The 144,179-nt window shown below is 39.5% G+C and overlaps 1 long non-coding RNA gene across 4 annotated transcripts; it reads left to right on the top strand.

Annotated features, from left to right (window-relative positions):
• Positions 1 to 29,226: 29,226 nt before the first annotated feature.
• Positions 29,227 to 91,376, top strand: LOC112662336 (uncharacterized). Of its 4 annotated transcripts, none has more exons than XR_003138421.3 (7): positions 29,227 to 29,538; positions 30,065 to 30,126; positions 33,980 to 34,030; positions 37,738 to 37,894; positions 38,006 to 38,110; positions 68,806 to 68,901; positions 69,471 to 69,958. It is a non-coding gene; the product is annotated as an uncharacterized LOC112662336 (long non-coding RNA). The 4 variants fall into 4 exon arrangements; XR_003138420.3 differs by having other exon boundaries at positions 37,735 to 37,894; XR_004814359.2 differs by lacking the exons at positions 68,806 to 68,901; positions 69,471 to 69,958 and adding an exon at positions 91,247 to 91,376 and having other exon boundaries at positions 37,735 to 37,894.
• Positions 91,377 to 144,179: the final 52,803 nt, after the last annotated feature.

Below are 144,179 nucleotides of genomic sequence, written 5' to 3'. Positions count from 1 at the left end.
TGTGCAGATAATAAAGGGAGGTACAGCCATCTGAGCCTGGGTTTCTACTATCCCTGCTCAGTGCTTGCAAAGTCCCCCCATAGGCCAGGGGCCCTGTAGTGTGGCAGGAGAAGCACTGTGGTTTCACAGGCATTTCACTTATTATTTACCCTGCTTATGCCCAAGTTAGCAGAGGGCACAGTGATCTGGAGTACCCAAGAATTTCCTTTTGGCTAAACTTGGTGCCAAACTCAGTTCTTTCACTCCCAAACTTCTTCCCAGACCTTTCCCCTGAAGGCTCTTGCTAGGTCACATGTACAAGTATTTTTTTTTTCTTATGATAGCATAGTGATCCCCAAAAGGGAGTTACCTAGGTAACCAGGAATGATGCATACATAGTCTTTATGGAGACTTCATCTCCATTTAATCGGATTACATGTTCTTGGCTTACTCCAGTTTTGCAATAACAAGAACACAAAATTTTCCTCTTAGGTAATTTCCTGCTCCTTATTCTGCATTTCGCTCACCAAGTCTTATTGACCTTCAAACTTCTTCCAGAAATTATTAACATCTCAAGAATCTATGAGACATGAAATCTCCCTAACCTTCAGTGAAATTGATGACCCTATTGAGCCAAATCTCCCCTCTACATGAAGCCCCTCGGGGAGTCCTTCAAGGGGAGGAACCAGATATTTAGACTCCTTTGTATAGCACCGTACACTTAGAGAAATGACTTGAGGACATTCTCCACAACTCAAGTAGGAAAGAGGGACACGACAGTCAAAAACAAAACAAAACAAAACATAATAATCATTTCCTATCTTCCTGATGATTAGAAGAGACAATATTTTAATGTCCCTGAGTTCATCTGCCTTCTATCATGTTACCCTTTTCTTGATGACCTAAATAGACCAACTCAAGTCCCCATTCTATGTGGCTGAATGAAGTCTAGCATGCTCCCGAGACATCTGATTCTCATGATTCTCCAAAGGATCTCCTAAGAAAGCCATTCTTGTCTTTGATGACTTCATTTTTAAAAATAATGTCAAGTGATTACCCTAAAGAACAAAAGGCACCCTTAGAGCGAGTATCTGATATCACTCTCTCTACAATTCCTGGGCCAGCCCCAACCATGGAACATTTCCAGCCTCATTCTCCTTAGGTCTCAGCCAGGCACCATCTTTGGGTCATTGGTCCCTCCCTTCAGTCCTGCCCTCCTATATCTTTCACCCTGTGGTCTCCTGGGGAGTTGGGGTGGGTTGAAAACTCCCTTTATTTTTCAGGATACTTTATCTCTCCTTCCTGTCAACCTCCTCTTTATAGATCACGGCTGAGTCTTGTATTTCCTAACCAAAAAGGACATTGAAGTGTTTCCCAAATTTGTTAGCTATTTATCACATATCCTTACTTTTAGCAAAGCAGAAACTTTGAAAAAACTGTGTTTTTTTTTAAGATTTTTTATTTATTTATTTATTCATGAAAAACACAGAGAGAGGCAGAGATATAGGCAGAGGGAGAAGCAGGCTCCCTGCAGTGAGCTTGATGTAGGATTTGATCCCAGGACCCCGGGATCACGACCTGAGACAAAGGCAGATGCTCAACCACTGAGCCACCCAGGTGCCTCTGTTTTTTGTTTTGTTTTGTTTTTAAATGTTCCCATCCCTTTTTCTTAAAGGGAGTCCAAGATGCTCTCTCCCTTTTAGCAGCATCTGCTGGTAGAAGGGGAAAGAGGCCAGGCGAGAATTTCTTCTCTGCTGTCCAGAACAACTGGCTATGGGCTCTGAGCTTTTCCTCTCTTGCTGTTTTAGGAAAAGCACACAGCAGATGATTGCTGTGAGTCCATAAGTGTTGGTCCTCCCATGTCCTCCCTACCCTCCTTACTCTCCCTGCCAACAAGAGGAAGGCACTATCAGGTTGCTCTGGTGCTAAGGCTCTGTCCAATCATGACATTTACCATACCTCTACGGATGGAGCCTAGTTGTCCTGCCAGGAAATTTCAGGGGAAACTCGGACATTTTTACGACTGTCTGTGGTATCTGGCATCACACTGACACTCAGTGCAAAAATCTCGCCCACAACCTTTAGTGTCAGCATTTCTGTGAAGCTGATGGTGGGGAAATTTATGCTTCTTCCTGGCTACCCTGCCTTCTCAATCCCCAGTGCATCTTCTCTGGTTTTTTTTGAGACCATCCTTTCATTGCAAGGGTCTAGGTCATCTATCACCATCTTCCAGATTCAGCAGGTTTTAAGGAGACCAGGAGCCCAGTACACAGCTGAGGAAGGAGAGGATGTGGGAAGCCAACCCTAATTCACATTAATATGGGTGATCACAGAGAGGGAAGGCTGGTTGGCTGTGCTCCTCCAAAGAATAAACCTCAGGCTTTTTGCTGCAGTGGAGCAACTGACTCTTGGCTGTAATTCATAGAGAAATCAATGTGGGCTTTAACTGCTTTTTAAACCTACTTAAAAAGAACCCTTTTGTTGTTAGCGCCCAGCGCCCCATATCCAGAGGTACACCGTTCCACCAGTTTCTGATTCTTGGGGGACAGGTGTGGCATAAACCAGCCTGTACACCTGGCTTTTCCCCTGCAGGTTTTGGATCAGCCCTTTGCATTCACTGTCATATCAATCATCCATCTGCTTTGTGGCTTCTCAGATTTTGCTGCTATTATGTCCTATTTTCTTTGTCCTTGAGGGTTTGTGCTTAGAATAATCCCTTTACTCTTTGGACTGCCTTTGGGTCGTTGGAGAGATGAATGAGTGCATGTCTCTGTCTTTGACTCGATTTTTGTTTTGAAAGAAAAACAGTATGTGATTTTTCTCCCCAACTAATTGTAGAAATTCCTCAGCACAAATTAGAGAAGCAGCATGGAATTGTAAAAGTAGCAAAGGTTGAGACTGGCAATAGCACTTTTACCTTCTAAACACAGTCTATACCCATCTGAGCCACATTTAACTGTCAAATGGGGACCAGAGCAGCTTCCTCAAAGTTCTGTGAGATCAAGTATGCAAATTACCTGGCTTGCAGGAAATATATACTAAATTTAGTTCTTAGTTCCCTTTGAACCCACAAATGAATGTGCTTTATAATTAAACATGGAGAGGTCGAATGAAACACTTGGAGGAAGACTGTGGGCAGCATTCATTTTCTCTCCCTTTGTGGCTGCAGCCTCTTCTTTCTTTGGATACCAGCCAGTGCAGCTCAGCCTACCAGAATAATCCTGGAGCCCCAGGTCCCCACCTTTGTTACCAGTGGAGACCTGGTTTCTTGGCATTTCCTGTTTCCTTTTGTCTCACAGCTCATTTGTTTTCATTCCTATTCTTGGCTAGGATTTCAGGCTAATAAGAGACATAGTGTATACATAAATCCACTATTGTCATAAAGCCTGCTAGCTTTGCTTCTGTGATTTAACAGTGACTGTAGGAAGTGAAGAATAAATTATAGTTGGGTGGCTAAGTGGTATGCATTACTCGTTTATGACTTCACATTTAAGTTTGAGAGTGTGACATTCCGTGTGCTGTGCTTAACAAACTTTCTTGTGAAGACTTGCATGTTAGGCCGAGCTGACTTTGCTGTATCACATTTTCATGGACTGTTGCTCTGTAACACTGCATTTCACTCCCAAGACCTCTGCATGAGACACACACACACACACACACACACATGCATATACATGTATTTGCACACACTTACATACATGCATTCTCAAACACACATAGCCACCCCTACCCCCCAAACTCCCACAAACACATAACACACTTATTCTCACACATACTCACACACATACACACAGTCACACATATACACACACATATAACCTGCACTAGCATCTCTTAAAATTTGGTCCCTAGACCACTAGCATCAGAAATATCAGGTTTGCATATTAAAAATGGAGACTTCTGGAACTTACTTTGTAAGAGGTAATGACACTTTTTGTCTTATAGACCCCTTGGGCCTTGGACTCCCTTTTCACACAATGCACATAATTAAATACATGAGATCACAAGGGAAAATAATTCTATAATTTTCTATCTCTATAATTACATATCAATTTTCTGATGTAGTAATATATATGTTTATTTATTAACACATTAAATAAAATTTAGCATCAAGCTTAGTTAACTTCTGTTGTTTCAGCATACACATTAATTTGAGATATCTACAGCAACAATAATGTGACTTCAAAATATTTGTGGTTTCTGTTTGTGACATCACAGATACTACTACTTCCCTAGTTTGTTGCCTACTTTCAAAATGCTAAACTTCACTTAAAGATTAATGAACTTAAAGATGTAAAATATTTCCCACCCAAGTTCAGGGACTTTCTGAATTTGAATTAGGTATAACAAGTTAAAACAAACAAACAAACAAACAATCCTCCTCTAAATCTATTAGAATTTCAGAGAGAAGATCTAAGAATCTGCATTTCAGCAAGTTTCCAGAACAGGAGACCCTGAGCATTGTGTTCTAAACAGACCACATTTTCAAGGCTCCTTCTACTTGCAAGGCTGGCCCCAGCATTGCTATGTTTTCCCTGATAATTTTCTTTATCTTACACCCTAGCTTCAGGCAGATTTAGTTTCTCTTTTATCTGGGCTTGGTGGCACTTCTGGAATGTACTCATTATTCTGCTCCCTGCTCCACCCCATCTTGGAAGAGAAGGGTGGAACAGTGTATTTATTACAAAATGTTAACATCAGCAGGACAAACATAAAGAGCACATGAAGTCCTGGATGATATATTTCACTTTCCTATTGACCAGGAATCCATAAAATGATGGACATTTGGATGGCTTTCTTTTCTTTTCTTTTTCTTTTTTTTTTTTTTTTTTCTTTTCTTTTCTTTTCTTTTCTTTTCTTTTCTTTTCTTTTCTTTTCTTTCTTTTCTTTTCTTTCTTTTCTTTTTTCTTTTCTTTTCTTTCTTTTTTCTTTTCTTTTCTTCTTTTCTTTTCTTCTTTTCCTTTCTTTCTTTTCTTTCTTTTCTTCTTTTCTTCTTTCTTTCTTTCTTTCTTCTTTCTTTCTTTCTTTCTTTCTTTCTTTCTTTTTCTTTCTTTCTTCTTTCTTTTTTATCATTTGCCTTGTCCCTGAGCTCCATGTCATGAGTTTGAAGTTTTGTCCTAGGATTTCCAAGCACATTCCTGGGCCGGCTTCATCATCTACAGAGTATGATGCTTGAGGCTTTTCTCACTTACCTTCTTTCTTCCTCAATCAACACCCTGAGTCCTTTAACCCTGTCATCCACCCTGTCTTATCTTCAAAGTCCATTCTTCACTGCTAGATATTCTCTTCTGTTGTTTCTGCAATCCCTAGAAGTTTAGCAGGAGTTTCAGCTTTGGATATAGAAGTGGGAAAGAGATGCAGTGGGCTTCACAGTGCATTGGTCTGCAAGTGGATTATATTAAGAAAAAAAAATCCACCAAGACCCTATACCACAAAGACTGGCTCCTATAGACACATCTTCTATACCTTGTTATATTCTATATCTTACTATGCTGAAGAGAGTCTATCTTCTTCCCTAGTTTGAGTTAATCAAAGTCAGCAGCTCCACGAAAAGATAGAAGCTGGGAGGGGGATTGGGGGTGAAAACTTCAGCATACCATGTAGAATTGGTTCTGCAGGTGCTTATCTGAGCTCTGTTAGACTGGATTCTCCCACAGTAGGGCCCATTATTTAAATACTAGTGATTTTTTTTTTTTCTGAGCAAGCTAACCTCTTTAAGTTGAAATTCTCTGAGTCATTTGTGATAATCCTTAAGTTACAGGGTTATGTTATAAAAAACATTTCACTCAGTATCACATACATAGTAAGTGTTTAATAACATTATTTGTCTTTTTTTTCCAATCCCCAGCAGAGTGCTGGCACATAATAGGTGCTCAGTAAACTCTTAAGCACTTGAAGTGCAAGAAGGAGATAAAAGAGCTGAGAATCAGGAAACAGGTCCAGGTTCTACCTCTGCCATTAACTTGCTTTTGACCTTGGGCAAGTCTTTTATTCTTTCTAGTCAATGATCTAATCCATCAACTGAAAGGATTGGATCATCTAATTTCAAAAGTAGGGGTTCCAATGTTTTAGAATCAAAATCAACTGGAGATCTTGCTATTACTACTACTACTACCACCATTACTACTACTACCACCACTACAACAAAGCAACAGTACTGCAGATATCCATCCTAGAATTTCACAAGGAAATCGATATTTTACCTTTTGTGTGTGATTTTGATCATTAATCAGGTTGAGAGCCACTATTCTAAGGTTCTTTTATCTTGATCTGTCAAAGATTATATTTTAGGACAGTATAAGGAATTAAGCAAATAGCCTTAGTAGGAAAATAGAACGTGGAATCTTTCCAATGCACTGATTTTTTTTTTTTTTCATGATGAGAGTATTTTTTATTCCTGTGGGCCCTACCCCTTCATTTACTCAGTAAATAACTGAGCCATTATGAGCCAGGAGCCATGGAAGGACTTAGAATCTTGGAGGGAGCAGCACACGGTCCTTTCTTTGGAGGAGCTCAGAAGGTTGGGAAGGAGGAAAGACCTGAAGACCAGGGATCTCAATACAACTGTGACCCTGTCAGGGTACAGAGGAAGACGAGATGCAATGGCCCCAGGATGAGTTCAGGACTCAGTCTTGGGTGTTTAGAAGTGACCTTCTGAAGGAAGTCACGTTGAGCCAGCTTCTCTCTTCCTTTCCCAAACACAAAGGGAAGCCTTCCTTGATGCATCAAGGCTTCTTCATAACAAACATACCAAGCTGAGGCATAACCTACAGATTGATTAAATATCCAAAACTCTCCTCTGTGAAATGGCAAAACATAATTAAAACTTCCATGCTATTAATTTAGAGGGAAAAAAAGAGATGACTGCCTCATTCTTCTCTTTCCTTCCTCTCTCCCTCTCTCCCTTCCTTCCTTCTTCCTTTCCTCCTTCTTTCTTCCATCCCTCCCTTTCTTGTTTTTTTTCTTTGATTTTTTTTTTTCTAAATAGCAGCTGAATTGAATTCTTAAGCATCCACCAAGTGCTTATTACATACTCAAGCCAAACTGCTTTTTGGCTTTCAGAGAAGTGAGAATTTGCTCTGGAGTTGCCAGTTCTATAACTGGGCAGCTTGGGATGGAGTGAGGGTCTTTTTCCTAACTGCATCATTAAAATTTCCCTAGCATGGACAGAAAAGTTATTAACTCACCAATGAAAAATACTTAAATGTCATTAAAAAGTTTCTACCCTCTCATAATTCTCCTTAATGGTGCAAAAATCAGCTCCAGACTCCAGTTCTGAGATTGCATTTTCAAAGAACCCTGCACTGAAGTTTCAAATTACCTAATTACCATATTTATTGCCAAATTCTGTTTTCTAATCCCTGATGACTTTGTCAGATATATTTATGTGCTGATCCTTTTCTTCTTTGGCCATGGATACTGAGTTGGGCTTGCTGCAGCCTGAATGGGAAAGCCTTTTGGTTATGGACAATAGAAGAAAGCCTGGGCAGGAATGGCTTTTGAAAGGCATACCCCGCCAGAGCCAGGCAGAGGGAAACCGTGGCTGGCTTCCAAGTGATCATTACCGGCATCAGACTCACCATATTGTAATTGTAATGGATATAAATTAAGCTACACAAATAATCTGGCTCTACTCCCACTTAGAAGACCCAAGCCAGGAGCCCCCTTGAATTCTGCTTGGATCCAGAGAGGAGTAGTTTCTCTTAATTCTTCCCTAATTGGAACTTAGCCACAAAAAGTTTGTCATCTACAAGAAGGAGAAAACAAATTAAACGGTAATTATAATTAGGTGTCCTGTGGTTCTATCCAAGGTAGAGAATGGCTATGACTCTGAAGGTTTTAAAAGAACTGTGGCTTGGTTTATGGATGCCAAATTTCTGTTTTATATATTTCAGTGGGCAGAGTGTTTTTGTTTTTATTTTTGTTTTTAAGGAGGTTGGGCATGAGTAAGAAAAACAAAATCCCAGTTTAGTCTACTTTGCACATTTGCTTGGTCTCCCAGGTCTCTGAAAACAGACAAACAAACAAACAAACAAAAGCTCTCATGGGCTAAAATGAACATAACTTGACTTAGCAATTTCTAGTCTATTTTCTTTTGCTTCTTCTCATTACATAAAGATAAAAGGAAGCACATATATACACACACAGCTAAACAGAATAAAATGGAAAATAAGACCTTGAGTGCTTTCTCTTTTAATGATCAAATGTAATATCTGGAGAGGCTTTGTGTTTACCCACTGGTTATGGCTGGGTCATTTTAGTATCTGTTTTGAATTAAGATATCCTTAGTAATTTTTTTTTTCTGTAAACTATTGCAATATTTTCAGATCTCCCTTCTTCCCTTCTTCCCCTTCTTAGGTTAAAGCATTTTCTTCCTTTGATGGCTGGGTCGTTTTCATGTATCATTTAAAATTAAGATATTCTTAGCCACTTTCTCCCTCATTTCTTACAATATGCTGATACTTTCCCCCTTTAGGTTAAAAACTATCATATATATATATATATATATATATATATATATATATATATACCCGGTATTTTTTCAAGGACTCCGGTTGTAATCCCAAATAGATGCTGCACTTAGCACTTAACCATTCTTGCCAAGGAGGCCCTTTGCTTATAACATGAGAATAGAGATTTGCTCCCTGGAATACATTGTAGTACCATGATAAAATAACACACCTAATAGCTAAAAGCACAGACAAAAACTGAGCTGAGGATTTCTTAAAAGTGTTCACTTACTACAGTAAACCAACATATAAATGATAACTTATAAACCATAGCAGCAAAATTGGAGCTGTGTATTTAGAAAATGAATGGAGGAAACTTAACATTTCCTAAGCACGGACATAGACTAGGAACTGTACTCCATGTTCCCTCTAGTTTCCTTTCTTATTTGCAAGAATCCTGAAAGGTAGACCTTATTATCCTGATGAGCTGCTTATTTATTTATTGAATTATGCCTTGCTTACACACACACACACACATACAAATTCACCCACTTATTCACTGGCTGCCCACTATGGTCCAGACACTCTCCTACGTTCTGCTGTGCCAGGTGAGTCAACCCTGTCTTTGAGGTGCATCTGGTTTCATAGAGTAGGTGGAGGTGAGGGGCACAGGTAGCAAAAAGATAAATCCTGAAATGTTGAGGGCCACTACAGAGATATGAATAAAATGTTGATGAAGCTAAGAGCAAAACCTGGAGTCATTGAGAGATCAAGAGCTTTCTCTCGCCTTCTTTCCCTAGATAGAAACTACAGAGAACAAAGGCCTTTGGCTAAGAATTTAATTGAATCCTTGCTAAGGCAGCGATTCAGTGATTTTCCTCCAGTAATGAAGGAAGCAGCTCTTGCCATGGGGTCTGTTCTTTTTCCCTACAAGCTCCAAGAGGCCTAATTTGGGAGGGGTTGGGGGCAAGTTAAATAAAAAAGGACTAAACTCTACTCTGCAAGATAATGTGATTTACAGATGTTATGGGTATAGATGAACTTTTCAAATTATGAAGCACTTCCAAAATTAGTTTCTTTGTTCTAATGGTTAAGATGATTCTTCTCTCAGATTTGTCCTGGGAGAAAGAAGGTTGTACGTTGGGAGTGTTTTGATACTAATAAGTGTATCTCCACACCCACCTGAGGGAGATTGGGGAGAAATGGGAGCTGGAGAGCCTGAGAATGGTTGGGTCATGCTGGGGATATCTCTTCCTCTGTTCTGTGAACTGTCACTGGCAGTCAATGAAGGGTGTTGTGCTGTGTTTTCTGACCCGACTTCTGAAACCAAATGTGTGTTGTTTTTCCATGCCATTTCTCCAATTCTCCAACACCTACTGGGTATCCAGCAAGTCAATGCAATCCTAACATTACCTACCTGGAGTTAAGACAGACCCTCCAAGACTGCCCTACTTCAGGGGTCAACTGTGGATGGAATGCTCAGGCAATCCACACTCTTGGCCAGCTTACCACAGATTTGGAGGTTCCCATGACTCCCTTCCTCAGGTTCTATAATTTACTAAAATGATGCACAGAACTCAGAAAAACACCTGTTTACATTTACCCGATAAGTATAAAGGATAGAACTCAGGAACAGACAAATGGAAGAGACATATAAGGCGAGGTATATGGGGCATGGGATAGGGGGATGTACGGAGCTTCCGTGCTGGCAGTGTACACCACCCTCCTAGCACATCAATGTGTTCTCCAACCCAGAAGCTCTCTGAATTTCATTGTTCAAGAGTTTTTATAACTTAATCTCTAGCCTCCATTCCCCCCACCTCCCAATGCTGGGATGGGGTGGATGGATGGAGGGGCTGAAAGTTCTTATCTACTGATCACGGGTTTGGTTTCCCATCCTGTAGCTATCTGGGACTTCCACTCTGTGATGCCTCATTAGCATAAACTTAGGTGTAGTCACAAGGGGCTTGTTATGAATAATCAAAGATACTCCCATCCCTCAGGAAACCTCAAGGTTTTTAGGAGCCCTGGGGACAAAGATCAAAACAATCATTTTTTAAATTGTAACTTTGTTGTACAACAGTTAGTAAGGGAGAGAGATTTTTCACCTAGGTATCTAATTTTTGACTCCTACTTGTTGTTTTTATTTTATTGTTACGCTTGTAATTTTATTATTATTTCTCCTATCTGTCCTTGACATTCCTATAGCTATCATACCTTTAAAGAAGATTCAAAACTCAGATAGTAGGGTAAAAACAGATGAAGTGACAGCCCCAAGGGCTGGCCCACAACTGGCAGCTTGTGATTCATAGTCCAAGACTCCAGGCTAGAGATGTGAACAGATATGCCTTTGGCCATGGCTGCCCTGGATAGTGCTTTGGATTGTTCACTGCACAAGGCCATCCAACCAAGGACAAGTGGAGACCAGCTGAGACTGAAATCTATATTGCTTGTCCAACAGTGTCCTTGATGTGGGCCTGCCTTGGTTTGGAGAAAGGACAGTCTTTAGTCTTTAATTCTCTCAAAGTTGCCATTTGGCTTAGCTGTCTCGTGCATACAACTAACCAGTGGTTATGAAGACTATATAACAACATAGAAAAATATTTTCACCAATTAGGTGAAAATTGTAGTATGTGAATTCATTGGATGATGTGAATATAACTTTGTAACAATTATAACTCAGGGAAGGCATATGCTTGGGAAAAGTGAGATCTGAGGTGAGATACTGGCTTTTTTCTCTTTTATTTCCTTGTTTGTCAAATGTTCAATATTATGTTGTTTGAGGTTTTTTTTGTGTGTGTGTTTGTTTGTTTGTTTTGTTTTTTGAGAGGTGGGGGAGAGGGGCAGAGGGAGAGGGAGTAAAAATCTTAGGCAGGCTCTGCACCCAGTATGGAGCCTGACATTGGCCTTGATCTTATGACTCTAAGATTATGACCTGAGCAGAAATCAAGAGTTTGCCACATAACTGACTGAGCCATCCAGGCACCCCTGGTAATATTGCATTTATAATGAAAATGAATATTTAAAAACAGAATAACACAATGCTGTTTTTATATATCTGGCTTTCTCAAAGACAAATTAAAATATATCGTGTAGGCAATGTAAGTGTGTATTGCACTGGAGGAGGCAGAGGCAAGGCTATTGAGCAATCCCCAAAATGAGAGTAGTGAGAAGTATGCTAGCTGGCAATGACAGGGACTCAGGGAAGACTGGTTCCTGGGCACAAAGATTAGATAAGTATTCTTTTTCTACCATCATTTATCAATTTCCCTTCTCCATCATCTACGTATTTCAACAGCTAAAGATTTATTTGGTGAAATAAGCAACTCTGTTAATACAAAAAAGCCTCCTCTGTGAGGGTTAAGCCTTGTAGACACTCTAATGTGTGTAAACTTAATTAGATTGGCATCTCACTGAGAGCCCAGTATGCAGCTTCCCTGTTAGCAGAACTCCAGACTGAGGAACCTGAAAGGGAGTTTAACATGCTCTCCTGTTATCAGCTTTCCTGGTAATCACCGTTTCAGTAGAAGATCCACTTTAGAGAGATTTGGGGTTTCAGGACTGAGATTCAGAAGAATCACTTTAATAATACATGACAATGATATCAGGGATGATGATGTAGACACTGATATAACCAACACTTACTGAGTGTTTGTTATGTGCCAGGCACATGCTTAAGTGCTTTCTATGCCTCCTCCCTTTAATCCTCATGATATTCTTGCAGAGCTAGTGCCATTTACCCCTTTTTAATAGATGAGCAAAATTGCCAGAGGTATGTAACTTGCCCAAAGTCACCCAGCTTTGAATTCCCCGCATCTGGGAATTCTATCCAAGCCAGCTTGATTCTAAGACCTGAGTTTTAACCATGACGTTACAGTTTTTTTTTTTTTTTCTCCATAACCAGGGGAGGCAAAGTTTTTATGTAAAGAGCTACATAGTAAATATTTTAGGCTTTGTGGGCCAGGAGGCAAAATTGAGGCTATTACATAGGTACTTGTATAAAGAGAGAGACTCATTTTTACAAAATTTTAATCAGTGAAATTCAAAACTTTGTGGATGCTGAAATTTGAATTTCATGTGCCTTTCATATGTCAAGAAATATTATTCTTTTGATTTATTTTCAATCATTCAAAAATGCCAAAAGCATTCTTAGCTTGGAGGCCATACAAAAGAAAAAAAAAAAGCTGAGTAGGGGAGTGCATTGGTTTGATGTAGCTGAGATGTCCTTGGGTTGGCAGCTGTGGATGGAAGTGGATAGGATGTTTAACCAACGATTAAGGGGAATCAGTGATCTGAGGCTTTGCATGAGAAAACAAAAATGATGCAGAATGCCAGGAAGGAAAACTCTACCCATGTTGCCAGTCAGCTGGAGCATCTCTGGCACAGCCACAAGGACTGCCTACCTTTGCTAGGAGTGGTGAGGTCCCCAGTTTGAATTTAGCATTGTGAGAAATTCTTCAGGAAGAGTGAGCAGAATCATTGAAATTGGATCTCATCTAGAAAATCTAGCATATGTTTGTTTAGCTGTAGGTTAAGTTTAGATGTTATAATTAGTTTGGCACTCTGCCCACTTTCCTCTCTCTTACTGTAACCCACTTGTGAAGCAGAAGGAGGAGGAGGGAAGAGGAAAGAGCAAAGGAGGACAAAGAAGAGATGGGAGAAGAACTGTACATAGGGCCAAGGTTTTCTTCATCCTGTCTTCAGGAACTCTAAGATTTTACCACATTAGAGAATGTATGTACTGCATAGTATTCTGGAAGTCAGCCAACTCTATTGAAGGCCGAGTGATGGAGAGGAAGGGCACTGAGAGGGGATTTGGGACACTGTCCCATCCTCATCTAGCCAGGAAGCCTTTGACAGGCACTTCAGTCCTCTGGGCCTCTGTGTCACTCTCTACAAAGCAAAGGATGAGCTCAAAATTTGGTGATCTTTATGAACTGGAGCAGTTGATTGCATCCCAATAAAGATGAGCAATTGCTTATCTAGAAAAAATACGATGAGCCAAAAGTACAAATAATATACATGTTACATGTTCACATTTGGTCTTCCAAATTAACATTAGGCACAGTCTTAAACTCACTTTCAAAAGACAAGGCTTGAAGTCCCTTGGCGACCTTGCATCAGATTTTAGGAGAGAACATGAAGCTCACACAATTAAGGTTCAATATCAAGTACACTAAATTAGAACACTGTCATCAATACCCAAATGATAACACATGAACCTGGAAGAAGAGGCGAGACAGCGTAATAGCAACCTGTAGCCACTAAGGAATTTGCACACATCACCAGCTAACTGACGGATTCTTAAGCTATGAGCACTGAAGTTGACATGAAGGACATAGTCTTTATGAGTTGGGTAAACTTCAGGAAGTTATCTTGCATCCTGAGCCTCAGTTTCCTCATTTTAAAATGAAGATAATATCTACTCGACAATGTTATAAGGCTCAGGTTTATTCATTCACTGACCTATTCAATGAGCAAATAAATAAGTAAATAATCTTAAAAACAATGAAATGATATGATGGGAATTGCATTTTGGCTCTGTAGTCTTCCTCTCTAAAAACCATGATCCCGGTCTGTGAAAAAGATGTAAGACACGTGCAAAGTGAAGGATGAGGTATAGCATCTCTGACCGGGAGTCCTCAAAACTGTCAAGGTCATCAAAAACAAAGTCTGAAGGAACTGTTATAGATCAAAGAAGTTTAAGGAGACCTGGTGACTAAATGTAATATGGTTTCCCACATGGGACCCTAGAACAGGAAAAAGACATTAGGGAAAAATTAGAGAAATCCAAATGAAATGTAGGGTTCAGTTGGTAATGACGACCAACTGTGGTTCCATAGTTGTGACAAAGGTCCCATAGTAGTCATGGGTGTTGGTGTTGGTGATAGAGGAAACTAGGTGAGGAATATATGGAAACTTTCTGCACCATGTTTCCAAAAGAAATTAAACCAAAAAAATTCTAAAATAAATACTTAAAAATATGCAACATTCCATTTCTTTGACGGCTGGTTAAGAAATGTAGGAAGCAAAGAACTTTCCAAGTCATATTGCTATCCCTGAGCACACTTCACAACCTTACTGTCATCTGGGAAGAATTTCTAAATCTCCTCCCAATATAATCTGTGCTGAGAAAAAGTGGGTATTTCTGAGATCAGCTCCCATTAAGCTTTATTTGAAGTGTAGGAGTTCAAAGAGAAACAGAATGAGATAGGAAGAGGCCCTTGGATTTCAGATTCCCTGGAGCTCTTTTCATCTGACACTTAATTTGAAGTGACAGCATTGCAATCTCTCCTCAGATATCTTGGAATCTGGGAGAAGGCCAATAGAGTTTCGTGCTTTTCAGTTACCTTCATAAATCTTGATCCTTTAATTGGGGGGAATTTTCTCTCACAAAATTGAAGAAGAAAAATAATCTGCAATGGGTAAACTAAGAAAGTATGGTGGGGGGACAAGGACCCTGACCCGAGAGGGAACAGGCCAGGTTCTGGGCACAGCTGGAGCAAGCAAATGTTCTGCTTCCTTCTCTGTATTATCAAATGAAGACTTTGGGGCAGTTTATCTTTTCCTCCTGGCTCTGATATTTTAGGATTCATTTTCTAGACAGTTGAAAATATTTTCAGGGGCATGGCATCTCTTTTCACAAGACTGAATATTTGCAGAGCCAAGAGGAATTTCTAAACACTGATTTAACACAACCATATCTTGAAAGGCAATTTACTTTCCAAATTAATGAGTTTGGATGGTTCAGCCTAATGGGGCACATTTTTCAAAGAATTAAGCAATCTACTCACCTCTTCTTTTGGTTTTGCTTATATCAGCTGGGTTAGTTATAGGGAAAGTTTGTTTCTTCTTTTTTTCCTTGCTAGAGTTTCCCTTTCAAAGTATGTATTTCTTGGAATCCCCTTGCTGTCTAGATGAGGATCAGAGACAACCAGGTCTCCCAAGCTAATCCCTTCCCTTCAGGATGTAGTTACAGGGCTAGTGGAGAGATTAATCTCTAGACCTGGATCGCTTAAGAAACCAGGAATTTGGCTTTTACTCCCACTAATTTCCAGGGAGACTCTTGGAAGTGACTTTTCTTCTGTAAGTATCGATTTCCCTGTCTATATTGTCAAGGATGGACCATATCCTCTGCATCGTTCCTCCTAGTTATAGATAACCTGCTTCTCTCTGGGGAAGATCTCAGGATCTTCTATAGTAGATCTTAGGATCTCTCTGGAGGATCCTAAGAAAGAACAAACTTCACTCAGTTATTCAACCTATCAGTCATTTCCTTAATTGCTTATTAATTTTTGTTTTAACACACTCAAATATGTAGAGGGAACTAATGTGGTTAGTTCTGGATGCCATCAAGAGCTCATTTAAGTAGAAACAAACACACAATGAAAAAATTTATCATTGGGTGCAATAAGAGTATATGTCAAGTGCTACGGAGTTTATAGGAGTCTGGTCAACAGGGACCACTAAGTCTGGTCCTGTTGCGGGGCCTTTGCATTTGCTGTTCCCTTGATCTGAAACATTCTTCCCCCAGACATACACATGGCCTGCTCTGCAGCCTAATTCAGTTTTCTGTTCACAATTATCCCTTCTGTGAGGACTTTCTCTACTACTTGCTCTCTCCCTGCTGTGCTTCATTTATCTTCAATGACATTATATTACACATTTAGTTGTTTATTTTTCATCTATCCACTCACTGGATGTGAATTCCAGGAGGGCAGGAGCTTCTGTCCTGTTGGCCATAGTATCTACCTCCCATACCTAGGCCTGTGTTTTGTTAATATTTGTTAAATATTGAGCAAATTAATGAATGTTGAGTAATACCTGAAAGCTTCCTGAGGGAGGGAGGTGGCCACTCCTTTGAATAATTGAAGGTACAGAACAGGAGTTACGTAGGCAGAGGCATAGTGAGAATAGGAGTGCGAGGTAGAAGCAACACATGAGCAGAAGCCCGTAGGGATGGAGGAGCTTGGACTGTTCCCCAAATAGCAAATGCATTGTTGCTAAAGCTTAGGGTGGGATAGTGATGGGAGTAGCTAAAAGAAAAACTGAGGCACATGAAAACTTTCAGGAGTCTATTTGAGCACACACTGATTTGAGTTGGGTGGTGCCAAACCAAAGGCAGTTGGGAGCCTTCCATGAACTGGAATTTAGGGTTAGGTTTTTATAGAGATGTGGAAGCAAAGCAAGGAAATTATTTGATTGGTAATAGGTTAAGCTGTTGACTTATTTGGGAAAATCTGGTTGGTTGTCTTTGATGATGGTTTTCAAGTTCTATTTTCTTGAATTTGAATGCATTGAGCCTGGCTTAGGTTTTGGTTTGCTCACGGGCCATCCTAGCCTCATGGCCTCCTTGTTTAATTACTTTAACAGAGGCGTCAGCCATGAGGCTAGAGATGTCACAGGCTCAATCACACATGACTGCCTATACCTAGCAAGAAAGGGACTTCCTAGGGAGTGAGGATGAGGAGCCTTTGAAAGAACCAAAAAAACCCCAGTCAGGGGGAGAAGTAGAATTCACTCATCTTCTCAAACCTTATTATGGCTTTTTCTTCAAATCCCCAACCACTGCAACCCCCTTCTGTTGGCATCATTTATGCTGTGGCTTTTCAAACAGTTTTGACTATGACTCACAGAAGTAGATTAAATTGAAGTCCCAGTTCATAGATAAAGTGATACATAATAGATGATAGATAGATAGATAGATAGATAGATAGATAGATAGATACTTAGTCCTTACTATATGCAATGAACTTTCTATTCTATTCTGTAATTATTTCATCCCATTTCATTCCCTTCTAGTCTAATTACTTTTTAAAAGGGTTGGTTGTCCTCACTAAACTGACTTCTCTACCCACTGTTTTTAAACACACTTGTAGCTGGATCATGATGTAAATCTCTCTTTTTTTTTTTTTTTTTTACTGAAGATTGCATTTTAAAAAGTCTGAGCAGTGCTGCTTTACAAGCCAAGGCCCAGGCCCAGACATTTCTGCATCAGAGAGCACACCCCAGGCAAATGGCCTTTGACTCTGAGATCACTCAGATCCCACGCTGGGGGATTCTGTGATGAAGAGCTGGGAGGCTAGTTAATGGCCCTTGCCTTCAGCAGTGAGGGCTCCAGGAATGGGCAGCCTTCTGATACTGTTGTTCTGAGCCAATAGCAGTTGCCTTTCAAAGCACAGTTGCATTAAATGATTTCTTAAAATGACCTGATTCCAGGCAGAAAGCCCCAGGGGGTATGTGTGATGTGTGTGTGTGTGTGTGTGTGTGTGTGTGAAGATCATCATTGTTGATATCAGTCGTCCTAGCAAAAGGCATTTAGCCGACTAGCATTTGTCTGGTGTGGTTGCAGTCTGCCTGGTTTATGGGTTGTTGATTATAACTTGTAAGAGGGAAGACGGATTTTTGAAATAAATCCTGGCCTAAAGCAACCTTCCAGGTCATCTTTAGCGAGGGAGAAGGCAGTGTACTTGTGGAGAAGAGCATGGCTTTACGAATTTGAAGACTTGGGACTAAGTGGAAAACTGTCTTCTTGTGTGGCCATGGGCAAATCATTGAATTCTCTAGCCTCAATTTCCTTACGAATAAAACAGATGTGACAATACCCTTTCTTGACTTCACAGAGGCATTTTAGGTATGAAAACAAGAGTGTATGTAAAAGTGCCTTACAGTGTCTCAAACTCTTATGGAAATGGTGACAGTTTCTATTGAATATGAATGATAATAATTAATAAGTGCCTTCCAAATAATAATAAAACTACCATCTTAGAAGACAAGGGAACGGAGGCCCCTGGACAAATGAAACAGCAGTAAGTGATGAAGCCAGAATTGAAACCCAAGCCATTCTGGTTTTCACGTCCTTCTGTGAAGCATTATGTTGTAAAGTAGGCATTTCAGGGAACCCAGGAGCTCCAAGGCTGTGTGCTCCTTGACATCAGAAGAGCCTGGTTCAGAGAACATGCTCAATCCGTGTCAGCTGAAAATAAATATCCTCTCTCGTCCTCCTCTTCTGTCCTCCTTCCCAAAGAATTTTGGGACTCTTAAATTATTGTTGTGATTTTGTTTTTTGTTTTTTTTTTTGGATAGAAAATTACTCTGTCACCCCACATAGCATTTGGAGTAGCAAAAAACAAGCTGGGCTGGATTCAGGAATAAAATTTGTTCAGGTTGAAAAATATGTAATTAACCAAATGGCTGTTTTGTTCATTTTCAAATATGGGCACTGAAGAGACACACATGCCATCAGGGAGTCCTACAGAAAAGGCTCATATTGTAATTGCTCCAAGGCTGCTAACATGAACTTGAAGGATGAGATCGTGGCCAGCTTGGCTGAGTCACATCTGACTCCATTTGGGACAAACTCATTTGGACTTTCTTGTCTTTTGGGTGAGGGCTGTGAGTTGGCCCAAGCAAGGCAGAGATCATAGCTTCCGAATGCAGAGTTTGACCTGTTCTTATTATGCACTGCCTGGAAAGTCACTGTTTGAGTCTTCCAGGGCCACCAAAGGAAGGACCACAGCCTGAAGGGCAGAAATTTATTTTCTCACGATTTTAGACCAAGGTCAAGTTGTCGGCAGGTTGTTGCTATTTTTTTTTTTCTTTTTCTTTTTCTAATGCCTTTCTTCTTGGCTTGCAGGTGGCCATTTTCTCTCTGTGTCTTTGCATAGCTTTACCTCTGTGTATGTCTGTGTCCAAATCTCCTCTTCTTACAAGGATATGGGCCCACACTAGTGACCTCATTTAACCCTGGTCATTTCTTCAAAGACCCTATCTCCAAAAACAGTCATATTCTGAGATACTAGGGGTTAGGACTTCGATATATGGATTTGGAAGGGACACAGTTCAGCCCATAACAAAGTGGGACAAAATAAAACAAAAGTGATGAGAATTGGGTCTACAGGTGACATTTCTGAACTTAAAATCTTGGGTCCTAGAAGTGAAAGGGAGACAACCAAAATTCTTTAGTTTTGTGTATTTTTACTTTAAGCTAAGAAATATATTTTAATTCCTCTTAAGGGCTCTGTTATTAAGCTAAAAATGCCTCCCTCACATTTGAGAATAGCAGATTATTTCCCAAGGAAAGTGGTTATAACCACTCAATGGACATACATATGCGCTTTCTCATAGGAACCATGGAGAAGGGAGAGAAATATTTCTCCATTGAAGAAAAACTCTCATCCTGAGCAAAATAAGTCAGCCAGAGAAAGACAATTATCATATGGTTTCACTCCTATGTGGAATATAAGAAACAGTGCAGAGGATCATAGGGAGAAGGAGGGAAAACTGAATGAAAAGAAATCAATGAGGGAGACAAATCATGAGAGACTCTTAACTATAGGAAACAAACTGAGGGTTGCTGGAGGGGAGGAGGATGGGGAATGGGGTAAGTGGGCATTGAGGAGGGCGCAAGATGTAATGAGCACTGAGTGTGGTACACAACTGATGAATTGTTGAACTCTACATCTGAAACTAATTATATCTATATTTTGGCTAATTGAATTTTAATTTTTTTAAAAAGGGAAAACTATCAGATGTTAGTTTGATTCTGGGAAAACTATCAGATGTTAGTTTGATTCTGGGTTCTTCTTGAGCCTGCCAGATGGACAGTGGAAGGTAGGACTTTGTGGTGGTTTTACATGGAGCTTATGCTTGCAGGTAGGGCTTCTACCCAAATAGGTATGAAACCCACAACTCTGTCTAGATCTTATTGCCTGAGAACCCTCTGTGGACTTGTCATTTGAGCAGTCTTATGCCGGTTTTTGTGGTTTCAGACTGCCTGGATACTTGGCCCCTGGATGGTTTCCACTTTTCTTTTTTTCCTCCATCTTTCCTTATTCAGGTTTATTATTTTTATTTTTTGTTTTTTTCTTATTCAGGTTTATTAAGATATAATTTGCATATGGTAAAATCAACCCTTATTTTAGGTATATAGTTTGAAGGGTTTTGAAAGATAAGTATATTGGGCAGCCCAGGTGGCTCAGCAGTTTAGCTCTGCCTTCAGCTCACAGCATGATCCTGGAGCCCCGGGATCAAGTCCCACATCGGGCTCCCTGCATGGAGCTTGCTTCTCCCTCTGCTTGTCTCTCTGACTCTCTCTCTCTCTGTGTCTCTCATGAATAAATAAATAAAATCTTAAAAAAAAAGAAAGATATGTATATAATGGAACTTGTACCACAGTTGAGATACAGTTGATCGCTTTTTAACCCCTAAAAGATCTCTACTACTCCTTTGTATTCTTTCTCAAATGTTTAATCTAGATTTCAAAAACGAAAGCATTTGGGTCAGTTGGTAAGGATCTAACCTGGAATTCAATTTTAAAAAAATAGATATAAGATTATTCAAATCATCTAATTCTTCTTTAGTAAGCTTTGGTAGTTTGTGTCTTTCAAGGAATGTGTCCATTTATCATCAAATGTGTTGGCATAAAGTTGTTAAGCATATTCCTTCTTATCCTTTTCATGTTTATTGGTGCTGTAATGGTATTCTCTCTTTCATCTCTGCAATTGGTCATTTGTATCTTCTCTTTTCTTTACTTCATTCTTCTGGTTAGTCGTTTATCAGTTTTGTTTGATAAAGCCTGCACTGAGCAAATAAGATGATCCATGTGTGAGCAGATGTGACAGCTTTTAACAGTTTGCCTTGTAATCCCAGGATGCTCTTCAAATAAACTGTTACTGCAGTGCGAAGGAACACTAGTAAGAAATTTGATTTCGAAGATAAACCACCAGCCTATGACAATGATGATGCTTATAATCACTATAAAAATAAATAAGACTTTGTGCTTAGTATGTTCAGTCTTTGTGGGTAGTGGCTTAATGGATTATATCATAACAACTTTAATTTGATATGGTAAATATCAAAATGAGACAGTAAGCACCCCAAATTTAACATTAAGTCCCAAAACTACCTAATTGCTATCTAAGCCTTCACTCAATGATTACTTTTTTGACGGGAGGGATACAAGCAGGAAGCATGTATTAGGTGGGGTACATAACAGTATTGGTATACCACTTGGTTATGTCCTACTCAGGCATCCAGGTACAAAATAGCAAATGAGTTAAAAACCAGTTGCTGCTCCACAATCTGTCTTCTGAACCTGTGTGGTCTCATGGTTTTTTTTGAAAATCAGAATTTTCATAAGGCAATAAGGAGTGTGTATTCTCCTTTGTAACACTTTCAGCAGGATCTGGGGCAGCATCTCATAATCAAACATACTGGGAAACCAATGACCATAAATAACCTCAAGGAATTTGCTGCCAAATGAGTTACTCCAAAATGCTATTTTTCAAAGACTTTTTGAGTTTTGAGACTGTAGATAAAAAAGAACTATAAATGTACATGGTCGAATTTGGCCATGAAAAATGCTCTAAATCTCCCATAAAATATGGTATATCGGTTTTGTGCAGAGTGTCCCATTTTTCCGCTAAGTCTAATACAGCCAATTGTTCCTCCAGGGTAGAACAGATTGCTGTTGCTTAGTTGAGCACCAGATGATGTAATTGGCTTGCATTTAGGGGCCCATGTTGAATGAAAATTATGCTTTCTCTCTTTATTTTTTTGGCCAAGCTTGTAGAGTTGAATTTGGGCAGATTAAATCAATGTATGTTTGATACAACGCTACCATGGAATACTTGCTTGAACAGTTTTACATGAGCCGACAGGAATAGACAAGAATAAAAATAAAACACCGGTGCCAAACTATAGCCTTCCGAATCAGCGACACATTTATAAGAAGTTAAAATATATGCACAGAGATGGCAGAAAATGATGTATTCTGAGGTCTGCGCAGAACAATCTAACGTGGCAACACAAGTTAATGAATTGATGGTAGCCAATGTGTTAACACTTCTCGGCATGAGGCTTTGTAGAGCGGTTTTTTAAATAATTCATAGATATTTTAAAAATGAAGTCTGTATCAAGTCCTCGTGCTCCACATAATACTGTTTGGTTGTCTCCATAGTTTATTCTAGATGTAGACAACAATGCAGCGATAATAACAAAAATAACACAGTCATCACAATTAACTTTTTTTGAGTTCTTACTATGTGCCAAACACTGTTCTATGTACTTAAGATATTAAGTCATTTCACTTTGATTTATTCTTTCAGTACACATGTATTGAGCATTTGCTTTGTACTAGGCATTGCTTTAGATCAGTGACACTCGACTGGAAGAGATTTTGCTTTCTGGGGATATTTGGCAATATTTGGAGACATTTTGCTTGTTGTAACTGGGGAAGGACATCTGATGGGCAGAGGCCAAGGATGCTGCTAAACAGTCTACAATACACAGTACAACCTTCTGTGATAAAGGATTATCCTGTCCAAAATGTCAGTAGTGCTGAGAAATCCTATTCCAGGAGACAGAGATACAACAGTGGATAAAACAGACAAAATTTCTGACTTCATGAAACTTATTTTAGTGAAGAAAAACAAACCATTTAAAAAAATAAATATCAGTTAATTATATTAGAAGGCAATGAAGGTTTTATACTATGGAAGGGGGGGGGAACCCTGAGGAAGAATGGTAAGAAGTGCATATGTGTGCTCAACTGGAAGGTTGGTGGTTGGAAGCTTAAACAGAATGTTCAAGGAAGGCCTACTTGAAGAGGCGACTGTGGAGGAAAGCCTTGAAGGAGTAGGGGGCATGTTTGTGGATAGCAGGGGGAAGAGTTATGTCCAAGTAGAGGGAAAAGCAACAGGAAAGAACCTAAGCAAGATCATGAATGGCTTTTTCAAGAAATAGCAAGAAGACTACTGTAACCTGACAAGAGTGTGGGAGGGGCCACAAAGTTAGAGGGAATTGGGGGAGGGACAGGGTTTGTAGACCAGTGTAAGGATTTGAGTTTATTCTGTGTGAGAGGGGAAACTATTGCAGGGTTTTATGCTGAGGAGTGTCACGAGCTGAGTTGTATTTTTAAAGAATTCTGCTGGTCACTGCTTTGAGAACTGATCATTGAGGGCTAAGGATGGAAACAAGGAGACCATGAAGTAATCATGGCAACAATCCAGTGAGAGATTATAGTGACTTGAACAAGGTTCCAGCAGGTACAGGTGGGAGGTTGTTGGATTTTGGACAATTTCCAGATTAAGGTGACAGTTTTATCAATGCATATGGAGTGGGTGGTGGGAGATTCCAGAAAGTTTATTTTATTTTTTTTTGTTGGCTTGTTTTTAGACTAAGCCCCTTGAAAAATGGAATTACCATTCATTGAAATGGAGAAAGCTGGGGTAGAAGTAATTTGGAGATGAAAGTCAGAATCATCATGTTTAATTTGGGTATGTTTGGGTATATTTACTGTGAGGTATCTAATTCAAACATCCAAGTGTTGCTGTCTCAACACTTATAACCATTCTATAAAATAGAACTCCTATTAGCCCCATTTTGCAGAATGAGGAGCCAGGAAGAAAGAGGTTGTTTAGCTTGTTTAAAATCACGCAGCTGGATTCTGACAATAGAAAGTGACATTTTGCTAAAACTGCTCATCAGCCTCCTGTAATGGCATCTTCTGGAATGGCATCTCCTGATCTCTGCTTCTATGGATGACTTTGACCAGCTCTGGAAGAGAGAAATTCTCTTCACTGAAGTGAGGTCTTAATATATAGAACATCTTATGCAGTTGGTACCTGAATGTCCAGTTGCTATCTCTGCCAACTTTTTCTTTGATCATTGCACTAAAGCCAGCCATAATGTAAAGCCTAAAGAAAAGAAGAAGATTCTTCACTTGGAGGCAGTTTAGGAAATGATCACTTTTTGAGCATCTCCATTAGAAAGACCACTGACCTAGAGGTCTTCCACGAACAGGGCTGCAAAACACTGCCTCCATCACTCACTAGATGTGGTTTCCTGGTACCCAAACTTAAGTTTTCTAAGTGTGTGAGAAATGTGAGAGCATTATTTCTGTGATGTCTTCAAGTGTCCCAGTGGCTTTTTCACCCCAAGCATTAGGCTTGTATCTCATCACCCCAGTGAAGAGGTCCACACTCCACTGCCTTAGTGACTGTAGAGTCTGTATAGTGTTGCTATATTTTTGTTTACTGTCTAGAAAGTAAGTTCCCAGAGGGAAGGGGTTTGTCTGGTTCTGTTTAACATTCAGGACAGTGCCTGGCATATAGCAGATGCTCACTGAATATCTTTTGAATGAAGAAATAAGTAATCCTCACATTAATTATCCCTAGGAGGTTGGCTCTGTCTCTCTCTATAGTATATATTTGGTATACTAGCAGTAGGAGAGTCTAATAATTAAGTCTTCTTGAGTTCAATGCCCAGCTCTGCTATTTGACCTCCCTGCATCAAAGGTCCACCTGTACGTGGGAGATGATAATAATACACCGACATCACAGATTACTGTGAGGATGAAATGAATGAATACAAATACAGTGCTTAGAATCATGCAGCAAGTGCTATTAAAAATATTAGATAATATTAATCTATTTTGTTTCTTTAATTAGTAACATGTATACACCTTACTCCCATCTTCCACCTTTACCACAGTCTAAGTATTTTGCATTTTCCAAGTGTATCCAAACTTCAGCAAGGCATTTGTTTACCCATATATTTAGCTAATTTGTGTGTGTGTGTGTGTGTGTGTGTGAAATTACCCATTATGTAAATAGCTTTGGTTTAGTAAACAGAATATGCTGGGATATGGTTAATGGAAAATTGTTTTGTGCAACTTGGAAAACAGAAGAATCATAAAAGAATCCTCCAGAGAGATGGTCTGATGAAGGTGTAGCCAATATATTTGCAAGTTTTTATTTTTAAGTAATAATCAGCCACTAATGCAGTAATGGCTCAGAGCAGAACATTGATTTATCCACAGTGAGGTGGGTTGTGTTTCCCTGCTACATTGCCAGCTGTCATTTTTGATATTAAGCTGCATTGCTTCAATCCAATATCTGTCAATCCAGCTTTTGAAGAAGAAGCTTCGAACAGTGTGGAGCTTTGTTATTTTCGTGGATGGGTAATGGAAGTATTTTTGTGCTTTGTCTGGTAGATGCCATTTACCTTTTAGCTGAGCTTGAATCTAGCTTGTTATGATGCCCTGTGCAGTCAAATTCCTTAGCAAAATGGTAAAGCTCTTAAATTCTTTCTGAGAAGGCTCTTGGAGTTGGCTGTTGTTTCAGGTGTCCCTTGATGCCTCAGGCAGAACTTTACTTTGATCTATGCAAATCTCCCTCTTGTCTGGAAGTCCTGTCCCTGTGTTGAGAGGGAACAGCATTATTCAGTGTAAGTAGATCACAGTGGAACAAATCCCTGAAGAAACTTAAAAAACTTAAAAAAAAAAAAAAACTGTCTAAAAGGTAAAATGAAAACCAAAATCTCACTATTGAGCTTTCCCTGACATCCTCTCTTCCCAAAAAAACAAAGCCACAAATGAAAGCTGGATATACAGATATCAATGAAGATTATTAGTTAATTCTAAGTGGGAAATTCTTCAACCCATTCATTCACTTATTCATTCAACATAAATCAGCATGGACCCACTATAAATTGGGTATTTTGCTAGGTGCCAGAGAAGCGAGGTGACTGTGGTGCAATTATGCAAGATGAAGTACAATTAGCAAGATGAAAAACACTTTTGGCCTTGTTTTCTCTATGAGAAAGAATCCTCCCTAAACTGTGTCTCTATTTAACAAACCCACCTTAAGCAGTTGTTGTGTACAAGGAATGGTGCTAGACATTGAAAGTATCTGAATGGGATCCTCAAATCTTAATGAAGACACACATAATGTACAGATTTAGAGCTATCCTTCAAGGGGTTCCTAATCTATGGTAGACCAAATTCTAAGATGCCCACTTCCCCGGATATCCAGCCCTAATCCCCAGGAATGTGAAAGTGATGAAATATCACACTCATGATTTTGTTACATTTCATGGAAAAAGGTTTGTTTTATTTTTTTTTTTCAGGTGTAGTTAAGGTTACTAATCAGTTGGCATTGAGTTAATCAAAATAATGACTCTACTGGTAGCCCTAATCTAATTACTTTAAAAGCAGAGTTTTCTTTCACTGGTAGTAGAAGAGGGAGGCAAGAGGGAGAGAATATGATATATGGAAGGTTATTAGGATGGAGGGGGCTACAGGGCAAGGTCCCAATATCAGCCTCAAGATGCTAAGAGTGGTAGCTTGCTGATAGTCAGCCTGAAAATGGGGACCTCAGTCCTATGACCAAATTGAATTTGGGGAATAACATGAATGAACTCTGGAGCCATTCTTTCCAAGAGTTACCAGATAGGAACCTAGTCCTATGGACACCTTTCAATTTAGCTTTGTGAGATTCCCAAGCAAAGAACCCAGGTAAGTCTGCCTGGATTTCTGACCTCCAGGACTGTAACATTATAAATGGGTGTTGTTTTCAGTAGCTAAGTTTGTAGTCATTTATTACACAGCAATAAAATATATATATATATATATATAATTCTTGGTCATTCTGCATTTTTATAGACAGTTTGTAATTATGATTTCTTAACACTTGAGTGGATGTTAAGTGACCTATGTAGTTCTTTATGATTGTTAATAAAATTACCTCCTTATATTTGTACAAACCTTTTCACAAAATACTTTCACATATAGCTTTCTTATTTGATTTTCACAGTTTGTGAAGAATTGTCAGCTCCGTGTTAATGATAAAGAAAATGAGCATGGGACATACTGCGACTTGCCAAATGATCATCCTAAGGGATAAGAGTGGGCTTTGAATCCAGGTGCTGGCACTCCCATTTTATTTACACTTACTCATCAGAAAATCAGTAGGTTACCACACATAGGTTATTTGTCTATCTTGTTTTTCTCTTCATTATTCCTAGGTCACCATCATCACTGTTGCCATTCTTCTCCTCCTGCTGCTTGTTTACTAAATACTCATTAACTAAATAATGGCAGTTAAAACATTTTTCAAAAAGCCAAGATAGTTATTGAGTATCTTTTATATGCGATGGCACTTGCTGTCCAAAATGTCAAACAAAATGACAAGTGTCCTCTTGTTTATATACATGGCATTGAGTTTGGAAAGTAGAGTCATCAAGGGGACATGCTTCCAAAGCATGTGAAATATATAAAACTAGAAATAGACTTCTTTTTCTGGAGTTAACTCACAAAATAAGACTACAGTGATTTTTTATGTCCCTTCATAAGTTTTTGTTCAGTTTTATTCAACTACAATCGACATGAAATTGTATTAGTTAGTTGAAGGTGTACAAAATAATGATTCGATATATGTATCTATTGGGAAATGATTGCCACAGTAAGTTTACTTAACACTGGTAACATCTACATAATGTAATAATTCCAATATAGTTCAAATTTTTTTGTGATGAGAAATTATAATTTTTTATGATGAAAAATTGTAACTTTTTTAAGGTGAGGAGGGGCAAGAGGGAGAGGGAGAGGGAGAGAGAGAATCTTAAGCAGGCTCCATGCCCAGTGCAGAGCCCGACATGGGGCTCAATATCACAACCCTGAGATCATGACCTGAGCCAAAATAAGAGTTGGACACTTAACCAACTGAGCCACCCAGGTGCCCCCAAATTGTAACTTTCTTCGTGATGGGAATTATAACATAGCTGTACTTTTTTCCTGTCATGAGAACTCTTAAGATGGATTCTCTTAGGAACTTTTTTTTTTTTTTTTTAGGAACTTTCAAACATACAGTGCAGCATTGTTATTTATAGTCAGCATACTCTACATCAGACCCCAGAATTTATTAATCTTATAACTGGAAGTTTGTACATTTTCATCACCTTCACCCATTTCCCACATTCCCACTCCACCCCTTATCTTGTCTCTGAAAATCACCAATCTGTTCTCTGTTTCTATGAGTTCCTATTTGTTTGTTTGTTTTAGATCCTACAGATGAGAGATCCTACCATATTTGTCATTCACTGTTAGATTTATTTCACTAAGCAGAGTGCTCTGAAGGTCCATCTATGTTGTCACAAATGACAGGATTTCCTTTCCTGTGGCTGAATAATATATACAATATGTATATCACATTTTCTTTATCATTTCATCATCAATAGATCGGTTATTTCCATGTCTTGGCTATTCTGAGTAATGCTATGGTGAACATGGAGGTGCAGATATTTCTTTAAGGGAGTGATTTCAGGGTTTGTTTGTTTGTTTTATATATATAAATATAAATATAAATATAAATATAAATATATATTATTTCTGTATGATCTTGTCCTTTTCTTTGCACAAATGATTTACGGAGAGGTATTCCTATTTCCAGATTTTTCTTTCAGAAAAATGGTTAGGGCAATTTAATTTGTGCTGGAGAGACTGGAACTTGAGGGAACATAAGATGAGACTCCAGGCTGTAATCCTACCAGTTTCTTAGATCAGTAAACCTCCCAGCCCTCCTGCCACCCCAGCAAACTCTTGAGAGTGGTGAGACAGTGAGCAGGACATGGAAAAGCCAAGGAAACCTTCACTCCCATTCCCCAGCAAGATGCCTTTGCTCCTTTGAATCGGTCCAATGACCTGGGGAGCCTGTCCAACTGAGACTAAAGGCCAGACTACTCTCAGCAGAGGGTAGAGCATCCACTACCCCAAGTGGTAGTCCCTTGTTCTATTCTTCCCTCTCTCTTCTAATATATTTTTTTTTTCTTGAAGGATGTTTTTTGGTGGGAGGAAATTAAAGTCCAAGAGTAAATTAAATCTGAAATGGGACTTAAGCAGCTATGTAGTTGTACCTGTTATCATCTAACCAAACAATTTGGAATTAATATAGAAGGGTATAACCCATTTCAGTGTCTGCTTCATTCTGTCCCTATAACAGTTGTTGCTATGAGAACGGAATCATGTGGGACACTCCCCCACACACACACCAAAGAATATCCCATGCCTAGACCATGCTCAAAGGATATCTGCTGGCAGTCCCAGGGAGGGACATTTTGTGACTAGGGTCTGCTCCAGAAGACCTGTTTAAGAGAGGCTTATGGGCTACAATCTGTTGAGACTTCTCTTACAGTCAATTTTTCATGGCATGCCCACCATTTCACTTGGATTATGGCAATATCTGGGGTTGGTGAGGCCATTTGCCTTGCATGACCCTTGTTCAGCCATCACTTTGTGGATCATTGATAACAAACCACTATGTCACTGTCTGTAAGTCCGAGGATGGTCTTGGTGTGCAGCTCCTACAACTGTCCTGTTGAGCCAGATGGAAGGGACCTGGCGGGGGGGGGGGGGATAACCTTCATCCTAGCTGGTTGATAAGAAAAGCAAGGCTCAGTCCATAAGAGACTCCCAGTTATAGAAGGAATCAATGACAAACAAGGAGAGAGAGCCAAAGGACTCTCAGTGTTAGGTATGCATGGGATAAACACACACTACACACACATACACACACACACACAACTCCTAATCAAGAAAAAAAATCCACTGTGCCTTTTTCTCTTCTATCAAGAATAGATTAAAAAAAATCAAAGTCCCATCTGTTCTGTGTCAACATTAGAGATTGTACATTGTGTTTCATCAAAGGCAGGTTTGCCACGGTAGTGGGGGTTATATTTTTGGAACGTGCTTAGAAACCCGGAGTAACTAAACAGAACTTGGCCCTCCAGGCCCTCTCCTGCTGCCTGTGTTTGTGTTCCTCTGGCAGTTGATGTTTTTAATTGATTTATCTGACCAGGAGGACCCTGGAAAAAGACAAGTAGGTGAAGGCAGCTGCCCGGGTTTCTGGAACAAACATAGGTAAGGACCCACAGCTCTCAGCACAACAGCATGGTTTGTTTGAGCAAATTTGTACTCTGAATTCACAACAGGAACCTCACCGGCCCCACAGCCTGAGGGTTCATATTTGAGACAACTGGCTCGATCTGGCTGTGAGTGATGCTGGGGTAGAAATTCCATCCTGGAGCCCTTCTTGGGCTCTCCATCATCTCCCCCCTGAGGTCACCTTCTGCAGCTCAGCTCATCAGCACAGGCAGGTGTGCTCCTAATTGCCTGACTTCCAGGCCAGAGGAGAGAAAAGTAGGCGAAGCCATCTATAAACATGATGCTCTTGTTGCTTTTTCTCCCTGCCCCCACCAGTTTGCTCAATGTGGAGTTCATGCCACTCTGGTTACGCTGAGGATGGAACATGTCGCCATGTTCTGATGAAAGCAAAGCATCCCACTCACGCCCTCCAACACGTGTTGCTTTCTGCATGCACCTGCTGCCATCAGGGTGGAATTGATGAGATCCTGAAAAATATGTCAGTTTTTTCTTGGACTAGCTGTAGTGACAAAAGTCCTGAAGGAAATCTCTGTTCAAAGGAGAAGCTCTAAGCTCTAATGACTCCTTCAGTTGTATAGACAGAAAGAACAAGCATATAGGAGGAGTAGCGGTGGTGGAGAGGGCACACCGTTGATGAAGATGCACCAGGGGTGTGCAAAACTGATCTCCAAGAAGGAAAAGGAGGGCCAGTTTGCATTACTAGTCCAAGGACAGAAAGAAGCCAGGAAAATATGAAGATGGGCCACAAAGGACAGGGTGGTCCAGCTGAAGCCCAGTGACAGAGATCAAAAAAAAAAAAAAAAAAAAAAGAAATCCCCAGGAGAGGTAACCTAGATAGATAGATGGCCCAGTCTTGTGGAAGTACTCCGAGTGGAGTGTGATAAGAGGCAGATGAGCTTGGCAAAGTAAGTGGCCAAGCTGGACCAAGGCACACTGTTTAGGCTATAGGTCCATACGGATAAGCTTGTTCAACCTGGGGATTCTCTATGCTCTGGTCAATAACCTAGATCAACAAGGTCACCTTAGGAGCAGTGGACATGCTCAAGTGTCCGGTTATGCAGGGCCGATCTGATAGAATGGCATGGCAGTGAGAAGAAATGATAGTTGACGGATCAACATGTTCTCTCCCCTTTTGCTATTTAGAAACAGAACCAACACCCTCCCCTCCCTTCCCCTGTAGATGGAATGAGTATGGTGATGAACTCCGACAACAACTGTTAGGCACAGCTCAGGTTTTGGTCTTTCTGTTAATAGGCTAAGTGGGTATTCTGGTGATTACTTGAAAAAATGAAAATCTCTCACCATATTTGGAAGTCACGTTGTTGAAGCAGGCATATTTTATATAGTTTTTACCTCACACACCCTGAGCTTGATAGAATTTATAGCTGAATTTTAAAAGTTATTTTAAGCATAAAACTCCATCTTTAGCATTTTCTAATTGTAATCTAATGTGTTCTACCCTCAAAACATTAGGAAAAGTATATTCTGAGATAATTCTGACCCCAAAGGAGTAGGTATGGAAAGTCTGACCACATCCTTCACAGACATTCCTGTGAGGATTGGATCCAAAACTCTAGCTTATAAGGAAAGAACATGCTGGTGCTGACCTAAGGCTGCTGCACTTCCGGGCTAAGAGAGACTCCTGCTGCAGACCCTCCCCCAGAGAGCGCAGTTCCCAGGGCAGAACCAACACCCAGGTTACTGAGAAGAAATCAATCCCTAAGGGGATTAAAAGGGGCCCAATTAAGTTTGCATTAGTGAAAGGGATTGAGCTTGAGTTTATATTAAATCAGGCCACCACTGGTAATGTGACTGGAATGGAATGGCCCTAGGTGCCTCATCACAGTGGGAAGGGAGGAGGGGGAGGGGAGGAGGGAGGAAGGATGGGAATGAAGAGCTAGAGTCTTCATGTCAGTGGTGACGGGTGGACTCTTGGTGTGTTCATGTTGCAACAAAGGCTTCAGGGCGAAGCAGTTTGGAAAAGGTTCTTCTTGGACTATAACTGGTACTTCAGGAGAAGAACAATGGCTTTTTATTATCATCATTATTATTTCCAATGTCTAATGCTTAATATTAAGTGTTTATTGAATGGAGGAAAGAGTGAATATTGATTATGCAGCCAGGAGGCCTGGATTTTAATCCATTCTCCACCATATTGATTTTTAGTCACCCTCTGTCATTGCTCCAATAGTGCGCCTTATACTTTTTATCTTCCTAAATCTTAATGATCTAATTTACATATCAGTCTCCTCAAAGGAGTCTGTGAGCTCTTTTAGGAGAAGGGTGCATCTGTGTCTCACCAGCTCATTGTTTAGCAGGAGGCTGTGTTTGTCATAGCTTAAAGGTAAGAACCTAGGCTATGGAGCCAGACTTCTTGGGTTCACATCCTGACTCCACCCCTGCCTAGCTGTGTGAGTTCAGGCAAATTGCTTAACATCTCTGTGCTTGGAATAAAATTGGATAGCAATATCAACAACCTCATAGAGTTGTGTGAAAATTAAATGACAAACACTCTTAAAATGCTTGGGACAGGGGTGCCTGGGTGGCTCATTAGGTTTAGCATCTGCCTTCGGCTTAGGTCATGATCTCAGGGTCCTGGGATCCAGCCCCACATGGAAGGTCTCTGTTCAGAGGAGAATCTGCTTCTCCCTCTGCCCCCTTCTAGTCATGCTGTCTCTCTCATATAAATAAATACAATCTTAAAAAAAATGCTTGGGACAGTGATTCATGCTCAGCAAATATGAACAACTACTACTTTTCCTTATTTTCATTGTTGATTATATATAAACAACTCCATCTCACTGAACCTGTTTTCTTATCTATAATATAGGGACTGTAATATAAAAATAACAATAATAATCTGAAGGTTCTCAAGGACAGATGAGGCCGTGACTAAGAGCCAGAACATCTTTTTGAAAACCGTGAGGTATCTCAAAATTCTCTGGCACCATCATTTCTAGTATTAACTATAGCACAGCTAGAAGAAATGACTTGTTCAAAATTCCACAATATAAGTAAGGCAGATGAGCTGGAACATTCATGGTTCTTCCCTGAACTGCCAAAACACTGCTTAGCTGTGATGCTCGCTGCTGAAGCCTCTGGGATTACTGTGCCTTTTTCAGTATTTACGTTAAGATATAGCCACAGGTCTTTCAGCAAAGCACTATGTTTTAATCAAAGCTGCCCTGGCTTTACTGTCCTCATCCTCAGTGCCCTCGCTCAAAGGTCTGGTAACTCTCAGAGCCGCCCTCTGATTTCTGAGATGCTATAGTCAACCCTTTAAGTGCAGGCTGGATGCTCTATGCATGGATTTTGCTAGGTGCTGTTGAGAATCCAGAGGAGGGAGAAAAAAGCCTATAGTAGGAGTTTGAACACATAGGATGGAGGTATAATATTTACTGCTAATGGATTATAGTGCCCACAAGCCCCCTTGACTATTTGCGATTCAGTTTCCATATCTATAAAATAAAAGCAATCGGATTATTCCCCAGATCTTTGCAGAGTCCATGCCCTTGATGTCACTTGTCCTGTGTTCCACTGGTACTTCTGTCATTCTCTTGCACCATTGATGGTCAAGTTAACATCTCTCTTCAAACCATAGGAGCCTCACTTATCTAGGACTTTTTCTTGAAACATATAATTTTTGTGCTTCGAATACATCAGTCTCTGCACCAGGCATTGAAAATGCACATATATACCCTCACACGGGTATATACACTCACTAAAAAATTCTGGGGTTTACTTATTGTGAGCAAAGACCTATGGCTTAGCATTTTGCTATAACCTTTATAACAATTCTGAGGAAGGTATTTTTGTCCTCTTTTTACAGATGGGTGAACGGAATCGAAGAGTAACCAATTTGTCCAATGGCACACCGCCAGTAAGTGGTACAAGCTAAGGTTTGAACCCTATGCATCTGACTCTACCTCACCATGATGTTATAGTCAGTCACCTATAAAAGATAAAGAAAGCACCATATCTGCCCTAGACTAGCCTCTTTTATTTTTTATTAAGATTATTCACCTAGTGGACATGTGGGAGATATTGATTCATAGGGTGTCTAGGTTTGGGCCTGAGATGGGATACATGAGTTAGCTGGATTTGTAGCAGTTTGAAGAGTACCCCTGTTCAGAGGGAATGGTGCCTCTAAGTCCAACAGAAGCCTAAAGAATTCTCCTTTTTTTTAATTAAGGTTTTAAGCAATGGCATGGATGAGGGCAAGAGTGGGGTAAATTCATTGTGACATGAATTTGGAAGGACTGGCAAATCAACCAAGTGATAGAATCATAGTGAGAAATGATGTGCCTGCTGAGTAATTTATATCACATTTTAAACCCAACATTGAATAGAGCTGTCCTTATCTCCATTTTATTGATGAGCAGACCCAAGCCTAGGGAAGTGACCATCCAAAGATGACACAGCCTATAAGTTGACTTTTTCCCCCAAACTCAACTATTTTGGAATATTATGTATTTATGGAAAGTGTACAAAGATAGCACCCAGCATCCCGGTATATACCTTATTGTCAATATCTTATATTTGCATTTGTCAAATTAAAAAACCCATATTAGTACATTATTATTAAACTAAGATCCAGCCCTTATCTTCTTTTGGTTATTTTTTTTCCATTAATGTTCTTACATTATGTTCCTAGGGCTGCCTTAACAAAATACTGTGAACTAGATGACTTAAAGAAATAGGAATTTATTCTCTCACAGTTCTGGAAGCCAGAAGTCCAAGAGCAAAGGGTTCAGAGGGTGATGGTCTCTCAAAAATTTCTAGTGAGAAAAGTTTTTTTGCCTCTTCTAGTGTCTGGTGGTTGCTGGAAATCCACAGAATTCCTTGGTGTTGGGATCTGAATGTTTGTACTCCCTCTAAATTCTTATGTTGAAATCCTAATGCACAATGTGATTGTATTAGAGACGTGGGGGCTTTGGAAATTAATGTCCTTATAAAAGAGACCCATGAGAGGTCTCTCATTCCTTCTATCGATGAGACTATGGCAAGAAATCTGTGATCGACTCACCTACCTAAGTGGGCACCCTGATCTTAGACTTCTAGCCTCCAGAACTGTGAGAAATAAATTTCGGTTGCTTCTAAGCCACCTAGGAGTTTTGTTATAACAGCCTGAATGGACTTGATACTTGGGTTGTAGACACATCACTTCAATCTTGGCCTCTGTTTTTACATGGCCTCCTCCCCTTTGTGTCTCCATGTGTAGCTTTCCTTCCTTTTATAAGGACACCAGTCATACTAGTTTTATGGCCATCCTAATAAAATATGACTGCATCTTGGGGCACCTGGGTGGCGTAGTTGGCTAAGAATTCAACTCTTGGTTTTGGCTCAAGTCATGGTCTCAGGGTTGTGAGATAGAGCCCCACATCAGGCTCTACACTGGGTGTGGAGTCTGCTTGAGATTCTCTCTCTCCTCCTCCCTCTGACCCTGCCCCTCCTTCCTTCACTCATTCTCTCTGTCTCTCAAATGAAGAAATAAATCTTTAAAAAAATGTGACTGTGTATTAACTTGATTACATCTGTAAAGAGCCTATCCCCCAAATAATGCCAAATTCTGAGGTACTGGGTAAACATAAATTTTGGAGAGGATGATTAGGGCACTATTCAATCCAGTACTGTCTTCTTTCTATTTCAGCATCCAATCAGGGTACCACAATGCATTATCTGTTGTGTCCCCTCATTCTCCTCTGGTCTATTGCAGTTTCTTAGTTTTCCCTTGTTTCTCATGACCTTGACAGTCTTCTTGAGGAGTACTGGCCAGATATCCTACAGAATGTCTGGGTTTGTCTGATTTTTTTTTCTCATAATTAGCATGCTGGTTTTTGGAAAGAATACCATAGAAGTGGCAAGCCCTTGTGAGTTGACCTTTAAGCTCAGACTCGAGCTCAAGTTTTAGTTATAAAATCTGTAAGTATAAAGACAAAACATTCCTGAGAATCTGCTGTTGGCTTACTCGTTTTTATCTCTTTTCAGGGGTGTGCATCGCACTGGACATATAATTGGGGGCTCAGTAATACCCAATAAATTGACTGATGCAGGATCTGCTGACTGCCCACCCACCTCAATTATCTTTCCTTAAACATGGAACTGCAGCTTTCCTGTTCACATATACATGACAAACCTATCCACATTGCTAATGTTAATTCATGTTTTTTGAGATTTCCCAATATATCAAATGCTGCTGCAAACACAGAGTTGGACAAGACCCCTGCTTGGTAGGCTGAATAATCCAAATGGCAGAAAAGCAGAGGTCATCTGCAGGAGCTGAGCTGTGTACAAAGATTCCTTAGCTTGTCATGGCCCAGATGAATTGATAGGAGGAAAAACAAGAATTTGTTCTTCACTTGCAAAGGGTAGATTATGTGGATTCAAATCCTCTCTTGAATATTAATGATAACCAAACAAAGGAAGCTCTCTTATTAAGCATACCTCAGCCTTCACTTCAATTTAGAAGTGAAGGGAGAGTTTGTATTTATTAGTGGATTAAAATTCCAGAATTCTTGTCCTGTCATGTACTTGTTTGCTTGCTTATTTATTTATATATTCTACTCATATTCACTATTCACCCCAGAATTGGGCAGCCTGGTGCTCTATGGGATAGCTAGAAGAGCACATCATTTAGAATTAGCAGAACTTCTTATAAATCTCAGGTCTCTTAAATTACTAGCTGTGCCGAAAGCTAAGACTCAGTTTCCCCAGCTATAATATCACAATAACATATTCCTTTGTGGTACTATTTTTGCCTATGAAGCATTTACTCCTCCTTCCCTAGTGACAGCTCCTTGATCTGTCTCCAGGGCACTACCCACCAAACCCTACTGGATGCAGATTTGTTCCAGGCATCCTGACTCCTTAAGCTAGGGAGTGGACACATGCTTCAAGCCAGCCTCATTGTACACCATCTTGGGAATCTGAATTTCAAAGGGAGTTATAAGAGAAGAAGTGACTGGAGTGAATTCATTTTGGAAAAGGCATTTGGAGGAGGATCTCCATGGATTTCTGCTACCCAGATCCCTTAGAATGGCTTCTGTTTATTTTATTATTTTATTTTATTTTTTTTATTTCATTCCATTTCATTATATTTTGCTCTTTTCTCATGCCAGCTTCATCATTTGCTTGCATTCTGTGAATCTTCTATCCTTCCCAGGATATACATATTTACTCTGCTTATGGAAGCCAGAGTTGGTCTCTGTTGCCCATGGCCAAGAACCGTGGTGGACATTCCTTTAACTTCTTCACAGCCCTACCCCATTCCAGGAGCTTGAGATAATTCCTTCCTCCTTTCAACTTCCACATTAATTTGTTTATTCATTCCTGAGAGCTTACATAACTTCTTTCCTTAACTCCCATTATTTTTGTATCAATCTTGTCTAGCCATGAAAGACACAGTCTAGCTATTGGATGTTTATGGGCTGAATTGCATTCTCTCAAAATTCATATGTTGAAATCCTAACCCCCAATACCTCAGAATGTGAAGGTGTTTGGAGATAAGATCTTTAAAGAGATGGTGAAGGTAAAATGAGGTCATTCAGGTGAGCCTTAATCCAATGTGACTTTTGTCTTTATAAGAAGAGGGGAGATTAGGACACAGACACACATAGAGGGAAGACCACATGAGGAGGACACTTGTGTCTAGAAGGAGGAGAAGAGTCGGTCATGTTTTGCTAGTGGAAAGCCCTCCACAGGAAGCAGCTATCAGCAATGGGAAAGAGGTCCATCTCCTGACCAGGTAATGATTAAGAATAAGAGAAAAGTTGTTGAGAACAAAAAAAGAGATTCTATTTGTGGCTTGGGTAAGTCACCTCAACTCCCTAAACCTGTTTGCTTATCTCCAAAATAGGGATAACAACAATACCTGCATCTTCTAGCATTGTTGGGAGTTGCACATGGGAGATATGTATCCAGTCTACAGAAAGTTCTCTATCAGCCTAAAAATTCCTTGAGGGTAGGTATTCTGGTTATATTACTTACCCTTTTATTCCCACTTTCTGGGGATATGTGGTAGACATTCTGCTTCTATTTTGGATAAGTAAATGGCAGCTGTTCTTAAGGGGAGGGGGAGGAGATAGATGGACAGCTACTCTGAGCTAGGATTGCTGTCTGTGGTTTTATTTACTAACCCAAGGCTAGCGCAGGGAAGAGCAGAGGATGATTTAAGGGTCAGGATGGAGAATACACCAAAAATGATGACAGAGGAAAAAAAATAATCTACTTTTCTAAATCTGGACTTCCTGCTTAGGTATTCAACTCTTGAGTGAATGAGAACTTACAAACTCATTACACTGAATTAGTTGTGAATGGTGGAGTGTGTCTATGGGATTGGAGTTGGGGGAGCAGTAATGAAGTTACCTTCCTACCTGGTCTACCCCCACCCCTCAGCATGGTGTACACTGCAGCCCATCTGCAACATCATGGACATGAAGACATAGCTCTATGTGTATAGTTCCTATTCATTGTCTCTCTGTTTCCTGTGGGGCAAAAGTAGAGTCCTTATGCCCACATATAAAACCTCTGTGTCAGGCTCCCTGCGCATTTGTTTATCTCACTTCCTCCCTGGCTCCTGCCCCCAGAACCAGAACACTATTTGCTTAGCCTCCAGCCCATTCGCATAACTCGTATTCTCCCTGGATTTCTCTTTTTCCATGTGTCTGCCTGGCAAATGCCTGTTCAGCTCCAGCATCACCTGCTTAGATGCAGAAGAGTCAAGGCAGATCCCATGAACCCCTGCCCCAAAGCCCTATTGCACCAAGAGAATAATCAGAGCTTTCTACCCTGGCCTCCCACATTGAGCCTTGAGCTCCTCTAGAGCAGGCTCTGTGGTCTTCATCTTGATGCCCATGGGTTTCAACAAATCTGATGAAAGAATGAGCGAGTGTTTCTCAGCTTCCATTAACTGAAGACTTACTATGTGTCAGGCACCCTGCCTGACAATTTCCATCTCCTGATATGAGGAAAGGAAAAGTGAGAAATGTTGTGCCCAAGATTGCGAATCCGAGAAACCACCAAGGAGCCGACACCGATGCAAGCACACGAGGTTTTATTAGCAAGCTCGAGCTTGGGTCCAAGTGTACCCGACACAGCGGAGCAGGGACTTGGACCCCGAAGTGGGTTACAGCTGGGTTTTTTATAGGCTGGTCTAGGGGATTTCCAGAAGGGATGGAAGAATTCTAAGATGGCACTTTCTACCACAGGTGTGGGCTCTGTTGTCTTTCTGATATGGGATTCTCTGCCGAGGGCAATTCTGAGCTCTGTTGTCTTTCTGATATGAGATTACCTGCTGAGTACATTGAGGACATTCTGCAGTTTTTCCCATAAAGTTCAGCTCTTATTCACAGGGGCCTAAGATGGCTGTACTTGTGCTAATGCTAAACTTTAGGTGGGATGGCCTTAATTTTTCTCGGCCTCCATAAGAAAGGCTAAGTAATTCCCCTAAAAGCTTCCAGTGATGCAGCGGGAGGTGGGGTCTAGGGCTCAGGACTCTTCTGCTGACTTGGTCATGTGTCTCCTGAGCATTCACCTAATGAGCACCTACTATTTAGTAAACTACGATTTTCAGTATCAGTCACTGTGAAGTTTGCTGGTTCTAGCATAAGACTTTTTAAAACATCTTTTTAAATAGCAGGACCCATGGAGGAGGGGTAATATATTTTATTCTGCAAAATCAGAAGCCCCAGTCCAAGGCAGCAAAGAGGAAGGAGAGATAAACTCTTCTGATAGGCATTCAGTGATAAGAAGGTTTCTCTGCCTTCAGTGGGAAAAAAGTGGGTCTGACATTCCCAGAAAGGCTCTCAGTACTAAAAAAGGAAGCACTTTGACTCTGGAAATCTGGAATGTGTCCATGAGGTGAGCTGCTGGGTGTTTCTGATGCTAATTGCCCACTTTTCCATGTCCCAGAACCCAAATTTTTTAAGTCAGTGGGGAATTTTATTCTAAACACTCTTCCCACCTACAAATACATTTTTGACCATAGCAAGCAATGGACAGTAGCACCATTATCCCAAATTCACTCCCACCCTACTCTGCACAGAGCGATGCCCTCGTCTGGAGCCCCTCTCCCACCCCCTAGCTAACTGCTCGTGTCTCTGAATGGCAACTGTTTTACAACTAACACTGTTTCACTGTTGATGAAACATCTTTGGCCTACATCTGTGCATCCTTGGCATTCAGGGCATCAATTGGTAACCCCTTTTTTTTTAGTGATAATAACTAATGATGCGTCTCACAGTCCAAGGACTCTTAGACTTGTCAAGTTCTGTGTGGGCTCAACCCAGCGCATATCCAGGTCCTATAGGGGAAATGAAGGAAGCATCTGGAATTCCTGCTTCTCTAGAAGTTATGTTTCTGCATCTAACAAAGCTGTGGGAATGGAAGTTGATATAACAAGCTGGTGAGAAGCAAAATGCCACATCACCACCTGGTCGTTTCACTTACTAGAGATGAGATGTTCCTCTCAGCCCTTTCCCTGGACTGTTCTGTGTAGTGTTAGGAATGGCTCCAAGGTGCCCCAAGAAAAGATCAACAACAGCAAAAGGCTGATCTTGAGGCATCAAGACAAGAATATGTTTACATTGTGTATTCTCAGTTTAAAATCCAAAGGAAGACTTTTTCTGTTTCTGAAAAATATCCTTCAAATTAGCATTTCCAGCAAATAGATTTGTCTGTAACCTTGGCAAGTTCTCATTTACCTATGGAGAGTGCTCCATACTTCAAAAAATGCTGACTAGGAGTTGAATCATGGTATGTGCATTGTTTCTTCTTTCAAGAGATTTGTTTAATATTTTGAGGAAAGCATACAAGACAGTTTCCCACTCTCTGAAACCTTTCATTCTTAACAGACCCTGAAGAACTGATCACTTTTGCCTCTGGAAGCACAGTAAGGGGCGTGTGTGTGTGTGTGTGTGTGTGTGTGTGTATGATTTGTATGGCGTTATGCCAATGTGTAAATACGTATATAAGTTCATTGAGTCCTCAAACAACCCTTTCTGTGTTATTGTGCATGAGGCCTTGGACATTCTGTTTCCCTGTCCTTTTAAGTGTGTCTGTTTCAATACTTCTCTGTCCACAGTGACACTACTGACCAGCTGGTACATGTGAGATGTCTAGGTTAGGTGCGGCATCTTAGCTTTATTCACCTGGAGGTTCTACCCAATGGGCAGAGGAGAGGAGGTGCAGCATGAGGCCTGGGCTTTAGGGCCAGTTCCTTCAGGGATTTATCACTGGTGCTGAGCAGATTTAAGCTTTACCCATCCAGTCCTTTAACATATAAACAAGGAACCACGCTAGATGCGGAGACTCCTTTTTTACATCTGTGAAATCTGAAAGGTGTGGTGTGCCCTTTCCAATCCAGGGCTATTGCCAGGAATAAATGTAGAAACCCTTTAAGAAGATAAAGAATGTCAGACGCAAGGCATTTTAATAATTATCAAAGCTTTAAACACACATAAAAAGGGTGCATTACAACATCAAATACTAAACTATGCTCTACTGCCAATTAATAATGCTGGGCCAATTCTGACATGTGATACAATTATCTCCCCCTCTAATTTGTCCATTTTGCTGTCATTAGAGTAATCTCCCTTTTAAGGCAGAAGCCTGTAATGGACTCCACTTTGCCTATTTGAGTCAGTTCTAACTATGACAAAAACCACACCTGGTCTTTCTTTCTTTCTTTCTTTCTTTCTTTCTTTCTTTCTTTCTTTCTTTTTTTTTATTTGAGAGAGAGAGAGAGCAAGCACAAGCAGGAAGACCAGCAGAGAGAGAATCAGGCTCCCACCAATCAGGGAGTCCAACGTGGGACTCCATCCCAGGACCCTGAGATCATGACCCAAGCCAAAGGCAGACAGAATCCTAACCGACTGAGCCACCCAGGTGCTCCCACACTTGGTCTTGAATGAGGACCTACTCTGTACCTGACACTATGCTGGTTGCCTTGGCTTAAAGCATAGCAACACCTCTTGGTATAATCTCAACCAAGTTACTTAACCTCCGTGATCCTCAGTTTTCTCATCTGTCAATTGGGGATAGCACTTATATCTGCAGGCCTGCTACATTCAGGTGTGCGAGTCCTACAGCGCTCAGAGCACCCAATCTAAGGAAACACCATTCACCTCATCAACATGAGAGACTGGTGTAGTTATTCCCCGAAATTCTACTGGTGTAGTTTCCCAGCAGATGCCAACAGAGTGTCTTGTTCTAACAAAATAGTTTATTATGACAATTTTCCAACAGATGGGAGTAAAATAAAGGGAGGCTTTTACTGCTTTATACATAAGCTCCAAAGAGACAAGGAGTAACCCCAAGTACCTAACTCGAGGGTCGTTATGAGCACTGATTGCATAAATATATAAAAAGCACAAAGAACAGTGTTAGAAAAACGTAGGAAGAATCCATAAGTGGCAGTAATTATAAATTATCTGCATCCTCTGGAGTAATCACCTTTATTCCTCATTATAGCCTCAAAAGGCAATACTATTTCAAACACTGTTTTACAAATAAAATTAGTGTGGAGAGATTGAATAATAGCTTAAATGTCAGCAAGATAGTGAGTGGGTGAGTTTGGGATCTGAACTGAGGCCTATCTGCTTGAGTCTGAGCCACTAACTATTGTAAGAGCTTTTTCTGTGTGTGCCAAGGTAAACCCTGCCCCACCATCTGCCTGAGGTAGGGTCCCTCTCATGATGTCCTCATCTCTACGCATCATGTGGTTGGCAGTGTAGCCAGGGTCATCCTGCATTGCTTCTTGGAGTTTCAGCCTAATTTGTTCTCTGCCACAGTAACCTAGCCTAGGTGTTAAGGCTTATTATTAAACCGCCTTATAAACCTGTATTAAGGTTACCGCTCCTTGCAACTGGTCCTTATTTTACAGAATTAAATTCCAAGTTTGATCATAGCTTGCAAGTCTTAAAGTGTCTGACGTCTCAGTACCTTGTCAATCAAGTCCCTTCTCTTTTCTTTTCTTTGCTGTTTTTATCTTCTTCAGGCCAATGTATCTGTTTATTGTTTGTCTCCTCCCCACTGGCATGTAAGCTCTATGAGTGTGGAGAGCTCTTCTGTTTGCTTACTGCCTTACTGCTCATACTTGGATTAGTGAGCCTGCCTATATTAGTCTTCTAGGGCTTTCGTAACAAAATATCACAGATTGGGTGGCTTAAACAATAAAAATATATTTTCTGATAGTTCTGGAGGCTAGAAATCCAAGATCAATATGCTGTCAGGTCAAGGTTGACGTCTGATAGAATCACTCTTTCTGTCTTGTAGACAGCCACTTTCTGGATATGTCCTCACATGGCCTTTCTTCTGTGTGTGTAGACAGAGGGAGAGACTGAGATATCTCTTGTGTCTCCTCTTTTTAGAAGGACACCAACCCTTTTGGATTAAGACTCCACCCTTATGATCATACTTAACCTTTATTATCTCATTATAGGCCCTACTTCCAAATACAGTCACATTGAAGGTTAGGGCTTCAGTTATCTGAGTTTGGAAGGAGGAACAATCCAGTCCATAACACTGACACATGGCAGGTTCTCAATATTTGTGGAGCTGGACTGCATTCTTTTCATCCTCTTCTGTATTATACCTTCTGTACTGTTTTTAAACACTTCTGTTATTCATAAATCTCTACATATTGACTTAATGATTTCTCCTACTCTATAACATGATGGAATTCTTGAAATACTGAGGGAACTTCATTCCAGGTGTCCTTGGACCAACCACCCTAGGCTTCTGGGGAGGAGCAAGTACATCATTCCAAAGTATATACTGAGACATTAATGCCCAACTCACTATCAGAAATGTCACCAGAAATGTTGAGCACGAGAGGGATGAGAATACCATGCAATTTATATTTAGTAGAAGGAGCACTCGAGGGGAGTTTGTTGAGCAAGAGTATGTGCATTTGGGAATAGGTGTGTATTTATGGGTGAAAGTGGTGATTCCCCCACATAGGTTGAGAATATAGAGGTAAAAAAATCTAATATCAGAAATTTCATATGTTTCGATTTGATGTGTGTGGTTTGACTTATGTGTAGGTGGCCTAAGTGTGGCTGTGTGGACTTCTGTAGAGATGAGTCTGTATGTGTTGAGGAGTGTGGGTGGTATGGATAGAATGTATACTTGTATATGTTCAGGAAAGAGGGCATGCATGTGGATGGCAGGTTGTAGGTCTATGCGGTAGGAGAATCAGGAAGGCTTCCTGGCAGAGTCGATGTTGAAGCTTTAAGTGAAAGGACAAATAGAGTTATCTAGATGCACTAGCAAAAAGGGTAGAGAAGCTGCTTCCACCAAGAGAACTGGGATCCCACTGATGACCAGGGATAAATGTATACATTATCAAAAAAAAAAAGATGTATACATTATCATGACTAGATTATAAAGAGATGGGGAGCTGGGAAAGTCAGGGGAGTGGCCTCAGAGGAGAAAAATAGCAGAGGATAGAGGGGCCTGTGAGCCACAGCAAGGAACTTGGGCTTTGTCCAAAAGGAGAGAAGACCAGGGATCATTCACAGATTTTGTCTTTCTTTTTTTTAATTTTTATTTATTTATGATAGAGAGAGAGAGAGAGGCAGAGACATAGGCAGAGGGAGAAGCAGGCTCCATGCACTGGGAGCCCGACGTGGGATTCGATCCCGGGTCTCCAGGATCGCGCCGTGGGCCAAAGGCAGTCGCCAAACCGCTGCGCCACCCAGGGATCCCCACAGATTTTGTATGAAGTCTACTTAGCAGGTTTTGGTTGTTGCAGAATAAAGACTACAAGATGGAAGCAGGAGGACATGGTAAAATTATATTAGGTTTCAAGAGAATGTTTGCCCTAGGCTAATAGTAGCCTTCACCTTTCCTTGGTAGTGTCCCCTGATCCAAAACAGGTGGGGTCCAAGTGGAGAGAAGCAGGAACCAGCAGACCACTGTTCAATCTGAAGGTTCTCAGGGAGTTCTTTTGAGCTGTGGAGGAAGAGAATCCCCCATTTGAGGGGTCTACAGTGAGGTCCATAGGTTTTGTACTCATGGCTCCTCTCCCTCACCAATCCGCTGCGTGAAGTCCATGTCCCGTGCTTATAGAGGGGGTGGAACGAGGGCTTCCCATTCTGTTTCAGATAATTGCCATTAATTTGTTCCCTGTAAATAATGGAAAAAATGAATTTGAACAGAGGCCCAGCAGCTGGAGCACATCAAAAAGGCAGGATGAGATGGGGAAAGGAAAAAAGAGGTGGGTAGAGGCAGGAGGAGGACAGAAGGAAGAAGAAAGGAGAGTGAGGGAGATAAATGGAGGGTAAGGGGTGGAGGAAGAGGAGGACTGCATACCAGAAATTACGTGCATCCATGCAGCCAGGGGACAGCGGAGACCTGAGAGAAAGGCAGGAGGCGGGGGATCTACCTCAGGGAACTCAGGTTGTTTGAATTTGTCTATATAGACCTGTTAGGACAGCCTATGAAAAACTTAGACTAGAACCAGTTCAAAGGGAATTGAGTGCCTCTCCATTACCTGGCTAATTTTTCTTCCATTTTATCCTGAGCTAGAGCCCTGGGGTACCACCTCCCTCTATCTGAACACAACCTGATTTCACAGCCCCTGGGCCTGCAATGTGGTGGCTCCGGTATTTTTTTCATGGGTTTTCCATCTGCTCCAACCATCACAAATCCAATTTCATATTCGGCATAAAGCAAATCAGTTTCAAGAAATATCTTGTCATCATCCAAATCAAAATGCCACATTCAAAATGCTTGATGCCAACTACAAATTGTCAGAAAGGGTTGAAGAAAGTGGAAAAGAGTTTTGCTCTAGACAGGAGGGGTGAAAAGCATACATTCTAATGTTACATAGTGGCTCTGAAGTGTCTAAATCATTCACATGAAGCTGGAATTATTATTATTTTTTTAAAAAGCTTGGCCAATCTGTTCTGCTACTACGAGTTTTCCTCCAGCACCCACCCACTGTGTTCTGGAAGCTTCTAACAGCAAGGACTACTTCTGAATGTGAGCAAATCCGTTTATTTTGAGTATCTGAAAAAGTGAACCCTATTTGGCCACAATTACTTGGGCTGTTCCAGAAGCTCTACTGGGGCCTAGGGAGACAGGATGCCTTCTCGCCAACCTTGGACCTTTCAATCATCAAATCTTTATGAAGTAACCCTGCAGCTCTCTGCAGAGGTGGCCTTATCACTAATAAAAGAAGACCTAGAAGTGGGAACTAGTGGTCAGCACATAGTCCCTTCATGCACATCTATGCTCCATCCTGAGCTGCCTTAAATGCCCATAGTTTCATTAATAGAATTATTTAAAACCTTAGGGACATGACTGGGGTGAAAGTCTATATCATAATATTACCAAATAGTTTGTCTTGTTTCCTATGATGTACCCCAGGAAGAGGAACTGGCAAGTTTTGAAAAAAGAAAAAAATGAAAGAGTTAAAAAAAGAAGAGAAATACTGGAAAACTCCATGGATGTTTGGCTCCATTCCTTTATGACGGCCACTCCCATTGCTTTTGAATTCCTTCCTTCTTGATCATTTAGTGAACTCACTCAAGCTCTAGAAGGTTCAAAGCTATATTCCAATATAGTTCAGACTATAACTGGTGCTTGGGAGATGCTCGCTAAATGTCTGCCGAAAGAATGAACGTACGATGCAAACATCCCTTGTTTCACTTTTACCAATTCTCTATGTCACCCTTTATGGTTGAGATATACATCTTACCCTTCCTTGTTGTGATAAAACAATCTTTTATCATGTGAATTCCTCAAATGTAGAAATTTTCTGCTTTTGTTTTCTGGTCTGAGCAACTTAACAGTGTCAGCATTTGGTTGATGTTGGGTAAATTGTGAATGAATAAGTGAATAATATTTGAGCAACCTGGTGGTAGCATGAGGATGCTGGATCTGGGTGATAAGGGATTAGATCAGTCAAAGAAACTGGAAGACCTCCAAAATTCATATTCATCCTTAGCCAAAGAGCTAGAAATGGGGTGCAGAGTGACCACCAAACAGCCTAGGCAGGACCAGTGAGTGCTACTAGGGGCCCCTTGTCCTTACTTACCCAAGCTCTGAAGCACCAGGCTCCAGGCATACACAGTTGGAGGTTTCACACTGGGAATTAAGGCAGATAGACTTCCTAGGTGGTGTGACTGAAGGACACCAAATTCTTCTCCTGTCCAAAAATCTTTCCCCACTCAGCACTTGCAGGAAGAAAATGTCCACAGAGCCTCTCTCATGTGGGAGAAACAGATTCACATTTTGGTGCTTTTAGCAGCTACCATAATGACCATTGGCTTTATTGATTATGTTCTCAGCAGCCAGTAGGTTGGACATTTCCAATGAAGGGAGAACCAAATCTGTAGAACTCAGAGTTCATTCCATAGATTCATTAACCAACTCCTTCAAAAAACTCATTGCATGTCATCTGAGTGCCAGACACTGTACTAAGTGCTTGGAATATAGTTGTAATCAAAATAAATGTGCTCCCTGTCCTCTAGGATTATAGGCAAGAAGCTTAGAAATTTGTAAATTCTAATGAGTATAAATCAAGTGTAGAGCTTGTTAAAATAAAGATATCAAAGTCTCATACCCCCTCCCCCATTTTTTTTCTTATCACTTAAATCTGAGCATCTGCATTACTTTCTTTTTTTTTTTAAGATGCATTTATTTATTTGATAAAGAGAGTGGACATGTGCACTCAGTGGGGAGGGGCAGAAGGAGAGAGATAATCTTAAACAGACTCTCTGCTAAGCATCTGAGCCTGATGGAGGGCTCAGTCTCCCAACCCTGAAATCATGACCTGAGACAAAAATCAAGATTTGGAGGCTTAACCAACTGAGTCACCTAAATGCCCCTGGGCATCTACATTTCTAACAGGCTTCCCAGCTGATTGGGATTGCCCAAAAATGTGCCCCAGGATCACATGTTTAAAAACACTGACCCAGAAGGGAGGACTTCTTGTGAAAAGGAAGTGGGGGAAAGAGAAAAAAAGCCCCGAGGTAGACACAGAGATGAAATTTAGTCTGAGCATTTCTGCAGTTATGTATTTCAACCCCATCGTTACATAGATGTGAGGTCTTAAGATGGGGTGTTATTTTCCCAAAGTGACAAAGATGATGGAGTGAGGAGCAGACCTCTAGCCTTCTGGCTCTTTCTCTTATACGTTCCTCCTCCCCTTCACTTATTCCTTAAGTGTGTCCAAAATAATCACTAAGGCACATTGTTGAAAGGAGTGGTATGATGTGTGGATGATCACACAAACTTCTATGGAGCTTGAGAAGGACGGAGGACTGGACATAAATGGTTTCATTAAAATCTACTTTGGGAATAATAATAAAACAGTGTTACTATCTCTCAAAATTTCAGTCAATGATGCTCACTGTCTCACTGGGTTCTTTTTTTTTTCCTCCACTGGGTTCTTCCAGCCTCTACCCGGGAAGTAGCACTTTAATGTTGCAGAGAGCGATTGCTTAAGGTATCAGGCATCAGCCTGCCAAGCGACTCACAAGTCATCACTGCGCCAAGCTGGGGAAATAGGGTTACGGGGATGTCCACTGCGCATTAGGGCATGTGGAGAGAAATGAGACCACTTGTGAGCAATCCTTCTCAGGGTGTGGGATTTTATCTGGATCAAGCCTTTGCGGTGGACTTTCCTTTGGGCACTGAATAATAAAATGTCAGGATTTGAAAATGGCAGAGACTATGCTCCCAACATGTACTCTTGAGTGCCTGTTAAGTCTAGAGTGTGAAAACACAGCCATGCTCATTCATTCAGATGTTGTCAATGTCTACCTTCATGCTATAACCCCAAAACTGAGTCAGTGCAACAGATACTGTATGGCTCTTGAATCCTTAAGTATTTCCTGTCTCGTCATTTACAGAAAAGTTTTTCCCAACTCCTGTGCTAGAGAGTTCCAGGTAGCATATCAATTTGTCATTTTATTCTTAGATAATTTTTACCCTATAAAAAGTGTTTAATACCGTTATCTTTTTAGTGCTGCTCGGTGATGATCATTTTAATCACGAATGCAGTGAGAGGGAGGCATGAATTTATCTTTCCAGTTCATGATAGATTGGAATATTATATTACAAGCATTTGGTCTGGCACTGTTTATCTCTGCAGGAAGGATGGGAGGATGGGAAAATGTTTCTATAAGCAGAGAGCTCCTCGGTGCCTTCTTTACCATTTGTTGCTCTTTGTTTAACTGACCTTAATTTAAACCTTTGTGCTTTCTCACTTAGACCATACAGTAGCTTCCCAATTCCTTTCTCTTATCAGCTTTGGTCTCTACATTTCATTTCCATGCTGATACCAGAATGATCTACCTAAAACACAACTCTGATTGTAGTCGTCTCTTGCCTAGATCCATTCAGTACTTACTAATTGGCCTGAGAATCTGGGTACAATTTTTTAGTGGGGCACATCGATTTTCCACACTTTGTCCCTACTTCCCCCTGTAACCTCATCTCCTCCTTCCATATAAGTACTGCATGCTAACCAGTTGTGCCCTGGAGCACCTTCGTCTCCTCCCTCTGTTCCTCCACCCACCCTCCACAACCTTCCCTTCCTCTATTTATGTAGCATTGGATTATTCTCAGCCCTATCATAATTATTTCTGCTATCGAAAGTGGAGAGGTTTTTTTCCCTGCCTTATCTGACATGATAACTCTTAGAGTTATACTTTATGTTTCTATGTCAAATTAGCAATAATTACAGTAGTAAAAATAATAATAGCATTTATTGAATCTTTTGATATGATGACACCTTGAAGAATACCTAGCATATTTAGGTTGTCAATATCTCAAAATAAAGTCATCTTGACAGATAGTCTTCTCATTTTATAAGTGAGAAATGTGAGGTTCAGAGAAGTTGTATAATGTACCCAAAGCCACAGAGTTGGCAAATGACAGAACCAGAAGGAGAACTTTAGTTTCTCTAACTTTGGAATTCAAGCTTTTGCCACAAATCCTGAACCTGTCCCCTGATGAGTACACCCTCCTTGCATTGGTGGACTGATGAATTCAACAATGGCTTTCACCCTTGCAGAGTGGACTGTGGGTATGAGAGAGAGAAGGTCAGCCCTGGTTTGTGGTGTTTTCCACTTTCGGTGGAGTAAATACTACAGTGGCAAATTTCAGGCTACAAACGCGACATTGCCAAATGCAAAGCTGGGAAGAGATGCTCAGTAGTGCACCATTGTATAGAGTCTCCATCACACAGATGCAGTAGATGCAAAGGAACTCAAGGACACAGATAGTACTAAAGTATAGAAAAATAATTAGGAAGTGATGTTTAGAATACTGATAAAACCTTTGTTTTTTAGTACGATTTATTAGATTTTAAGCTGATGTAATTTAAAACAGCTGTATTTAACCATCGGCTCGTGAAATTCCTGAAGATTTAACAATCGGCTTTCCTGATCTGGTACAAGCCATCTCCAGCTTCTATGGGAAGTAAAATTGCAGACATATAAATGCTATTACAATTACAAAATGAAATGTGAACATTCTGTGACAAGTCTGGAGATTAGGAACAAAGGAAAACTGAGTTACAATTTCAAAAGCTGCTTCCCATATAAAATGAGTTTAGGGTCAGTTCAACAATGGGATTCTTTGGTATTTTTAAGAGGGTTTTAAAAAGTCTCTGAATATTTCTTTATTTTTTTTTTTAGATAGAACTGACATAGAGTACTGCAGAACTTTAAGGTATACAGCATAATGACGTGACTTACATATATTGTGAAATGATGACCATAGTGAGTTAACATCCATCATCTCATATAGAGAAAGAAAAGGAAAAAGAGAAAAAAAATGCTTCTTTTCCAGTGATGAGAACTCTTAGGTCTACGCTCTCAACAACTTTCAAATATACCCCACAGGTGTTAATCATAGCTGTCATGTTGTACTTACATTCCTGGTACTTCTTTATCTTACAATTGGAAGTTTGTATCTTTGGACCATTCATCCAAATCCCCCCACCCCCCAGAAAATCTTCCTCTGTTGGGGCTGGTAGTCCTCTTCAACTGATCGAGTGTGCAGCTTCCAGAGGGATGCACAAGGAGCAGTGAGGGAGGAAGGGGACACCAGCCTAGTCAGGCAGATCAACCAAATCAATACTAGTTATCAATGGGGTGACAGGTGTCACAGCCAGGTCACCCTCACATCTTATGCATCCCTATGTTTGTTGCAGCATTATTTACAATAGCCAAATTATGGAAGCAGCTGAAGTGTCCATTGACTGATGAATGGATAAAGAAGATACAGTGTGTATATATATATATATATATATATATATATATATATATATAATGGAATATTACTCAGTCTTAAAAAAGGAATGAAATCTTGCCATTTGCAACAACATGGAGAGAACTAGAAAGTATAATGTTAAGCAGAATAATTCAGAAAAAGACAAATACCATATGATCTCACTCATGTGGAATTTAAGAAACAAAAAAGTGAACAAAGGGGGAAAAAAGTGACAGAGAGAGAGAGAGAGAGAGGCAAACCAAGAAACAGACTTCACTATAGAGAACAAACTGATGGTTATGAGAGGGAAGTGGGTGGGAGCTATAGATGAGGGGATTCAGGAGTGCACTTGTTGGAATGAGCACTGGGTGTTCTATAGAAGTGTTGAATCACTACTTTGTAGATCTGAAACTAATACTGTTAACTGGAATTTAAATAAAATCTTAAAAAAATACAAACAAATATGAGCTACCATTTTTTTTTTTATGATCAGATTTGTAAACATTGAAACAATGGCAGCAGTGCAAGGAAAGAATGCTGTCACGGAAACTTTTATACCAGAGGTGAAAGAGTGAATTGTGAAACCTTTGGTGAAACTGGTTTGACCACTTGCATTAACAATCTAAAACACACATAGATATTTATCCCAGAGTTATTTATGTTTGCAAGCAATGAAAACAACCAACATGTACAATAATAAGGGTGTATATAGATTATTTCAAATGTTTACATGTTTTACATTTTTTATATCTAGTAGAACATCATGCCAATTTTAGAGCACTTTAACAAAAATTTAAAAATATAGATAGGGCTGCCTGGGTGGCTCAGTGTGTTGAGCATCCAACTCTTGGTTTCAGCTCAGATCACGATCTCCGGGTCATGAGATAGAGCCCCACATTAAGCTCAGTGCTCAGTGCTGAATATGCTTGGCATTCTTTTCCTCTCACTCCCCCTCTGCTCCTCTCCCTGCTCTTGCACTGTCTCTTTCTGGCTCTCTGTCACTCAAATAAATAAGTAAAATCTCTAATATACATGTAAATTATAAGTAATATTATAATAATATAATAATATATACAATTTACATATATTATATATGTAAATGCTTTCCACATAATGGAAATGAGAGTTCAAAATTGTATGTGCTACATAATCTGAGTTATATTGTTAAGTCTAAGAAAACTTGAAGGAAATAAGTCCAAATATTAATAGAATTTATGTCTGGATGATAGAATTATAAATGATTTTTCTTTTTCTTCTTTTACCTTTTCTATTTCTCCCCAAGAATTCTATTATCAACATGTATTACTTTTATAATAAAAACATAAGTAGTGCAGCTCCTGTCCGTGGCCCTCTAGAGTCCCTAAGGCAATCAGTATACTGGAAATAGAACAAATATCCCACCAATCCATGCATTAACAAAGGAAACAGTAAAATAAATCATGTCACCATTCAAGTGAGCCCAGGTGCAGAGCTGGCTCAGAGACAGGGATTGAATGAAAGGAAGGAGAGAATGGGATGAATAGTTTAGGGCTTGGGGATGATGCCTGCTGGAGGAATTGAAACTTTGCTAATTATTAGTTCAGAGAAGAGAAGAAAAGAGAATTCCCAGGGGGTGAGGTGGGGAGGAGTTCAAGCTTAATGGGCAATGGAGCTAGGAGTTATGAATCCTTTGCATGAGCCAGCTCCTATGTTGTTTCTGATTCTCTGGGGACTTGGGTCTCTCGCCAGTATTTCTCCACATACTCTCTCTATATATATATATTTTAAAGATCTTATTTATTTATTCATGAGTGATGCAGAGAAAAGGCAGAGACACGGGGAAAGGAGAAGCAGGCTCCTTGCAGGGAGCCCAATGTGGGACTAGATCCCGGAACTCTGGGATCATGCCCTGAGCCAAAGGCAGATGCTCAACCACTGAGCCACCCAGGCATCCCTTTCCTCATACCTCTTCTATTCTCCATTCTCTACAGATGACCACCTTTCTCTGGGAATTTATGGTTTCTGCTTCTTCATAACTTCAGCATGCTCTTGATTATAGTTTAGTCTGATCCCACATGGTTTTTCAACTCAGACTCTCCATATCAGATTCATTTTCTCTGTGCTTGGGAAATGTGACTGATCCACCTCAGTTCAGCCGTCTAATTATACAGTTCCTGTGGCTAGGGGTGAGGGTATGATGGGACACATGTGACTGCCTAAGACCAATTCTTCAACAAAGAAAGTGGGCTGGGGGTCACTAGGAACTCCCCAAAACATTTCTGGACTAATGCAAAGGATGCTTGAGAATATTGGTTCAAAATAATGGCTGTTGGGGGAATCCTGGGACCACCCACTGGTGATGGCAGAGCAAGGCTAGCAAACCACACCAAAGTGGGCAATGATCTCTCTGTAAGTTGCAGTCTTACACTTCAAAATGCATACAGATGATATTCACTAGCAGACCCCCTACCTTTGGCTCACTGAGGTTGCTAGTAGTTTATGGTCTTCCAAGCATGGCTTTCTCCCCATTCCCTTATCCCTACATCTCTCCCCCACCATACACTATCCTTTTTCTCTTACTTAAGTGACATTATTTTATTGAAATAACATTGAATCAGCACTAATTCACTTTATCCAAATATTAAATTTGAAGTTTTAGGGATTCCTGGGTGGGTCAGCGCTTTAGCTCCTGCCTTCGGCCCAGGGTGTGATCCTGGAGTCCCAGGATCTAGTCCCACACTGGGCTTCCTGCATGGAGCCTGCTTCTCCCTCTGCCTGTGTCTCTGCCTCTCTCTCTCTCTGTGTCTTTCATGAATAAATAAATAAAATCTTAAAAAAAATAAATTTGAAGTTTGAGCCTATAGAATAGTCAAAAGAATAGTACAACGAATACCCATATTTATTTCATCTAGGGTCACAAATTAACATTTTGCCACATCTGATTTATCTTGCTCCTTTCTTTTAGAACCATGTAAGAAGGAACATATATTAAATATTCTCGAAGCCCAAACCCTTCACCATGCATATCCTAAGAACAAGGACTTAGTCTACGAAATTACAATACAATGGTCACACTCAATTAATTTAACGTCAATACAGTTCTATTGCTTAAGATACTGATAGTACCTATGTGGATATCCTCAACTGTGTCCATAAACACTCGTAGAGGTATCTCCACCACCATTCATCCCTTTTGGGATTCAGTTAAGGGTTATCCACAGCATTGGGTTGGCATGTCTATCTAGTCTCCTTTAATTTATAACAGTTCTCTGAGTTTGTCACTCTTCTAATTTGATCCAGGTTAAACATCTTTGGGCAAGCACGTGCTGCAGGTGGGGTTGGGTCAGTGTCAGTGTGTCATAGCAGGAGGCAGATCTTGCCCATTCACACCATTATTATTGATACTCCTTGATTGCTGTGCTTAATTTGATTTCTAATTAATCCACATTTAATTAATTAGTAATAAATTTAGTTTAACTACTATTCAAGAGGTAATAAATTGCCTCCCACAGAACTGGTAACTGATGGGAGGTTGCACCTGGGTATAGTAAGGCTCTTGATGAAACTTGAGATGCTAGCTAAACTCCATGAAACACAATGGTCCACCTGACTCTCCTGAGTGTTTTCTCATTTGGGCTGGAGAGGCAGTATAGTATACACTAATCAATTCAAGGTGGAAGCCCTAATATCACACTGTCTGGGCTCAAATCCCAGAGCCACTCCTTACCAGCTAAGTGACTAAGAACATGTTCATTGATCTCTATAAACTTCAGTTCCTACTCCACAAAATGAGAATAATGACTGGCCACCTTTTATTATTTTTTAAAGATTTATTTATTTATTTATTTATTTATTTATCTATTTAAGAAAGAGCAAGCACAAGCAGGGGGAGGGAGAGGGACAAGCAGACTCTCCACTGAGCACTTGGGGCTCAATCACAACCCTGAGATCATGACCTAAGCCAAAATCAAGAGTTGGATGCTTAACTGACTGAGCCACTGAGGTGCCCTTGACTGGCCACCATTTAGAACTATAAGAATTAAATAAAATAATAAATACAAACTTCTTAGTACTGTGCCTGGGATAGAGTTAGTGTTTAATATATGTTGTCATATTATCATATACCATGCTCTTTGTAAAAGATTTAAAAATCTTTATAAATCACAACGTTCCAGAAGCCCAGATTTGTGGGTATCCATGGTTCTCTGAATAATCCATATTATTCATTGGTGTCTTAAATCAATACTTCTCAAACTTTTAATGCAAGTAAGAATCACTCCTGGAGTTAAGAGGCAGATTCTGATCCAGTAGCCCTAGGACTAAGCTCTAAATTCTCACAAGCTCTCAAGTGAATGTCAATGCCACTGGTTCCTGGACCATATTTTGAGTTAGCAAGACCCTAAACGACTCCTGGAAGGAAATGCCCTGCCAAATATCTCACCTTTTAATTTGAGGTATAGTGCTGTCTTATTATATTGAATCATCAGAGAAAACTGTCTCCAATTTTCTTTTCTTTGGGAGATATTTCTAGCAATCATTGACCAAACTATACTGATTATACCACCTTGACTATGACTGTTTATCACTTTATGTTTTTGCAAATATATCTATATCAAATATGTGCCCGTGAAGGATGAAACAGTGAAGGATACTTTAGAGTTGGACTGATCAGAGGTGACGTGCAGACTCTTCGTCTTGTAGCTGGTTATCAGGGTCAAATTATGTAGCCTCTTTGAATTTCAATCACTTCATCTTAAAATGGTTATAATAATGTGAAGGCGAGGGTTCTTGGTGTGAGATTATATCTATATCTATCTATGTAGAGAAAGGTAGGGAGAACAGAGAGAGAAAAGAGTGCTCTATTTAATACTTCTGGGCATATGGCAGGTGCTTAATAACAAGTAGCTTGGTTAACTTCCATTACTACTATGTGTGACCCTATTGAGGTGCATTTCTATTTTCATCAAGTAATTTTGAAGGATCACAGGATCACAGACCCATACAGTCACACTGTTTTAAAGCTGGAAGCAAGCTCTCAGCATTTCTTGAGGACCTATCCTGCCTGGAAGATGAATGCATTATTTCTTTCTCTAGAGTATTTGGCAATAGAAGGACATGGGTCCCAAGAAGCTCACAGACACTCATTTGCCTGCATGCAGTCTTCAAATTAGATTAGCCACCTTCATTCCTTGTGGTCAAGATTCCAATTTGCTTCAAGCTCACTAAGCATAGATTTATGCTTAAAATTCATTTCCACACACGCTCCAAATGAGGAAAAGTCTCTAAAATCTCTGAAATGTGAAGTTGTTTTTGCTTTTATTTCCCCACCGGGCTACTGAGAGACTTTGGTGAGCAATTCAGGTCTGCAGGTGAGCCACCTGCATGTAGGGGGAGGATGCCATTCTGAGGTGCATATGTCATCTTTTGGTTAAAGCTGGATTTCTCTCCAGGCTATTGGTTTTTAACTTGGGGAAGGCCTAAGTGCTAGCCACATTTTGCTGGGAAGACAGAGTGCCAAATTCATGACAGAATAAAATTGATCCCTTGAGTGTATGGAGCTAATTGCTAGGTTTGGTATAGGGAGATTTTCCTCTGTTCTAGTTGCAAGATGGCTGAAGGAGAGGCAGACTTCCACTGTTCACTCAGGTATATCCCAAGAACCTTGGACTCAGGTTCCAAAAGCCTCAGATAGAACAACAACAGAATTACTACAAAATTCAACAACTTGACCTTGCAGATGAGGATTCTCCAACAAAGTCAACAACTGATTTTATAGATGAGTGTCGAGTTGGCAAGGCCTGGTTTAGGATCCACAGCATCACATGGAAGGCAGAACTGGGACTATAAATTGGACTCCTAATTTCTAGTAAGGCACTTTGTGATAGAATTCTTTCCAACAAACCTAACAGTGCATTTCCTGTTTGCCACAAGGATGAGCAGTTTGTAAATCCATGTGTCACCGTTGTTTCCCATGACACACCAGCTGGAAATACCAAAGGGTCACAATAAACAAATAACTGTTTCCAACTTCATCCCAAACAACAACATTTATGAGACCTCATTCCTTCCTAATCTTTCCTTCCTGGGCCACAGATCTCTTGGATTGTCTTTGGTGAACTCACAGATGGCTTTGACCCTCCTCCTGAGTAAGCATTTCTGATGCTCCTGACATTTTGCCTTATGGCTGTCTGATCCTTTGTGTCTGAGAGCAGCTGCAGCTTAGATTAAAATGTAAGAGAGCCCCCCTCGCCCCTCTCTCCAGCCTCACACAGTGTGGCCACTACCCTGGGTGGAGGAAAAGGAAAGTCTCCTCTCTCATTGTTATTCAAATCTAACTACAGGCAAAATGGTTGCCTCCGTCTTGGTATCTTACAGCCCTTAAGATAATTTTTATTTGATGCCCTTCTTTCATGGAACACAATTCTCCTCTCTAGTTTGTCTCACGTCGTAGTGGAAACTGCACCAGAACATAATCCTCAGAAGTAAGAATTATCCTACCCACCTTTTCAGAATAAGACACTGAGGCTTAGAGTAAAAGTCCCACAATTATTATAACAAAAAATCAGTGTTTGATTCCATGTGCATTTGCCTTCTTTGTCCATGACCTACCCATTAATCCGCCCTTTACTAACCCACCGGGACATGCAAGTTGAAGTGCAGAGGATGTTTGTTGATATGTGGGTCTTTCAATTTCTATGAAATCACAGCCCATGTTCTTCTAGACAAAGAAAGGCAGGGAAGCATATATTCAATTTGCACAGCCCCCTCTGTAGACTTCTGGACCTTTGAATTAAGTCTTTGTGAATGCTACTGTTATCTACTCAGTTACGGAAAGTATACAATAATCAGACCTCTAGGGAAGTATCCACTTTTCTCTAAAATTAAGAGACTGAAGGAAGTTCTCTACCCTTGCCCATGGAAAGAATAACCTAGTGTGCTCTTTGCCACAGAGGGGGAAATATATAGCACATATCCACAGACCCATTCATCTCTCTAAGAAGAAATGGTGGTGCCAGTCATGATGATGATGGTGATGATAGTGATGATGACAACGAGGAGGAAGAGAATGATGATGATAGTGATGATGATGGGGAGCACCTCTCATGTACCAAGCATTATGCTGGCACTTGGCCATAGTAGATTTCCAAAACTTTTGATGGCCTTATGAAGGAAATAAGATTGTTCTTATTTTAAATACAAGGGAACTGGAGTCTCAGAGGAGTTCACACTACAGAGCAAATAAGAGGCAGTACTGGAACTATTTCAGAGGAAGGGTCATTCCCTTCTCCTTACCACATTCCTCCCACACCCATCTGGCACACTAATGTTTCATTACTCTGGACTCACGACTGCCTTGTGACAATGGAAACTCATGTCATCTTTCACATGTGGATCTCAGCAGTTGCAGAAATGCAGACTGCTTTGGAAGATTCGCTTATTAATGACTCAACCAGGGACAAGGATTCTGAATCATGGCCCTCACCCCAATCATCTCTTTTGTGCCCCTTCCTCCAGGGCACATGAGAATTGCGACTGCAGTAATTCTCCCATAATTATTCAATAACCTTAACACAAGAGGAAAATGTCAGTCAAACTTGTTCTCTTCACATTACACGCCTGTCCAAGTTATCTCAACCTAGCCTATCCACCCCTCATTCTCCAGGGCATTAGGGGGACAGCCATCTAGGGGAGAGGGCTGCCTGGCTGATTGACATGGGGCCTGTGTGCAGAAAGCGACAGAGGCTTTTGAGTAAAATTATTGAAGTCTGCTTGCTTCACTGATGAAGAATCTGAATGAAAATTGCCTTTAAAGGATTCTAAAAAGGGAGGGATAACAATAGATCAAAGCCAACCCCAAAAAGAGAGAACATTTTATTTATAGCTTCCACATTAATTCAAAACAATATGATGAGCAGAGATTTGCCCATGCACGCACTCTCCACAAAAACAAATGCCTCTCAGGTTGCTTTTATTCTAATATAATATCAGTGCCCAAGGCGAAAAACATTCTGTACTTCACTCAGCAGAGCCTGTCCAAATTTACAATTAAATAGAACTGACACAGCTGATCATACTGAAGCTTGTTCCCTTTTCAGCTGGGGCCTTTCTTTTGGAAGCTTGGATATTATGCTGGCTATGTCCCAAACTGATGGAGCTTACTGTACCATTTTCCTCGCAGGCACTGGGACATTGTGTGCACTTAGAGCAGTGGGTCTCCATTCCCCAGGGAACACTTGGAAATGTCTGGAGACATTTTTGATTGTCACTACTGTGGGAGAGGTTGCCGCTGGCATCTAGTGGGTAGGAGTCAGAGATGCTGCTAACCATCCTACAATGCATAGGGTAGCTCCCCACAAAAGAATTATCTGGCCCTAAATGTCAGTAATGCTGAGGCTGAGAAACCCTGAGTTAGGAGACGGCTGGTTGGAAAGGCCTCCAAGATTGGGGGGATTGGAGAGGCTCTCCTCCCTGAAGCTATAGAGTATGCTTTCATGAGAGGAGCGTCTGCTGAAAATTCCATGTGGGAAAAGTGATGCAGAATGGCACACAGAACCAAAAGAACAGTAAGCAGATATTTGAGTGAAGATTATGGAGCCAAATCTGTAGAACCATGGAGATGCATGAAGAAAGGGAGGTTAAGTAGGTTTGGAGCCGTGCTTGGCAGTAGGTCCTGTTGTCTCTCAATGTCATGGTCTACTGCAATGTGGAATGTGGAAGACATCGTGTCTCTGAGAGGTCTAGTGATGAGGCAACAGCTTTTGGAATATTTTTGTTATTTTTTTTTCCCAATGTATCAGAATGTCTTGAATAGGGATCTCAAACAGGTGACCCACAGGTGAAGTAAGCATACAGGTTAATCTCTCATCCTGTCAATGTGATATTTAAGAAAGAAAGGAGAAAGGGAGGGAGGGAGGGGAGAGAGAGAGCTTGTTTGAACACCTATAGGCAGGGCACATGTTTTTAATTCCATAAACCTATCCCTATTGTTGTATTTGGCCTCAGTCACACATTTGTGTTCCTTGCCTGGCCCTGTAACAATTTGACTTTGTCACTCCTCTGGTCTAAGATTTCATCATTACCTCCCAGATGTGTAGCAATAGAAAAGTTTCTAAAGCCATGTTATGAGTTTTTCTGTCCACAGGCTGCCCTGGATTCCATCAATTACACAAAGAGAATGATTGGCATTCAGATGACTTTTCATGAGAGGTGTGAGAAGCCATCCCACTGCTTTATGGCCACACTTTATTTAAGGGATCATAAAAGGAATATTAGAGGTGGAAATAACAAGCATCATGTAGCCTAGTGGGAGCTTCCAGTCTGAATTACCTGAAGAGCTTTTGGAAAACACCCATACCTCCACCTCACCTCCAGACATTCTGATTTAATTGGTGAGGAGAGGGTCTGGGCATCTATATTTTATTTATTTATTTATTTATTTATTTATTTATTTATTTATTTATTTATTTATTTTTAAAGATTTTATTTTTTTAGTCATGAAAGACACAGGGAGAGAGAAAGGGGCAGAGACACAGGCAGAGGGAGAAGCAGGCTCCATTCCATGCAGGGAACCGATGTGGGACTCCATCCCAGGTCTCCAGGATCACACCTTGGGCTGAAGGCGGTGCTAAACCTCTGAGCACCGCCCACCCCCTCCCCCGGGCTACCCGGCATCTTATTTTTAAAAAGTTCCCAGATGATCCCAGTTGCAGCAAAGTTGAGAACCACTGATCTAGTCTGTCTTCCTCATTCTCGGAAAAGGAAAATGAAGTTCAGGGAGGCACAAAGTTTGCTTAAAACATATCTGTGAAATGTGCATGTTTCTACTGCTTTTGCATTCTCTCTCCCTTCAAGACTAAATATGCAGTGGAAGGTAAGCGGGAAACCTAAGAACTGTGTGCTAGGAGTGTTTTAAGCTCTTGTTGGCAGAAGGACCAGCTGGCAGTTTCTAGAGGAAGCAATCTCTTTTGAGTTTCACAGCTGAATAGATGGCCTGTAGGTCTTCTGGTTCCCAGAAACATCCTGCAGCCGTGGTGGGTGGCTTGCAATGCTACTTTCACTTGATGAACAACTTTGTTCACTTGCTTTATTTAAATCCAGTATTTTCCATGCTGTGAACGTCAGGCATATCTGCACTGTTCAGGGCATGTGACATCCCAGAGGATGTACTTTGGAAGGATGTGGAGATGTCTCTTCTTATAGAAAAAGTAAACTTCGAGCCGTCATCAGAGTGACGTTAGTAGGGAAGGAAACAGCCAAATTCCCTTTGAACACACCATAGCCCAGTGATAGGTGATGAGAGAGACAGGGAGTGAGTCTCCACTCATAGTGGGAGTGGAGACCACATCCCAGGGCCAGTGCTGGACTCACTTGTCTCACTTGAGAGCCAGTAGAGAATCAGGCATTCCGAATCCCAGCTTCACCAACTTCATGTTTGGCAAACTTGGGCAGATGCTCACTCCTGCAAACAAAATAAAGATCATAAAAAACCCACAGCCCCACAAAGTCACTCCTCTTCCAAATATTTCGCAAAACTCCAAGGAAGGCGGGAGAGGATGGGTGGCCAATAGGAGTAAGGTCCTATTGCTGAGTCCCCCAAAGCGAGTAGGCCCCCGATGTGTCTTCTTTCATTTATTCCCATCGTGACCCATGTGTGAGATTGATCTTCAAGTCCACATTTTACGACAACAGAAATCAAGGATCAGAGAGATTAAGAAACTTCTCCCCAAACCACACTGCTAGAAAGGGCAGAGCTAAAATTCTTTTAACTATAGATGAACACGCTTCCCCGTGTGCCTTGCATGGTTTTCTGAAACGCTTGCTTGCATTCAGAAAGTGGGTTTTGGTGCTACTGAATGGTCTGGACTTGGTAGAGTCCAACCAAGAAATAGATTCACTCTGCTCCCATATTGTCCTCAGACACACGCTCTGGATCTTCATTCCCATCCTTGGCAACATTTCAAGCAGACCACCTGGTTTTTCTAATCTCATTACTTTTGATTATGTTTGACATTGAAAAATATCAAAATTTAATCTCCAGTTCACTACTTTTTCCTACCCCATCCTGTCCAAGGCTCCAACCCTCTGCTAACTTTCCTCCCCACCTCTGCCCAAGCCAGACTCCGCAAAGTGGGAGGGGGTTGCACGTCTCTTCCTCCTTGCTCATTTGCTTCTCTTTTTGTCATTTGCTCTTTCCCCCCTCCTCCCACACACCCCTCACTGCTTCTGCTCTCCCCAGGATCTGCTCAAGGAGAAAACTGAGAAATTAAAATCTAAAAATGGTTTTACATGATCCGTGTTATCACATCTGACATCTGCGCCCTTTGTCTGGCAGACACCCAAATGCTGGCATGGCTTCTCTTGGGGGGGATGGTGGGTTCTTTGGCAGCACAGCTAGGTGTGGGGAATCACTAGGGAGACTCAAGAGACTCAGCGTAGAGTAGTTCTCATAGCTATAATTTATTATAGCAAAGATGCACGAAGCAAGATCAGCAAAGGGGAAAGGCACATGGAAACCGGATATGAGCTTCCAAAGATCCTTGCCAGTGGAGTCACACAGAATATGCCTCATTCTCCAGCAAGGAGTCGTGACAATGAGCTCATTGGAGACCACACACCCAGAGTTTGTATCAGGCTGGTACATAGGTCCCTCTTCCTGGCACATACCAAAATTCCAGACTTCCAGAAGGAAAGGAAGTGTTTGGCATAACCACATTGTTTGTACAATCAGCTTAGGCCTGGATAGACAGATTGCCACCAGTCCTGGGAATGCTGGAGGTGCTCTGAGTCCTCAGACACCAGCCAATACCAGTCAGGGCCACCCTTGTACGTAGGGCTTTCATCAGAGAGTGGTGGGGCCTGCTGTGGATCATTCCTCATCCCTTTCAAGGTGCTCTCACCCTGCGCCTCCTAGTAGCCCTCTCTCACCACCTCTTAGTATGGGCTGCCAGCCCAACAACCCTGGCCTCTTCCTGCTGGGAAGCAGTGGCCCAGACAGGCTGTCTCTTAACCCATATGACACATATGATGCCTTTGCCTGTGAACTCAGAAGTTCTGGGCCTTTCCTGCTATAGCATTCTGGCTCTGGTGGGTCCCAGACCTCTGCACCTTAGTAAGAGTCAGGCACCTTATTCTGTCCCACCCAACTCCTGGCTTGGGATTTCTTCACTACTCTTGTCCCCTGTAGATCCTGGGGGGCCACTGACTTCCCTCTCTTGGCTTGAGAAAGGAGAACACTCGTCCTCTACATTGCCAACGATGTTCTGCAAAGAAATCTCTCCTGGAGAAATCTCTAGACTGCTCTCATCCAAAGAGTGGAGGTGGGGGATGGAAAGGATCTGGCCACATCTTAGCTTCTTTGCTGATGTGTCCAGCACCAATATCAGAATTTGCAGCACTTGATCTTTATCATACAGAGCTTTGATCTTCTGCCAACATTCTGAGAAATGTCCCAATTATCATCATGTCACTTGACTCCTATTTCTGTATCTTTCATTCCATTCCCACTTCCACTGCTCTGGTTCGGGCTCGATCTCCTCCCAGCTTACCTGAACACACATCAGACTTCTAGTCCTCCCACTTACATTCTGTCCTGCATAAAGTGTCCAGAGTTACCTTTCTAAGATTATTCGATCTCATCATTCACCTGCTTAATCTCTGTGGCTGTCCAGAGGCCATGGCATGTCCACACCACTCAGCATGGCACCCTGACACCTGCCATTCCAGGTCCACTTCCAGCCATTCCAGAACTCTTGCTTCCTTTCTTCCTGTCTCGAGCCCTTCTGGACCTTTGTTCATGCTCTTCTCTCCGCATGTCTACATGGGGAATTTCCACTCACTCCTCTGTGGCCCAAGATAGAATGTTCTGCTTCCTTTGCTGTGCCCTCTGAGCAATTGTTCATCTTAGTTCCACTATTTACTATCTGTGTGACCTGGGACAAAAATACTTAACCTCTCTGTGCCTCAACTTTCTCATTGGTAAAATGGGGAAAATGATACTACCTACCTCACTGGGGAGTTTGGAGGAGTCCATTTAAATAGGTTAATATTATAATGCATTGAGTACTGTGCCTGGCACTGGTCATACTCTACAACATTTATTAAGCAAATGAATTCCTCAACTTTGCATGTTTCAGAAGATCCAAGTCCCTCTTTGAGATTTGTGAGGGCAAGGAATCTATTTTTGCCTGGCCACAGGGTAAGCATACCTGGAAGGTGCTTAGTATAGAGCAGGAATGAAATATGGATTCAATGATATGATGTCTGAGATTTTCCTTAAGAATAATATAGGAGCAAGGGAAATGAGTATAGAAAGAGATAGAACAAGATTGGAAAATTGTTGAAAATAGTTGATAAATAAATTCATTGGGTTATCCTATATTTATACATGTTAGAAATTTTCCATGTTACAAAGTTAATTAGCAAAAAGGAGGAAAACAATCTGTTGAGGGAATCAGTGAATTAAAGATAATATTCTCCATTTCCTTGATTCCTCTATTTCTGTCCTTCCTCTTTAAAATCTAGCTTCAAGCTCTGATTTCGGAAGGAAGGAGGAAAGTGGGAGGACAGAGTAGTCAGGAATCTTTGCTTTCCTGTCTGAGGAATGCTCTTTTCTTCCCTTCATTTTGGAGCCAAAAATTCCACTGCCACATGTTTGGAAATTTTCTTTCTTAAAATTTTTTTTAAATTTTATTATTTATTTATTTATTATATTTATGATAGTCACAGAGAGAGAGAGGCAGAGACACAGGCAGAGGGAGAAACAGTCTCCTTGCACTGGGAGCCCGATGTGGGACTCCATCCCGGGTCTCCAGGATCGCGCCCTGGGCCAAAGGCAGGCGCCAAACCGCTGCACCACCCAGGGATCCCAGGAAATTTTCTTTCTTTATGCGACAGGTTGCTGTCTTACTTAGATAGCTGTCATTCTTGAGTCCTTCATGGAACTTTTGGTGGGAATTAGTGGGTCTTTCCTTTATTCATATTTGCTCAGAGTTACCAGCTGTCTGGGAGCATCCTAGTCTGACAATTGATAAAATCATTTCAAAAGCCACATATTTCTTGATTTGCATTTTTTCTTTCTTTCTTTCTTTCTTTCTTTCTTTCTTTCTTTCTTTCTTTCTTTCTTTCCTTTTTCTTGCTGTCTACTAAAGATGTGGCCTCTGGAAGGGGCAGTTCTATCAGGCTGTGATCTGTCCCTGATGTTGGCAGCAGGCTGACAGATCCGGCTGCAGGAGACTCCAGGTACTAACTGCTGTCCATCAAACATGTGAAAGGACCACCTCACATGTCCAAACGGGGCTGGATGTTGTCAAATTCCTCTGTCGCTGTGTAAGTAAGGGACTTCCTTTGCTCGCTTGGGAAATAATAATGAACTACCGCGCACCCAAGGAGGGAGTGATTAGAATGGAGGGAGGTGAATTCCTCAAGACCCTACGTGTCCAGACGGTTCTAAATGCTCCGCATACTTTCTCTCATTTGATCCTCACAGCTGTCAGGTAGGCAGATTTCATCCCTAAATTGTAGCTGAGGGCTGCAACTCAGGGAAGTGCAGTAACTCTCCTTTCTTCAAAACAGGGAATCTGGGGTTAGAACCCAGGTTTGATTTGCACGCTTGAGTCCTTTCTAGGGTGATACTCGCTGCTTTCCACAGATTTCTAATATCCATAGGGAGCACCAGGGCTCTCTCAGCACCACGGGACAAGGGAGGAAGGTAGGAGCATGTGGGGCTGTGTGTTCCCCAACTTGATTCAACCCCACCAGCTTTATTTTAATTGCTGCTTCTTTTTACGTAGCAATAATGGCTAATATTTAGTGTGTATCTGTAAGTGCCAGACACTGCAATTAGCTGTTTATATACACTGTGTCATTTAGTGCTTGTGACAGCCCTATGAAGTGGACGCTGTCACAGTCCCGCATTTATCCAGAAGGAGAGTGAGACACGTAGAAGATGGGAAACTTGCCAAAGCTCATACATCTAGTTTGGCCAGGAGTTACCATTGTGTGGCCTGAATTGGGAGCCTAGGATACTTGATCCTGCCAGATGTGATTTGAGAAAGAGTTGTTCACAGTATGTCCTGCTGCCTGTCTCTTCCCTCCCTCCCTCCCTCCCTCCCTACCTCCCTCCCTCCCTTCCCTCCTTCCTTCTTTCCTCCCTTCCTTCCTTCCCTCCCTTCTTTCCTTCCTTCCCTCATTCCTTCTCTCCTTCCTTCTTTCCTTCCCTTATTCCTTCCTTCCTTCCTTCCTTCCTTCCTTCCTTCCTTCCTTCCTTCCTTCCTTCATCTATTCTGTACCAAGTAGGCTCTGGGGGAAGAAATGGAAACTGCACCAAACAAAGCCCTTATCTGAGGATAATCTCAGGGTTTGGAAGACCCTTCATATACATAAAGCAGAATGTGAGAGTTGAGCCATATTGCCCAGGCCCAGAAGAGAGAGCTCGCCCCACAGTCTGGCAAACAAGGTGTTAAAGACTTTCTGAGACCACTCCTGAGGGCAGGTCTGAGACTTGCCCACTGAGCTTCTTCTTTGTTTTTATGTTTTTGTTTTTGTTTTTAATTCGATTTGCCAACATATGGTATAATACCCAGTGCTCATCTCATCATGTACCTTCCTTAATGCCCCTCACCCACATACCCTACCCCCCCACCTCTAATTCACCATCACTTCTCTTTTCTCTCTCCCCAGAGGTGTGTTTCAGTGGCAGCTCCCTGAGCTCTCAGGGTGACCCTGACAGAGGAAGCTGCAGGTGCTGCGAGCCACTCTTACTCACCCATTCCCCATCTCATTCTCTATTTTGGATTGTTGCTTGGTTTGTGCAGAAACGGCTGCATTTTCTCCCTATCTTTTTAATGACACAGTCCTCAGAATGCTTGGTGTGTACTTCTGTCTCCCATTCATCTGCATAAATGCCACTATGTGTCACAACGTATTATTTTGTTTAGGGCAGTTTTGCAGCTAATGGAGGCTTGTGTCCTTGTTTAAATGACTTGTTTTGTTTTGTTTTGTTTTGAACCAGAGCTTCCACATGTTTCTTCTCTCTGCCTCTCTCTCATCTTCTCTGTCATTAATGCCCACGTTTGCATCCAGATATCTTTCCTAACAAGAGAAAAATTCTGAGCCATAAGGAAGGTAGCAAAGATCACCAAGCTTTTCCAATCCCAATCTGTAACTTGCTTGGGAAGCAAGCCCCTGACCAGATGGACAGCTCATTTAAGTACCAGAGAGCAGCTTCCACCCAGTCCCCTGGGAGCAGATGGAGTCCCTTTGGAAGGAGAAGGCCCTGGGGGATTTCCAAGTTCCAGTGTAGGGTTGAAAGCAGCCCCTCTGCACCACAACCCAGGAGTCTGCTTTGCAATCTTGAGGTTTGCTTTGGTGGATTAGCCACCTGCTCTCAGGGCTGCCCATGCCCCCCAAAGAAGTCAGGGCTTCCTGAGCCAATTCTAACTTGGCACTGTAGGAGGAGTCCCCTCTCTACAGCAAGAAGGGGTCTGGAAGACTTTTGCTGACCTGAGCCTGATGTCAAGGAGGGATTTACTAATTCCAGAGGAGTCTGCCTGGGGTTCTGTATTTCACCTCACTGCCAGGACCTCTCTGCTTCCAGGCCTTGCCCCCGGCGCTGGCCTTGGCCCTGCTAATCCCTCTTCCACTGCAGCCCCCTGGGTATCCTGGCAACCCTGCACACCAGAGGGATAGCCACTCTCCTCTCCAGGACACCTCCTTTCTTGGAGAAGAAACAATCTTCCCAAATCTACATCTTCCTGAGGGAGGCATGGCTAAGTCAGAATGAACTCATATACCTTCTCTCCTTTTGTTGACAGAAAACTGGACCTACTGGGGAGATGGGTTTTGTTACCATCATCCTTGAACTCACCTGCTGGCCCTGCTAACTCTCAGCTGTGGCTCCCAGTTCTTGGGTGGGGCAGAGCTTTCTCTGGCATGAGTGAGAAACGTAAGGAAGAAAGGGACAGGGTGTCTTTTAGATTGTGTTAAACTGCTGTTGGTTCTGCGTGGACTCCTGCTGGAGCTTGTCTTATTGAAAATAGCTTCGTCTTGTGTACTTTTCAACAGTCTCCTTTTTTCAGCCAGAGGACAGATACCCCAGCAGAGCCCAGTTACCAAAGGCAGTTGCTGATGGGTTGCTCCCCTTCCAGAGGAGAGAACAAGAGGAACAGAGCTTATCTTGCAGCATCAAAGACTGAGGCTTTGTTTATTGAGATAATAAGCTGCTCTCAGTCAGGGGCTGAGTTGTTTATTTACCTGACTTTTTCCTCTTAATCCAGAATGGTGCCTTCACTTACGAGATGCTCAGTGAATATCTTTTGAATGAACTAATGCATAAACATCTGGCACGTCCAACGTTATTCGTTTTAATAAACCCCGTTGAGTGACATCAAAGCAGCCTGGCAGTGTTACTAGGTACTAGGTGGTTATCTCGGTTCTCATTTTATTTATGAGGAATCAGCAAGAAGTGAAGTAACTTGCTCAAGAGCACGAAGCTGGGAAGTGTCGGAGTCAGGATTTGAACTCAGGTCTGTCCATCTCCACACTGTGGTGAGTTTGGGGCACATCACTGACAAGCACTATGTTACCGACTGAGATGCTTAGAAGGACGGGGCAGGGTGTGGGGCGGGGGGAGCATTCAAGTCAATGCTGCACCTGTGTGTGGCTGTGTGTAGGGAGCAGGTTTCAACTCAGGCAGGTGAGAGGACAGAGGACGGGGGAAGATGGGCTCAGGGAGGTTAGCTGAGTCAGAGTAGAGAGGAGGCAGGATTCTGTCCAACTTGGACAGCTTCCAGAGAATTCCATAATAAGCTGGCTGCGTGGCTGTAACATGCATTTGTCTTTCCACATTTGGGCAGTGGGGAAGATCTTCTGGGGAATAGTTTTACTAGAAGGCACACCTCTCCTCTTTGCCACTAGCGCAGCAGATGTGTGACCTCTAGCAGTGTACATTCTAAAAGAAAATACTAGTTAAATTCCCTTAAGGAATGTAGGCAGCCGTTTTGGACCCTTGAGGTCTTTAGGTTTCCTGCTTATAAAAGATCTGCCTTTGATGCCCTCGTTGTTTCTAGTAGCTGAGTGGTTTGCATAAGTTCATGTCCCTTTTCTCATTTCTGCAGACCGAGAACACCACAAAAGAACCCTTTGAGATGCAGTCATCAACCTGACATTTCTAGCACCAGATTAGCATCTACAGCACGCTGGTAGACACTGAGGCAATGGCCACATTGCAGAGACTGTAGATCTGGCTCGCTCTTTGGGATTATCAGCATCTGTTGCACATCTTCCAACCAGCTGGCCAGAGTGAGAGGTGGAGTCTCTTGCTATGAAATAGAGTTTTATTTTGCCATAATGTGTATCCACAGAGTATTAAACCTAACTTAGAAATCATCTACGCCTGGGGCACTTGGGTGGCTCAGTTAAGCATCTGACTCTTGATTTCAGCTCCGGTTATCATAACCTCAGGGTCTTGAGATGGAGCCCTGCATCAGGATCTGCCTCCTCGCAGAGTCTACTTGTCCTCCTCCCTCTGCTCCTCTCCACACCCCCACCCCCCAGTCATACATGTACTCTCTCACTCCCAAAGGAAGGAAGAAAGAATAAGAGAAAGAAGAAAAGAAAGAAAGAAAGAAAGAAGAAAGAAGAAAGAAAGAAAGAAAGAAAGAAAGAAAGAAAGAAAGAAAGAAGAAAGAAGAAGAAAGAAAATCTTAAAAAAAGAAAGAAATCCTCTAAGCCTAACCCTCATTTTATGGAGGAAAATAACTGAGACTCAGAGAGGTAAAGTGACATGCTCAGGGTCACACAGTAGCCCTACCTTGTCCTACGCAGTAACCCCTCACCTCATATGCCTATGAAGCACTTGAAATGGGGGCAGTGTAGTTGGAGTGTGCTGTCGATGTAAATACCTGGAGGATTTCATTGACTCTATATGAACATAAATATCTCACTGATATTTTTTCATAATGATTACATGTGGAAATGCTACTCTTTAGGATACATTTGGTTAAATTAAATGTATTATCAAAAGTAATATCACCTGTTTCTGTTTCGCTTTGCTCACATGGCTGTTAGAAAATATAGACTAACCTACGTGGCTTGCATTCCTTTTCCACTGGACAGCAGGCCTCTACAGCTTGGAGTAGAACACAGGTCTCTTGACCTGATGGGAACCCGGAGCAGGATGGGGAGTATTGGCTGGGTCAGGGAGAAGCCAGAGGCAAGGATGCCGGTCGGGAGGTGCAGGCAGCAGGCGTGCCCCCCTGTGGGGGCTGCAGGTGCTCACTAGTCACAGAACAAGCTCCCATCGCCAGGCTGGCTGTCCCTCGAATGCCTTCCCTCCCACTCCCCTTCTTGTCTTCCCTGCCTGGAAGCTCTCTTTGTCCTTCTGCACCTGTCCAGGTGTCTGAGATGTGAGGCAGCCCAGCCTCCTTCATCGATCTGCTTCTGCTGCCTTCGAACCTGGTTCGATCCGCGGCCCTCCTTCACGCCCTCTCAGCGCCTCTGCAGCTGCCTTAAACAACCATTCACTCTTCTTCCTCCCACAGAGCTCTGACTTAGGAATGATCTCCAAACAGTGCTGTCCTTGAGAAAACTACACAGCACGACCACTTACTAAAGGAAGGAGAGCCTGCCTTTCACTCTCTTCCTTGCAATGTCTTAACCCCAGCCGCCCAAGCCTGGGTTCTGCAGAAATGCAGAGGAGCTTGGGGAATGCAGGATCAGGCCGGCCGTGGAAGACAGTTTTGAGCATTGAATGTTGCATATTAAGCAATCTGTCCCACTACTGGCCCCAGTTCCTCTCTGTAGCTCTTCTAGACTTAGCTTCTACAAATACAAAGTAGGAATTCTTCATTTATTCTTTCATTCATTCAGCAAGGGTCGAGTGAGCATCAGTCTCCCAGGCACTGTGCTGGGCTCACAGTGCTCACGGCAGACACGGTCTTATAGCAAGTAGAGGAAAGAGATGAAAACCGAAGGAGGTGGACTGGTGCCCGGCAGGTCCTACAGACACCGTGGCCTCAGCATGGCCTAGAAGCTCATATCCACCGCCCCCTTCAGCCCCCCAGCTGAGCAGGATAGAGCTGCTGTAGAAACGGGACCCAGCAGACCCTGAGCCCTGTGCCAGTTTGGACACTGAAGAACTATTCCTGAGTTCCATTCAGAATTTCGAAATCTGTTGCTCAGACTCAACTTCTTTTGTCCCATCCTTTCTAATATCCCAGACAAAAACCCATTCAGTCCTCCTGGACTAAGGTTGCTTCATCTGGATTCATCCCTGTAAAGGCACATACTTCTCCATGTTGTCTTATTTCATAGAATGTCCCCACCTGCTCTTCCGTAGGATGCTGCTCACGCTGTCACTCTATGGCCCTCTCTGAGACAGGTAGCCAGCCCCTTCCTCTCCCTCTTCCCTTCAGCAGGGAATCGGAGGATTTGCTTAAGCCTAATCCCGTGGGAGGCTGAGCCATCCTCCTTCCCAGATGCTACTCATAGATCATTGTGCTTTTTTTCTTTAAACCTCTTTTTCAAAATTGAAAGATATTTTATATAGTTTAAAAGGTGCAGAAACTAGATGTGCAGTTTAAATAATTACTATACAGTGAACACCTAGGAAATACAACTCAGGCCAAGAATGAGATGGTAGCCAGATCCCAAGAAGACCTCCATCCACTAGACCTGGTCACAGACCCCCATCCATGGACATTTGGTATGACCCTATCCCTTGCTTTAAAAAAAAATCATTTTAGCATTTCCATATACATTCCAAAGGAATATAGATTAATTTGGTCTTTTTCTGAGCTCTACATAAATGAAATCATATTGTATGTATCATTTGGTGCCTGGATCACTACACTGTTTGTAAGGGCCATTTATGTTTTTACCTGTTTCTCTAGTTTATTCATTTTTATTTTGTTTATTTAATTTCATTTATTTTTTCAATTTTTTTCATTCATTGTTATTCATTTTTATTACTATATAGAATGACCATTACTTTTCTACTGCCTTGAAAATCCACCCTCCTGCTCTGAACCCAGTGATCTTGGGTTGCTTGTCTTATAGGCCTCAAACACACCAGAAGCACTATCCTCATCCCGGATGAAACTTTTATTATATTTTATGTTTTTTGTTTTGTTTTCTTTTATATTTCATTTATTCATTTGAAAGAGAGAGAGTACAAGCTGGGGGGAAAGGACAGAGGGAGAGGGAGAAATAGACTCCCCGCTAAGCAGGGAGCCCAATATGGGGCTTGATCCCAAGACCCTGAAATCATGACCTGAGCTGAAGGCAGATTCTTAACTGACTGAGCTATCCAAGGGACCCTACAAACTATTTTATTATGAAAATTTCAAGCATATACAAATTTAGGAGAACAATTTAATAAGCCCCTTTATACCCGGCACCCAACTTCACCATTTATCCATTTATGACCAAACCTATGGTACCTGTATCCCCATGCAGTCCTCTCCTCAATTATTTTGAGACAAATCTCAATTATTTTATTCGTAAATTTTTCAATCTTTTCCTCAAAAATAAAAGATTATTTTTAAAAAATGTGATCTTATATCATTATTATACATAGAATAAAACCAATGGTGTTTTCTTGGTACAAAAAAATAAGCTGATGTTCAAATTTTATTATCTTAAAAAGTTTTGAATACTCTATTTGAATAAGAATTAAAATGAGATTCATAAATTGCAACACAGTGAATTATATTTCTCTTTAATTGCTTCAGTCTATAAAACCTACATTCGGCGTGATCACTTGTCCACATTTCTCTCTCTCAATCTTTCTCTTTTCATCTCATAACTTTGATCTCTCTTCATCCTTCCAGTTTATTTATTTATTCTAAGCTTATTTATTTATTTTAGTAATCTCTACACCCAATGTGGGGCTCAAACCCATGAACCCAAGTTCAAGAGTCACATGCTCTTTCAACTGAGCCAGCCAGGAGCCTGTCCTTCCAATTTTATTTCTTTCTTAAAGAAACCAGATTGTCACTGTCCAGAGTTCCTCACAGTTGGGCTTCTCCTGTTCTTTAACATATTCTTCTCTCCACTATGTTTTCTTTAAATTGATGCCAGGTCCTAGAGTTTTGTTCCAGACACAGTTTGATTTTTGGCAAGAGGTCCCCATAGATGGTGTTTTGTACTTTCATCAGCAAGTGGTCTGAGAGGTCAGCATCCATCATTACAGCCTATCATCACGGCTTAAAAATGGCAACATCTATTTCAACCAGTCCTTCATTTGTCAGCTAAGATATTTCTAGAAAGAAACTGTGCACTGTCAACTATTTGATTTCCCTGAGAGAGTTTTTTTGAAAAAAAAAATTTTTTTTTTGAGACAGCATGGGAGAAGGGGGCAGGGCGGGGCAAAGGGAAAGACCGAGAGAAAGACAGAGAGAGAGAGAGAGAGAGAGAATCTTAAGCAGTCTCCATGCTCAGCATGGAGCCTAACACAGGGTTCAATCTCACAACCCCTGAAATTATGACCTGAGCTGAAATCAAGAGTCAGATGCTTAATCAGCAGAGCCACCCGGGGTCCCTCCTTGAGATAAGCTCTTACAAGAAAGAAAGAATAAATGTTTGATCTTTTTCCTTTATTATTTTCCAAAATAAAAGTTGATATAACAAACTCCCAAGAAGAATGAGGACTTTTTTCTTCCTCTAACTTTATGAATTAATGGATACACCCATGATTGAAATGCTTTACTCCATTGTGATTCTTCTTATGATATCCAAATGATCCTATTTTTGACTGGTAAGAGTCTTTTAAATTAACTCCTGAGGTCTTAAAACCTCTTAATACAACCTTTGTAGACATTAAAGCTTCTTTGTTTTATGGCATCATATTGTCATATCATTTCATCCATTAATATTTCAGAGATCCCTGAGTTCTTTTATCAGTAGAAGATCGTGATCTGGATACTCTTTGTTACTAGGTTGGCTATTATTTCTAAGCCCTTTCAATGAACAGAGCCAGGAAATAAAGACAAATTGTCATGAGTTCATGTAGACACTGATAAATCAAATTAGAACTACATAATTTTTACCTAAGATCTTTAATTGTATCTCTTTTTATTTTGTTATGTCAAGTATTATATTTCTCCACACTGATATAATTATTCATTTTCTATCACACATAGTTCACACATGACAGACTTAGAATAACAATATAAATGCTACAATCAAGAAGATGATTATTAAAATCAATTTAATATTTTTTGTAAGTTTTTTTGTCCTTAGGTTACATTGCACTAAAAATTTTATAGTAAATGATTATGTTATAAAGTCATCTGAAATATTTTCTCCTGTGGTTATGACACTAACTCAGTATACTATTAAGTCATTTTACTTTTTTATTTATAAATATTACTTATGTATTTATATAACTATGCAAAATATTAATGTATTCCAAAGTTATATCATGCAATAGATATTCAGGGTAATTTAACTTCTAACATTATTCCCCTCTCCTGTTTCCTCCATTTGAACTATTTATTCTAGAGCTTTGAGGAACCATTTCTTTTTTTTTTTTTTTTTAGATTTTATTTACTCATGAGAGACACACAGAGAGAGACAGAGACATAGGCAGAGGGAGGGAATCTCTGTGGGGAGCCTGATGTGGGACATGATCCCAGGATCTTAGGATCACAACCTGAGCCAAAGGCAAATGCTAAACCATTGAGCCACCTAGGTGTCCTGAGGAACCATTTCTTTTCCAGTTTTTCTTTACTTTTCCATTTTTCTTGGAAAAAAAGGAAAAAAAAATCTATATTTTTGCATCCCTTCCTCCTTTCTTAGAGAAGATAATATACCACACATACTTTTCTCCATTTGCTTTTTACACTTAATAATATATCACTCCAATAATATACATGCATGTGATCATACAGCATGCAACCTTATCGGTTTGGTTTTTCTCACTTACATACTTCTCTGAAGATTGGTCCAGGTTGTTGAGTGTATCAAGAGTTGGTTCAGGGGTGCCTGAGTGGCTCAATTGGTTGGGCACCTACCTTCTGTTCAGGTCATGGTCTTAAGGTCATGGTTTTGAGGTTGGATTGGGCCCCAAGTCAGACACCCTGCTTGGCGGGGCAGGGAGGGCTGTGTCAGCTTCTTTCTATTCCCTCTCATGCTCTTACCCTTTCTCAATCTCTCTCTCTCTCTCTCTCTCAAAAAAAAAAAAAAAAGAGTGCGTTCATTTTTATTGCACAGTAATATTCCAAGGTATGGATGTACCACAGCCTGTTTAATCATTCAGCTGTTCAAGGACATGTGGGTAATTTTTAGGTTTGGGCTATTACAAATAAAGCTGCTATACATGTGTGTACAGGTTTGTGTGTGAACAGGAGTCATCATTTCTCTAGGATAAATGCCCCAAAATGTAATTGTTGGATTGGTTGTTGGGTGTTTAGTTTCTTCTTCTTCTTCTTCTTCTTCTTCTTCTTCTTCTTCTTCTTCTTCTTCTTCTTCTTCTTCTTCTTCTTCTTCTTCTTCTTCTTTCTTCTTTGTATATTTTTTATGGAGTTTGATTTGCCAACATATAGTATAATACTCAGTGCCCCCCTCAGTGCCCGTCACCCAGTCACTCCATCCCCCCGCCCACCCCCCTTTCTACCACCCCTCTTTTGTTTCCCAGATTTAGGAGTCTGTCATGTTCTATCACCCTCTCTGATTTTTCCCACTCATTTTTCTCTCCTTTCCCCTATAATCCCTTTCACTGTTTTTTATATTCCCCGTATGAGTGAAAGGAACATTCCCAACTAGTTTTCCAGAGGGCTTGTACCATTTTATATTTCCACCAGGAGTATATTAATGATTTGCTTTGGCTGTGTCCTCTCCAGCATTTGGTGTTATCACATATTTTATTTTAGACATTCTAATAGATATGTGATAATATTTCCTCATGGTTTTAATTTGCATTTCCCTAATGGCTAATGATGTTTGAACATCTTTTTTGCCCTTTTTTTTAAAAACCATCTATGTCTTTTATTGTTTTTTGACTACTGAGTTTTGAGAGCTCTTTATAGATTCTAGATACTAGTCCTTTGTCAGATGTGCGACTTGCCCCACCCCAACTCCCCAAAAAAATCTGCCACTCTGTAGCTTATCTTTCCATCTTCTTGACAGGGTCCTTTGTAGACAGGACATTTCCAATTTGGATCAAGTTTTATTCACCAATTTCCCTTTAGTGAAGCATGGTTGTGCTCGAATCTATGAACTCTTGGTCTAGCTCTTTATCCTAAAGATTTCCTCTGTTTCATTTTCTGTGAGTTTTATAGTTTCTAGCCAGCCTGCCTTTCCCCCACACCCTTCAGAGTATTCACATGTTTATTTTGTATTGACTGTCAGGGTGCTCAATTGTATCACCTCCTCTGGACCCACAGTTTATAGTGAGAATCCTGGGGTCATTTGAATTGTTTTTTTCCGTATAGTTAAAATGTCATTTCTCTTTCATTGCTTTCAAGATTTTTTTCTGTATCTTTAGCTTTTGGAAGTTATATTGTAATGTGTCCTGTGGATTTGGGAGGGAGGCAGGTTATTTAGTAAAGAGTTCACTCAGCTCCTTAAATCTGTCGGCTTCTGTCTTTGGGGAAGTTTGGGAAGTTTTTCAGAAACATTCTCTTCTGTTGTGTGATGCTGATGACAGAAATGTTAGGTCTTTTATGATATTCCCACAAGTCCCTGAGGCTCTGTTCCTTTTTTGTTTTGTTTTCTCTCTGTTCAGATTCTACTATTTCTATTTTTCTATTTCAAATCCACCGGCTCTTTGTCTCCCTGCTTCTGCACTTTGCTGTTGAACCCAACCAGTGAGGTTTTTAAATTCCAGCTATTGTTATTTTTTTTGGTTCTAAAATTCCCATTTGGTTCTTATTTCTAGCTTCTACTTATTTGCTGAGACTTTCAGTTTCTTTGTTGAGACTTTGTTTCTCTCCAAAGTTTGTTTGTGGTTCTCATTGCAGCATCTCTATGAGGACAGCTTTAAAATCTTTGTCAAGTTCTGTCATCTTGGTATTGGCATCTGTTAATTGGCTTTTTCACTCAGTTGGAGATTTTCCTAGTTCTTGAGATGATGTGTGACTTGCAGCTGAAACCTGGACATTTTTATATTATGCCATGAGTCTCTGGACCTTATTTCGACCATCTGTTTCGTGTAGTTCCCTCTGATACCACTCTGGCAAAGGAAAGGCAAAGGCACTGTCCTGTGACTGCCAGCTGGGGGTAGAAGTCCAAATTCTGCACTCAGCCTCGTTTGACACCCAAGGGGGAATGCAATGCTTAATTTTATGTGTCAACATGAATGGGCTATGGGATGCCCAGTTTGAACATTATTTCTGGGTGTGACTATGAGGATGTTTCTGGATGAGATTAACATTTGAATCAGTGGACTCAGTAAAGTAGATTACCCTCCCCAGTGTGGGTGATCATCATCCAATCTGTTGCGGGCCTGAATAGTAAAAGGCAAAGGAAGGAGGCATTTGCCTTTTCTTCCTGCCTCACTGTATGAACTGGGACACATCATCTCATATCATTTCATTTTCTTGTTCCCTCAGGATATACATATACATCAACTCTTCTGGTTCTTAGGTCTTCAGACTCAGATTGAATTACAACCACACATCCTTTCCAGTCCTTCCCATTCCCCAAGAGAACTGTCCATTTGGTAATCTTGGTTAAATTAGTGGATTTGGTCAACACTAAAGAAAAAGATTTTAGGCATGTTAATAGGTAAGGAATCACTGGCCATGTTGACTTTTTCCATTTCCAAATACGTTTGCCAACTTGAAGGCAGAGGCAGATTCTTCTGGCCCAAACCAGGCAGAGCCAAGTGAGCCCATGGGAATATTTACCTTGGCAACCTAGAGAAAATAGATGTGAAGTAACTCCACATTTCTAGGACTCAAGAAATGACAATTCCATCTGTCATTCTTCTGTCACTTCTATCCTTACTTCTATGTATAAAATACATCCGAATTTGAGATACCTTTTGTTTTTTTTCCAGAAATTGTAGTATCTTTTGGCTAGTACACACAAACCTGTGTTACTCCATACTGTTTCCGTTTGTAGTCACAATTATTCCTAATCACTGCTGGTTTGTTGTTTCTATGAATAAAGCTGACTAAGAAAGAAACTAGCCAATCAATCTCAGGGTTGTGTTTAAAAGACTTAGGAAAAAGTCAACTGTGACAGTTGGCATCTTCTCCACTTTGAGGACTAAACTCATTGTCTCATCTTTAAGGCTGAAACCTTCTTCCAATTACTCAGGTGACAGTCTCGCAGGGAATCAATCCTTTCTATGTGGGTCTTCCTAAAATAGGGGCCTATTTTAAAGTTGGGAGATGGAGGAAATGTTGTTACTCTTGCTGTTTTAACATTAGAAAACCCTCTCCTCTTACCCCATCAAAATTTGCTGTTTTGTGACTTCTTTAATTAGAAATTTAGGGGGGATATATATAGAGAGACCCTACAAAACATGCCAAAAATATGTTATTAAGCCTTATCCTAAGGAAGATAGGTTTGTAATCCCAGGAGACATGCACAGAGCCACTGAGGTTCCTGGTCTGGGGGCAAGTCCACTTTAGTCCAGCTACTTTCCTGTTGGATCATGATCTATGTCCTCTACAGGTGGTGCCTTGTCTAACTTGCACTAGTTCTAGAAGCTCAGAGCAAGATAACAAGTGCTGAGAACAGTGGAATCCTTCCTATGATGGAGAAGAGAAGAGAAAGAAGGGTGATAAGACAGCTAGTCACCAGGCCATTGTGGGGAAAGAACCAGATGTCATTTTCTGCTTTTAATTAGTACTAATTTTTTGCATGGAATATGATGTAAATATTACCTATTAATAATTCTAGGTTGGATTAGGCAGGAGGTAGAGTGCAGATGCAATGAAGAAGTATTCAGTTTTAGCAAAAAGTGCACTGGAGCCAAGATGAGAAGCTGCTCACATGGCTGGAGTGGGTGGCCATAACATCTAGAGACACCATGATCAGATACTGGATACTTTTCAGACCTGTTTCATTCAACAAAATGAATGTTATTCATTCAAGAACACAACTACAGACAGCCCTTGTGTTGATCTAACTTCTAGTAACATCTTGTGAATCTCCTCATGGTAAGGGATGTTGATTGCTAATAAAGGTTTATCAACCTCTTCATACACATGCAAAATACTTGTGCTGATACAAGTGAGTTATTTATATGCACTGAAAAAGTAGTTCTACTAGAGGTCACATTTTATATTAACACTGAATTTTAATAGTCACTGAAGTCTCTGGTTAAATTCCAGCTGTTCCTTATTCTTTAAAGTTCCACATTAGCAAATATTTGGCGAAATATAAAATTGTGATTGGAGTTGAAAGAAAAATTTGATTTATCTCTATTTGTTTCTGAAACATGTTAGACTTAAGTTACCTGTGTTATGCAAATTGGTGTCAAGCAAAAAGGAAGATTTAGCGATCATGAAAATCTCTTTAAATTCTGTTTTTATTTTAAATAAGGCCAACATGCTCTTCCAAATGGAAATAGCCCCACAGACTAACAGATCATGTCAGGAAAAGACTCCTGTCCACAGAAGCAACTCCTATCTTAGTTCTCCTAATAGGCTGGATGAAGGAGAGGGCCAAATCTTGAACAAACTTAATCCTCAGACTCTATGCAGACATGAATGATATTCTGGGTTTCATCATTTGTTTCTTTAAATCATGACATTGCTACAATCAGCTCCAGAGTTGAAATAGAAGATTAAAATTCTATTCATAGTTATACATTATCTTTCCCTATAATTTTTGCAAGAGCCAAAAAATTAGGATACTAAACAGAAAAATTACAGAGTAATTAAAAAACTACTATTTATTTTTATAGAAAACATTTTATAGCTGCTGTGTGGAAAAGTATTGCTATGCAATGAGAAAGATATGGATTCAAATCTCAGCTCTGCTAACTTGCAGGCCAATACAGAGGTTGGACTTTAAAGTTTATATGTGCTTCAGTTTCATCATGGTAAAAGATGGTTGAGAACAAGGTTAAAAAATATATTTTATGAACCTATACAACCACAAAATGCTGCCCCCACGTGTCTAAGAAAAGAGTAATGTGCTTACCTCAGTTTGCACTTGAACATAATCTGGAGAGAAAAAATTAATAGGTTCTGTTAGTTTCTTTCATGCTTGCTTTCTTTCCTCCCTAGGTGATTCTCATTATGCAATCAGGTTTGAGAAGCACAAAAATAGATTATAAACTCCTTAAGGGCAGGATTTTTGCTTGTGCAATTTGTGATTGCACTGTTTTGGGATAAGTATCCAGCTGACAGTAGTGCTCAAGTAATATATATTGAGCAGATAAATTAATAAATGAATGTGTACTTTATTAAAGAAGCAATATAATCAACCCTCATGTCAAATACCACTGTAATAATAATAATCATAGTTACCATCAAATGAGTCTTAACAATATTCCTGGAGTGGATCTTAAAACCTCCTAATGGAGTCCCATGGAGTTTAGAATAAAATCTGACCTTTTTACTACAGCATCTAAGGCACTGGACAATCTGTCCCTTTCCCACCTTTCCAACCTCATCTCTTGGCATCCTCTCTTTAGATAGTCACACAGGCTCTACTTACTCCTTGAACCCATCAGGCTAGTTCTTACCTTAGGACTTTTGCTCTTATTGTTCCTTCCACATGGATTACTCTTCTCCAGATCTTGATGTGCCTGATTCCTTCTCATTATCAGAATATCATCCCACACAAAACATCTAAGACCCACCTTCCATGGTTATGCTGTCCAATGTACCTCCATCCTGCTGTCACTCTGTTCTATTACCTTACTTATTTCAGCGTCCTCCCAGTAGTTTTTACTATCAAGAACTACCATCATATTTATGTGTTAATATATGTTGATTTGATACTTTATGATTCCTCAATTCTCACTAAAATTTAGGTACCATTAGGACAAAAATCTAATCCTTTATTTTTTTTTCACGCAATATACCCAGCACTCAGAACAATGCCCAGCACCAACAAAAACTTATTAAATACTTGGTGAATGCATAAAATGATTTTTAAAAGACTTATTTGTTATTTATTTAACTGTCTGACTTTGGGAAAGTCCTATACACTCTAACATGCATAACTTGCCTTGAACAATGGCTGGCATGTAGCAAGTGCTCAGATAGCATCAGCTTCCCTTGACTCTGCTGTTCCTCTTCTACCTTAAAGGAAGCTTTTTGAAGCATTCTGTGTAAAGTCATCTAAAAATAACAAGCACATAGGTTTTCCTTTTTCTTGTGTAAATACCTTAGGATGGAATTTATAGGTGGTTACATATGATTAGTTTCAAGAAATTCCCAAACAACTTTCTAAAAGCAACGATATCATTTCACACCTCCATCCTCTCCACATTCTCACCAGCATTTATTATTGCCAGTCTTTATAATTTTAGCATTCACATGGGTATAAAATGGTATATCATTGTTATGTGATTCGCCTTTCTCTCAAAGCTAATGATGTCGAGCATTTTTCATGTATTTATTGGCCATTCACATATCTTCTATTTTCAAGTGTCTTTTCCAATCTTCTGTCAACTTTTTACTAGCATGTCTTCTTATTGTTGATATGTAGAGCTCTTTGTTTATCCTGGATACAATTCCTCTGACAAAAGAAGTAGAATGCTTCTAATACACTGACAATAACTTCTCAATTTGTAAACCGTGTGTTTTGATGAGCTTTTATTTTCACAAGGTATAATTTGTCAACTTTTATTTTATGTTAAGTGCTTTGTAGGTTGTATCTAAGAAATCGTTGCCTGCTCCAAGGTCATGAAGATATTCTATATTTCTTTTTTTTTTTTTCTCTAGAAGCCTTATGGTTTTATTTATTTTTTATTTTTTTTTTAGCCTTATGGTTTTAGCTGCTTCATTTAATTTTATAATCGATCACAGATTAATTTTTGCATGTGATTTGACGTAGGGGCCCATATGTGTATCCAGATTTTTATAAAAATATCTAGCACTCTCTTATTCATAATAAGGAAAAAGGAAATAACCCAAATATCTATTGATAAGAGAAATGGAAGAACATATTGCAATTATTCTAACAATGGCATACTAATCAGCAATACAGAAAGTAACTAGAGATATATGCAACAGCATGGATGAATCTCAAAAATGTTATGTTGAATGAAAGAAGCCAGACATAAAGGGCTACATACTGTTGATTCTATTTATATGAAATTCAAGAACAGGCAAAGTTAATTTGTGGGATGAAAATGAGCACCGTAGTTGCCTTCAGAGTAAATGGGGCTTAACTAGAAGTGGACATGAGGGGATTTTGTGCAGATAGAAATGTCCTACGTATTTTTTTTTGTAATAATAAATTTATTTTTTATTGGTGTTCAATTTGCCAACATACAGAATAACAGGGACCCTGGGTGGCGCAGCGGTTTAGCGCCTGCCTTTGGCCCAGGGCGTGATCCTGGAGACTCAGGATCGAATCCCACGTCGGGCTCCCAGTGCATGGAGCCTGCTTCTCCCTCTGCCTATGTCTCTGCCTCTCTCTGTGTGTGTGTGTGACTATCATAAATAAAAAAAAAAAAAATTAAAAAAAGATGAAAGCAGAATAACACCCAGTGCTCATCCCGTCAAGTGCCCCCCTCAGTGCCCTCCACCCAGTCCCCCCCCCCCCCCGCCCTCCTCCCCTTCCACCACCTCTAGTTCGTTTCCCAGAGTTAGGAGTCTTCCAAGTTCTGTCTCCCTTTCTGATATTTCCTACACATTTCTTCTCCTTTCCCCTCTATTCCCTTTCACTATTATTTATATTCCCCAAATGAATGAGACCATATAATGTTTGTCCTTCTCCGATTGAATGTCCTACGTCTTGATTGGGACATTAACAGAAGTGTAACACTCATCAGAACTCATTGAACTATGTACTTAAGGTCTGTGTATTTCACTGTGTATAAATCTTATCTTTAAAATGTCAAATAGGGGATCCCTGGATGGCGCAGTGGTTTGGCGCCTGCCTTTGGCCCAGGGCGGGATCCTGGAGACCCGGGATCGAATCCCACGTCGGGCTCCCGGTGCATGGAGCCTGCTTCTCCCTCTGCCTGTGTCTCTGCCTCTCTCTCTCTCTCTCTCTCTCTCTCTGTGACTATCATAAATAAATTTTAAAAAAATTTAAAAAAAATAAAAATAAATAAAATAAAATGTCAAATAGTTGATAGCAACAAAGATTGTAAGCATGAACAAGCCACTACATGTAAGGGCAAATGTCTCTAAATACTTCCATAGCCCAGGTTTATCCCACAGCCATCTATGTTCATAATAAAATTAAGAAATGGTTAATTTTTTCTTCAGAAGCTTGTAATAATTCAGAGAATCTGCTTAGAAAGTTTTAAAATGTAAAACCTTTGACATTTAAGAAGTTTTGATATTTAAAGAGGCATCCTTTACATAGAGCAAATTATGAGTAAGACACCACTAGTAATTGACGTTGTGCGATACGCTTACATGAACATATAAATTCACAGAACAAATGCATGTATGTGTATGTATCCACTTCAGAGTCCTAGAACAAAGCCACAAAAGGCTATGAAATTATACTATCAAGGATTGGTGTGCTTCTTGGGTTTCATAGTCTTTTTTTCAAATTGAATTGAAATACTCAATTCTAAAGCCCCAGCTAGAATTGCACATTAACAACAGAATACTTGCAACCATAAATTTATAACTGCTTCGAGATTTTCCAGAACAATCCCTTTGAGCCTCTCAGCCTCTGAAAGAGTGTACAATCCACCAGCACCATTTCTACCTCAGACCAGTCAGCAGAATCCTACGCAGCTTTATTTCATGCTCGCTGATTCTTTTTTGTGCCTTGCTACTGAAGCTCAGACCTACTTAGATCATAACTGTCTTTGCATTTCTATTAGCATTCACTGGGGCCACCAAGAGGGGAAATAACGGTGTACAAGTGCATAGCTTCCACAGAACCTGTCAAACAGAACCTTCTACTGGGTCATGAATAAGATTGAGAGGGCTAGCCCACTTTGTATTGTTTTATGGGAAATGAATTATTGACTACAAACAGAATTTGGGGATCCTTTGTTGTTGGAGAATATTTATGTACTACTTCTCCCATTTCTGTGTGAGAAGTTTCCTTGGCTCTTGGACTTTCTCATCCTATCTCCCTCAGAAAGAGTGTCTTTTCTGATTGGTGATCACGGAGAACAAAATGAGCATGTTTCAGCTCCTTCTCATCATGCCTTAGTCATGCCACAGGCACAATTGAGCGGCATCAGTCCTTGTGGGTAGCCTGCAGTTCAGGGGATATTTTCAATTCAGGAAAATATTAGCAAACCAATTAGCCTAAGGATTTAAGTCATCATTTCTATCTGGCTTTTATGCTTATTTTTCAACTGCACCTATCCTGAAGTGGAAAGGAGAAAGCTGATAGTTCTAGAGCTAAGCACTCCGACCTGAGAGTTGAGAAATACCACTTTCTATATTTATTTCGTAAAAATGTGCATCTTCATCAATTTCAGCACATGAATATAACTGACTGTTCATTGTCTAGGAAAGGGGGAAATTTCATACTCCTGGTGGCCTGAGCTTTTAGTATTACCATTGTACCTGTATTCCAAAAACCTTCCAATTTGCATGTAACTTAAGGGTTCACTCAACTTGCTTCTTACTGAAATCTTGTAATGATCCCCACTATATCATGTAGCTGGATAGTCATTAATAACTCCTATTAAATGTAAGTAGTTTCACATTTCATCAATACCTCCAAATTGTTTTTCTTATTACTTTTCTAATGTTTGTGTCCATATTTTTCCTTATCATTGGTCATCATCTATAGATCAGAGATAGTGGGTGATTAATTAGACCCATGAGGAACTCATCAACTACTAGAGAGAGTATATTGAAATGAAATGTCTCACTGATGGCAGAACACATGAAGTATCAAAAAAGAGGTATAAACAAAAGAGGTATAGAACCTGGAGGATCTCCAGGGGCACAGAGTTAGGAAATATTACCTTTATGAACATGGAACTGGTCTCTCATAAACTGAATATCAACTCTAGATGGCCATTTTTTTAAGTCTTGATCTCAGATATGTTTCATACAATAGCAAAGAAATGTGTTTGAAAATAGATAATAAGTGAGTGCCTGCCAGTTTTGATGAAAGTTCCATGTGTCCAAGGCATTCTCTATCAGGCTTGCTATGGGACCATCCATTTGGTTCAGATATTGAAGGGCCATTACCTATTCCAAGAAAAGTAGTCCAGTTGACAATGGAGTCCATATTACCTTGGACTATCTAGCCCTGTTCTTGCACAAAGTAGGGCCTGAGGGAGAGCATAATGGATAGTCAAATCCATAGAGAAAACCTAGAACACTGAGTGAATCATAGTCATCTTCCAAAGGGGCTGATGATCACCTGCCAAAGATACTGGAGGAGATTCCTGTCCTTGGTAAAAAGTTGATAAGAGTGCATGCCCTTGCAGACCCTTTCCATTCTAAAATTTCATTGTTCTTTCATAAGAAGGTGTATGTAAGGACCCATAGCAGTGGGGAGCTCTGGTTAGCCAAAGAGAAGCAGGAGAGAACTGGGTGTTTGGACTCTTCCTTATTTTTATTCTTTTCCAGAATCAATCTTGATTCAAAGGTCAACCCAGCATAAATAGGGGACAGCCCTGTGCACTTACATCATTGTAAGTTGCAAAGTCTCTACTCCTTTTCCAGGATTACAGACTAGAATTCTGATTCATTTTTCTTGAATAATCAATATAGAACCATTTTAATCCCAGTCTCCTTGATTAGAGCCCCTAATTCTATCTAATTACTTTAGTAAACTTCTTACTGTCTTATGACATACTTCAGAAAAAGCACAAATTTTTGAAGAAAAATGTAACAAAATATAATAAAAACTCATCAATGCATCACAGTTGAAGAAATAAAACACAACAGCACAGATAAAGCCTTTTTATTTCTTCTCCCCTGAATATATTCATATTCAATCCAATGGTAATTGTAAGGAAATCTACTTTAAAAAAAAAAAAACCTTTCTATTTTCTTCTTTGACATACTATATGTGCCAACTTAACCTTGCCCTAGGTCGGGGCATGTGATAGAATTCTGCCCAAAGAATGAGAAGGAAATGGAATTATACAACTTCCAAATCTGGCCTATAATCCTGCTCAATCCTCCAAACTCTCCCATTAGCTAGCTCCATGGAGAAGGTTTTGAAGTCCCCAGAAGTGGGGCACGGGGACTACCAGGAACATTACTGGGTATCTGAATGACTGCATGGAGCAATTTTTCATTATCAACTTCACTTGACTATAACATGAATGAAGAGTGGGTTCGTTTCGAGTTAGCCTACTCTCACGAATAGACTAATAATTTCCATGCAGGTCTGTAGACTTTTACCACATGAAGAGGAGTCCCCAGATAGTACATAACTTGCATGTTTTCTAACTTAATATAATGTTACCATATTGCCTGTGTTCTTCATTATCTCGGTTTTTTCACTCACCATGGCTTGTGAGACCCATCTATACTAACAGGTGTTCTCTCAGTTATTTTCACTGCTGTAATTCCCTATTGCAGGAATACTGCATAATTTGTGTATCTGTTTCCCTATTTTTGGCTATTAAATAGTTTCATATTTCTTGCTATTATAAATAATCCTATGAACATTCTTATGCCTCTTTGTTTATATATATAATATACACACATATATACATATATATACACATATATACTAGGTGTGTGTGTGTGTGTGTATATATATACACATATATACACCTAGTGAAGATAGATATCTATCATATAGCTCTATATATCTCTATATATCTATCTACTCCTAGTGAAAATAGATAGGTGTCCCTAAGATACTTAATAAATTGACTTTTGCTGCATGAAATCACTTCAAAACTTAGTGACAACACAATAACTACTTATTTAGCTCACAATTCTGTGAGTTGGCACTTTAGTTTGAGCTCAGGCCCTGTTGGTTTGAGCTGAGCTTTGCATGTTTTTATGATCAGCTTCAAAGTGTCTTCTCGCTAGTGATCTCAAGTGGCTAAGCTGCGCTACATGGTCTTTCTCTCACGCTCCAGCAGTCAGGCTTATTCATAGGGTGTCAGAGTTCTAAGGGCAGCAAGAGCAGAAACTGAAAGGTCTCCTGAGGCCCAGGCTCAGAACTGGCACATCAATTCTAACTTTCTTGCTTGGACAAAACAAATCACAAAACCAGGCTAGAATCACAGAGTGGGAGAATAAATTCTACTTCTTGATGGGAGGATATGCAAAATATTGCACTGATATTTATAATCTGTCACACCTAGGAGTGCAATTTCTGGGGGCTTCTGGCTGGCTAATTTGGTAAAGCATACGACTCTTGATTCGTTTCTTCAAGCCCCACACTGAAGGTGGAGTTTGCTTAAAACAAAGAATGCAATTTCTGAATTATAGAATATACATATGTTCAACCTTACTAGATTTCGCAGAAACTTTTTCCAAAGGGGCTATATACTTTGTTGCCAAAAAAAAGCAGTTTGGGGTACTGGTTAAGATCATGGACTCTGAAGCTCTATCGTTCTGTTTGAATCACAACAGTACTTCTTACAACTGTGACTTTTGCAGGTTTTTAAACATCTCTATCTCTTAGTGTTCTCATCTGTGAATGTTCTTGGTTGCAAGACCCTAGCCAATTGAGGCATACAAAGACTTTATTGGAAAGCTAATGCTTGGTTCTCATAATCAGTTGGAAGCTTGCATAACCAGGCTTAGCCTATGGGCAGGAACCAAGGCAAGAGTTGGGGGAGGTTGGCAGTAGAGAACTCAACCAAGGCCAGTTTTTGTTAGAAGAGAAATTCCAGGCACTGATCAATACCATGGGGTTCAGAATGATGCATGACTTTGTTTCACCTCTAGTAGCCCCTTCAGAAACAACTTATAATGCAGTCATTTCTCTGCTTCCATCTTACCCTACTTATAGCCATTCCACACCCAACCCAGCATTCTCTGTTTTCTAAGGAAACTTACACACTAATGCAAATTAGTTTAGCAGAGATCTGTGCCAATCTGTCTCTTATGTTTTCATTGATATTCTAACTTCGTTCTCTACCTTTCCCCTGAAAACTTGCTATTCTGGTTCTCTCTTCATTAGGTAAAAAGAGCAAAGAATCCCTAGAAACAAATATAAACTACAAGCAAACTTATGGCAGAAAGGGAAAGCTATATACTAGTAGTTAGATAGCTTGGTAGTGGCTGAGTTAAAGTAGAAATAAAAAAAGAAAAAACAACTTTGGGTAAAAAAGAATGAAAAGACCAACTCAACTGACTGACTTTTCTTATTCCCAGTTTAGGAGTTGGCCATCCTGAACTTGTGTGTGTGTACATATAAATATATATGTATATGTGTATGTATACAGAGTTTATATATGTGTGTACATATGTACATGCTATATGCACACATGCACATTGTATGCATGAAAATACACACAAAGATTATATATTACATGTGTATATGTAGATATGTATATATGTACGTGTGTATGTGTGTATTCTGTTTATTGACTGGGCTTCCTAGTTTTTGGAAGAGAAGTTGTTAAAAAAATTACTAGAAATCATACGTGAAGATAGCTGGAGATAAGTTTGGGGAAACAATGCATGAACAAGGATTTATTGAGGATCAGTTATGTGCCAGGTATCAGGGACCCAAAGTGTCACAAGGGCTCACTGAGCGGAGTATGTGATGGAGTATTCAAGAAGCGCATGGTCTGGGTGGACTTGATGGGACATAGTGAAACTAACAACTATACTTAATGGGCAGGACAAATAGGTTAAAGGAGTAATCAGAACTGACTACTCAAATTTTTCAAGCTATGAAAGACCAGGGACAATACCCAACTGATCATATAAATTTCAAAAGGTATTCTATAGATATTCCCTTACGTACGTTACATACCAGGGACTCATTTGCATGAGAATATGTGTATCACACAAGGAGTCTGAAATGAAGAAAATCCTCTATATTTAAGCATTAAGCAAAATTCACCCCAGAATGATCCATATTACTTCAGGTATTTAGTTGCACTCGGCATATATGACTCTTGCTAAGGCTAGGAAGCATCAGTGTCTGCCCTGAGTAGGTGCCAGAGTCATCCCTCTGTCCTCATGAAGGAGCCGCTACTGGTCCAGTCCCTGGCTGTATTTTTTTCTTACACTTACCTCTTCCAAGAACTGTTCACTTTCTCCTCTGATGATTCTTCATCCACTAGTTGGTGTTGGAAAAGAACTAAATGACATTAATTGTGTTTCTCACAAACAAATGCCTTTTCAGAGGACCATAAAATAGCAGGTGCAGCGTCACTGGAGCAATTCCTTCAGATGGCTGTTTTGAGTTTGAATTAGTCTTGAGTTTGGGTTAGTAATGCAACCAGGCAGATTGCATGAGACTTCACTCATGAAACTGCTTTCCTTAAAGAGACAATAACTGGGAAGATGTTCTCATCTACAGCTGTGAAAATCAGGACTATCAGTAAGATATTTGTTACTGACACATTAGGTGTGGGGCTGGGGGAGAGACAGCCTTCCTGCCCCCCCGGAATCTTACAGGGGCTGCTATGGACACCCAGTGCTGTGAGCTCTTACAAACATGGGGTAGCCACAACTGTGAGACTTTGCTGGAAAAACAGGCATGAAATCAGAATCCTAATTCTCGAAAAAGGCTCTATTGTTGCTCCATCCATGAAGCAGGCTATTAAAACTAGCTCCTTCAGTGGCCAGAGAGAGTTGAAATTTCTTTCCCTTCCAACTTAGCTGATGACCAAGAACACTAAAATTCTGAGGGGTATAAACAGCAAATAGTTAATTAAAATCACATTGATCCTTTGCAGATCTGTGAAGAGGGGCAAACTGTCTTTAAAATCACACCTCATGTTTGACACAGACTCTTTAACCACACTTGAATCCTGAGATGTTGAGAAACTGATGTGGGCTCAGTCTTTGTTTACTTGTTTATAAAATAGAGCTAACAGCGTCTTCTCATTTATTGTGAGCATTAAATAAGGTGTCATGTGTAAAGTGCCCTGAATTTGGCAAATGCTCAAATTACATTTATATTCTTATTTACGTGTGACTATCTATATCAAAGATGGAGTCTGAAAGTGACTCCCTTTCCACCCAATCCCTGCCCCTCCTTCCTGTGTCTTATTATTTCTACACTGTTCTCAGTATTTGAATATTCCTTCCCTGTACCCCTTTTCCTCAGTCATGTGTACTTCATCACAAATGGAGTCATCTTTGCTCTTCCAAAGCTACATGGTATGCATGTTGTCAAAGAATAAAATGAAATCAGAGGTCTTTTTGTTTTGTTTTGTTTTATCTCAATCAATATACTTCCCAGATAAAGGCTGGCATCAATGAAGCAGCTCTCCAAATCATTCTACGAAGAGTAGAAGTGATGGTGGTAGTTGTGATGTGCTAAAAAAATGGGGTGTGGCTTAGGGGAGGTTCATGGTGCTTATGCTAATTCAGAACTCTAGACACAACAGTATGGTTCATAAGTCTCTCCATGGTTGCATAAAATGAGTCCTATAATTCATAGGTCAGGAAATGTCTTCATTTGGGTCCAAGAAGGGTATGGTTTTCTGGTCCTAACTTAAAATTCAAAATTATTTAGCATCATTAGCTAAAATGAGCCATGGTGAACACAACATTTGGTTTCCATATATTCTAGACAAGGTCTGCTGTACATGGAACATATTAGGGCTGAGACTATAGTGATCAGGAGCCAGGTGCCAGGGAGAAAGATTTAAGAAGGCTCTCACTCTTAGAGTATGATTTGGCACCCAGAAGCAAGTGACTCCTTGTGTACTCTGTCCTAGGCTTCCCACTTGACTCTCAGGCCTTAGACCTGCTTTGAATACAACTGCAGGGACATTGGACTTTACCAAGTAGAAAAAGAAGACATTTCTCTTGCTGGGCTGGGACACATTTAGGGAAGGACCCTGGGCCATGCAGAGAGGTAAGTGGGAAAGGAAGAGGGACATAGGTTTTCATAGATTCCTGCATTGGGGGTAGACACTATGCAAAGAGGCTTGTGTAGACCATCTCATTTCATCTTCACAGTATCCCTGTCAGGGGGAAATTTTATCTCCATTAAAAGTTGAGGAAACTGAACTTTAAAAACAGAGCTAGTTGGGATGGCTAGGTAGCTCAGGTGGTTAAACGTCTGCCTTCAGCTCAGGTCATGATCCCTGGGTCCTTGGATCCAGCCCTGCACTGGCCCCCTGCTCAACCAGGTGGTATGCTCCTTCCTCTCCCTCTGCACCTCCCCTGCTCATTCTCTCTCTCTCTCTCTCTCTCTCTCTCTCTCTCTCAAATTAATAAATAAAAATAAAAATAAATAAAAACAGAACTAGCAAAAGGCAGAGCTGGGATTTAAAGCCAGGTATCTCAGGTTCTGTATCTGAGAACAGATACAGATAGGACCAATTACAGTGGCCAAAGGAAATGTATGTTCTGATTGGCCAGGCCTGAGTTACATTCCTACTGCTAGAGCTGCAGGGGGTATCAGACCACCCAAGCTACATGGTCTGAAGATGCAGGGGTTAGTTCTCCTTTGTGTTAACAGAAGATGAGTGAATGACAAAGAGGCAAAATCTGGAGCTGGTACTGCAGACTCCTAAAGCTGGTGCCATTAATAAGATCCCAAAAGATCAAGTAAAAGAAGACCACTGGGGAAATATACTTGAAGCTTAGGAATTGTAGCAAAACCTCCCTAATGTTGTAGGCTTGTGCACAATTAGGGCAGAGAAGAGACAATGGAATATAACCTCCTAAGTGCGGCATGGTGATGTAATTGAATCAGGCTTAGAGACAAAAATAAATTGTTCTCACGTTTCATCAGTCGCCAGAGAGCTAGGATGTAATATAAATGTTGACCTAGAGATAAAATATATATCTGATGGAAAGTCATCTCAGTTTCATTTCAGGATCATGTTACAATAAATTCGCCAGGTGGCCAATTGGATGTGACACATCGGGTGGAAATTCCATGGAAGTTCTATGGGTGTTTCAGGGTGCACTGTACCCACCCAGTAGCAGGTGAGGAGCGAAACCCCTACCTCACCAGCTCAGCATGCCTACACCAAACTTCCAACTGCCAGCTCCTGCATTTCTTTTGCTTTCTTTGGTATAGGAGACTCACTCACCATACGTGGCAGACCAGATGAGCCAGAGGAGTATGTCTATGCCTCTGCCACCGCCAGCCTTCACCAGTGACTGAGGGAAATAGATGTCTGAGCATCCCCAGATCCCTTGCCCTCTGTGTAGTAATATATTTCACTCACTTCCCAGGGGGATGAAGTTTCAGTCATCCACAGCAGTACCTGGCTTGATAACGCACCCTATATTATTTGTGTCCTCTTCTCTTTCCCACTTCACTCCCCTGCTGTTCTTCACATCCCAAAAAAACTATTTGTACTCAAGCCCTTGCTTCAGGATGTGCTCTTGGAGAAACACAAAGACTGAAGTTGGGAATTGCTGCTAGTGAAGATGTGAACCTGCGAGTCGGAGGTTAGGTAATGCTCAAGGACCAGAAAAGTAACCTCAGTGTTTCATTCAGCTCAGGGCTCCTATTTTTGCCTCAGGGAGCTAAGATGTGATTGCCCAGAATTCCAAAGGAGACTCTTTCAAGTGAAGGGATTGAAAAATTCTGTACTGCCTTGGAGCCATTGAGAAGATGCCAGAGAATCTCAACAGTGGAAGTCAAGACAACTTCAGCTTCAACTCTGACGCTCTTCACTTTACCCTTTATATCACCTGCAGCGACATTTCTTCTCTCCTTGTTGTGCTGGTGATTCTGGTTTTCCCTGTCTGAAGAATATTTGTTTCCTTCTTAGCCATGTAAAATCCTCTTTTAAAACTCAGCAACTTGGTCCTTCCAGAGCAGTGCATGCTTTCTGAGCAATAGCACCTCCATAGTGTACTGACCGATAATGTTGTACCCCTACTCTCTCCAAATGTTCCTGCCCCCAGCCTGTGAAATTCAGGAGGGCAGGAGCTGTGTTCATCCCCAAATCCTTGCCATCATCACAGGCATTTAGTATACCTCACTAAATATTCAAGTGAAAGAGAGAAGAAGGAGGTGCAGCAGAAGAGTTAAAGTATCCTAGCAGCCTGCAAAAGTACCAGCAAGTAAGTACCACTAGAAGAAGAAGGAATTGCGCACTTACCCTTGTAATGAGCTTGGCAACATGATAGAAGAGAAAACCTTTTTTGCTCATATTGTTGGTGTCATATGCATTGGGAATCATGGGGAAGTTTTAGGGGTGGGGGTAAAAAGCAGCAAGAACACAACATCTGTCTAGGAAAGAGCAAGTGGTTCAGCTTGGCTGGGTGTGGGTGAAGTCAAGAGGAGAGGGGGATGATCCTGGGTGCGCTAGGTCTTGAGGCATGGACCATGCACTGCCAGCAGCCATCAAGTAGGAGTATGTAAGAAATGCACAATTCAGACACACCAAAACAGAATCTTCATTTTAATAAGATTCCCAAGTGACTCCAGTCCTCTAAGCGCATCAACTATTGAGAAGCACTAGGGAGTCACTGCAGACTGGGGAAGCAGGATGAGCTCAGTCAGCCAGAGCAAACAAGGTCTTCTCCATCATCTAGGCAAACAGCACATTTGAAATTACCGACAGCCCTAAGCTTCTGCTCTCCATTTCTCTTCCTAATAAAGCCAGAGATGAACTTCACTACATACTGTCAACAGCTTGCTTTGTCACCTCCTTCCCTTTACAGATGGCTTTTGTGTGGGAAGCTATTTGACAGAAGAGAATAGAGCCGCACAGTAGAGTGTCTTTTGAGTGTAAGGAGAAGCGTGTCTCTTCTCATTACGTCCTTCCTCTACCCCCGCCTCCCTGTCTTCTTCCTTTCCTCATCATATGCATGGAGATGACTCCTTGCATTCCAGGGATCTGGAGAGGCTAAGGCTCAGATGAAATTAATAAAAAGTGTATCAAAAGAAAAAAATCCAGATCGACTTATCGTTTGGTACTTCAAATGTTTAAATTTCTGTTCTTGTTTCAGAGACTAGGCTGACACCATAAAAAGTTCTAACATTGCATTTTTAGAGTAACAATTATTTCAAAGCATTGTTTTAAAAATTTGCTTTAGTGTTGTCCGAAATCTAAACTTCTTCTTGGCTTCCTCTCATTCTTGGGAAATTACTACCTTTCCAGCTGTCTTACACATGGGCAAGGAAATGCCTCAGAAAATTTACCAGAGGCAAAATATCAGATAATATTATGGCAATATCTTGACATATTTTTTACACAGTTGTGTTAATCAGAGAGCTCATGTAGCATCTCAATGTGACCAAATAGCAGTTACAATTTGGTTGTTTTGGTGGCTACCTGCATAATGTCAAGCATGTCTGCAAAGCGCTTTTTCTTGGCAGCATTAAAAAAACTATTACTTCACTCTGTATTTGTCAAAATAGCTTTGGGCTATATCTGTAGGAAGCCAGCTATAAGTCAATTATCCAGCTACCAGGAAACAGATATACACACTTGGATCTGAGTAATTGAATTCCTCAATTTGCATCCAGATGTTTCTGTGTGGAAGCTGCCTATGACCAGGAAATATATGCAATGTAGATCGATAATAACTTGACAAGATAGTGTTATTTTAAACGTATAGTTTCCTATGTACTGCACCCATAAGAACTGATATTCATTGTTCAATATCTTGCACATAGTAGGTGCTCAGTGGCATTATTGGGGTGTGGGCATAAAGATAGCAGGTTTGAAAATGGTACATCTATCAGCCAGTCTTTATATCCATTCAGTGCTTTTCTTTGAATAGCCTGCATTGATTTGAGTACATATAACTATTGTGTGACTTGATTTTAAGTGCCTTTAAACTAAATAATGATGATCTATGGGAATATTCAAATGAGATTCAGTTGAAGAGCATTAATGCTGATAATAGAAGAATTAATTAAGTAATGGGAACTATCTTTGCCACTAATTCAATGACATAGACTTGGGCTGATTACCCTATTTGAACATATTGCCAGAATTTCTCTTTTAATGCAAGGAGACTTCTCTATTCTGAAATAGAGGAACTGTTTCTGATTCAAACTAGACAAGAGTAGTTTGTGTTTGTAAAGGGGATTGGATTCATGAAGGAGATGCTGAGTGAATCCTCTCAAGAGGGGCAGCATTTCTGGATGGAACTCTGGGTGGCTGAAGGGGTGTCAATGTCTGGCCAAGCAAAGAAGATAAGAGTGTTGAGTTCAGTATTATGCAGTAGAAGGAAATGAAAATTCATTAGATCCCTTCTCTGGTGGGTTGGAGTTTGTCGAACTACAAATGAAGCCCTTTTTCCTGGGTACATATACTATTAATTAATCAAAACCCTTAATTAAGCTTATATTTATATCTAAGAGGGAAAAGGAAGCACACAGGCTTTGAGTGAGACAGACCAGGTTTCTAACCACATCCCAGGCATGATTTCTCTAACACAATTTCTCTAAGCCTCTGTTTGCTTGTTTGTAAAGTAGGGTTGTTGCAAAGACTAAATGAGATAACGTACACAAACATCTGTCACAACAAATGCTGGCAGATGGCAATAGCTGTCCCGATATTTGCTCCCAAAAAGGAAACTTCTAGGATTTGTGTGACATTGTAATTATAAGAAATACATATTTGGTCATTCAGATGACCAAGCTATATTTCTCATATGTTTTTGGTCTTCCTCTAGGGTTCCTGACTCCTAAAATCCTTGGAAGTTCCTGTGATAAAGACAATAAAGAGGTCTTTTGCTGTGTTAATGAAGGTGACTTTTGGACCCCACTCAAGGATGGTAGCTGGTGGCCTGGAGAACCAACCAGGTCACTAGAGAGTTGGAACTTCCAGTCCCACCCTCTCCCCCACCTCCTGGGAGGAGAGGAAGGGCTAGAGATTGAATCAGCCAATGGCCAATGATTTAGTCAATCATGACTATGCAATGAAGCCTCCATAAAAAACCAAAAGGACTAGGTTGACAGTGCTTTTGGGGTGGTGAACAAGTAGAGATGTGGGGAGAATGGCACATCTGCTCCACACTCTTTCCCCCCATTTCACCCCATGGATCCCTTTGTCTGGCTGTTGATTTGTCTCTTTTATAATATCCTTTAATAAACAGGTCAATGTAAATAGTTGTTTGAGTTCTGTGCACCTCTCTAGCAAATTAATTGAGTTTAAAGAGGAGATTGTTGGAACTTATAGTCTGTAGACTGTCAGTCAGAAGTACAGTTCACAATATGCTGAGGCTTGTGACTGGCATCTGAGGTGATCAGTAAGGGATGCTCTTAGAGGACTGAACACTTAACTTGTGGAATATGGTGTTTTCTAGAAGTAGATAGCATTCTCAGACAGCCTGCTGGTGTTTGAGAGAATTGCTTGGAAATTGGATCTGGAAAACCCTGAAGGAATTTGCACTAAAACTACATATATCTTTAACATTTTCCTAGGAAACCTATCTAGTGTCCTTCTTTTTTCATTTCTTTATCTATAAAATATGGAAAATAGTAGCACCTATTTTATAGAATTATTTTTAGAAATCACTGAGAAATACATATAAAGCAATGATGACAATGTTAGGAACATAGTAAGTGATTGGTGATATTGGGTATTTTAATTACTTTACATATTTCTGACAACCTCAGCCATACGAAAATTGATATGAACACCCAGAAATGATAATAACAATAGTTGCCATTAATTTAGTGTCTGCCATGTTTGAGACACCACCTTAAACACAGCAAATATATTTCAATTTGATCTTCACAATCACACAAGAGAGGTGTTATTCCCAATTTACATGAGTGAAAACTGGGGCTCAGAATAGTTATGTAATTTATCTGAATCTATAGAACTGGATAAGTTAAAGTGACAAAGTTGAGATTTCTAATTCCAGAGCCAGTGTTCTTTCTGCTATACCATGGCAGACAGAGCTATTTCAAGACTTAAGTGTGACTCTGGATAAGGAACACCATGACTTATGCATACTCTGCATTGTAAGTGAAGGGTAGCAGATAATTTCTGGAAAGAATTTTTTTTTAAGATTTTATTTATTTATTTATTTATTTATTTATTTATTTATTTATTCATTCATGAGAGACACACAGAGAGAGGCAGAGATATAGGCAGAGGGAAAAGCAGGATTCCTCCAAGGAGCCCGATGTGGGACTCGATCCTGGGACTCCGGGATCACACCCTGAGCCAAAGGCAGATGCTAAACTACTGAGACACCCAGGCGTCCTGGGAAAGAATATTTTAAAATACAACAGAGAAGGAAATTAGTTCTGTGTATGTAGAAGGTCTGTGTGGGAGGCTGGGATTGGTGAGGACAAGCACAGGGGAAGACAAAGGAAGAGCTGAGAATTCTGAAAATGAACTTGGCTTGTATATAATAATACTGGACTGAATATATCATGGTATTTCTGTGCCCTTCAAATGGTAGCATAGCTTAGTGATTAAAAGGATGCTCTGGAATACTGTGGGAACTCACCTGAATTCAATTTTAGCTTTGTCTCTCACAGTGGTATATTCTTGAACATGTTATTTAACCTCAGCTTCCTTTTCTATAAAATGGGAATAGAACCCTAACCATCATTAGTATTACCTCAGTAAATATCACCTACCTCGTTTCTTCTAAGAAACTCTTATTTAACTGGTCTGGCATGGAACTCAAGCATTGGCATTTTTAAAAACTTCCTGAAGTGATTCAAATATGCAGTCAGGGTTAACACCATCAGTTGAGCATTAGAATATAAGCTCTTTGCAGATAAGACCATCTTTTTTTTTTTTTTTCCATTGTTATGGCCCCAGTGTAGTTCATTGCCCAGAAGACAAGTACTCAATAAAAGTCTGATGAATAATCAAAAGACGAATGCATGATTGGGCTTAGATTCAAATCTGAGGTTTGATTCTACTTCCAGTGCTCACTCTATACTCTATGATGCCACTTCTTGGATATTGTTATATGACTGCTATTCTCCTTGAACAAGATTGTTCACCCTCAGTTCTTCAGATAACCCAAACCAAAAATATGAATTTGTTAACTCATCAAATTGAGAAATCCAAGGATAGCCCAGCTTCAGGCATGGGAGGATTCCAGAGCACAGATAACAGCATCACAGCTCCGTTTCTCTCTCTTCTTCTCTTGGCTTCTTTTCTCCACTTGACTTCTTCCTCAGATGGGCTGGGCTGTTCCCTTGGGGTGTCATAATGGCATCCCCTGTGTCTGCTTAGCTCAGGGCTCTGTGTAGCTGTTCCATCCTTGGAGATTGAGATAGGAGCTTAAAGACCATGGACTGATGCCTCAAAGAGAATCAGAGTTCTACTATCAAAGAAGAATGATGGCCTCTTGACTACCAAATCCAACAAAATAAATGGAAATGTCCAGAATTTGGCTATCTGTATGGTTTCTAGGAGAAATGTAATCATTGTAAGAGAAGTCTACCTATCTTCTGTGGAGACCTACTTCCACAGGCAGTATACCAATTGTGTTGCACAATAACAAATGGTTGTTCCTTGTGGTAAATCACTTTCATTAGTGTCCTTGGTATCTGACCCATTCTCTCATCCTAAAAACCATCACCTTTAATTATACTATATTGCCTGTCACCTAGACTGGTCATTCTCAAAATAATCCAGGGTGATTTTGTCCCTCAGAAAATAGTAGGCCATGTCTAGAAACATTTTTAGTTGTCACACTTTAGGGGATGGATGCTACTGGCATCTAGTGGGTAGAGCCCAGGGATGCTGCTAAACATCCTACACTGCATTAAATAGCCACCTACAGTAAAGATTTACCAGCCCAAAATGTTAATGGTGCCGAGGTTGAGAAATCATGAACTAAATAATCATAATAGCTTCCTAAAAGTTCTCTGTACCTTTTTTCTCTTTTCTTTCTCCAGTCTTTCCACTTCTGACCCTGTGAATTGATTTTTATACAGCACAAATCTAATATTACTATCCTTCTACTTAAGAAACATGCAATTCGTCATGGTGACAGAAACTACAAATTCTTCACTATGGTTCAATTCCTTTGAAAATCTGGCTCCAGCTGACCTTTCAAACCTTCCTTTTCCTATGACCCGCATATCCAAAATACACTTAACTTCCCCCAGATATTTTCTTTCTCTTGTGGAGCAATGTATCCATGTACCCTTGATGACACCAAGCTTTCCTTTCTTTTATGTCTTTATGATGGTTCTCCATATCTGTATTGCTGTTCCCACTTTCACTTCTCACTTTTCTGTTACTCATGTGTTCATGCATTGGATATTATTGAATGGCTTCCATTTGCCAGGTACTGTAGTAACCATGAAGATACAGTGGTGGATAAGTCACCTTTAGTTCCTTTTCCCATGAGCTTAGAGTTTAGCAAAGTAGACAAATAAGTGATAAGATAATGGAGAAAGGACATTGGGAGTATGTAACTTGATAGAGTCAAAGAAAACTTCCAGGAGGAAGTGATTTTTAAGCTTAACTGTAAATGTAGTTAGAATTAGCCAGAGGTTGGCCAGGTGAACAGGGTTGAAAGTATCTTTACAAATCTCAAAGCCTTGTTTATATGTAAGTTGTAACTGGGGCCTTCCTAGATTTCCCCAGTGGAGATTCATTCCTTCTATTTGGCTCTCATGACACTTTTGAGGTTTATTATAATATTTATTACCATCCCTTGTATTATGTATTCATGATAAATATGATAAGTGAACCCATGGTAAATATTTAAATTGGAAATTACCAAACTTTGCAAGGGATTCACAGGCAATGTTCTCTTATTTCAGAAAAGACAGTTTGAATGCTGTGAAGTAAAATTTTCTCCCTCACCAGCAAAACAGCTCCACCAAATACCATAAATATATTTTTAGAAGGAAGTTATTCTGGTGTAAGCTGTTGGAACTGGACGCTGAGAGATATAGGAGACAGCATGCACACCAGAGTTCAGGCTTTGCTATAATCGGGGTTAAACCCAATCTACATACTCATTTATTCAGTGTATATTTGTTGAGCATCTTTGTCTGTACCAACCGCCAGTATTTGGTATGGAGAATATATTGCTGAGTCAAACTGAAGCAATTCTTATCCTGTGTCTAGTAGAAAACAGACATAAAGCAAAGAATTACACAATTAGATATATACTTACTAACTGTAATGGGTCCAATGAGGGACTCATCCAATTATAAACTGTGATGGGTCTAATGAAAGGTACTATCAAGGAGTCTGACTATGAGGTTTACTTGGTGTATATGTGTGGGGAGGAGTACAGAAGGGGGTGACATTGGAACTGAGGTCTGATCATTAACAAATTTGGCTACTGAGGGGACAGGAAGGAAAGAGAATATCCAAGAGAGGAAAAAAACGTGAGCTAAAGAAGGAGCATTCAGGGGTGCCTGGGTGGCTCAGTTAGTTAGGCATCTAACTCTTAATTTTGACTCAGGTCATGATCTTGAGGACTTGGGATCAAGCCCCACATTGGGCTCTACACTCAGTAGAGAGTCTCCTTGAGATTCTCTCTCTCTCTTCCTCTCCCTTTGCCCTTCCCCCTGCTCATGCTCTAAATAAATAAGTAAATAAACATCTTTAAAAAAAATAAAGAAGGAGCGTTCACAGAAAGGAACATTATGAATTAGGGAAACTGAAAGAGGGCCAGTCTATTCTATGCAAGAAAGTTTAGGAGGAGTGAATCATGAGATGAGGCTGGGAAGATGGATGAGGACAGTATGCATGGGATGGGGGACATTTTGGAGTTTTATTCTAGAAGCAATGGGAACCCATTGGGTAATTTTAAATAGTATGACATGATCAGATTTGCATTTTCAAAGACCACTGTGGCAGGAGTGTGTAGAGAACCAGAAATTGCACTTGTAATGAACCCTGAAAACTTGCTCCATTAATGACCCTCATAGATGATAAACATCAGAGCATGACATGTTTGATAAATTAGCAAAGTCATTTAATATGATCATAGCAGTAGCAAACCTTAACCCTTTCTGTTGAAGAGAAAAGGAAGATGGCATAATTGTTCAATTCTCTGACTCACTTTTTGTCTAGTAATAGTAGTACTAGTATTAGATTAGTGAACTCAGTGAGAAAATCTAAGTCCCTATCTTGCAAGCAAAAGAGAGAAAAAGTTCTCAAATCTGAGACTGTGGTTTTAGTGCATATGTACTACATTCTTAGAGGGTCCCCAATGGCAGTGTACTTTAAGAGTGTGGTCAACATATGTTGACCATAGAGTTCAAGGTTCACACAAGTGTGTATGTACATCTGAATGACACAGCCTCTGAGCTTGAAGGCCCCCCAAGGGCTTCATACAACATTAACAGAGAAATCCTGACAAAAGCTGCAAATATGTCATTTAAAAGAGTCCATTAAAAGGAAACAAAGAAGACCTCTAAGGGAGAGAAGGGAAAAGAATGTGCTTCTCTGGACATTCAGTATTATAGCAGGAGATTGAAAGATTGCACTCACCAAATGGTCTTTGCTGAATTATTTGTCAGAAGACAAGGCTGGGGTCCAGAAAACAGGCAGAGTCCCAGTAAAGGGTAATGGGAAGAGACCCCAGACTCCTGGCCTGGGGAGCAGAAGGGATGAATTACCAGGCTCCATTTCTGGCCCAGCTGGGAGTGGAGATGGGAATCTGCAGTCATCCTGCCCTGATCTCATGCTCCATTTCAGTTCATTTACATTAACATCAAATGGAGAACTGCAGGATGTCCAAGGGAAGCCAAAGTCACTTAAATATCAGTGGCTCTTTCTTGATACTTAGGCAAAAGTGAGGCAGCATGTAAAATATTAGTGGGTAATAGGCTCCATCTCACAAGTACTCCATTCCATACAGTTATATGTACAAAGGTTAGGCAATGATGAGTAGAATATACATATAAATTTGCATTTGCACATATCAAAAATATACATTTCACTATATACTATACTTATCCATTTTTTTCATAGAGCACATCCCTACGCACACTTGCATACATGTGAATATATACACATATTCATAATGGTGGATGTGTAGAAGAGTACACATACTGGAACATAGAACATTTTTACATATACAGTTGGCCCTTGGACAACATGGGTTTGAAGTGTGTGGGTCCAATTACATGAGAATTATATATATATATATAAAATTCAGTACTATAAATGTATTTTCTCTTATGATTTCCTTAATAACATTTTTCTCTAGCTTACTTAATGTAAGAATACAGTATATAATACATATACAAAGATACGTGTTAGTTGACATTTTCATTTTTCTTTTTTTTTTTAAATATTTTATTTATTTATTCATGATAGACACAGAGAAAGAGAGAGAGAGGCAGAGACACAGGCAGAGGGAGATGCAGGCTCCATGCAGAGAGCATGACGTGGGACTTGATCCTGGGACTCCAGGGTCACACCCTGGGCCGAAGGCAGGCGCTTAAACCACTGAACCACCCAGGCTGCCCATGACAACATTTTCAATAAGGCTTTAGTCAATAGTGGGCTATGAGCAGCCTTTTGGGAAGTCAAACTTATACTGGATTTTTGACAGTGCAGGAGGTCACTACCTCTAACCCCCCAATTGTTCAGGGGTCAACTGTAAAGATAGATGTATAGATAGATACACATGTTCACATATGACATGTCCTTATACTGAGGCTGTAAAACTCATGGTAGTTTACTTTTTTAAGGCTCTAAGGAGAATCCCTCACTTTTTCTATCTCTGATCTCTAGACCCTCCTTTAAAGGGCTAATGTGATTGGTAAAGGCCGACTCTTGCTAATCTCCCTTTAGGTTAATTTAAAATCAATTGATTAGGGACCTTCATTACATCTGTAAAAATCCTTCATCTTTGCCATACAGCTGAATACAGTCATGGGAGTGAAATTCCATCCCCTTTGCCACATTCTATTTGGTAGAATTAAGTCACAGGTTTCACCCACACTCAAGGAAAGGAGAACAAAGGTGGGGATCCTTGGAGACCATCTTACAATTCTGCCTACTATAGAGGAGGATGCACAGGTTTGACTTTATAATAGGCAAGTCTGAGCTGGTAGCAAATAAATGAACTCATCCCTGAAGATCTGTAGTTGCATACAGAGCGAGCATTCCCCTTGAGTTCTGAGCAAATTCTAGCTATTTTATTTCACTACATTTTGGTTTTTCATGCCCACTATAATTTCCATTTCCATTTTCCAGTAGTTAAAATTATGATAATTAATTTATTTATTAATAGGGCAATTCATTCTTGAAAGAATAAATATCACTAAGATCTGTCTAGCCAAAATGCTTGGTGAAAGTTCTACTTCGTGAGTTGGTTTCTGAAGATGTATTTCAACTGATGATCAGTGATTTGTCAAATATCTGAAACATTAGAATTCATCCCATCTTGAGCTGCAAATTTCTCAGCTTTGCTTTGCAAGCTTTAGAGATCAATGTTGCTATACTTCTAAGCCAATATTGGTTTTTGGAGGGAGAAAGAAACAATGATGAAATGTGGTGGTCAAAATAAGCAGATTATGGTGGGCACTTTGATGTGCCACATAGATCCTCCACCAGGAATGAAGGGCTTGTTAATTTAGCTGTTGGGAATGTTACTGGAAGATGACCCATATTTGTCAGCCCTCTTGAGAATTGTCATGATTTGAAGAAAATTGCCTTGTTCAATGTCACATCTCTTTCCTAGGATATACCACATCCAGAGTCTATTAGAGTCAGGGGCATGAATGTCTGAGAGGTAATCCCAGTTCCGGAGCCAAATGTGGAGTGATCTGATCCAATCACTAGGATCGAAGGTAAATTCAACTTCTTTTCAATCCTCCTGCCTCTTCCTCTTTTCCGTAGCTATCAATCTTAAGAGCACTCCTTAATAAGTGACCCTCAGGCTAATGTTTTATTCAGTCTGCTTTCTAGGGAACCTACCCTCACAGCCAACTGAGAGGATTTGGGTTCTCTCCTCTGGCCAGCTAGTCCATACTACTCACTGTTCCCTAAGCATGTAGTTTTCCATTTCCTTGCCTTTGTGTAGGCTGCTTTCTCTGCCCCCACTTCTCTGTGGTTGAACTTCTACTCATTCGTAGAGACATATATGAAATGTGAACTTTGTGTATCCTTTCTTATCTGCTGGGTAAAATTAATTCCCCCTCTCTGGTTTCATAGTTTTTGCTACATGGCTATGCTATATATACATATAGTACTCATTGTATCTTATGCCGCTTGTTTGCTCACATTTTACACTTCCTGCTTCATTATATATTCCTTGGAGATCTAGATTATGTAAAGTGAGTGGATTAAAGGTATAACAAAGCTTTACAGAAAACATTGGCTTTCAAAAGGACGTCACTGGGTTAGTAGAATTAAGAGGACCAGGTAGAAGGATTCATGGTTTCTACCTTTATAGGTAAGGCGTGTCCAAATTTCAGCATCAAGAATGAGCATGGTATCTACAGCAGGGGTAGTGAGGTGGTTAAACCTACCTGTAACAGAATCCAAGTAATGTGAGATGAGGAAGAACCAACAGGTTCAGATGAACTTGTGAAAATATTTTAATGTCATGTTAAGGTGTAGGCCAAGCATTGCGAACTTCTATGGCTCAGGAGTCAAGTAGGTAATAGGAATGAGTAAAGATGTTTTAGTATATAAAAATTTTGAGGGCACCTGGATGGCTCAGTCAGTTAAACGTCTGCCTTTGGCTCAAGTCATGATCCCAGGGTCCTGGAATAGAGTCCCAAGTTGGCCTCCCTGCTCAGTAGGGAGTCTGCTTCTCCCTCTCCCTTTACCCCTTTCCCCTGCTTGTGCACTCTCTCCTGTGCGCTCTCTCTCTCTCTCAAATAAATAAAAATTTTTAAAAATTGACACTGGAAATTAGATTCAGGTATCATTTCAGTTTTTCTTTGTCACTAGAAAAACAACAATGCAATTGTAATGATAAATGATAACCCACCACTCATTCTCAGCATTGGGAAACAGGATCAGTAAGATTTATTAGAGTGATATTTTTATTCCCATTGTACACATGAAGAAACTGGGGCTCAGAAGGTTTTACTGGTTTCCTTTACTGTTTCTGTCTTCAGTTGCTTTGACTTCACTCTAATCGTTTTTTTTTTTAATATTTTATTTATTTATTCATGTGAAATAGAGAGAGGCATAGACACAGGCAGAGGGAGGAGAAGCAGGATCCATGCAAGGAGCCCATTGTGGGATTCGAACCCAGGAATACAGGATCATACCCTGAGCCAAAGACAGATGCTCAACCACTGAGCCACCCAGGGATCCCGACTTCACTCTAATCTTTTTTTTTTTTTTTTTTTTGCTGCTGCCTACTTTGGGTATAATTTCTCCTCTTTTTTTAGTTTATTAAAGGTGAAACAGGTTTTTGTTTTTGTTTTTTGTTTTTTGCCTCTGGGTGATTTTTTCTCTCATTTGTTTTAAGAAATTTGATCATGATATGCCTCGATGTGGTTTTCTTCATGCTTCTTTTGTTTGGGTTTGGGTTTGGTTTTTTGCTTTTGATTTTGATACTCTTGCATCTGTGAACTAATTGGTTTCTTTTTTCCATATCTGGAAAATGTTTTAATCATCTTCAAATATTATCTACAAATATTTCTATTCCATTTTCTTGAAGACCAATTATACACATATTAGGTTCTTTGAATTTGTCCCATAATTTGCTAATGCTTCAGTCTCTTCTTTTTTCATTTTTTTCGTCTCTGTATTTCATTTTGTAGAATTTCTTTGCTATGTCTTAAACTTTCTTAGTTTTTTCATCCTCAATGTCTAGTCTACTATTAATCCTGTTTAGTGTATTATTCACCTCAGACATTGTAATTTTTATTTCTTGAAGTTCAATGTTGTCATTTTTATATATTCCATTTATTTCCTTAGCATACTTAATCTTCTACTTTCTTGCACCTTTTCCAGATATAATAGCTTTTTAATATCTTTGTCTTTTAGTATTGTCATCTTTTCCCATTTTAGGTCATTTTCATTAACTGATTTTCTTCATTATGTGTAGTATTTTGCTGCTTCTTTGCATGTCTGGTAACTTTTTATTGGATGCCAGACAATTTAAATTTTACTTTGTTGTGTGCTGGGTATTTTTGTGTTCCTATAAGTATTGTCTTGGAATGTGATTAAGCTACTTGGAAACAGTTTTATCCTTTTAAAGCATTGTTTGGTGGGATCAGAAAAGCAGTTAGTCTAGGGCTAATTTTCCCTGAAGTTCTAAGACAAAATCTTTCTCTACTAATTCATTCATGATGTCCTATGAATTATGTGGTTCTCTTCTCTACTGATAAATAGAGCCTGTGTGAACTTTGCAAATATTTCTTCTAACCTTTTTGGATGGCTCTTTCACTGGCCTTGAGGAGTCTACTCACATGTGTGCCCTGATTAGTATTTAGCTGAATGTTTGGGAGGGACCCTCTGTAGATCTCTGAAGTTCTCACTCCATACAAATTTCTTACTTCCAATAGTCTGCCAAACTTTTGGTTGCCTTGATCTCTCGAGACTCTCAGCTTTGTCTTCCCAGCTCAGGGAATTCAGCAAGCTTTGCTTAGGCTCTGAGTCCACGTACTACAGCCTGGAGACCTCCTGTAAGTAGTAATATGAGACATTAGTGGGGATCATCTAATTTGTTTCCAGTCTCTCAGGGATCACTTCATCAGTTGAAGTCTCATAATTTGAGAATGATTGTTTCATATATTTTGTCTGGGTTTTTAGCAGTTCCAGGCAGCTGGGTAAATATAGTCCCTGTTACTCCATATTGGCAGGAAGTAGAATTTCTGCACCTGAGAACTTCTCCATATTTAAAACATTAATTTTTAAAAAGCAGGAAGGCTAACTGGCTGGGTCCATGTCATAAATTTTAATTACTTTGTTTTGTTTTGTTTTTTACTACTTTTTGTTGTTATAGCTCTTGTTATGCAGTGCCCCCACCCCCTTTGTTGGTCCAGCACCTGCAGGGCAATGGAGTCTATCATACTGAAATATCACCTCCCTTGACCTCCCTAGCCCCAGAGCTGGTAGTTGCTTCTTCCTGTTGCTAATCTCTGGTGTCCTCACTCTGGCCACTACGAAGGAGTACTGCTTAGATATTCCCTTTCACTAAAGGGGAATGTGGTTGACAAACAGGAACAGCTGCCCCACCACTCAGTGGATCCATTTGCTGTTACACAAGGTCATGGTCATATTTTTCCTAGGCTGCTCCCAGCCAATGACTGTACCATGGCAGGGGAACTAGATCCAGTTCATTCTTGCCCAATACAGGACTCCTCAAATGATCAAGTGTTGCTTGGAGATCTCCATTCACCAGTTTGAGACTTTGTCAAAACCTTAACTGCAGCCTGAGCCTCTTCCTACCCAGTCCTTACTTCCCTTTCTCATTTCATGCATGTTAGATTGGTCTGACTCTGAAGGCTCTCATTGCCTGTCTGTGCTCCCCCTGCTTTGTACTTCACAGGGGCCTTTCCCACAAATCTTTAATATCCCTAATCCCACCATGGCATCTGCTTCTTGGAGGACCTTCTCCTGTTTGGCTTTTCGTTGCCCCAGTGCTGTCATAACTAGGTCACCCATATTAAATTTCCTCTGTTGAACTAGCTGCCATGACATCTTTATTTGCTGACTAGACCTTGATTAATATAAAGTCCTATCTGTTCCTAGAATGCACTTTAGAAATAATATGCAGGCATTTTATCATCAGGGCTTGTGCCCCACACCTCTACTTCAGCAAGATGAGGTCCACATTTCAGTGCTGCTACTGGGCTACAACAATCAAGTTCTGATTATAAGTGGGCAGCTTTCCCTCTCACACATTTATTATGCTCACTAGCCACTCACATCCCTTACTTGTAGCCAGGGTCTGCCATTTGTCCAGAATACCCTAAAGAAATCTTCATACCACCATTAGAAGGCTTGAGGAGAACGCTCAGTGAATTTCTGGAAACCCAAGTACAGGCTGTAGGCTTGAAGCTTGTCCTGCTTTACTTCAAATGGTGTACAAATAGCAGAGGGTTTATTTGGCATCCTGGGGTTTAGAACTATTTATAAACAGCACATACTGAGTTTGAGTCATGAATAATGTGTCCCACTGGCTGGACAAGGGTAGGGGGTTGACTTGATTGTCTTTTTATTCCCCTTTCTCTCTGGAAATCCAATCGATTGGGACTAATTTGCAGGCTGCCTGTTTTAGACAGGTGCAGGCTCTCAGACACTGCTGCTAATGTATTTCTTTATTCTACTCTGAACTCTTGCCTCCTTGGGAAATAAAAAGAAATTTGCCAAGAAAAGCAAGTTGTACCAATGGTAGTGAGCCTATTTACACATATGACCACAGTTCTAGGTACCATCGCCCTTAAGCTTCAAGACAGCACCCTCTCATAGAGGGCTGGGCAAGGGGCTTGCATATTTCATCAAACTTGTGGAGTGAGAATTAAGTAAAGTTTCTGGCCTTGCCCATATAGATACTTCATTTCACACACAGATACTTTCTTTTTGCCAAACCAAACCTCCCAACCACAGTGTTTATAGCTTTATTGTGCCACATATTTACTACCCGAGCCTCTATTTAAATGCTAACATAAGAATTATAATGATATCTGTCCAATCTAATTTCACAAGATTCTTAAAAGGATTCAATCCAAAGCAAATACCATATGCAAATGCACTGTTAGTGTAGTGTTGCCAGAGTTAACATAGCTTTAGACCTCAAATGATACAGTAGAAAAATAGAGGAAGTGTGAGCTATGGTGGAAACAGGCAGACCTGTATGCAGATTCCAGCTACATTCATTGATCATTTGTGTGACTTTGGGCAAGATCCCTAACTTCTCAGAAGTTCAATCCCCATCTGAATATACAGATAATTTAATCTGTTTTAAAGGATTAGCTGACATAATAGTCTGTCATTCTGCCTTCTTGTATGATCTTTGTTAACTTACATAAATCATTTTCATCTATGCAACAGAAATAATAATATGTCATCTGACACCTAAATGGAATGAGTGAGATTAAATGAGGAAAAAAATCCAAATCTAAGATCTTAGCAAAGTACAACTACAGGGTATTATTATTATGTTATGAATCATAAATGCTACCTTTATCAATTAAAAGTCAATGATAGCAATAAACAATGAATTAAGTCTACAATATGTGATGAATGAACTCTACTGGGATGGAACAAAAGGAACAATAGTCTTGATAAAAGATTATTTTGAAACAAAATTTTACCAAATTGCATAAACATTAAAATGAATCAATGTGTTAGACTGCATGTATCTCCACAAGATATATGGAATTTATGATCAGTGATCTAATTCTTTAGGAAGTTACCATTCCTAAAAAACTTCAGCTACTCATAAGATCTGAAATTTCTGACACTTAAAATTCATTCTTTTTCAGAAAGGAAAGTGGGAATGGTAATATTAATGGAATGTCTCTTATGTGGTAGATATTTCTTAAGTGTTATGTAATTTAATCTGGAAAGTGTTTTATGATACAAGTCTTATTATCACCAATTTAAAGATGAGGAAATGAAGACAGAGTGTGTGTTAAGTCATTTGCCCAAGGACAGTCACAGCTCATAAGTGATGGATTCTTGTACTTAAAGCTAGATATATCTAACTTGAAAAAGAATGCTTTTTTTTTTTTTTAACAGCCCTCTGCTTTGAGGTTGATTGTAATACCAGAAGTCCTTGTTAGAATGCAAATACAAGCATTTGTTGGCTTACTAATATTCACTGTATCATCATAGCACATGGGAATTCCTGGAACCCTGCGCATTTCTTACAGTCCTGAGGTCATTTCTTTCAGCCTGTGGATGATGATGTCACCTTAGTGGACAGGACAAGACATTGGCAAAACCAATAGTTCTTTTTTACCTCATCTTTCCTCCTTCCCTTAAGGCATTTTTTGTTTCCTCTGTGACTTGGTTTTCATTGAGTATAGTATGGTTTGCTTCCAGTAAACAGCCTTTCACACATTGAGAAATTCGAGACCACTGTAACTGGGGAAGGTATTTTTCAAATGAATTGACAATGGCAAGATGAAAACAAGCTTGACTATTAGCCTTAGGACGTCCTTTGAAGAGAGGTGGATTTTGCCTGGATTCCTGTGTCAACTTCCTGAAGTCTAAAGACAACAGTGTGATGTTAAAGCCATGGTTATCCTTGCAGGAAAATGGTATAAAGGACTATCTTAGTCCATTTGAGGTGCCATAACAAAATACCATTGACTAAGTGGCTTAAAAATAACAGAAATGTATTTCTTCCAATGTTCTGGAGGCTGGAAATCCAAGATCACGGCACCAGCATGGTCGAATTCTGGTGAAGGCCCTCCTTCTGGTTCAGAGCTGGCACCTTCTCACTGTGCCCTCCCATGGTAGAAGGAGGTAGGGAGCTCTCTGGGGTCTCTTTAATATTCTCTTTCATGGGGGCTCTGCCTTCATGACTCAAGCATCTCTGAAAGGCAGCATGTCCTAATACCATCATCTTTGAGGGTTAAGATTTTTACACAGGAAATTTTGGGGAGTGAGATAAACTTTCTGACCATAGCAGAAGGTACAGATAGTGTGACTATGAACTGAAGTTGTCAGATAAATGGCTCAGCTGTCAAATGAGATAAAAGCAAAGAGGTTTCTTTGCTGTAATGAACTATATTTATGATAATGTGTAAGCAAAATAACAAGTATTAGCTACTGTTGGGAAGTTAGCCAATGACACATAAATGGCACTTAGAAAATAGAAGTGAACATGATTACTATTGTTATCATCTGTGTCTAATCAAAGAAGCACATGGACAAGAGGGCAGACTAGAGCTGTGAAACTCAAATTGTAGTTTATATACATGCAGCATCTGCATCACCTGGGACCTTGGAAAATGCAGACTCTCTGGCCTATCTCAGACTTACAGAATGAGAATCTTCATTTTAATAAGATCCTTGGATGGTTCTTATGCTCATAAATGTGGAAACTGGCTAAGTTAAAATCATCTCTCTCTCTCAATTTCTCTGGGCCTTAAGAAATACCTACCTGCAGGAGAATGACTACCTCCAGAATGATTCACTAGGTACCTTACAGGAACTGTATGTCTAGTAGCAACTGAAGTCTCCTAGGAAAGCTCTTTCTGACTAGATCACAGATTGGGATTATTCTAACTCTGGATTCCAGGAGAGGGAACTTCTCACACCTGGGTTATTCCTCTATTAGCCTGACTCTTAAAAAATACTCATCATTTTAACACCAGCCTTTTCCAACTCATTCTTAAATTCCTCCCACATTCTGTCCTTCCTCCTCCTTTTTCTTCTCTCTCCCCACCCTTGCCCAGTGGTGCTCTGGCGCTGGCTGGTCAGGCTCCTGTAGCATGTAAAAGTCAAATAGACACTTTCCTCTACAAGTCTACATTCAGGATGCCATGGTGGTAGCTTGGACTCAGCTACATCACGAGTATTTACACTGTGGAAATTGCAAACCACATAAGGCATGTTTTCCTGTACCTCGAGCCCGTTTGCCAGCACACTAGTGCTTCTTCTTACCTCTGCCCCAGAACCTTTTCTTGTCTTCCTTCGTTCTGTATTATTAACCTCTCTCCTTCCTCTTTTCCCTCTCTTTCTATTTCTCTCTTCCCCCCCCTTCACAGAAAACACTGCCAACAACAACATGACAACAAAATAAAGAACAGCCAAAATTCTCTTAACCCAAACACTGTTTAAAGCCACAGAAGGCAACCAAGGAAAGAAAGAAAGAAAGAAAGAAAGAAAGAAAGAAAGAAAGAAAGAAAGATGATGGAAGTTGTGCTAAGGATAATGCCCTGGTTAAGGAAAAGCAAAACAGTGAATTTTAAAATGAAATTAGATGTAGTCAAGTATCAGGCTTCTCTAACCAAACACATGTCAAAGTGCTCAGAAATTTAAAAAAAAAAGTGCTCAGAAATATTCTGCTATTCATCTAATTAATCTTTATGCTCTATTAAAGCCTCCTTTCTCCTGAAATGCCAATGTTGAAAATGATGGAGAAGTGATATTTTAGTTAATTAAATTATTTTCTTTGAATTCTAAGGGTTATAAAGAGTATACTAGGTTGTCAAGACACTGTGCTGAGGGTCTCTTAAATCTGTGATCTTCTATTACTTTATTGCATGTAGATATATTCTCAAATATGTTACAAGATAAAGAGGTTGCGGGTAAACTGGATGTGGAGACTAAACTCCTTGCATCATACTGTTGCTCTGGGAAACTATGCCTGAAGTTCTAATCAACCAGTTTGCCAATTAACTTTGAGACCAAAACATATTTATGAGTTTGGATATTGTGTTTATTCTTTTCCTGTGATCATAATTTTTTTTTTGGTGTTGACTGCCAATTTTTAGGCTGATCATACATACATGTTTTTGCATTTTTTCATGTTCAGCTTCCCATATCTATCACAAGGTACAAGTTGATAAAAACGTGTATCCAGAGGATTAAGTACATGATTATGATGATGAGATTGTAACTGTTCATTCCTTCCATCATTCAGTGATCCATTCACTCCATAAGCATGGGTTGAAGACTGACTATGCACCAGGTTCCAACCAAATAATGCAGGTGCAAAAATGTGTAAGACATGCCTTCTAGGAGCTTATTGTTTATGTTTGATAAAAGAGAAGGACCCACCTGTAGTCATTATAATGCTATGTGATGAGTGCTATTCTAGTGCTACTGACTAGGTGCTGAGGGAGCACAAAGGAGAGGACATTTAGTTTGACCTTGGGCAGGTATGGAAATTCACCGAAGTAACTTTTTAAAATGAATCTTAGTAAGACAGTAAAAAATTAATGTCTGAAGAAGTGAAAACTGTATGATATATAACACAAACAGAATAAATGGCAACAATGAAACAGAAAAGCGCAGGATGTGCTAGGTGAATATATACATCAATTCAAAAAGATTGGAGGTGTGTGCATCCATGTGGTATTTGGATGATGTTGTGGTCTGAATGTTTGTTGCCCTCTCCCAAATTTATATGTGGAAAGTCTAATGCTCAATGTGATGATATTAGGAGGTGGGACCTCTGGGAGGTGACTGGGTCTTGAGGGAGAACCCCTGGTGAATGGGATTAGCACTCTGATAAAAGGGAGCCCACAGATCCATCAAGTCAGGGACACAGCAAGAAGGTACCATCTGTGAACCAGAAAGCAGACCTTCCCTGGAACTCAACAATGCTGGCATGTTGATCTTGGATGTCAAGCCTCCGGAACTGGGAGAAGTAAATTTCTGTTGTTTGCAAGCTACCAGGTCTGTGGTATTTTGTTGGAACGGCCCAAATGTAGTAAGACAGAGGGTATCGGGGACTGACGAGATATTGATAGATATTGAGGCTGGTTGGAAAGTTTGTTGCCTGCTTTATTTTGAAAGTTGTTAAACAGCACATTTAAAAAAAATAGATATAGCCATGACATTCATAGAAATGAATACATGTCAAAGATTTTATTGAATTCATTAACTGGGAGCACTAGAAAGATAGTTGTAGCTGATTCAGAAGGAGAATTCAAAGAGCCACACCTATGAGCAGTAAATGATGTCAAAATGAATTTAGAAATATGTGGAACGCTCTATTGTGTCAGGGGTGAGGATGTAGGAACAGGAGGTGGGAGGATATGATAATCAATTGTATTTACCCTAGACAAAATTCATCTTCACGTCTGCACAAGAATCACTCCCTTGCTACTTATCACTTACCTACAAATTAGAGTTACAAAATGGCTCGAAGAAACCTCAGAGACACCATGGAGTAAAATAATCCTGGAAAAGTGTGTTTAGACTATGCCTGGCTTTCCACAGAAGACCCCCAGAATGTTTTCCTTTATTTCAAAGCTTTTCACAAAGGTTCTCCTACAACATGGTCCTAACTCTGAGTATTATGTCTATATTTAAGAAGACAAGTAATGTAAGTTGAAGAATATTTTGTGGGAATGTGTACTTCCCACTCATTTAAGCTCCTTACGAGGGAATCAATCAGTCTTGTATCCTCAGAGCCTGGCATGTAGTAGGCTCTCATTAAATGCTAAGTGAATGGGAATGGAGAAGGTTGATTTGGAGATGGGAAGGGACTCACTTAGAAGGTAACAACACGGAAAGTGGCCATTATGCTGATAATGTGACGCTGCAAGTGGTAAAATTTGGACATATCAAAATGCATGCATTATTTAATAATATTAATATCTATGAATACCCTACAAAAGTAATTATATAAAATAAACTATTAGTAACTGAAAATTTATTCTAACATGCAATAGGCATGAAGAAGTGTACTCCAATCTGACATATGTACAGGAATGGTCAGAGAAAGTGGTGGCAACTTAGTTTAGGCTAATATAAAATTCTGATTCATGACATCAAGCTGTCAAACTTGTTTGACCTTTATTTTCCCTCTGGTGTTAGCTTCCGTTCTTGCCCCTTGATGGTCTCTTGAGTAGAACTGATTGGCAGGTGTGGCAAATCCCATTGTGGCAGCTCTTTTTAAAGAGGATTGATGACCATGTAAGAAGAGGCATTAACCTTAAACATGGTTTATTAACCTGGATGCCTGAGGCTATGTGCTGAGGTGCCACAAGTTTCCTTCAGGCTCAGGAGTTGAGTTACCGGGCATTAGCATTTTCTGGAGAGCTCTGGTTCCACTAAGAAAAAACAAAGTTTCTTTCCCTTGAAAATGAAATTGTCGTTACTGAGTTTGAAAAGGAAAGAACAATTATAAATAATGCCCTTATCTAGATACAGTGTGTGCAGTAAAAGGATTATAGCAAGTGGCCAACATCTTTCTTAAATAAAACTTAAAAAAAAAATTGTGAAAAACAACCAGAATTAGATATTTTAACATGGTTTGGGATTGAGATTAAAGGGTTGGGATTTACAATCTAAGCACCTCACTTCTTTTATTGAAATACTAAATCCAGTTTGTCCCTGTCAACTAGTTTGCTACCTTAATAAGAGTTATCTAGCCTTCTAGTATTTGGATAGAATTATCAAATAACCTATTTAGAAGTCACAGACATCTTTAAATGCCTCTTATGAAATTTAGATGGCTCTGAAATATAATTTTCATACACCAGGGATTCTTCTAATGAGAGAGATTTTATTTGTTATAATATGTAATGCCAGTATTATAGATTATATATGATAATAAATATATATTTATATATTATAATATATAATGTATACTTATACATTATGTTATATATGATATAATTGTTTTATACTTTATTTAATTATAAATATTGAATATAATTGCAAAAATTGCATTTGAAACCTAACATAAATATTTTCTCATAAGCAAGCCAATAGTAAAATAGGGATGGAGGCACAAAAAAGCCAGTCATTTGCTTCTTTTAACTGGCCCTGAGAAGAACAAAGGAAGTATCTGAATTCCCTATCTGAAAGAAGGTGATAGGAATTCTGCATTTACATAAAGAAATGACTCTCAGATAGCTTTTGGAGAGCCAGAGTAAGCACAGTGGAGGGTGCCAGATGTATATTGCTAGCCCAGAGTGGTCCCAGGGGTCAGTTTTCTAGTGAAATTGTAGGAATGTGCTTTTAAATTGGTCGTACTGTTTAACATGATGGACAGTTAAAGTCAAGGCTGGGAGATTATTCAAATGGAGAACATAACACTCTGACCTCTGACAAATCTGTAGTGCAGATTCCAAGAGGAAAAATAACAAAATGAAGCAAACCCAGCTCCATATTTATCGTTTAGTATATTCTTCAAATTGGTGATGATGGCTTCAGGCCTGACATGACTAAGAAGGAAGGCCAAGGTAATATGTTTTCTCCAAATAAATATTGGGCAATTCCGCATACCATTAGAGACCATTGTTTCTCAGCTGTTAGAGACAGCCCTACACCCTAGGCATGAAGTCAAATCTAATTTTTAAAATTTGAAATGATTCTATTACATGCTTGACTTACAGAGGGTTCCGCTGATGAAATTGATAGCTTCATTGAACATGGTCAAGATAGTAAATCAGCATGGCTTTCTTGTCCGAGTCTAGAGGAATTATAGAAGCAATAGAGAAGCATGGGCTAGGAAGAAAAATGAAGAATAGTTACCAGTTATAAATTGCTGGGAGACTGAAGGTTTTCCAGATGCCACAGCTAGGATGGCGATGGCCTGACTAGAAGGGGAAGTAGATTTGGAGGAAAGCTTTTGCCTTGTTTCTGCTCTAGGTGTCTCAGAGACAATAGTTGATGTCCTCTTCTCCAGATACTGTGAAGAACATTCCAGGTTATTGAAGTCAGTGGAGGTGATGTTAGGGCAAAGTGTGGCCCTAAGGGGATGAAGAATTCATGAAAATAATGGGAACTGACTAATTAATTACCTTTGGATTTTTTTCTTGTTCACCTCCTCTTCAAACTCTTAGGACTAGTGGATTGAAATGTTGAGATTGCCACATTCCCACAATGCTTATTTTTAAGAATTTACATGTGCATCCAGAATAGATGAGTTATAGAGTGGCAGCAAATGTAAAGAGCCAACTCTACAGGACCTGGAACTCACTTCGTCCCTATTCCTACTTAGTAAATTCAGATGTAGACCAGGACCTACCTTTTGTGTCTTCCCCAATATAATTTCCAAGATGGAGTACCTAACTGATGGTTCTAGGGGAATCATGAGCTCACGGGGCAAAAAAATCAGATCCTTGGTCAATATAACCACCACAGAACACACACACATACTGAAAAATATTTACAAATGAAGAATCATTGGAACAGAAGGCTCAAGAATTTAAAAGAGGTAAAATAAACATAAAGCGGTAAAGGATAACATAAGGCTATAGCTGAAAGTTATAAAATATTACATAATACACTGAAATATTAGGTATGAAAATTGTAAATTTGGTAGAGAAAACACAATACATAGAATAAAGAGACAAAGGATGAAATAATGAGTTGGGAATCAGATTGAAGAAGTTCTTCAGAAGGTAGCATAAAAGAGGGCATTCTATCCTCTTTTGTGAAAGGAACAGAGGAACAAGAAGGTATAAGCATCATGACAAATAAATATTCAACAATATAAAAGCCCGAACTGAAAGAACTGAAGGGCGGGGAAGGAGTCGATAACTACACTTGGAGATATTAAAACAGTCCTCTCAGGAAATGATAGATTAACAAAAACAGAAAGTAGGCAAAGAAACAAAACCAGAAAAACCATAGATCTAAATACACTTGAGTTTTATCTCTCTCCATGTGGACACATATTTATCTCTATATCAATATATGCATCACCTGTATTTATCTATGTGTATATAAACTCTTTACTCAGCAAGTGGAAAATATATTTTATTATTGAGCAAATATGGAATTTGTTTTCAAAATATAGATTATATGTTAAGTCAGAAATGAAGTTTCACTTTTAAATGCCAAGGGATCAATTTCATACAGACTATAATCTGTAAAGATAGTGCCATAAATTTAGGAATGTACAGTAAAACTAGCTAAAATCTGCACAGGTTTGAAACTGAAATAACATGAAGTAATCTTTTTGCTTAAAAAAGAAATCATGGGGGTGCCTGGGTGGCTCAGTTAGTAAAGTGTCAGACTCTTGATTTTGGCTCAAGTCCTGATCTCAGGGTCTTGAGCTCAAGCCTCAAGTGGGGATTTGCTCTGGGCGTGGAACCTGTTTAAGATTATCCCTCTTCCTGTGCCCCTCCCCCCACACCACTCTCTTTCAAAAAAAAAAAAAAAAAACTTAAAAAAAGAAACCATGAAGGAAATTATTAAATACTTAAAATCGAGAGACAATAAAACACAAGATATTGATATTTGTAGGATGTTGCTAAAATAGCAGAGAGTAAAAAAAGTATTTCAAATGCATTTATCAGAAAGCTGAACATTCAATTAAAGAAGATAGAAAAACAACAAAGAAATTAGAAAGAAGGAAATATAAAGAAAAAAGAAAAAGATTTTTTAAGTAGGGATTAATAAAACTAACAGTTGGTTCTTTGTAAAGATTAATAAAATAGACGTTAGCCAATACTGTCAAGGAAAAAAGAGTGCGATGCCAATAAATAAAATACTGAGTAAAAAGGGTATAATGCAGAAACAAACAGATTTTAAGTAATATAAAAATTTTTAGGGAAGCCTAGGTTGCTCAGCAGTTGAGCATCTGCCTTTGGCTCAGGGCATGATCCCGGGGTCCGGGGATCGAGTCCTACATTGGGCTCCCTGCATGGAGCTTGCTTCTCCCTCTGCCTGTGTCTCTGCCTCTCTCTCTCTCTGTGTGTCTTTCATGAATAAATAAATACAATCTTAAAAAAAAAAAAAGAAAGAAAGAAAGAAAAACTTTTATCAATGTGATTAGCTACATAAATATACTAGAGAGTGGCACATGGATGGCTCAGTCAATTAAGCATTCCACTCTTGATTTCAGTTCAGGTCATGATCTCAGGGTCATGGGATCAAGCCCCGTGTTGAGCTCTGTGCTCCAGTGAGGAGTCTGCTTGTCCCTTTCCCTCTGCTCCTCCCCTAGCTCATGCTCTCTTTTTCTCTCTAAAATAAATATATAAAATCTTAAATATATATGTACTGGAGAAAAGGAAAAATGGGTGATTTTTTTCATTAGATACCAAACAATTTGGTAAAATATAATATAGACTATTTTTTTTTTTTTACAAAATCCAAATTTTTTAACTTGATGAATGCTACAAATAACAGCAGATACCTACAACCAGCATTATATTAGTAGGGAAATTTTAGATGCATTCCTTGAAGATCAATAGCAAAACAATTTGCCACCACTTCTACCATTTAACAGAATTGGAGGCCTTGTACAAAGCTCAAATAAAACAAAAACAAATAAGGCTATAAAGAATTGGAAGGGAAGAAATAAAACCACCGCTATCTTAAATGATTTGACTACTTGTGGAAAACATTAGCAACAGACAAACTATTAAACTAAACAGAGAGTTTTGCCAATTTATGGATAAAAGGTCAATATGCTTGCTTCACTCTGCACCTAGGCACATAAATGAATGAATGAATGAATGAGCTAATGAATGCATGTGTATATATTCATATATTACCTACATGTGCTGTGTATTACTTAAACTATACATATATAAGGTAATATATATAGTTTATGTAATATGCATAAAAATATAAATGGCACTATATATAGCAGCACCCTTGCTCCATCACCTGCTGCTGCCTACAAACACTCCATTATGTATCCTTTCTTTTAGTAACCTTCCTTCTTTGGAAGGATAGTCCAAACTTAAACTATATTGTCATATAGTTTAAGTATTCCATGGTTGGTAAAAGATCTCAAAGTCAGTAACTTTAGTCTTAAATTCTCTGAGTTCTCAATTTCTTAATTACTTCATTTACTCGTATATTTATTGAGCACTTGTTATGTGCCTGGCACTGTTCTATGCAGAGGCTACAGTAGTGAATCCAACAGACAGATCCCACTGTCTTGTGGAATTTACATCCTAATACAGGGAGACAGACAATAATTAATAACAATATGTGAGAAACGGATAAAGTCTATGAAGACAAACAAGCATTAAAACAGATGGGAGGATAAGGAGTAGCTGGGTTGTCAAAAAACTGCAAACCTTCAGGGAAACCTTCTCTGAGAAAGTGGACCAAAATCTAAAGGAAGAGGAAAGAACCATGCAGTTATCAGAGAAAGGAGCTTTCTAAGTAAAAGTTATAGCAAGTATTAAGGCTCTCAGACATTACAGCTGCTGTGTTCCAGGAAAAACAAATGGGCCAGTGTGGTTGGAGTGGGAGGTTGAAGGGCAGAGTAGCACAGAGTAAAGTTGGGTAGAGAGTGGAGTGGGGCAAGGCTGTGCTCTTCTAGGCCATTACAGGATGCTGGCTTTTACTCTGCATCAAATTGTAGTAATTTTTTTTTAAAGATTTTATTTATTTATTCATGAGAGACACAGAGAGAGGCAGAGACACGGGCAGAGAGAGAAGCAGGCTCCATGCAGGGAGCCCGATGTGGGACTTGATCCTGGGACTCCAGGGACCACACCCTGGGCCAAAGGCAGATGCTTAACTGCTGAGCCATCCAGGGATCCCCTACATTGTAGTAATTTGAGTGGAAAAAGAATTTAAGAGAATATCCAATTGCTGTGTTGAGATTGTAGAAAAAACAACACAAAACAAAACAGAAGCAGTAAGACTCATTGAAAGACTATTATAATGATCCAGGTAAAAGCTGATGGCAGCTAAGACCACAGGTTAACATGGAAGTGATGAAAAGTAACTTGAACTCAAAATATGCATTGAAGGTCAAGCCAACAAGATTGGCTTGTGGATTGCAATGCACAGTGTGCATGGAATAGATATGTCAAGGACGGCTGCCAAGTTTTTGGCCTGAGCAATTGGACAAAAGGCCCAAATGACTAACATAGTCAATATGTCCAAAACTTTGTTATCTCCTTCAAATAATTTCTTAGCTTTCTTATTTTTACTTAACAGCACCAGCATTTCCTATAATTCTGAAACTTCAGAGTCATCCTTAACTTCTTTTGCTCCTGATGTGCCTCCCACTGGGCTTTTCTTCATGATGTCTCCACTCTGCAAACACCATTCTTGATGCCATCTTTCCATGTGGAAACATATCTGTTCTTCAATTTCTCTGATGCTCCTACCTTGATTTTTTCAACTGGATTTCACTTCTCTCCCCTGTTCTCATCATAGAATCGGAACAAAACTGTGTTTTAAACATGTATTTTCTGAAATAGGGCTTTAGTAATAGATGGATAACTAAACGGAGAATTCACCAGTATGCTCAAGAACTGCACGGTCTTGAAGAAAAATATGGGACCTTCATCAAGCCCAGATTTCTAGGTCAGTAGATTGTAGCCAGCACCTACGTCCAACTGGCGGGTGTGTTTGAGGGTGGTGGCCAAGAGACAGTTGAGTGTAAGACTATGAAAAAAGAGAACTTTCTTTCTGGGTTTTCTCAGTGGAGGCACTGGTACCTGAGACAACATGAATGTTGGTAGCAGACCAGATACATAATCAAAGGTAGCTCTGCTATTTGTGTTTATGATGTTGAGAGTGTTATGCTATCTATCTATCCTCCATTTTCTTATCGGTAAGCTGTGGGTATTAACATCTATTTCTAGATTGTAGTAAAAATTCAATAAGACAATGCACATAAGGGTGTATTTGGAACCATAGTAGGTGCTCAGTACATATAAATTCTACTCTCCTTCAGCGAGTCATAGGTCAACTCCTCCCAGTAGTAAATTAAGCTCTCAGAAAGATGAATGAACTCATCCATGCCTCTGTGGGGTACTTTAGTGTTTGGCAGCAATAATACATTTTTCTGATGGCCTGAAAGTGTTAGTTTTGCTTCCTGCAACACTACCCAGAAATGATTTGGACCCTGGAGAGAATCTGCCTCTTTGAGTTGCAATCTCCTTCTTGTTTCCTTCAATGAGATCATTGTACCATACTTTCTGATTGAAAGTAATCATCCTTGTGGAAATTGCATGGCTAAAGAGTTTCTCCTTAAGAGAACTGAATTTTCCATGCAGTTGATATTGCCTTTGCTGTTACAGAATTTAGCAAGAACAATTTCCAGTTCTTTTGACATTCTAAGGGTGCAAGATCAGCAGTTACTTTCTTTAATCAAAAGCCTACACCTCATTGACCAGCTATAGGTCACCGACTTTTGAATGATGGAATGAAATATACATGCAATCTGATTGAGTCATGATGGATACTATCTGGGAGATATTCATAAATTAAACCTTCTTGACACACCAGGGAACCTGCAATATTATATCTTCTCCCAGGGAGACAAGAGATTGAGAATGATCTTGTTTCTCTACTTCTCTTTACAAAGTGTATTTTTCCGGTAACACAGGCTGATGGCACTTACTGATGGATACATTATATTTATCATGAATTTAGTTTTCAAATGAGAGAACAGTGTATTGAAAACCATAAAATGGCAATAACATAATGATATCTTTAAATGTTATCAGATATTTACTGATAGAAATTCAGAAGTTTTCATATAAATTCTCCCCTTTATCACTTTTGTCAATTTTGAAGTCTTGCTGGTATAAAACACAAATTTAAAAAATGGAAAGATTTTATGGGGGTTCTATTGATATATTTATGACTTCCAAGCATGTAAAATTTTTCTAAGTCAAAATAGTACAATTTTAGGGGTATAATTTAAAAGATTATTTGGTGAAATAAATGACAGTAAACCAGACAGAGAAAGACAAATACCACATGATTTCACTCATATATGGAATTTAAGAAACAAAACAAAGTAAAAAAAGACACACACGCACACACACACACACACACACACAGAGACTCTTAAATACAAAGAACAAATAGGTGATCACCAAAAGGGAGATGGGTGGGGGGATGGATGAAATAGATAAGAGGATTAAGAGGTACAAACTTCATATGAAAAATACATCTTTTTCCTGAAATGATTGGGACTCCTTGATACGGGGGGAGTCTGGCATGGTGGCTGAAGGGAGGTTATTCTTGGAAATTAACAACTAGTTGATGAGTTGCAACTCCTGCATTAAATCAATGTGTCAGTCCATCTTTCTCTCTCTCATATCTGTCTCTTAATATATCCCTGTCATGGATTCGTGTATTTTCATAGCTACATATTTAATGTACATTATTTTCTTTAAGCTCATTTTTATAAGCATTACTTTGTTCTAAGAGCAGTTTTTACCTTTCTCCTTAACTTTTTTATACTAAAAATTGCATATTTCTTTTAAAAGTTGATATTTCAATGAAAATGAAACCATGAAAATATTTTAATAAACATTTATGTATTTTTCACCTAGAGTCATCAGTCAACCTTTTGACAAATATGTTCTCTATATGTGCATTATTATTATTATTATTATTTGGAAACATTCGAAGTATGCAAGACATGATTACATGGCAACCCTAAATACTTCAACATGTAAAATGTAAGACTAAAGAATTTTACCTACATAACCCCCAAACCATTATAAGCTAAGAAAATTAACACTGATTCAGTAATGTCAACTAATATGAAGTTCATATATTAATTTTACTGAGTATCATCCCAAATATATTCTGTAACTTTTGTAGAATCCAGAATCCAGTTAATTTATCCACCATATGTAGTTATTGTGCTTTTTATTCTGTTATAATCAAGAACATTCAAAAAAAAAAAAAAGAACATTCTCCCCATCTTTTCATAGTTTTTCATAACATCAACTGTTTTAAGAAGGTTCAGGCTGCGTATTATATAGAATGTGCTATATTCTAGTTTTGTCTTACTAAATTCAGGTTAATTGTTTTTGTTAAAAATATTCCATTATTAATCTTGTGCATTTCATATTAAAACATTGAGATTCAATGGAAAACCATTCACTGTCTAGAGGAATCCCTTCAGGTTATCTGATTCGGGTTCTACATAAGCTATCAAAAATACTGCAAATTATAGATAACATAACAATGTAACCTAATTCTTGTCTATAGATATGCAAATTACGACCAGAGCCATAGAGGTTCAATCCACTGCCCTTTCTCCTCTCAATCTCCCAGCAGAAAAACCCGCATTGCCTCCATTTGAACATTAATTTCAATAATCCTGATCTATAAATGCATCTGTTCCTTTAATTCTCTCTTGAATCAATTATAATATCTGCCTGTTTCTCTCACTGATTAATAAGTCAACAAATTTTTTAATGAATTTATTTTATATCTATATGAAAGCCCTAATCTGCTCATTTTCAAAAATTACCTTTTAATCATCAAATCAAGAGGTACATAATATCATTTTGTTTTAGTTTTCAATATTGACGATGCTGTTTGATCACTTGATTAAATTGTTCTTTCATTATAAAGAGACATTTCCTTCTTGTAATTAGTAAGTAATCAGTAATCATGACATTTTGAGCATCGTATAAATATCCTGTTTTTTTTTTTTTAATCTTTTACCCAAGGATCACCATTATGATTATTTCTTGAATCACTTGTTACATTGGGGAGGGGAGAGAAGTTACTATTTTTTTTTATTACCATTGTTTCCACATTTACTTGGCATTCTTCTTTAAAAATAACTTTCTTTTTTTCTCTTTCCATCTTCCCTCTTCTCCCAGGATTAAGGACTATCACTAGTGTTAAATTAATTAAAAGGAGCCTAATTAGAGTGAGATGACTCTAATGTCATGGTAGCCTACACATGTAAACCAAAATTTAAGCCTGCCTCGAAGTTAGGAAATTGAAACTTAAGGACAACAAATAACAAACAGCCGACTAGACTACAAAGGATAGATATCCGATCAATAATTTCCTTATTTTGCTTCTGTCTTTTCTCTATAAAAGTCTCTCCCCAAGGTCCCATCAATAGAGCATTTCTATCCACTTCTAGTCTGATGCTCCCTGACTTGAAAGGATTTTTACTCAAACTTAAAATTTTAACATGCCTCAGTTTATCTTTTTAACACTAGAGACTTTTTAAGAAAAATAGCCAATGTGTTGTAATCTTTCTTTCTTTCTTTTTTTTAATGCTCAAATTGTCAAACATTTAGCCGTTCAATGTCCCTTGAAGTTGTCTCCCTGTCTTGACATGTCACTGTTACAGAACCTTTTTGCTTCAGGCACAATAAGATGTTCTTTTTTTTTTTAATATTTATTTATTTATTTGGGAGAGAGAAAGAGAGCACGAGTGGGGGTGGAGGGTGGGGAGAGGAAGAGGGAGAAGCAGAATCCCTCTGACCAGGGAGCCCAACGTGGGGCTGATCCCAGGATCCTGAGATCATGACCTGAGCTAAAGGCAGATGTTTAACTGACAGAGCCACCCAGTGGGTCAGGTGCCCCTCACATCAGGATGTTCTAGGTTCATGTTGCATTTTCCCTCCCTTACACTAGAAATGAGTCATCTCAGAATCCATGATTCCTATTAGTGGGGAATGATAAAATTATGCATGTTTGTTGTGCAAAATTTGGTAGACTGTGGTAAGTATAAACCATTGCTCAAAATAAAGAAACTACTAAGAGTAATCAGTGTTGGTTGTTTTGATGCAGCCTGGGTATATATGTGGCTTCTGATGACAAAATAAAATCTAAACTCCTTACAGTGCCATCTCATGTGGGACTTTTTCTCACCATGCTCACCATGCTTGTCTCATTTCTGATCTAGAACACCTCTAGCTTATGCAGTCTTACTCTGTTTGCACTTACTATTCCCTCCACCTTGATGTCTTATTCCTAGATTTTTTTCACAGATGGCTCCTTCTCCCCATTCCTACTATCCCTGTGTCCGTTCAAATACAGCCTCTGCAGAGAAACTTTCTAGAACAATGCTAGCAAAGCAGTTTCCCTTCTCTAATCTTGGTTCCACTCCGACATACCACCTTGTTTCTCTTTTAGGTCACTTTTGGAAATTAATCTTTTTTTTTTTCTCTGATTTTGCCTTTTCCCCAACCAAAATATAAAATCCATGAGAATGAGGGTTGTAGATCTTATCCATCCTATTTACCACTGATCACCATCCTATTTACCATCACTTAGAGTACTGCGTGGCACACAGGCAAGTGTGTTATACATATGTGGTGGATGGATGGATGTTCTCCCTCATATAAGACTGGACCAAGGTTGGGAGGAATAGAGTGAACTCTTTAGCTTTGATTTAAAGGCATTGAGTGAATAAAAGTTGGCTTTCAAGGGGCAGAGTGCAGACAGTATGAGGGAGTTCAAGAGTAATAAGCAACATACTCATTGACATCTTTTGGGGAGTAAAATATAGTAATCTTAACAAAGAGAATAAAGAGTATATTTAGAGAGCTTAGCTGCATTCACGCTTATTATGATTTATTTACATCTTTTTATTATGCTGTCTCTACTATTGAGTAACATTATTTTAGTTACTTAATACTGCTCACCATTATTAAAGGGAATCAAAAGAAGGGCTCCTTACACCATCTCCAAATTAGGCCAGAATATTAAAAGTTAAGAAACTGACCCTGGGATCAAAATAGGTGGTAGAAATGATCAGAACATAAGAAGAACAAAGGAAATATGTAGCTTGGGAGGAAAAATGTCAGGCAACTGCTTTAAAGATTCTCCTTCTAGTTCAAAGTGTGGATGTTCTATTTTATTTATGGCAGTAATTTCATAGCATTGAACAAATAGGACAATTTTGAAGTATGTTTCTATTTTTTTTCTTTTGCTAACACCAACTTATTTAGATGGCCAAACATTCTACACTGAGTAAGGTAATAGACACAATTAGTCTTGTTTATTTTAAATTATGTTTGAATTTAAAATTTTTTCACCATATGGTAGATGAGGGGTTCAAGAGTAATATGTAAGTTCTGACTTGAATTAAAATAAAAAGTTTTATTAAAACCAATGTGTAGATTGCCTTGAAAATGGAAATGTAAGTAGAAACACCCCTCATGTACTCCATATTCTCCCTTGCAATGGATATGAGATATAAGTTAATTTTGCATAAACACATAAGTGGTGAGTGTGCATGAGAGCTATTAATGGTTAATGGAACCCAGGAAATATATAAGAATGGAAATTGTATGATTTATATTTTTGCAGAAATGCTAGATTAGTAGAACAAAAATCTTTTTTCTTTTGAAACCAAACATAAAATGACAAGATGTTCACAAGTCCCAACAACCAACACCCATATCCTCAGTTCTAATAAATTTGTTTCAGTATCTCTGTATTTTCTTCCAAAGACAATTTTTCCAGTTTTATCACCAGTATTACTCTAGTGTTTTAGTGCATCAGAAAAATCCCCCAGTTTAAAAGGAAAATGACAAAAGACACAAAGCAATACTTCTTCCTTAAAGCTTTCTGAACAATGGAACAGACATTGTGGGGTTTGGCCTCCCTCTCCTCACCCCCTCCCCCTCCCCACAAACTTGCTTTATGTGAAAAGAAACGAAAGGATATTATTCTGGTTTTGGCCTTCTGGCCAATTCCTAACAAGTTGGTACTTTGGTGTTTGATTCAGTCACTAAGAATTCTTTTCAGAAAGTACCCAATGGACAGATAAAAAGACAGAGAAACATCCCACTGAATGCCAGAACTTTTGATAATATTTGTTCAATAATGTTTTTAAAGTCAATGGAATCACTTTCAGAAACTCCCTATTCCCCATATCTCCAAAGGCCTAAGGCCCACAGCCTGGTAACTCTCTTTGAATGCTAAATAATGATTAGAATATCTTCTCTAAAGTGATAATAAAAAGTCCTAAAATGACTTCCTTAGAGAGAGTACTAGTAAAAGAGAAATATTTTATATTCTCACAACAGTGTATTCATTATTAGTAAGACAAAGGAAAGTTTGGGACAAGGGGTTAATTATATCTTTTAATTATAGGTGATGGGAGAATTAAGAAGCTTTAGACATCTAATTCCACCTGCATTTCATAATATTGGTTTAAAATAAATATAGGTTTCTGAGGATAGGAAGGCAAATGGGATGGGAATAAGTATTCTGACTCTGAGGACCCCAATCTTTCCATGTGTGCGTAGCAATTTCCAGCACTTGAAATCAGAAGGGCAGTGGATAGAGCTCCCAGGAGTGAAATTCATGGTGTATAGGCATTGAAGATGGCCACTCAAACCATGTCCTAGTTTCTGGTAAAGGTATAGGCTCTAATTCCTTGATTTTACCATAAACTAGCAGGAAATTTCAAATATGAGACATCAATTTATATTTCACTACAAAGCAGAATAAGTTGTAAAATCAGTACATGATCCCCTTAAGTCCATTTAGGAGAACCAGGTGTGACAATATCTTTCCCAGTTTGGTTGACCTGTTCATATAATTCCCTCCCCCCCCCCTTAATGGCATTGCCTCATTTGTGTCTTAAGATCTGTAGGGTTATCCATTCTATGAAGAATATGAAGATATCTGAGCTTATAAGGACAATTGTTAGCATGGGGCACCTGGGTAGCTCAGTTGGTTGAGCATCTGACTCTTAATTTCAGTTCAGATTATGATTTCAGGGTCTTGAGATCGAGTCCCATGTCAGACTGCACGCTTAGCAGAGAGTCTGCTTGAGATTCTTTCTTTCCCTCTCTTCGGCCCCTCCCCCAATCTCTCTCTCCTTAAAATAAGCAAATAAATCTTTAACAAAAACAAAAACAAAAAAAGACAGTTATAAGCAAGGGAGCTGGTGCAATTTTGGTTTTTGTTTTGACTACCATGTGATCAACTTGTTGGTTATAGTTGTTAGACAGAAATTGTACCTCTAATCTCAGACTGATTTTGTTGTTGTTGTTGTTGTTGTCATTATTGGTTTGTTTTTGTTTTTTTGTTTTGTTTCCATTTTAACCAATGTATATAACTCACTTTTGAGAACAAGTCAGTATGTCTGCCTTAAACTCTTTTTCTTCACAGGATTTTGAGTCCTATTCTTTTGTGCTTCTTTTTCTCTCACTCAATTTCCAAGTTTCTTCTCTCAAGTTTTTCTCTTGCACCTATTAGAATCACTATCCCAATGTGAGTCATCAAACTCCCACTTGATGCTCATTATACTTCTTGATCTTAACTGACACCTGGCTAATCTCTGAGAATGCTGCCTTCCTTACCCTCTTTTCAAAGAAAGGCTTCTCATTCCCTCCCACACTCTGTGGCAGGCAGCCCCTAATATGGTCTCCAAAGATCCCTGCCTCCTGGAATGCACACCTTTGTGTAATTCCCTTTCTTTGTGTGTAGGCTGGCCTCGTGACTTGCTTCTAACTAATAGAATATGGCAAAGGTGATGGGATGTTACATTCATTATTAGGTTACAAGATCATGAGTTCCATCTTACTAGCAGATTCTCCCTTTTTTGGTTTTGATGAAGCAAACTGCCATGTAGGAGGGGCCCACATGGAAGAAGTTTGGAGCATCCTCCAGTTGTAGCCAGCTAGGGCCTGAGAATTCAATCCAATAGACATCGAGGAACTAAAATTCTGTCAATAACCATATGAATTTGAAAGTAAATTCTGCCCTGGTTGAGCCTTCAGATAAGGCCCCAGTCAAAGCTGACATCTTTATTGCAGCTTTCTGAGAGATCCTAATGCTGAAAACCCAGCTAAACCATGCCCAGATTCCTGACCCTCAAGAACTGTGAGATAATAAATGTGTGCTTAATGTGAGATAATTTCTGTTGCAGTCACACATTGTACCTCACAAATCTCAGTCTTAAGTCAGAACTGACATCTTTCTTGTCCAAAGATAAGGCTTCTTAGATAGTTACTCTTCCAGTCTTATGAGAAAATCTATAATTCATTAACTATCATCCCATTCATTCCTCTATACTCTATTCCTTCTCTTTACTGTTATCTACACCAACTTCTCCTTTATTAAAGACTTTGAAAACAGACTATCATATCCTCTACAACTCAATGGCAGCCATTATTCTGGTAATTTGAACCTCAAAATGGATGACATAGCCAACACCTTTCCTTCCCACTTCTTTTTTCTCTTCTACAAAAAATTTCATTATTTAACCCACGTTAATAACAGAACTGGTTTCTCTTCTTTTATTTAAAATGAGACCACTTCTAAAATCTTAAATTCAAATGTCCAATTTCCATTCAGACATCCTATTCTTGTGTGTGTGTGTGTGTGTGTGTGTGTGTGAATACATAATGTACTTCCACTAATCCTGTTGTTCAACAACACTGAGATCTCTCTCCACAGACTCCTTCACTTTATCCTGTCCACTCCTTCCTAGTTTTATATAGTGATGCAGTCAATGTGTGAGGTTAATATCAAGACAGACTAGAGTTAGAATATCAGCCATTACTTCCTGTTGTGAGATTACAAGCAAGTTATTTAACCTTGCTAAAACTCAACTTCCTTATCTGTAATACAGAGATAATAATAATTATTACATCCTAGAACAATTTTGAGTATTAGAACATGACAATGTATGTACTTAGCACAGTGCCTGGCACGACATGGATATCTAGTAAATATCACCAATTAATATGTTATTTTATAGAGCTTAAACTAGATTAAATGGACCATTTTTAAAAAGTAGAAGTAGCAAAATCTGACAATATCTTGCCCTATTATACTCCTGTCATTTTTGCCTAGTGAAGCTTCAAACCTCAAGCAATTCAGCCTCCTAAATTTTCTGTGCATAGACTTGAGCTACATAGAATATTGCAGAAAGCATCACATGACCCTGAAGGTTGGTGTCTCAGTGAATGTTTTGTCTCTAGGCTTCAGTAGGGCCATAAAGGATGCCTAAAAATATTTCTATCTTTCCCTGGTAAGATCTTATTCTCATTTCTAATAGTGGTGATTTCAAGTTGTAAAGAAGGAAAAACCTTTTAAAAGACAAATTTTGGAGATTTTTTGTTTATTTTCATTTGTTTTATTTACCTTTAATATAAATGTAAATGTGTTGTATGAGTCTCATTGGAAATCTCATATTATTTTCTTAGTATTTTGGTGGGTAGTAACGGGAATGGAAGCCTGTGAGAAGTTGACAATATAACCAAAAAGTTCTAAAGTTTTACATAGAATTTATGAATTATTTGTGTACAGCTAATCTATTATTTTCTTTTTATTTTCTGCTTTTGAATTCTCATAACATCAAAGAAGATAGTGATGGAGACACAAATGAAAGCTCAGAAGTCATATGAACTTGAACCCTGGCACGTCAATACTATATTTGAGAAATATAGCATTGAGAGTTTTAAAGAATGCTATCAGAATCTCAAACAAAATGAGATGAGAGTTACTTTTCATTCAGTTGCCCAGACCAGTCTGAAAGAACCTGGCTTAGCTTTCAAATATAAAGCATAATATAAATGTTGAACCAGCATAATATAAACAAATTCAAGTAATTTAGATCTTCTTAAAGATAATGCAATATAAAGGAACTCTGAAGAACCCACAGAAGCATGCGATTTGGGTTCAAAAGTTAAGAGGATGTTATAGCAGTAAGGCTAGATTATGTAATCATGAAATGTGGTCAGAATAAAGTACAGGAGAATTCTAGTACAGGGAATGAAAATCCCATAACTAAGAGTAGGCATATTTTTCTCTGGACTCACTCCCACAGCAACCTGAGGACATCTCCGATAGTGAACTTTGCAATCTGGCTGCCATGGTATAGGAACACTGGACAGCAGCCTAGGCGTACCCTGTAATGCCAAGCCATATTTCAGTGTTTCAGGTAAGGATATAAATTTCTCTTGTGAGATGGAGCCTCATTGGGACTTCCTATGCCTGGATAAAATGTCTAGAAGCCTTTAAGAAAAGCAGTTCTACTTAGCCTCTTTATGCTTCCACTACATATGAGATGAAATAAAGATATCCTCTTGTGTAGACCAGTAGAGTCTTGGGCCAAGTAGGAATGCATGAAGTTAGTATCATACCTGGAGGAAGAGAAAGAGGAGATACAGGAGGAGAAGCCAGTAGAACATTTAGAGAAAACTTCCTACAGAGTCCGTTGCAAGGTAACGAAGGTCAGAAAGTGTTGGTCCTCAAATCTTTGTAATCAGGGAGGCTGGGATCTTTGTAAAATGTCTTTGTGTAAGTTCTGTAAGTTTCTTGTGTGTGTGTGTGCGTGTGTGTGTGTGTGTGTGCTTTGTAATGTAATGTAAAAGAATATGTTTTGTTGAGGTGTCATTTTGGCCCTTTGGAAAATGGACTGAAAAAGATGGGAATTACATGTGAGTCTTATGTTAGAAAATGTAGCTGCCACGTCTCAATTCTTTCTTCTCCCAACTGTTCTGATTTTGCCAATTTCTTTGAAAGTGTGTTGGGCATTCTCACTATTCAAACACATCTTCCAGAAATGATAGTTGTAAATGAGTAAATACACTGACTTATTCTGTTCCATTTAATTCAGTCTATAGTCTGTGTGGAAAGGATAGAACCGAAAAGCCTTCCTTAACAATACTAGCAGAGGGCCTTTCTTTATAGAAAGGGGCAGAACTTACATGCAGAAGAATGAAACTGGACCATTCTCTTACACCATACACAAAGATAAATTCAAAATGGATGAAAGATCTAAATGTGAGACAAGAATCCATCAAAATCCTAGAGGAGAACACAAGCAATACCCTTTTTGAATTTGGCCACAGCAACTTCTTGCAAGATACATCTATGAAGGCAGGGGAAACAAAAGCAAAAATGAACTAGTGGGACTTCATCAAGATAAAAAGCTTCTGCACAGCGAGGGAAACAATCAACAAAACTAAAAGGCAACCTACAGAATGGGAGAAGATATTCGCAAATGGCATATCAGTAAAGGGATAGTATCCAAGATCTATAAAGAACTTATCACACTCAACACCCAAGACACAAACAATCCAGTCATGAAGTGGGCAGAAGACATAAACAGACATTTCTCCAAAGAAGACCTACACACAGCCAACAAACACATGAGAAAATGCTCTGCATCACTTGCCATCAGGGAAATACAAATCAAAACCACAATGAGATACCACCTCACACCAGTTAGAATGGCTAAAATTAACAAGACAGGAAACAACAAATGTTGGCAAGGATGTGGAGAAAGGGGAACCCGCTTGCGCTGTTGGTGGGAATGCAAGCTGGTACAGCCACTCTGGAAAACAGCATGGAGGTTCTTCAAGAAGTTAAAAAGAGCTACCCTATGATCCATCAATTGCACTACTGGGTATTTATCCCAAAGATCTTGATGTAGTGAAACACCAGGACACCTACACCCCAATATTCATGGCAGCCATGGCCACAATAACCAAACTGTGAAAGGAGCCACGATGTCTGTTGACAGATGAATGGATAAAGAAGATGTGGTGTATATATACAATAGAATATGACTCAACCATCAGAAAAGATGAATACCTACCATTTGCTTCTACGTGGGTGGAACTGGAGGGTATTAGGCTGAGTGAAATCAGAGAAGGACAATCATTATATGGTCTCACTTATATGGGGAATATTGGAAATAGTGAAAGGGACTATAAAGGAAAGGAGGGAAACTGAGTGGGGAAAATTTAGAGAGGAAGATAAACCATGAGAGACTCCTAACTCTGGGAAACAAAGGGTTGTGGAAGGGGAGGGGAGTGAAGGGATGGGGTGACTGGGTGACAGGCACTTGAGGACACTAAGGAGGGCACTTGATGGGATGAACACTGGGTGCTATACCATATGTTGGGATATTGAATTTAAATTTTTAAAAAGGGGCAACACTTAAAGTGTGAACCTCTTGAAAACTACCTTGAACTTGAACATATGAATCAGTATGATAGAGTTAGTTATATATTGTATTCCTAGTACATTTTGGAAAATAAATGGTTGCCTCATTTTATATTCTATTTATGTATTGAGCTTTTCTTAGCCTCTATTTGGAAGGGAGAAGGGTTCGGCTTCTGAAATACAAGCCCTTATTTAGAGAAAAACCACTAATCCCTGCTCCTTGTCTTTCTGGAAGCTCATATTTGGAACTCATTTTAATGACAATTTTGTCTCAAAAAGTTCATCTTTCAAAATCCCTTTTGACTAATAGGGGCTGAGCTGTTACCCAGAGAAGACAGGAGAGGGAAAAAAATTCACCCTAATTGCGGAGTTAAAAAAATTAACAAAAAAAGTTGAATAGGTACATGTTATGTTATTCAAACAAAGAGCTGTATGTTAGGGACTACTCCATAATCAATTTTGGTAATTATCCCATTTGCACTTAAAAATAATGTATATTCTATCATTGCTAAAGGGTCCTATACACATTGGTTTGATAGAATTTGCTGAACATGCTGTTCGAACAGCCTATGCTTTTTTGATTTCTTTAAAAAACAGATTTATTGAGATATAATTGATACACAAACTTGCACCTTTCTAATGTATACAATTTCATGAATTTGGACATATGCATACACCTGTGAAATCACCTCCAAAATCAAAGTAATAAACATACTCCTCAACTTGTGCTTTACCACATTCCAAACAATGCAAGTTCACAATAACACCTGGAATCCACTTAACCTCTCTCATGGGCTGAATGTTGGTGTCCTCCAAAGTCCATATGTTGAAGCTTTAACCCACAATGTGACACCAGGAGGTGGGGCCTTCTAGGGTTAATTAGGTTTGGGTGATGCCACCAGCCTAGACTGCTCATGAATGGGGGTAGGGATCTCCTGACAAGAGCCCAGAGATCCTGTGTCCTATCTCTCTCTCTCTCTCTCTCCCATGTGAGGACATATTAAGAAGGCAGTTTTCGGCAAGCCTGGAAGTGAGTTCTCACTGAGAACCCAATCTTACTGATTTTGTGATCTCAGCCTTCCAGCCTTCAGAACTGTGAGAAATAAATGTCTATTCTTTAAACCACCCCAATCTAGGCAATTTTGCTATAGCAGCCCTAGCTAAGACAAAACTGTGTCCGTCTTTTTTGCTCTCATTTTTATGAAATTTAATTTTAAATATACACCTCACAAGACACTACCATAAGTGTTTTATACAGTAATATTCTTTTAGATTTATCCAAGTTTACTCCTTTAAGTGATCATAGTTCTTAAGTTTCTGTTTCTCTGTGGAATCATTTCCTTCTTCTTGAAGAAGATGCTTTATGCTTCTTTTAACTCAGATTTGCCTTCCTAGAGATTTTTTTAAAATCTAGAAACATGTTTATTTTCCATTCATTTTAATTTTTCCCCAATAATTTTTAAAGCACATCTTCATTAGATATTAGAATGCTAGGTTTAAAGTCCTTTAAAGACTCGAAGGATTTGATGTCAGACTTTTATCCCTTTGAAAGTAGGATAACTTTTCTTCTTTTTTTCTCTGAATGCATTAATGATGTTTTGTCTTTGATTTTTAGGAATTTTACTGTGAAGTGATCATACTTGGAGTTTCAAGACTATTGAGTCTATAGTTTGAGGGGATTTGTGAATTTTGGAATATTCTTGGTTTGTATCCCTTTGAATATTCTTGTTCCTATCCATCCTCTATGTGATCTCTTTATGGGACTCCAATTATCCATGTTTTAGATCTTTCAGCTATGTCTCATATGGCCCTTACTCTCTTTTCTTTGCTATCTTTTTTGGTTTCCACTCTATGATTCAATCTAGACCAGGACTTCTTAGTCTTGGCATTACAGAGATTTTGGACCAGATCATTTTTATTCTGTGAGGGACTAGCCTGTGCATTGTAGAATATGTATCAGCACCTCTGGCCTTTATCTAGATGGCAGTAGCATTCCCCTAGTCATGTCAAATATGTCTCCAAACATTGCTCAATGTGTAGGGGGTCAGCTCACTCCAGAGAACCCAGTGGAAAGAACCATTTAGTCTTCCACAGACAAATTTTACAGTTAACACTTCACTTATAATCCCGAGGTAAATTGCTTTCTGAGAGTCAGGAGGTTGCAGATGAACTCCAGCCAACAGCTTCTTGGGTTTCTGTAGAGGGAATGCTGTTCTGGAGAGATCAGAATTTCTGGGAGGAAGATGTTAAGTAGGAGACATTGTAGGGTGAGTACTGGATATGAGGTCATGGAACTCAACTCCAGGCTCTCCTCTGGCACCAGACAGTGATGAGATTTTGATGCAATAACTTGACCTTTCTGGGCCTGCATAATTTGCTGGAGAACAAGGGTGCTGGTCTAAATATTTTGTACTAATTGGCCTTGCCATTTTGTAATTTTTTTCTTCTTCTGTATTTATTCTGCATTCTCATCTATTAAGTTCTGAATTTTTCATTGCTTTATTCAGTGCTATAATTCCTATCTGATTCATTTCTCAGGTGAGGGGGACCTACCTTGTATTCTGTTTTCTTGAACATATCTGTCATGTGATTTTAATCTCCTTGTTTGATAACTCCAATATTTGTTCCACCTGAAGGTTTTCTGTCATTTTTAAAAAATATTTTATTTATTTATTCATGAGAGACACAGTCAGAGGGAGAAACAGGCTCCATGCAGGGAGCCGGACGTGGGACTCAATCCTGGGTCTCCAGGATCACACCCTGGGCTGAAGGCGGTGCTAAACTGCTGAGCCACCTGGGCTGCCTGGTTTTCTGTCATTTATTTCTTATTTTTATCATGCCCAGTGATTTTTATTGTGTTCTAGAGCTGTGTGTAAAAATTGGAAATATATGAATGATATTATCTTTCTCAAGGGGATGTTTATGTTTTGCTCAGTGAGAGAGAAGGGACAGATCAACTAGATGCAAACATGTATTAAAATGATTTAAGGTGGAGTGTCAGTCCTTGCTATGGTTGGTTTATGTTTTTTTCACAATCCTAGGACAGGATTCACAGTGTCTCAACTAAAAGTTACATGATTTGATTTAAATGTTTGTAAAAATTAATAATTTTTAGGTTTTCTACGCCTTTTTGGTCAGCATTATCTATGCCTGTGTTTTCAATTCTATATAATTTTTGCTTCCAGTAAGACCATTGGTGACACAGCTTTTAAAAGAATGCTCTAGGGATCCCTGGTTTAGCGCCTGCCTTTGACCCAGGGCGCGATCCTGGAGACCCAGGATCGAATCCCACATCGGGCTCCCGGTGCATGGAGCCTGCTTCTCCCTCTGCCTGTGTCTCTGCCTCTCTCTCTCTCTCTCTCTCTCTCTCTGTGACTATAATAAATAAATAAATAAATAAATAAATAAATAAATAAAATAAAATAAAAGAATGCTCTACTATTGTCTCTGGGATTTTCTTCCATGACACTGAAACCTTTGGCAACTTTTGATGTACATGCAAAGGTAATGACAATTACATCATGACTACTGCTTGGCCATCAATAATGATATATATCCCAATTTAAACAATGTTAAACTGTGGAAAGAAAAAAAGTGAATCTTAAATATGAAGGAATGCCATATGAAAAGCACTTAGAACAATTCCTGGTGAAGCATAAATACGAATTATTCTTATTTTGAAAATTGCAGTAACATGATCTAACATACATTTTAAATTTTTATTTATTTATTTATGTATATCTAACATACATTTAAAAATTCATGTAATGTAAAACATACATTTTAAAATTCGCTAACAAGAAAATGAAAAATCTGATTTAAAAATGATCTTAACAGAAATCTCATTCAAGAAAATATACAGATGGCAAATAAGCATATGAAAAGATGCTCAACATCATATGTGATTAGGGAGTTGCAAATTAAAATGATGAGATATCACTACACACCTGTTAGAATGACAAAAATTCAAAACATTAACAACATCAATAAATGAAGGGATGGAGCAATAGGTATTCTTATTCACTACTGGTGGAAATGCAAAATGGTACAGCCACTTTGGAAGAGAGTTTGTTGTTTTTTACAAAACAAAACATACTCTTGACAATATGATCAGTAATCACACTCCTTGGTATTTACCCAAATGAGCTGTAAAAAAAAAACCCTGCACACAGATATTTGTAAGTGCTTTATTCATAGTTACCAAAACTTGGAAGCAACTAAGATGCTCTTCAGTAGGTAAATGGATAAATGAACTGTGGTACATGCAGACAATGGAATATTACTCAGTGCTAAAAACAAATGAGCTATCAACCCTTGAAAAGACACCCAGGAAACTTAAATGTATATAGCTAAGAGAAAAGCCAGTCAAAAAGGCTGCATACTATATGATTTCAATTCTATTACATTCTGGAAAAGGCAAAACTATGGAGAGAGTAAAAAGAACAGTGGTTGCCAGAAATTCAAGGGAGGCGGGGATGAATAGGCTGTATACAGAGGGTTTTTAGGGCAGTGAAATTCTCCTTTATGATGTTATAATTGTGGATATATGTTATGCATTTGGCAAAACCCGTGAAAAATACAGCACCAAGAATGAAAACCAGTGTCAACTATAGAATTAAGGTGATTATAGGTGAGTGTAGTTTCATCAATTGTGGCAAATGAGCCTCTGTAGTTGAGGGACTTTGATACGTGGGAGGCTGTGCATGTACGGGGCATGGGGTACATGGGAAATTTCTGTACTTCCTGCTCCATTTTCCTTGCACCTAAAATTGCTCTACAAAATAAAGTCTATTAAAAGATGTAAAACAAACAAAAAATGAAAACAACAACAATGAACAAACCTCTAGCTATGATATAGAGAAAAGGTCTTAGGGGTGACTTTAAGGCGATTAGTGAGCAGGCTTTACAATAATTTAAGTAAGAAGTCATTAAGTCCTGAACAAGAGATAGTTGTGGGGTGGTACAAAGTAGTTTAATTCTTGATGTTTGAAAGCACATTAAACAGGATTTCGGGTAGGTTGGACTTGAGCTATTAGAGAAAGTGGAATTATAGGTGAATCCAGGATTTAGGTCAGCACAGAAGAATGGAATTGATATTTAATGAAATAAAGAAAGCAGGAGAAGAAGGTTCATTAGGATGTTGGGTAGTTAGAAGAAGGAAGATCAAAATTTTGATTAGGATATACTGTTTTTTAAACATTAAAATGTAATCATGGAAGAGACAATTGCATATATGTGTCTAGAGTAAAGGGGACAAGCCCTAGGTAGAGATATATATTTGGAAATCATCAATGATCAGATGGTATTTCATGTCATGAGAATGGTTGAGATTACCTGGGGAGTAAGGTTAGATAGAGGACATCTGAGAACATAGCCTTGGTGAACCTCAATGCTAAAGATTTGAAAAAATGGGGAGAAAGCAGAAAAGACTGAGAAGAAATAATTCTTTCGTTAGGAGGGGAATCAAGAGAAAGTGGTGTCCTTTAAGCTAAAAAAAAAGAAAAATTAAAAGAAAAAAGAAAGATGGAGAGATCAGTGTTATCATCTGCTGCTGTTAAGTTGCATTATGAAACATATTCTTTTTAAATATTCTTTTTTGAAGTAGTTGTTGAATTTCATCACCTGGTATGTAAGATTTTCATGTTATGGTCATTCTTAATTGAAGTGGAATGATTTTCTGTCATTGCACAGTCATCGTTTGAAGATTAATGTTAAGAGAGGCTCTTGGGGGATACCTGAGTGGGGCGGTTTAGCACCTGCTTTTGGCCCAGGGTGTGATCCCTGAGTCCCAGGATCGAGTCCCACATCAGGCTCCCTGCATGGAGCCTGCTTCTCCCTCTGCCTGTGTCTCTGCCTCTCTCTCTGTGTGTGTCTCTCATGAATAAACAAAATAAAATCTTAAAAAAAAAAAAAAAAAAAAGAGAGAGAGAGAGAGAGAGGCTCTTGAAGTCAGCTGGGGAAAATTATCTAGTTGAGTGGGGGATGTAGGGAGTTAAGGTTAAAAGAGTTTTCCATAAGCTGAGAATTGATAAAGCAGGGTTATGGATATAAGGCTGTTTCACATACTATTTTTATTTTTGTCCATGTTTGAACTACTCTATAATGACAAGTTAAAAATAATATAGCTCTCCCCCCACTCTGTTCCCTGACAGTAGGATTGTCATTTGTCTTCCTTACACTGCTAGTTTCCATCCACATTAAATCATGAATCCTTCTTTTGTTCCCCGATGTATTTTTCACAATTTGTTTGTTTTGTTATTATAGTTGTACAATCCTCAGATCCATGCTTCCCTCTTATTTCATAGATCATCCAGGCTGATGTCTTGAGGAAGGACTCAGTAGCCAGTTCTAGTAAAACTTTAAAAAAAATCTTTTTTTGAAGATAATTGATATTTTTATGATGTTAAGGCAAACCCTCCATGGATGTAGTAGGCTCTCCATTTTTTCAGGTATCTTTTATGACTCTTAATGGGGTGTTAAAATTTTCTCTTGTCAAAGGTTCAAAATAGCCAGATTTAAAATCAGTGAATCACTGAAGTAGTAATTAATAAAAATTTATTGTGCACACACCACAAAGGTAGTTTGCAAACCAGAGCCACAACATGGAATGAGGCTCAAGGGCATATAAATTGTTACAAAGCAGTATATATAGTGAGAAAACAGTGACTGTTTATTCTTCCCAGTGATTGGTTACAATATTACAATTTTCAACAGTTACCTTATGTCAGCCTTGGGAAATGTCTCAAGTTTTGCTCATCATTTCCAGAGGCACAAGCAAGAAACGATCCAGGTCAGATTAGCCTTGCAAAATATGCTAACTTATTTTTGCTTGTATGCTTCAACTGGTTTTGTCTGCTCAGGAAAGTTTTCAAGTTGGTCTCCATTTGGTTCTGATTTTATCAATTCTTCCATTTTAGTCATTCTCCCAGCAGGCTGAGAGTATGGCCGGCCATCATAGCATCACTCATTTGTTGTTTCCATTAATTGAGTTATCAGGCTCTAGGGTCACCTAGTCACCAACTTCATCATTCACATGGTTAGTGTTTATTTCATCCAGTTGTCGGATCCTGATGGGTACCATATGGCATGTGAGTGACTGATGGCAGGCATTTAAAACCTTCAAGGGTAGGGGTACCTGGGGGGCTCAGTAGTTGAGCCTCTGCCTTTGGCTCAGGTCGTGATCCTAGGGTCTTGGGATCCAGTTCCTGCATAGGGTTCCCTGCAGGGAGCCTGCTTCTCCCTCTGCCTATGTCTCTGCCTTTCTCTCTGTGTATTTCTCATGAATAAATAAATAAAATCTTTTAAAAAATAAAATAAAAAATAAAACCTTCAAGAGTAGAAATGCACTAGCATGGTCCATATCAGGACGGCCAGGAGAACAATATGCAAATATTGAAAACTTCTCCAGGATTCCCAGGAGCATTTAAGCAATTTAAGCAATCAAATCATTCAAATGGGTTATCATCAGATTCAAGTTTCACAGTTCTCAGTCAGTTTATGATTGTCAGTTATTGACATAGGCACAACATGAGGTATTAGCATGCTAATTATCTGCATGATCACTTGGGACTGGGTGAACCTGAGGATGTCGTATTTCAGGAGGCAGCGTTTCAGGGGGGCTTTCACCTACATTAGCCTGTTATGTGATGTGAGCAATCAGATAGTTTACTAAGAGGTATTTCTATGGAAACAAAAGAAAAACGATTCATAGTTTGAGCAAATTATAAATTGAGTTTTCTGAGTTTGGAGAGCAGCCAGTTGGGATTTCTAGATGTCGGGTTCTGAGCATCTTCAGATGGAAGAGAGCAAGCAGCAGCAATCAGACAATTTTCCTGGCTTGCAGTGTGAAGGTCTCTGGTGATCTTTTTGAGTGGCCACATAGCAACAGGCACGAAGATTATCCACACTCGAGCTGTTGTGGTGATTCCTCTGAAGTTTATATCAAATTGCCTAGCTCTAGGGGTGCCTGGGTGGCTCAGTTAAGCGTCCAACTCTTGATTTCTCCTCAGGTCACTATCTCAGGGTTGTGAGTTGGAACCCCACAATGGGAGATTAAGATCCTCTCCTTCTCCCTCTGCCCCTCCCCACTCATGCACTCTCTCTCTAAAATTAAAAATATATATATTAAAAATATACATATATAGTTTAGCTTGCATGGCTTCAGGAAAAGAGCAGTCTTAGTTTTATAATGATTCTACCTCAGTAGAGTGGGAAAAAGATGGAAAATTAGTAATAGAGTTATAATCAAATATTGGAAGAAGCTAGAAAAACTCAAGACCATTCCATTTACAAGTAGCAAACAAAACCTCACAGACAATCAACAGCACTAGAATCTGAGGTCCACAAGTATATTATTATTTTTTTTAGATTTTATTTATTTATTCATGAGAGACACAGAGAGAGAGGCAGAGACACAGATTGAGGGAGAAGCAGGCTCCTGCGGAAAGTCCAATGCAGGACTCAATCCCAGGACCCTGGGATCAGGTCCTGAGCTGAAGGAAGATGCTTAACCACTGAGCCACCCAGGCATCCCAATAATTCAGTGTTTAAATTTAATTCTTTGACTTTGATAAAGAGCAAAGCTGTATTATATTCATATCATAGAATAAAAATATTAACTTGTAAAATTCTATTTCACAGTCTAATCCATAACTATGGAGACACCCATTGTCATCTGATTATATATATATATATATTCCTATTTTATTGGAGTTCAATTTGCCAACATACAGCATAACACCCAGTGCTCCTCCCGCCAAGTACCCCCCTCAGTGCCTGTCACCCAGTCACCCCAACCCCCCACCCACCTCCCTTTCCACTATCCCACAAATGTATTATTGAAACATAATTTTCTCTCCACAACCATTTCCATTTCCATGAAGGACAACCATAGCAAGGCTCATTTGTTTGCAAGTTAAGCCCTAGTTTAAACAAACGTGGCCTGATTATTTATAAAAGTGCACTAAGAATAGTGACTGGCCATATAGGTTCTTTTGACTCTGTTTTGCTGAAACCTTTCTTAAGGAATCTCAAATTGGACCTTGAAGATCTCTTTAAAAATTTGTCCAACCGAAGCTAAGTTTTTGTCTAATTGTGTCCTGTTACAAGGAGAACAGATTCTTAATGGATTTATGTAAACTCATATATTGTTAACCTTTGTTGTAAAGACACTTTCCTAATTCTCAATAAGTTATAGCTTAAAAGAGAGGAGTCCTTAAAATCTAGAAAGCAAAATATTAAAGAACCAGCAATGTTTTAAAAATGAAGTCATAAAAATTTTAATCATCTTCGTTAGTTCATTTAACCTCCTGTAATTAATTCTTGTTGATCTTGATCTTTTGTTACCATTTTATGAATCTGCCAACTTTCTATCAAAGTTTCAGAAATTCTTATCCAGTTCAGTGTGATGATCTTAAAGTTATCAGAAACCTGCATTCAGAGTATTTGTCAATATCTTTTCCATGAATCTCCTTGAAGAGGAAGCATTTTTTGTAGGAACACTTTTGCAAAAATATCAAAGTAAAATAATAACTATGTAAATGACAAAAGACTTAAAAATTAGCAATGGTTGTTGAACATATCAGATAAGAATTCATGATAAGGCAGTTGACAAGGAAATTTGGTTATTTCTATGATACACACCATTTTAAGACAATTACAGGAATTATCACTGATATTATTGTATCAGGGCATATCAGATTCCCAGGAACTTCATGTATTTCTGTACTGAAATTCTGTAACTTACTATAAATATTTCCTAAAGAAAATTTAGCAACACTTTTTATTTGACAATACTTCCCATGAAATTTAACATATACAGAATGCTACAAGGTTGTACAAAAAAGACACTTAGCTTTAGTAGTAGAGAAAAATCTCAATTTTCGTAAGTAATCAAAAACCTGATAAAGACATAACAAGGGATCTTTGTTTTCTTGGCAGATCACATTAAAGGTAAAGAAAATCCTTTGTATTCCTACTGAAAGCAGACCAATAGTCTAAGAAAACCTTGTCCTTTCAACAAAGAGAAAACCAAATTCTCATTTTGTACCAGTGTGCTTTTGATATTAAAATTCTTCCTTTTTTTTTCTTTTTAACTTAAATAAATCCATTCTAATCTTAGCTTGATCACACATAGAATTCCATCTTAAGATTTCTTGTCCGTGAACCTTCTATAACTTTCCATATCCATTTTGGTTTTGTTACTATCTTTTCTCTTTCTTATTTAGGAACAATCATTTTACTTTAGGACAAAATTACTTTCTTTTTTCTCCCTTACCAAAAATGCATCTTCATTTCTCATCCCTTCTTTTTTTTCTCTCATCCCTTCTTTCACCAAAAACATACATCCTACTTTTCATGTATAGTAATTCTCTTTCATCTTTATCGTTTCTCATAGCTTTGTGTTTTTTTAAGCCCTTTTTTTCTTAACAATTTAATTTTTATTAGTTCAAATGCTATTTTCTCAATTTCAAAGCTTACAAAGCTTCTCTAGAAAAGACATGATGTAAGGCACTTGTTACAGAATAATTACAGTTTCACTTTGAGAGGATAGCATAATTGCCTATGCACTACATTAAATGAATATACACTCCTTCTGCATAAT

This window comes from Canis lupus, chromosome 13 (genome assembly GCF_003254725.2).
Source record: "Canis lupus dingo isolate Sandy chromosome 13, ASM325472v2, whole genome shotgun sequence".
NCBI classification, from domain to species: domain Eukaryota; kingdom Metazoa; phylum Chordata; class Mammalia; order Carnivora; family Canidae; genus Canis; species Canis lupus.
The sequence above is the reverse complement of the archived record's forward strand: the minus strand, read 5'-3'. Positions and strand labels throughout refer to the sequence as shown.